The sequence below is a fragment of the Talpa europaea genome (genome assembly GCF_964194135.1).
Source record: "Talpa europaea genome assembly, chromosome: 4".
NCBI lineage: Eukaryota > Metazoa > Chordata > Mammalia > Eulipotyphla > Talpidae > Talpa > Talpa europaea.
This window is the reverse complement of record NC_140070.1, coordinates 27596843-27741021: the sequence shown is the minus strand read 5'-3', so window position 1 is coordinate 27741021 and position 144179 is coordinate 27596843. Positions and strand designations below refer to the sequence as shown.

General features: G+C 41.3%; 4 protein-coding genes across 5 annotated transcripts; 2 read left to right on the top strand and 2 right to left on the bottom strand.

Annotated features, from left to right (window-relative positions):
- Positions 1 to 42428: 42428 nt before the first annotated feature.
- RARRES1 (retinoic acid receptor responder 1) lies at positions 42429 to 69155 on the top strand (the record flags this gene model as incomplete). Its single annotated transcript, XM_084232579.1, has 6 exons — positions 42429 to 42698; positions 57750 to 57812; positions 60035 to 60218; positions 63051 to 63187; positions 68864 to 68926; positions 69006 to 69155. The coding sequence occupies 6 exons, from the start codon at positions 42429 to 42431 to the stop codon at positions 69153 to 69155; spliced, it is 867 nt and encodes a 288-aa protein (XP_084088705.1).
- Positions 69156 to 71608: 2453 nt separating this feature from the next.
- GFM1 (G elongation factor mitochondrial 1) lies at positions 71609 to 108894 on the bottom strand (the record flags this gene model as incomplete). The annotated part of the gene is made up of 18 exons (XM_084231689.1): positions 71609 to 71740; positions 71893 to 71946; positions 72648 to 72808; positions 75563 to 75707; positions 77293 to 77455; positions 86493 to 86575; positions 87684 to 87821; positions 91104 to 91160; positions 93066 to 93167; positions 94428 to 94565; positions 96680 to 96764; positions 97319 to 97476; positions 100954 to 101104; positions 103258 to 103374; positions 105404 to 105608; positions 106330 to 106462; positions 107450 to 107602; positions 108802 to 108894. 18 exons carry the CDS (start codon positions 108892 to 108894, stop codon positions 71609 to 71611), a joined length of 2268 nt encoding a protein of 755 aa, XP_084087815.1.
- On the top strand, positions 81265 to 86225 carry LXN (latexin; the record flags this gene model as incomplete). Its single annotated transcript, XM_084232066.1, has 6 exons — positions 81265 to 81393; positions 82329 to 82391; positions 83387 to 83564; positions 83837 to 83973; positions 85836 to 85898; positions 86127 to 86225. The coding sequence occupies 6 exons, from the start codon at positions 81265 to 81267 to the stop codon at positions 86223 to 86225; spliced, it is 669 nt and encodes a 222-aa protein (XP_084088192.1).
- Positions 108895 to 112777: 3883 nt separating the features above from the next.
- MLF1 (myeloid leukemia factor 1) lies at positions 112778 to 135918 on the bottom strand (the record flags this gene model as incomplete). Of its 2 annotated transcripts, XM_084231250.1 has the most annotated exons (8): positions 112778 to 112923; positions 114440 to 114575; positions 117165 to 117324; positions 120001 to 120129; positions 121160 to 121243; positions 124501 to 124542; positions 127336 to 127483; positions 135872 to 135918. In XM_084231250.1, the coding sequence occupies 8 exons, from the start codon at positions 135916 to 135918 to the stop codon at positions 112821 to 112823; spliced, it is 849 nt and encodes a 282-aa protein (XP_084087376.1). In that variant the 3' UTR covers positions 112778 to 112820. The 2 variants fall into 2 exon arrangements, with proteins under 2 accessions (XP_084087376.1, XP_084087377.1); XM_084231251.1 differs by lacking the exon at positions 124501 to 124542.
- Between the last annotated feature and the right edge of the window lie 8261 nt (positions 135919 to 144179).

Here is a 144179-nt window from a genome sequence, read left to right as displayed (position 1 = left end):
TGGTTACTCAAAACAAAACAAAACAAAACAAAAATTTCGTGGATTCAGGACAGAATGCATAAAAAAAAAATTTCCAGTATTATGTCAAAGAAACCTTAGTAAATGTCAGGTGTATTTCCAGGTCTATTCAGTCCTTTGTAGGAAAGTTTTTTACTCTCAACAGTTCCATCAATAGGAATCTGTTGAGACCTATTCTCCCTATATTTCCGGAAACAATTTCTGTAGGTGTGAAACAATTGAATTATACAATATTACAAGGTGACAATCACCCCTGACAATTTACATACATACCAGATACTACTGTTAACATCTTGTACATACCAAAGTTTTACCATTTTCCCAAGTGACAATGCTTCCCTTTCAGTTTTACTTCATTAGGTAAAAGCCAAATAGAACAAATTCATGTAATGCTTGGGCGCCAAGCTGTTATAGAGCAACCCCGATATTAAACGGGTTTCTGGCTGTGGGTCCTCACCCGCGCACTTTAAAGGGACTTATGAATACTCTACTACAGACACACACAAAAGGGTTAATAAAAGGTTTATTTACAAGAGGAAAGGAAATAAGGAAAATGTACAACTCAGGGAGAAAATAGGGAAATAAAGTCTTTAATGCGTCCTACCCGATCCGACGACCTGGAAACCCAAAGTCACTCCCAGAGCTGGCCGGACGCTCCGAGCTGGCCGAGAGCCCAAAAATGGAGAGCCCCCCCAAAGCCCACGTGTCTGCCTTTTGTATCCACCTGGCTGCTTAACCCCACCCTCAGGTCCCAGCCACCTTCCCTTTGGTGGTGATGGGATTTGGAGTTCCCAGTGTCTTTGGCTTTGACCTGGGGTGGGGGTGGAGTCCACAAAGCCTGTATGGAATTTGCTTTGGGACCGCCTTTTCCCCCTAACAGTGTCAGTGGAACTCCTCCATTTGGTGTTTGCGCCCGGTGGAACAGTGATCAAGACATTACCCAGGAACAGCTAAGAGAACCTGGCTGAGCTCCTTCTTTTTCAGTTTTCTAATTCTGGAATTCTGCATCTGTACACCTGTGTCCTTGGGAATCCACCAGGTTCAATCCCAGCCCCACCTGTTCCCATCACAACGTTAGCAGGTAGACTAAAAGGCACCCCAGAACCCCCCAAGCTGGCATGCTCAAAAGGGATTCTGCCATCTGCAACATAAAGACAAAGCATATTCTTTATGTGAAAGATCTTTAATAGAATGATTGTGCAGAGAGGGAAGAAGGGAAGGGATATATTTTCCCAAATGAAGCACCCAAAGTTACCCATCTCCTTGTGAGTAAATGCCCAGCCAAACAGGGTTGGTCCAAAGTGGTGCCGCTGAGGCCTGAAAACTTGCCACAAATCTAAGGCACCTTCTGGCGGGGACCTATAGGAAAGGGGCAGAAGGAGTCAGGCAAGTCTGGAAGGAAAGAAGCAAAATCAAAGCACAAGTCAAGGTAAAGGCTGCCACTGTCACCTCCCCATGGGCCTCTCACCCACATCTCTTCCAAGTGTCTCTACATGTCTTGACTCCACATGTCTCTTCCACGTCCCCCGAGTCCCTGCTGCAAGTCCACAGCTGAGAATAGGTGCACCCTCTTTCATGACTCTCTCTGCTCCACGTGTCTCTCCTGCATCTCCTCTCCTGAGCTCTCTGTCATCCCCAGGCCACTTAGCTCCACCCCTCATTAGGTGGGGCAAGGAACCTGGAACCTCTCCTTTTTCTGGAGACTCCTCTGGTAGAATACCAGCCTTTCCTGCCTTTCCAGCCTCTGTATAATACCAGCCGAGGAGGAACTAGAATGGAGAGAAGACATCATGCCCCACACTTGTTCAGTCTTCATGTATGGGGCCACCATTTCTCTCACTCTTGCCTTATTTGTTTCTATTTACTCCTCTACAAATCAGGAGGCGCAGTACTCTCTCAGTTTTGTAAATATTCCTTTTCAGCCAAACACATGCCCTTGGCATTTAAATGTCCCTGACTTTGGGACATACGGTAACTATATAAGGAGCACATCTTTGGGGGACTGCTGCCCTCTGTGGCTATGTGTGTGCTGGAGACCTCAGTTCTAACAATGTGGCTCCTGAACAGGGTTGCAGAGAACAGTCTCTCCACAGATGCTTGCAGAGGAATGAAAAATCCACATTTTGCCTCTGATAGCTGCTAACGTCTCCCTCCACGTGAGAGTGTGTGGAAAGTTTTACTTTGCATCATGTGAGGCAGCACTGAGGCGTTGGGCTGACCACTCTAATGCTCCACATCTCAAGAGGGACTCTCTTGTTGTTCTTTCCAAATGATTCCTCTGTGAGGCCAGCCCCACAGGCCCAGGTTCCAGCAGCCACTTTCAGGAACCACCAGTCCCTCTACCAGGGTTTACTGTGTGGGCAGAAAGCAGGAGGAGGCCACACCCTAGAATTCGTGGGCATAGCCCTGCCCAAGCCACACCCCATTTCAGGGCTCAGTCACGAGACCGTGCACCTGCTGAGTGTCAGTGGTTAGCAAGAAAGACCCAGTCTCTGCTTCTGAGAAACTTGCAGTCTTAAGGAGGAGATGAATTTACAGAGACTGAGGGCATAGGGTAGATCTATTTTTAATTTTTTGAGCAAATCCATTCCTGGCTTCCACAGCAGCTGTACCGTTTTACATTCCCAACAACAGTGCACAAGGTTCCAATTTCTCCACATCCTCATCAACACTTGATTTCGATTTTTTTTTTATTGTAACCATTCTAAGGAATAATTTGATAGTAACCATCCTATCAGCTACTTTTGTGAACACTGTAGTCTGGATATGCCCACCCAAAACTATCCAGAACTTACCACACCACGGTCTGTAATCTCAGCACAAGCTGTCAACTGGCCTGCTGCAGCCCATCACTCTCGTGCAGTCTATAACAACACACACACACACACACACACACTTCTGTTTTTTACAGAAGTCATCATTTTTTTAAATGTGATCATGATTAAGAATCTCAAACAGGGCCTCCCCAGTGGCGCAGCTGTTGAGCGCTGGGTTGTGAAGCTGCCCACAGCCTCAACAGCGCCGGTTCGATCCCCAGCCACCAGGCAAGGGTCCCACATGGCCCGCAGACCTCTCCTGCCACCTGCTGCTCCCCTCAGCAGTGTACTTCATCAGTCTGCCTGCTCTGCTCCCTGCTCTGACTCTGGTGAATTCTCTCACCCTCCCTTGCTTCTGACTGTACCCAGTGCTTGTATAAATAAATAAATAAATCTTTAAAAAAAAATCTCAAACAGTATAGCCCTATATATACAGTGAAAAGTAAAATCTATGTCTGCTTTTCAGACTTTCTGTGTTCTGCCACCCAGAGAGAATTAGTGTGTCCTCATGGGAACTTCCTATCCACACACAAACCCTGTTTATACCACCCAGGGTCAGTGATTAGAACACTGTGTGTGTGTGTGTGTGTGTGTGTATGCGCACTCCCATATCTGGATACCCCTCCTGTATACTCTGGCTAACAAGAGCCTGTGCAGTCCCCAGCGGGGTGTCTGTGTGCATATTTTACACAAATGAAGGTTTACCTTGTTTATACATTCTGTAACTTTTTTTAACCCTAAAACTATATCATACTCTGATAGGTTCATTTTAGAAGTCAATTTTACTGAGCCACAGGTGCTCAGGTATTTGACTAAAGATTACCCTGGGTGTGTCTGCTAGGGTGGTTCTAGGTGAGATTAGCATTTAAATTGGTAGACTGAGTCAAGCTAATTACTCAATCCATTGGAGGCCTGCTGAGAACAAAAGGTGAAGGGAGGAAGAACTTGCTCTCAGCCTGACTGCTTTCCAGCCTGGACAAGGCTTCTCCTGTGCTGCATTAGATCTAGAAGCCAGCTCTCCTAGTCTCTGGAACCAAAGAGTTTGCAGCTGATAGGCATCAGTCAATTGACTCAACCAAGTTGAAGATTCTGGGCAGAGAGTTTAATTACTTGAATTTAGTAGGAGACAAGGGGATCACCTCCAAAGTACCGTCTCCCTTTTCTAAAGAGAGTTAAGGTTTTTACAGGATTATTGGTATTTGGACAGGTTGGGGGGCAGGGTGGAATGTCTGGGATCATGGGCGAGGGGCAGTTTCATGATCACATCATGCCTCTGCAGACAATGCTTGTTCAGAAATGGTGGCCAAACACCCACACACACACACATTGGGCAGGGATTTTGTTATATAAATGGATGTTAATGAACCTAAAGTAATAAATGTTAGGTCACGGAGCATCCTTTCTGTGCTTGCTCATTTAGGGTTTAAGCAACTTGGGCCAGAATGAGTGTCTGATCCTCAACTAGGCAGTTCTATAGAGTTCTATAATGTAAGTTTGCTTTGCAGACTTTCTTGGTAACATTTCTAGCTCACAGATGGCAGAACATGGGGATTTTCAATCACCACATCAGCCAGTTTCTTACAAAAAGACTTTTTAAAGATTTATAGAGAGGGCCTCCCTGGTGGCGCAGCGGTTGAGCGCTGGGTTGCGAACCTGCCCGCAGCCTCTGCAGCGCCAGTTCGATCCCCGGCTGCTCCCCGGCCACTGGAGGAGGGTCCCACATGGCGCGCAGACCTCTCCTGCCGCCCGCTGCTCCCCTCAGCAGTGTACTTCGGTCCTTCTGCCTGCTCTGCTCCCCGCTCTGGCTCTGGTGAATTCTCTCACCCTCCCGCGCTTCTGACTGTACCCAGTGCATGTATAAACAAAACAAACAAACAAATAAATAAATAAATCTTTAAAAAAAAAAGATTTATAGAGAGAAATCTACACATGGGAATATAGGTACATGTCTCCTATTGGTTCAGTCCCTCTGGAGCACCCTGGCGAGCACACAGTTACCATCCATCTCCACCACATTCCATCCAACTACCTGCTAATCCAGTCCCATCATGGTCGATGTCTTTCAGTTTTTATACTGTTTTTTAACATCACAACAGTGAACATTCCTAGCCATTTCTCTCTGTGTTTAAATACACCTCTGGAATTTATTCATAGTGGAAGCAGAATTGCTGAGTCAGAAGGTATGGATGTTAAATGTTGTCAGGGGCTGCCCAATTGCTCTCCAAAATGTTGTACAATAGGGATTAGAATGTCTACTTTTCCATAAAAGAGTTAGTTGTTTGGTTGGTTGATTGGTTAGAGATGGGCATGACTTAGCCATGTTTAGGATGATGAAAGCAGAAGAAAGGGATGGGGCAGGATACGTGAAGAAGAGAAGATTATAGAAAGGAGGAAGATTATGAAGAGACTACTCCTGAGTGCAGGAGCGGGGTTCTACCTGGAGAGGAAGTGGGGTGCCTCTTCCATCACAGTAAAGGAAGGGGATGGTGGGGCTAAGCTGGTTTGTCAGATGGCAGCAGGAAGAAGTTTATACTTTCTCTGAAATGTAGAAGGATGGAGCAGTTGCTCAAAGTGAAGACTGAGGAATCAGAGGAAGTTGCCAAAGAATGAATAATAAGGTAGAAGGTTGTTTGCTCAAAGATCCAGCACCTTGTCTGGGACTGTTATAGTGCAGGGAGAGGGGTACCTTAGACCCCCCAAACCTGCCTGCTCTAAATAGGTTCTGCCATCCGCCGCATCAACACAAAACATATGAGACTTTAATGGGAAAGAACTTTAATACAATTAGGAAACAAGACAGGAAAGGCAAAGAATATTATTTCTAAATCAAGCACGCAAAGTTACCCGTCCCCTCGTGGGTAAAAGTCCACCCAAGCAGGATTGAACCAGAGCAAGGCCCCAAAGCCTGCCACAAGTCTAAAGCACCTTTCAGTGGGGACCCACAGAAAAGGATCAGAAACAACCAGACACGTCTGGAAGGAAAAGAGCAAAATCAAAATCAAGATAAAAGCTGCCACTGTCACCTCCCCATGAGTCTCACCCACATCTACGTCACCCAGTCCAGGCCAAAAGGTAAGCACAGTTTCTTCACGTGTCTCTCAGCTCCATGTGCCTCCTCCAGGTCTCCTTGTGGCTCTCCATCCTGCTTCCTTCCTTCCTCAGTCTCTTCTCCAGCTTTTTTTCCCTCCCTGCTCAGCTCTACCCTCCTTTGGGTGGGGCAGGGAACCTGGAACCTCCCCTTTTCCTGGGCACTACCCTGTACAGGACCAGGAATGATTTGGGAGAAGCTAAAAGCCACGTGTCTGCTCAACTCCATACTGAAGTTGAGGTTCAAAGAAACAAATCACAGTGGTGAATATCAGCTCAAACTGTGGAGTGCTTGGAGGCAGACCTTAGAGTTAGCTGACAGAAAGCTGTGGCCCCTTGTGAGCTCTGTGTGGAGTACCTGCAGTTTCCCACCCCATGAGAATCCAATTCTTGGAGGACACAAAGAATTCTGTGCAGCTTAGCTGTTAAAATCAGCCTACAATCTTTTTAGCCTTTGTTGCTGAATAAAGTGATGATTTTTTTAGGAAAAAAAAAAGAATGAATAATAAGGTAGAAGGGAAAGTTGACTATGCAACAAAGGATTTCCAGGCAGCATATAAGCTCAATACTTTATTTTTAACCAAATACACAGACTTCAACACTTCTACTCAATCTCTACCAAAGCATCCCTCCCTTTGAAGACCACAGTGGAGCAGACAGCCCCTGAGAGCCCTTCAAGATTGGGGAGGGGGGCCTCCCTGGTGGCACAGGTGGTTGAGCGCCGCACTGTGAAGCTGTCCGCAGCCTCTGCAGCATGGGTTCGATCCCCGCTGGCCACCAAGAGTCCCATATGGTGAAGCAGACCTCTCTGAGTTGCCTGCTGCTCCCCTCAGCAGTATATTTCGTCAGTCTGCCTGTTCTGTTCCCTGCTCTGTCTCCGGTGACTCCTCTCACCCTCCCCTGCATCTGGCCTGTACCCCGGTTCTTGTATAAAAATAAATAAATCTTAAAAAAAAAAAAGATTGGGGCAGGGTATGGGGCTCTTCCCAATGATGGATGTTATACCCCACTCCTGGTCCCTTGTGTGCGCGAGTCCTCCAGGCTCACCACATCACTCGGGGCCATATCCCATTCATTAGAGAGCCATCAATGGTGTGGTTTCAGGGTGTTCCCCAAAAACCTTCCCTATCACTCCTGAAAATTCACCTCTGAGAGCTGAGAATCTGTTCTCCCAGTGAGGGCACTGAGATCCCTGGTCTAATCCTATGGCCCAGCCCTTGCCCTGATACCTCCCCCTATACTAACCCTTTCTACATCTGGAACAGATCAACTCTGTCTTTAGTCTTCTGTGAATTAAAAAATCCAGTTATTTTAACAATTCTTTTTATTTTTTTTAATTATCAATTTAATTTTTTTTTATAAATTTTATTGTTATATTCCCCATACAATTGCAGCCCCCCCATTCTGACCCCAATCCCTCCCCTCCCGCCCCCGCCCCCCTAAAAGTGTCTCTGGTTCATAGTTTTTTGTTGATTTTGATTTTCACTTTCTTATAGTTATTCATTTTCCTGGTCCCTTATTTAAGTTTTCTAGATTCCTGCTATGAGTGAGACCATCCGGTATTTTTCTTTTTCTTTTTGGCTTATTTCGCTGAGCATGATCCCTTCCAGCGCCATCCATGTTGCTGCAAATTGCATGTGTTTATCTTTTTTGAATGCTGAGTAATATTCCATGTTATATATGTACCACATCTTCTTGATCCAGTCATCTATTTTTGGGCATTTGGGGTGTTTCCAAAGCTTAGCTATTGTAAACAGTGCTGCTATAAACATAGGGGTGCAGGTGTTCTTTGGAATTGATGTTTCTGTGTCCTTTGGGTAAATACCTAGGAGTGGAATTGCTGGATCATATGGAAGCTCTATGTTTAGCAGGTCCAGAAATCTCCACACAGCTCTCCACAGTGGTTGGACCAGTTTGCACTCCCACCAACAGTGCAGAAGAGTTCCTTTTTCTCCACACCCTCGCCAGCATTTGTTGTTGCTAGTTTTTTTAATATGTGCCATTCTCACTGGTGTAAGATGGAATCTCATGGTAGTTTTGATTTGCATTTCCCTGATGGCAAGTGATGTTGAACATTTTTTCATATGCCTGTTGGCCATTCGCATTTCCTCTTCAGAGAAGTTTCTTTTTAGCTCTTCTGCCCATTTTTTGACTGGATTATTTTCTTTGTTGTTGTTGAGTCTCATCAGCTCTTTGCAGATTTTGTGATCAGTCCTTTATCATTAGTGTTGGGTGCAAAAATGTTCTCCCAGTTGGTGGGGTTTCTCTTTGTTTTGGTTATTGTCTCTTTTGCTGTGCAGAAGCTCTTTAATTTGATGTAGTCCCAGCTGTTTATCTTTGCCTTCACTATCACTGCTTTGGGTGATGTGTCTGTAAAGATGTCTTTGATGTGCAGATCACGTAGTGTTTCGCCTATATTTCCTTCTATATATTTTATGGTTTCAGGTCTTATGTCTAGTTCTTTAATCCATTTTGAGTTGACTTTTGTGTATGGTGTGAGGTAGTGGTCAAGCTTCATTCTTTTGCATGTAGCGACCCAGTTTTCCCAGCACCATTTATTGAACAAACTTTCTTTGCTCCAATGCATAGTCTTTGCTCCTTTGTCAAATATTAGTTGACCATAAATCTGTGGGTTTATTTCTGGATTTTCTATTCGATTCCATTGGTCTGTATGTCTGTTCTTGTTCCAATACCATGCAGTTTTGATGATTATGGCTTTGTAGTATAGTTTGAAGTCTGGGAGTGTAATGCCTCCATTCCCTTCTTTTTTTTTCAGGAGAGCTTTGGCTATTCGGGTTTTTTTGTGATTCCATATGAATTTCATCAATAATTGTTCTATTTCTTTGAAGAATGACATTGAAATTTTCATTGGAATAGCATTGAATCTGTATATTGCTTTTGGAAGGATGGCCATTTTAATAATGTTTATTCTTCCAATCCACGAGCAGGGGATGTCTCTCCATTTCTTTGTGTCTTCTTCTATTTCTTTTAACAGTGTTTTATAGTTTTCTTTGTATAGGTCCTTTACCTCTTTTGTTAGATTTATTCCCAAATATTTGATTTTTTTTTAACAATTCTTTTTAAAGGTCATGAGATTCTCTTACTGTCCTGACTTCAACGTGTTTAACATTTCGTCTGATTACCTTCTTTCCCAGAAGGACTCTGACCTCTGCCAGGAGCATCACCTTAGAAAGGACTCCCATGGGTGCCCAAGGAAGGCTGCTTGGGGAGGGCAGAGCCACTCATCAGTCACTCACTGGCGAAGTGGAGCAGGTGGGGAGTAGCAGGTCCCTCCAGACAGGCACCTAACGTGAAGTGAAGGGCAATTCAGGAGGCGGAACCCTGGTGTGTTGCCCTCACCTTACAGCTCCTCTCCATTGTCTGGCCCTAAGGAACCCTCTGTGAGCCAAGCAGTCACCATCTTATCTCCAATTGCCCTTCTAAGAGTAGGTAAATATTAAACAGGCTGAGTCATCATTTCAGAGGCTGCAAGAAACAGGACACATCTCCTATGAGGACAGCAGACTGCTGTCTGGAGACTTGCCCACCAGTCACAAATGAATTTAAGAACCAAGCCAAAAGGTACACAGCAAATGACTTCAACTGTGACCACTTCCCCGCTGACCCTCTAAATCACCCTGACCCTGGCAGCATACCCCATGGGGCTGTCCCCTGGTGGGGCCCCCAATCACGATTCCTACTCTTGAGTAAATACCTTCCTGACTATTTCTCTCGGGTCAACAGCCCCTCCAATACATCTTTTTTTTTTTTTAAGAGAAAAAATCCTCAATTTTATTTATTTACTTTCAATAAGTCTAAATCCTTGGGGAGTAGAGTACAACATGATTTTTTTTTAATTTATTTATTTATACAAGCACTGGGTACAGTCAGAAGCTCGGGAAGGTGAGAGAATTCACCAGAGCAAGAGCGGGGACCAGAACAGGCAGACTGATGAAATACACTGCTGAGGGGAGCAGCAGGCATGGCAGGAGAGGTCTGTCATGCCATGTGGGACCCTTGCCAGCAGCCAGGGATCGAACCGGTGCTGCAGAGGCTGCAGGCAGCTTCGCAGCCCAGCGCTCAACCGCTGCGCCACCAGGGGAGGCCCCAAGTACAACATGATTCTGTGCCCAATCTCCTTAGCAGGACAGTTCCAGTGGAGCTAGGCACACACTGTGGATGATCTCCATGTCCCCAGAGTCCTCTGGTTCCACTTGGTTTGCCACCCAGAGTCACCGAGCTTGCTTTGCCTTGTATAGAGAGCACATCCCTTGCTCAGCTAGAACTCAGTTTCATGATGGGCATAAACGCCTTCTATTTTGAGAAGAGCTATGTGCTCCCTCTGACACTGAGACCCCACTTACAGCCCCAACAAACAGCCTTGGACCACAGCCTTCCCAACATCGGCACCAGTTTGGGCAACCTGTTCCCTGTGGGTGTCCACAGGCTCTACATGGTGGGCAGAGTGAATGTGATCTCTTTGGATAGGATAAGAATATCTCTCTCTCTCTTCTCTTTCTCTTCTCTCTCTCTCTCTCTCTCTCTCTCTCTCTCTCTCTCTCTCTCTCTCTCTCTCTCAGAATAACAAAGTAGTTTTAATATAATTTGTCCCCAAATAAACTGTTTTGATTGCTGAATCTGAGATGAAGCAGTACAAGTAGTTCTAAATCTTATTCAGAGTCCTTAAAACTAGCTTTAAATTCCAGAAGATTGATACCCTATTATTTTGTTGGTACTGTTTTATGACTTGAGATGAAAAAAATAACACTACAAAAAAGCAATCATTCCATTAATAATTCTGCCCAAAAAATAACTTTACTTCTCATATTAAGGTTTGGAATATCAGTTCATCAGTTTACATAGACATCTCCTCAAAATTAAGAACTAATCCTCAATGATGTAAATAAACACTCCGCAGGTCAGTAAGAGGAAAGTAGAAAAGTATTTCATAAAGTCGTAAGATGCCCAAAGCCACATCCCTCGAGCTTTGTGGGTGTGTGTTCTCAGGCAAAGCGGAGTCGGGTTTGGGGAGAACTCAAGTGGAATGTGAGATGGAGCAAGATGTGATTTTATGATTCAAAAGGCCTCAGGTTCCTTGAGTCAGTAATAATGAGACAGGGCAAACTAGGGTTATTAGGCAGTTTTAGGGATAGTGCAGGAGGGGACCTCTGAAGAATTTAGGGAGGCTTCAGAAATAAGGACAAGCAAGGGAAAGTAACCCATTCCATTAGGAAAAACAAACATGCCAGGACCAAGGACAACATTGTTAATGCTGGTCCTGGTTTCCTTCAGGTGGTAAAGGGAGGCGGAGATTGGAGAAATGGAGAGTGGTTTAATTTATGGACACATTAGAAGGGCAGCTGTTTAACTTCAATGCAGGGATGCCCATCCAGAAGACTGGGCCATAAATTTAAAGATGCAACAAATGGGGAAAGAGAAAGCTGTTAGATAAGGAATGTGAAGATCCCCACTCAGTAGCAAATTGAGTGAGACAGCCAAGAACTGACCAATCACAAAGAGACTGGGGCAGCTTTAGAATAATGAGGGAAAAAAAGTATATATTCCCTAAGACACGACTCTGCTTTGGCTTCCTTGCCCCTCCAAGGCCTGGTTCCCTGGCCTGGGAGTCCCACTTTATTTCTGCTCTTTTTCTCCTCAATAAACTTTTTTTTCTTCTAAACAAACCTAACCTGCCTCTTCTCGCTTGCTTGCCTGAGCGTCTGCGAAGTCCCTGCTGCGGCTTCGTGAGACACCAACCCGTGGGGGTCTAGTGGCCGGGGCTCAGTGCTGCCCTGCAGCCTGGGATCGTTCCTGGCTGGGAGACTAGGCCTGACAATTCCGGTATCAATGACAACAATATTTAGCACCCTGCGGTGTTTTGAAACCTGAGAAATGCCTCAAATCCCTGCCAGGGGCCCAGGGCCCCTAGCGGCTGTGGTCATTACTGTAGATAATCACATAGTCCCAAGTGCGCTACGCTGGTGGGCAGCCAGTGAGGCGGGAGGGACTAGAGCTGAGTGCCACAGACTGCAGTGACGCCCTCCCACCAGGCTGCCAGTGCCCACAGTGCCTGTGGCCCAGGGTCACAGCCCGATGGGCAGCACACCGCCCTGGCCAGGCCAGATCCTGTCACACCTCTGCTTACACAGCTGAGTGGTCTCTTGTCAGTCTTAGAACAAAGACCAAATAAATCCTAGTAGGGGCTCCAGGGCCTGGCATCTTCTGTCAGCTCCTCCACCATCATCTTCTGCTTCCTGCTTCCACTACACCACATTCTAGAAGCTCCAGGAAACTCCAGGAAGGTTCTTTCCTCCCACCACAGTGCACTATGTAGCTGCGCCTCGCCTCTGCTTATCTCTGTGCTTCAGATCTCAGCCTACAGATCTGCTCCCCAGTACAGTTCCCACCCCAGACTGGTTTATCTTTCCCTCAAGAATTCATGACAATATGCAATTATGCAGCTATTTGCATGACTATCTGATTCATGTCTTCCCCTGCACTTAAGCTGCCTCCAGGAGGGCAAGGCTCACTTCTGTTTTGCTCACTGTAGTATTTCCTAATGCCTGATACCTCACAATTGCTCAATAAAAGTTTGATGAATGAATAAATGACTGAGTGCTAGTAATCCTCTATAAATCTAACACTTTGGCCCACTTACCACCACTCCAGCACAGGGTATAATAGGCAAATTTCAAATACAGTTAAGAATTTACACTTCCAGGGCCTCCCTGGTGGCGCAAGGGGTTAAGACGCAGCACTATGAAGCTGTCCACAGCCACTGCAGCACAAGTTTCATCCCCATCCAGGGAACAACCCACATGGTGCAGCAGACCTCTCCTGACTCCCCCGCTGCTCCCCTCAACAATATATTTCAGACAATCACCAGTTCTGCTCCCCACTCGGTCTCTGGTGAATCCTTTCACCCCCCACACCTCTGGCCTGTATCCCAGTTCTTGTATGCATAAATAAATAAATCTTTAAAAAAAAAAGAGTTTACTCTTTCATGTTATTCTCTAGAATTAAGTGGTATTTTGATTACTTTCATTCATGTATCTCTACCCTTCAGAAAGAAAATCATCACAGACTCATAGAGCTAAAGGACTTTAAGTGGATAGTTTGAACTTTAGGCAGATATCAAGTCATCTAGTCAAGATAACCCAGTTTCCTAAAATTTTGTGCTGTTAGAGATCTTCTCCCCACCCCAGAAGTCTAGTCAAATACCACTGAATCTTTATTCACCCTAACAAAGGTTTCTCTTGCTTTTTGTGTCGTAACATTTCAAGCGGTTGTCTGGGAAATAACAGTCAACCAAGGGCAGCTGCGTAATTGTTCGGTCTTCATACAGCTCCCGGGGCCGCAGAGGCACAGTGTACACAAGTCTCTCCAAAATAAACCACCCATTTTTGGCTTAATGCATTTATCTTACTTCTCAGCTTCTGTGGAGCTGTCACAAAAAAAGACAACTGTTTGAGAAGAATAAGAGGATACATTTGCTCTGCAAAATATTAAATACATTGTAAGGTTATAATAACTGATAAAACAGCTGATGTGAGAAGTGATTAGACAAATAATGTGATGACTGATGTGATGTGATAACTGCCGAGATGTGATAACTGACTGATGGGATGACTGATGTGATAACTGATGTGATGTGATGTGATAACTGACATGATGTGATAGATGTGATAACTGACATGATCTGATAACTGATATGATGTGACAACTGATGTGACAGCTGATCTGATAACTCATGTGAGTGAGGCCAGGACCACTTTTCAGTAGCCATGGTTGTTTAGGCTCTAGAATAACTAAACAGAATGTGAGACTCTCTAAATCCTGGAAAGTGCCTGGCCAGGGCTGTCGCTCTCGTGACTCCTGAGAAGGAGGTCTCTCTAGACCAAGGCCCCTATGCAAGGTGACTCTCTCAGCTTGATGGTGCCTGGCTTCTACCCAGCATTTCTGACCTCTCTCCCCCTCTGGCCTACCCCTTCTATCTTCTGAGCCAAAACCTTAGTCTCTTCTCTCGCAAAGTATGTGGTTGGTCTATTTTTATCAAGATTCTTGATCATCCTGTCAATGGTGAGCTTCAGTTGTTAGCAAATGACAGTCACCACATCAGTTGTTAAAGGCAAATGGTGCTTACTCTTCATCGAGCCTAAAAGCCTCATCTTCACCCAAGGACAGAAGAGACATGTTGCCTCTCAGTCCTGGAGAAAGTTGCTTCACATTCTGGATGGACCCAAGCTCTTTTCATCCAGAAGAAAAAGATAATAATAAAAGTGGTTAAGTGTTGAGTATTCATTTAAAGGAATGTTTATATTCTTTTTGGACCATAATTTATTTATCTCCCCCCCCCCATTGTTTGTTAAATTCCCCATAGAAAGAACACACATAGTTATTTGTATTTTGTTTAATGCTTAATTTATTAAACTTATAAGTTAAATAAACAAGACTTTGAAAATTAAATTTTCTTACTCAAGCCCTGATTATAAGCTTACATTACTTTAAATGATTTAAACTGCAATTAAAAATTTAGCATAACTATGGGCCTCCCAGGTGGCGCAGCGGTTGAGCACTGGGTTGCGAAGCTGCCCACAGCCTCTGCAGTGCTAGTTCGATCCCTGGCCACCGGATGAGGGTCCCACATGGCGTGCAGACCTCTCCTGCCGCCCGCTGCTCCCCTCAGGAGTGTATTTCATCAGTCTGCCTGTTCTGTTCCCCGCTCTGGTTCTGGTGAATTCTTTCACCCTCCATGATTAAGACTGTACCCAGTGCTTGTATAAATAAATAAATAAATCTTTTAAAAAATTAGCATAACTAATTTTTGAACACCACAAACATCATTACAAAATCCTTAAAACTATTCAAAAATACCAACCCATGTGATAATATTCAAAAATACCAACCCATGTCCTAGTGATTTCTATACTTTGTGATATGAGTGGAGTGTGTCATCAGGCCTTAACAGGCAGTGTCCAGGAATGCAAACCCATTTGGGGTATTCCAGACACAGGAAATTGAAGCCAGAGACTCAGTTACTAAGATGCTGGGGGAACAAAAAGTGGGTTGGGGGTGAGACTACCCAGAAACTGGCAGCAACAGGAAGACCCACCACCCTCTGGCAGGAAGAGCAAGAGGGAAGCTGGTGTCCCCAGCGGTGTAAGCCCTGAGTGTTCAACCAGGGCGTCGCTGCCACGTGCTCTGCAGGAAGCACAAAGGCCATGCCCAAACCCTGCACAGAACGCCCATCACAGCCAGAGCTGTCAGTGCTTACCACCTCCTCACACAGTCAGAAACACTGGGCACCCATGCCAGGTGCTGCTGAGCTCATGGAGTCCAAGAGAAGAAATGCCCACATTTGTGGCCATTGTACTTGTCACTCTCAACACAAAACTGCGTTCACAGAACGCATTCTCTCCCTGATTGTAACTCCTTTTGTTCACTGCATATTAACTTTTCAAGTAGCTTTGACATATACAGTATTGTAATCAAAGGTTACTTTGATTTTTAAAAAAACATAAAAATGTCATTAATTTTACAAATTCAACTACTCCAATGACCACGTTCTGTGTGATATTGCTGCTCCAGGTGAGGGCCTGTGTCCCTGCAGGTGCTTGGTGGTAGCGGTGATGTGACATACAGCTAAGGAGGTGTGAGCCTGCTCCCCTAAAGCACACACAGTGTTGTAAACCAATGTCACTTCAATTTAACAACAGACAGCTTCTTTAGTCTTTGGAATCATTCTTTGCTCCAGATCAGTCCTGAGATTTTCTATGCCCAAGACATGGAACCAGCTATCCTCCAAAGGGTCCTGGTCCCCTTTAGAGACCAATTCTGGGGGAGAGGGTTTCCCAGGGGAGAGGGTGATAGGAAACTGCCCCCATACCCACCTTCCATCATTTAGTCCTGGAATGAGTGTCTTTAGAACTTGCATCCAACGCCTTAGCCTGTACTTATGTAACCAAGTTTTCTTACAGTTTGAGACTTCATTCACTGCCAAAACTTTGTTTCTTCTTGATCCTTTCTTTCCTCAAAGAAAATGAGGCTGAGGCAACTTCTGTGCAATGTCCAGGATGATGTCATTCAGCAGAAAGCAGAGACTGCAGTCTCACCCTACAGTTCTCAATTTGTTCATTTATTCCATCTCACCCCTTACAGCTTAGGACTTGTCTTCTTCCCTTCTCCATTCTGTCATGTGTCACTAGTTGAGCTCCGTATGCCCTGCCCATTCTGGACACAATACCAGTGATGAAGAGAGAAAAGTGTTCCTGAGATTGCATCAACATGAGAAACAGTTCTTCTAAAAATCATATTTACACCTTAAAGAACCATTCTCTCAAGGCAACTGAATTACCTTATATTTCAAGGTCAAGGTCAAGTTAAAGAAAAGAAATTACTGAACCAATGCTGGTGAGCAGAGCAGCAGTTGAGAAGCATGTAAGTCCTGCCAATCTCTATATTTTAGAATGAAAGATCCGCTCCTTCCTCAAAAAATTGGCCTGAGGTTTAAATAAGTGCCTGCATAAAGTTCTTAGCCCAGACTTGTTAAGAGTTAATGCTCAAAAAATGTTCCTGGTCACTGGTAGGATTTCTTTCTGAACCAATCAGTTTGTGGAGCACCTACAATGGGTATTATACTAAGATTCAAGCTGGGGTCAGTATAAACAAGCAACCCTACCTGCCACATCATAAAATGAATTATCTCAAAGATCAATTTTATTGTTCAAAATGTTGATACATATCACAATGGACTATTCTGAGTTGGGGGGAGAAGATGGGCAGGCAGAGGGTGGGTATGTGCCAGCCCAGAGAAATGGGGCACCTCAACATACTTCAATGGAATACATCAAGGTGCTTCAACCTGACAACAAGTATGTACTTTAACCTGTCTCCTTCCACACCTGAGAAAAATAGATGAGTCAAAAATTAATTGAGCTCTGAACTATGGTGGGTTTAGGTAAATTAAACATGTTATGCATTCTTGTATTAAGTCAAAGAGTTTAAGAGCTTAAGGTGACTTGCCTTCATCAAGAAATCAAAGGAGGGCCTCCCTGGTGGCGCAGGCAGTTGAGCACCTCACTGTGAAGCTGTCTGCAGCCTCTGAAACCCGAACTCATCAAGCTTCCACAGCAAAGGATGAAAGGCAGCACCCAAATGGATAGAAGAGACAGAGAGACAGTCTCACCAAGAAGAAACCCCATTGGAGGGGCCAGGAGGTGCAATCGGGAAGACATCTCTCAGGTGTCAAAATTCTGTTGGGGAGCTGGGAGAGGACTGTGCCTACTACCCAGCTGTTCAACCCCATAGTCCAACACTGGGGACCCAAGCTCTAGCACTGAGGGCCGGAGGAAAGTGAGCACAGAAAAACAAAGAAGAGAATAAGAACAAGCCATAAATAGGTCCTCACGCAGACTCAGTCACTTAGGACTCAACGTGTTAACACCGATCTGAACAACCCACAGGGGACGGAATCCCAGGTACCATACTTACCACGCTGGCCTGAGAGACAAGGAACCTGATGGACTAATCCAGGGCCAGAGTCAAGGGCAGTCACCATCTTGGCAACCTTTGCAACCTTGTAGATAACAGTGTGGGCGAGTGCCACCTTGGAACTACTGGACCCTGAGGGTGAATTGCTAATGAGAGCTCCACCCACCCCCAGGAAGGAGCCCAGCTAGCTGGGGGCGGAGAGATAACTATAGAGAAGGTCCACCTCAGGCAAACAAATAGAACCAGGCCCTGCTAGCCACCACCTGCCTGCTGTCAAGCAGGCTGTACCCCTATATGTTGGGGACAGCTAAGGCATGAAGTGCTGAGACAAGGAAAACATCATGGCCATGGCTGAGACTGGTCATGGCTACAAGACTGATCAGCACGGGCTGGAAGACTGGCCCAGGTACAGAACAGGATGGGCTTTCTTGTGTCAGTGAAACAGCGTGAGAAAAGAACAATTTGATAAGGCAGAACGTTGGCGGTGAGTGTGTGCTGGAAATATGCTGAAATCTGAGAAAGAAGAAAATGAACAACTGTTCCGCAGTTCTGCCCATCCTGTATCCTGCTCTGTAACTTTGTTGTTTTTGCTAATAAAAGCTGTGATGAGCTGAGGAGAGCGGAGCAAGACTAAGAATCTTTCTCCCCAGGCGCCTTTCAAACTTCTCCAGGCTCACACCCTTGTCCTTTTGACTCAGTGATCCGTGACATCTGTAGCCAGCAAGCATCCCCCAAGGACCTCCCAAAGTGTAGACAGCTAATAAGCAGACCCCATAGCCCAAGGCCTGCCAGAACCTGGCCCTGCCAGTCAGCATGTGTGTTCCATTCCCTGCAAGGCCCCTGCCTCATGCACCAGCAATCAGATTGCCCCAGCCCTGCACACCCACAACAAAGCCCCAGCTATGCACATAATATCTGCTGCATCCACAAGGCGTGCTGTCCAACCTCAGCCATCCTGGCAAGATCTCAGCCACCTGGCCCTAAGGGTGGGTACTTCCACTGTCACTGCCAGCAGCCCAAATATTCCAGGGCACCTCCTGCAACCCAGTTAGCTAGCTGAGGGCCATCTCTTTAGCAACTAGTCACTCTCCTGGCCCAGCAAGCTCAAATGCCTGGACAAACTGGGCACATCCCACAGTAACTGCAGGCAAGCGCAAGCTAAGACCCACAGGACCACCCACCGAGCACACTTCAGTCCGGGGCCAAATCCAAATTCAACCAAAGGGTCACTGCCTGGCAGGATTGACAGCCCTACCTACAGTGCTGCCCCAGCACAGCAGGCAGGTGAGGCAGCCCACACAGAGGACATACCTTGATCTAACTTGGGAAACCAGTGGGATCTGGTGCTCTCAGCAGCCATGGGATATTGCCTGTATGAAACCAAGTCATCAGTACTAGAACAAGTAGCGGTGTTTTCTAAAACACCGATGTAAACACAGACAACCAGGGAAAATGTGGGACACAGAAGAACATGCCCCAATCGAAAGGAAAAAGCAAACCCTGGAAAAGGACCTAAGGAAATGGTGATAAATACACTACCTGAGGAATAATGCAAAGTAAGTAGCAAAGATTCTCACTGATCTCAGAGAAAAATGGATGAAATAGAAACATCCAAACAAATGTCATAGAGCAGAAGAATGCAATAATAGAAATAAAAAAATATAATACTGCGGTCCAACAACATACTAGACAAAGCAGATAAATGAATAATGAGTTGAAAGATAAGTGTTGCTCACAATTGTTTCACCAAACACTCGAAGAAAGATTACAAAAATCTAATTTAAGTAAAACATTAACAAACTAAACCTGGCAATGTATTGAAACTGTAGAACAAACAAACAAAAAGCAAACACATCATTTATTCCCATAATGAAATGATGGTTTAACTTCAGAAAATCTGTCAATGTTGGAAACTTCTTAACACACTTAAAGAGAAAAAAATATAATTATTTCAATAGGTCTAGAAAATGCATTTAACAAGTTGAAAGCCCATGGGTGATTAGAAAATAAACTTAGCCAAATAGGAGTCACAGGGAAATCTCATGACCTCATAAAAGATGTCCTCAAAAAATTACAGAAAACATTATACTTAATGATGAAACAGACATGTTTTCCTAGAATCAAGAAAAATTTTCAATGTCCTCTCGTCCACTTAATCCAGGTTTAGGCCAGCACAATAAGACCAGAGCTGAAGACAGAATGTGCAATGGATGGAAAGAAACTATCTTGCTATTAAATGCAGATAATGATTGCTTACATGTGTATTTTTTGTCTGTCGCAGGGTAACAAATTACCAAAAATTGAACAATTTCAAACAGCACTCATTTATTATCTCAGTTTTGTGGCTCAGAATCCTGGTCTCTACTCAGATGGGGTCCAGCCTCTGTTCTCATCTTTTCCTAGCCCACATAATTGTTGGCAGAACTGAGCTCCTATGGGTGTAGGACTGAGTTGTCCATCTCCTTGATGGCTGTCTGGAGAGATGGCTGTCTCTTTCACATTCTGATAGCTTACTTACTCAAAGCAGGACAATCTCTTCCTGTGGGCTAAGACTGAGTCATATTAAGACTTTGTCTTATATGAATCAGTTATCATATATCATATACATGACTCATATAAGACTTAGTCTTATATGATCATCATGGGAGTGACTATCCCATTACCTTTGCTGCATGTAATAACCTCACCAAAGGAGTGACTCTTCCACTATCTCACAGGCCCTGCCCACACTCGGCAGGGGACACTCCTGAGGTATGTACAACAGAAGGTAAAAATTCTGGGGACCTGCTTAGGAGTTTGCCTGCCACAGTACAGAAAACCCAAGACACTTTGTCTTTTTCAAGAGATTTAAAAAGAAACTATTATCACTAACATGACAGCTTAACATGACAGGTTGTAAATACAAGATCAACAGACAAAAGCACAAATGTTTAGATCTGAATCAGCTAATGAAAATGTAGTAGAAAAAAAGACTCCAATGTTAGGAAACACAGAACAAAACCACCACCAAAATAACCCAAGCTCATAGCAGCAGAGAACAAATTGGTAGTTGCCAGAGACATGGGGAAGAGGGCAGGGTGGGTAAAATGGGGGACAGGGGCTCAAAAAATACAAACTCTCAGTTATAAAATAGGTAAGTCATGGAATGGCATGCACAGCATAGTGATAATAGTTACCAGTACTGTACTGCATGTTTGCAAGTTGCTAAGAGGATAAATCTTAAAAGTTCTTAATCACCAGAAAGAAAATGTTTTTTTCTGGTAACTTACGATGGTAATGGATGCTGATTAGACTTACGTGGTGATCATTTCGTAATATACAAACACTGAGTCACGTGGTACAGCTGAAACTAATGTTATACGTCAATTATACCTCAGTTTTCGAGAAAAGAAACAATACTCAAAGAGGGGATGTTTATTTGATTTTCAAGCTGTGACTTTCAGAGCTGTCCTAGGGGCTTTCCAGCAACCTCCAAATCCCATGCTTCTCCTGCCCTTGTGGAAGCCTGGCCCTGAGAGGGAGGCCCAGCTGAATGCCTGGTCTGGTTCTAAATCTTTACAAATATGAACTCATGGCATCTTCACAGAGTCCAGTGAAGTGTGCACTGTCTTCCTTTTATAAAATGAGGAAACTGAAGCAGAAAGATGCTGTCACTTCCCCGAGGAGGTCCAGCTGCAGAGCCAGGCCTTAAATGACAATGTGCTACAGGGCATGGAGTGCCAGCTGCTGCCTTCAATTCTATCTGATTTTCATTTTCCAAAGGGTGTGGTTTGTGTGCAAATACATAGAAGACACTTCATCCTAACCTTGTTCATTTGAGGAATCCAGCAGTAAGGAAAACTTTTGAGAGGGTTAAAGAGCTACAGCAAAAACGTTAAGTAAGCTTCAGTAGAAAGAGGAAAAGGAGTTCTTAATTTTACCAACTGTAACATGACTTGACTGTGAGGCCCACGTTACATAAACTGTATCACTCAGAAAAACAGCTGCCTGTTAAATAATGACCCAGCTAAGGTGACATCCACTCAGGTCTGTTAAATGTGCACTTTTGAGTCGACAAAATACAGTAATATCCAGGCAACACCAGGCTGTATGGTCTGAGGAGCCTGGGACCTTGAGGGAGCAAAAGTGTGGTTCACGATTTCTCTCACTGAAGTCCCCCAACTCTGAACGCCCTGGGTTAGGTACCAGGTTCTAGTGTGGGGGTCCTTTACTAAGAGTGCTCACTTCATCAAGGCCAAGAGCACTGGTCACTGAGGCCAAGGGAATGGTGTGTAGCTTGGGGACCTGAGTCATTTGGAGGCAGGTTAATGGACTCACCCCCCCCCCCCCGAAGTGGGATAACCTGAAATGTGAGAGGAAGGGGTCCCCAAAGAGGTTCCAGCCAGGCAAACATTCCCAGGAAGCCCTTATTAGAAGCAGACATGTTGGATTCCCACAGATCTCTGTGTAGTGTGGGGCTTAGGTACAGCTACTAAGCAACACTGACGGGGCGTTTTGGGTAAGAAAATGAAACCCAAGACTTGTCCATTTTCTCCAAAGCATTCTCTTGCTATTGCACAGGTTTTCAAGAATCATGTTAAAAAACAGAATGGGTGCCTAACTAGGAAAAAAAATCTAGCAAAGGCAGTACAAGAACGAGAGAACATTATCAAACTGCAATATAACGAAGGACAAGAAAGGAAGCCTAAAGGCGTGCACACATTGCCACCATCACGAACAGAAGGAGGGTATTTTAACTCAACTGTCTCCAAATGAAGGCATGTGATGCAATTTCAGTGAAAACCCCAACAGAATTTTTTATGGAACTTATCAAGTTCATCCTGAATATAGTAGCAAGAAAAGAAGAAAAAGTATATGGCTAAGAAAAGAGAACAGAGACTTGCACTGTTATATAATGTGAGTAATTATGAAGGTTACAGACACCAAAATAATAATGCCAGGTGTTGGCCCAGATAGTCGAACAGACCAAGGAACACACCCAGATATAGGTGCTGCCACAATTTAGATCAATAAATGATGCTGGGACAAGTGGCTACTGGTTTGGGGGGATCACTTTTTTCACACACATGTAAAAAATTTTGGATGATAAATACTAAATGTAGAAAACAACATTTTAACATCTTTAGAAGAAATAGGCTATTTTTATAATGGAGTAAGAAAGAAATTTCCTAGTAAGATACAAAAGCATAAACCATGAAAGAAAATATAAACTGATTAATATTAAATATTAAACTTTTAAACATGTAGAACAAAAGTCAGTTTACGTAAGTGAAAAAACAAGCCACAGACTGAGAAGAGAAAATGCTCCAGCATGTAACCAGCAGGACTCTCGTGCCCTGTCCTTTCCACCCCACTGGGTGGGGAAGTGGAGGGCCCAGGGATGGGGCAGGTGTTACAAGGTGGCCATGGGTGTCCTGTGACTGGCTGTGACTCTCATGCAGTTCTGATAATCCTTTCATAGTCTGGTTTCCAGATTCATCCTCTGCTCCTCTGGGACACAACAACCCCCACCTTCAGCAGTCCTTACTGTTTCCCTACGCTCCGCCCACACCTTTGTTACAGCTGCCCATTTCAGCTTGCCTCCTGGGACAGGCACTGGCACCCCTGGAACAAATTCAGCTTTTTTTTTTTTGAAAGATTTATTTATGCATACGAGAGCTGGGGTGTAGGCCAGAGGTGTAGGGTTGGGGTAAGAGGATTCGCCCGAGACAGAGTGGGGAGCAGAACAGGCAGACTGACTGAAATACACTGCTGAGGAGAGCAGCAGGTGAGACAGAAGAGGTCTGCTGGGCCGTGTAGATCATCTGCCTGGCCAGGTATCGAACTCATGCTGCAGTGGTTGGCGATAGTGTCATAGTGCTGAGACCCCTTGCGCCACCAGGGAGGCCCACAAATTCAGCTTTTACCTGTGCTAACCCTATTGGAAAGTTACTTAACCTGTCTGGCTCCAATTACTTCTATAAATGGCACAGCCGTGGGAATTAATTAAGGATGGTGATCTATATAAGCTCCCAGCACAGCCCTGGTGTGGTGAGCCATGGGTCAATGGTTATTTACCATCACAGTGGTGCTGCCTAGTAAGATGAGAACACCAAGCCGGAGAGGCCTAGGACAGGAGGGCAGGAACATCACTGTTATCAGATTTTGAGAATTTTCAGCATTGTCTTAAGGTCACCATCATGTTAATAAGTGTCATTATAGCTGCCTTCCCTCCACGTCTGGTGCAGGCACCAGCCCAGCTACCCTAGCAGAAACCTTCTTATCTGTGACGCTGGGCTACACACTCACTCACGTTCCACAGATAGACGCAGTGCGGGGTCCCACACAGTGAGTGAGTCTCTCGAAAATGCAGGTCTCTAGACAGAACCCACACAGCGCAGCGGGTAGGCGACCCCACCCCACACCTGCTGCACCTCTGCTGGTTCAGTTCTGCCAACCCAGGAGCACAACATGGTGTTGGCCTAAGGACACTCATGAGCAGGCAGATTGCTCCCACTCAAGTTCAATTTTGTACACATATTTCTAAAATACTACAAGTTACAACACAGAATAAATGCCTTAATTGGCATGACATGGTAGACTATATTTAAAGAAAATTGCACAATGGGACATATAGGAAAACAACACAGTAAACACTTGGCTACCTGTCCGGGGGTAGAATGGGACATTCAACTCATGTGTATTGTCTTATTTTATTTTGATAGGGCATTTATTCCCCCGTTATATTTACATAGTGTCTAAAACCTGTCAGAGGGTTAGGTAGACCACGTGAAGGGCCGGGGAGTGGAGAATGGGTGTGATCTGTGTCTCAAGTGGGGAGCTGCTTACATGGATCCACACAGTTGTTAAAACTCGGAGCTTTACGCTTCCAATCTGGACTCATCTCTGAAGGTATTGACTCAGTTTTAGTGACGGTTATAGATACATGTAGAAGAATAAAACAGATACAATTCTAAAGGGTTTGAAGGTAGATTCCACTGTATCAATTTCTTTATTTGACAAAATTAAGTCTTGAAATGCTAAACACTCAATCTGAACTCCCCAGGAATGTACTAGATAATTGCTGGTGACTGGTGACTCAGAGACCTGTGAGCGGCAAGAGGGTGTCAATTGAAGATCAGGCCTTTACCAGGAGCACCACCCACATAATTACAGGTCAAGGTCTCAACTCTGTGTTCATTCAGAGTGGGGTATATCTGTTGACAACCTAACCTTTCTGGATAATGCTTCAGCCCCTAAGTAATCTCTACTTTTCATAAGCATGTGTTCAAAGGCCCTGGGATAACCCTGATGGGCAAAACACAATTACCTCTCCCAGGTGACTGAACGAGAAAACTTCAGATTCTGGACCAATAGCTTGTATTTCAACTAAATGGGTGCCTCAGGTAGTGTAGACCAGTCTCTTTCTCAAATATTTTAATAAAAAGTTTAGATGAGTGTGTAGAGGATGTGTTTACCAAGTGTTCAGAAGCCATCATCTGGGCAAGATGGGCCATAGACTCTCTGTTTCCATCACCTGAACAGGAACAATGGCCGGGCCCAAGTCTAAAGGTTAAACCAGAATAAACTTTTAAATGAACTCCATTAAGTCAAAAAGGCCAATTACCAAATCTAGGATGGCAGTGGGGAAAACCCAACAGAAAAAACCCTGTGGTTTCAACTGGAAAAATAACAGGCCTACCCACCCAACCTTCCTCTGCTGGATCTAGGAACCTCATTTTGAGTGTTTGTGACAAACTGGGGTGTGTGTAGAAAGAGGAACGGGAAGTCAGATGTGGACTGACTTCTGAGGTGGACATCTCACCTCATTCTCCCACAAACATTTTATGAAATGCACAGCTTCATCTGAAGAAGGACAAGGAGGTAAGGTTTAGTGAGCAGCCTGTCCTAGTTACCTGGAACTGAAGGGGTTTCCAGACACAGAAATTTCAGTTTTAAAACATGGACAATCCCAGGCAAATCAGGATGAGCTGACACCATGGGTGGAGGTGATAATAAGGTAAGACATAACTCTGATTTCTGGACATGGAGGGAGCGGGTTGTTCTTAACTACCCTAAAATGGACCTGGGTGATGGTAGAAGTTATCCAGAGGCTAGTGGACTCCAGAAAGGGAAGCTCTGAGGTTCCCTAAGAACTTTTCTCTGAAGAAAAAACACATGGCAGTTCTGGGGTAAGGAGAAGAGGATGGGGCAAACAATTGTGGGGGACAGAAGAGAAGGGGAGGAGAGAAAGTGCTCTTGTTTCTTCTTATAGACTATGTGGGGATCCCTCCCTCATCAACTCACCTCATCCGAATTATCTTCCAAAGGCTCTAACTATGAATTTCACATTGGGGATTAGAGCTTCAACATGCAATTTTGGGGAAGACACTAACATTCAGACACAAGCTATGCGCAGGGAGGAGGTCAGAACTAGGAGCCTAGTTCTACCACTTCCTGGCTATGTGACTTGGGCAAATTGCTAAAAGCCTCTGAACTTTGGCCTCCTCATTGGCAAAATGGTGTGTCCAGGTTCAGTGTCACGTTCCACCTGGAGTGAGTGCCCAATCAGTCCACCCTCATCATACTCTCCCCCAACTTCTTCTCCTACCCAGACCCCAAGCTGCCTGAGGCAGAGTGCCGATGGCTGTCAGGGTTGGTTGTCTCACAGAGGAGTTGAGGGCAGCTGGGGAAGCCATTAAGGAGGCAGCCCCCATCCCCTTCCTGCTCCAACTTTCTCCATGTGGGGCTTTCTTTGTAGTCAAGTAGCTACAGCTACTCCAATGTCAGCATCCACCTTCAGGGAAGGAGAAAAGGGCAGATTGAAGGCAACAGGCAACAAGAGTCAGCCCCGCTTAAAACTGTTCCAGAAACTCCTCGGATGTCACTGACCAGCATCAGGTCACACACACACAAAGCTAAGGTCCCAGTGCAGTACTTAGTGGCCATATCCCACCCTGAACAAACCCGGGTCCAGGCAGTAGAAAGCAAAGGTGTTGGGTAGGCCAAGAGAAGCCTCTGTGCCAGCTGGGCAGGGGCACAGCTCCCCAGTCTGCACATGCAGTTCAAATCAAAGGCAAAGACAAAGCTGGCAAGAAGAGCATGCAGGCAGGCAGCAGTTCAGCCAGGAGTGACTCCAAGAGCAGAGGTGCTCACAGTGAATACTGGGCTTAGGAAATGTTTACTTGAGTCAACAGCTCTGCTGGAAATGGAAAAAGGATTGAGTAAGACTTTTTGCTCAAGACTTGGTAGAACTGATATAACTGTTAAAAAGAATGTTCTATCCTGTCCTTAAAAACAAAAACAAAATGACTGAAGAGTGAGCCAAGAGGAAGCAGGCCTTGCATAGAGTGGGTAATATGACACAGTTTCTGAGAGATTAATACAAAACAATTCACAATTCTGACTTTCTGGCTCCTTTTCTTCCTGTACGTGGAAGCTGTCGTGGGTTTCCCTGTATTCACCTGGTTCTGCTGGTGCTCACATACCTCCCCGCCACCCCCAAGATAAATGTGAAGATGGTTTTCCATCATCTCAACTGCACCTTATGTAATCACTGGTGATTGAATTCTGATCTCTTCACCCAAAGAGGCAGCATCAGCCCCATCTGGGAACTCAGGTCCAGGCAGACATGCTGGGATTCTAAACCAACTACAAATTTAAGAACACCTAGCTTTGATCAATATTCTGTGAATAGCAGTCTATGGTTTTCTAACATATATCATAGAATTATTAAAACTAGTAAGAAGTTAAATCAAACTTTTGGACTCGTGTAGTATCTGTTAGGAGAGAGGTTAGCGTATAAGATGAATTGGGAACACCTGATACAGACCTGCAGTCAAGTTTCTTTCTTTTTTTTTTTTTTAAAGATTTATTTATTTGTTTGTTTGTTTATTTATACACGCACTGGGTACAGTCAGAAGCGCGGGAGGGTGAGAGAATTCACCAGAGCCAGAGCGGGGAGCAGAGCAGGCAGAAGGACCGAAGTACACTGCTGAGGGGAGCAGCGGGCGGCAGAAGAGGTCTGCGCGTCATGTGGGACCCTCCTCCTGCGGCCGGGGAGCAGCCGGGGATTGAACCGGCGCCGCAGAGGCTGCGGGCAGCTTCACAACCCAGCGCTCAACCGCTGCACCACCAGGGAGGCCCAAGTTTCTTAATGCTTTATTCTAATCAGTGCATCTCTAGATGACTGTTTTGAACGTTATAGCAAAAAACGATTTATTTGCAAAAATTAGTCTTTTCGGCACCATAAAGTGGTAAGATGTATCAAAATGTTAGATAGGCCCCAATTTTAATACATCTGTTACGGGTTAAATTGTGTCCCCCAAGATTCATATATTGGAAAGCTAACCCCAAATACTTCTGATTGTACTTGGAGAGAGCCTTCTCACAGACTTTTTGTCTCATAGACTTTTTCCATCACATTGGAAAAAGTCCTCATTGACCTTTTTCTAACTTTCTCCTCGGTCTTTTCTTTTAGACTGCTCATAGGCTTTTTCCATCACAGAATTCTTGCCTCAGAAGTTTTTCCTCACAGAATTCTCTCCTCATTGACTTTTCTCCTCAATTTCTCTCAAACTTTTTCCTCATTGAATTCTTCATAAATATTTCATAACATTCATAACATTTCAACTTGTAGGCTTTTACTTCTCAGATTTTCTCCCAGAATTTTCTCTTTAGACTTTACTTACTTTCCTCCTCAGATTTTCTGCTCATAGGCTTTTTTCTCACAAATTTTTCTCATGTAATTTATCTTCAAAGACTAATATTCTCAATTACTGAGTTATCTCATCATTGATTTTCTCCTCATTGACTCCTCTTCATAGCATTTTCTCCTCACCCAATTTTCTCCTTGTAGATTTTCCTCCTACAGATTTTCTCATCAGACATTCCCTGCACACTTTCCTTCTTGACATTCTCCTCATAGTCCTGTTCCTCACAGAATTTTTTCACCATATATTTTACCTTCAGAGACTTTTCTCCTCAGAGACCTATGTCCTCAGAATTTTCTCCTCATAGGATTTTTTTTACTAAATTATTTTATCATTGACTTTTCTTCTCACTGACTTTCTCATCATAGCATTTTCTTTCCACAGGTAGGTTTTTCTCCTCAGATTTTCCTTTTCACAAATTCTTTCCTTGCAGAATTCTCTTCTCATAAATGTTTCTCTCTCCTAACACATTCGTTTTCCTCAGATATTCATTTTCCCTCAGAAATTCACTTCTACACATTTATTTCTCCTGAGACATTTCTCAGGTATTTATATTTACTCATACACTTTTCTGTAAATATTTAAATTTATTTTCTTGTTAAGTTTTGGCATATACTCCATGGACATATCAGAGGAAAAGACATTACTTATTTTCAAGGAAATGTATTTTTATTTATCTATTAAACTCTCAATTATAATTATATTTTAACGGATTCTTAAAATTATTTACATATTTTTCTATTGTACCTAACTTTGTGAAGGATGTGTTCCAATTAATCATTCTTTAGCTAGTGCCATTTTTATGGAAATATTTATTATATATTAACTTTTCAAAAATATCCAATTTATATTTGCTAATGCTCTGATTCCTTTGTAAAATGTCATCATATTCTTTAAACATTAAAATCTGTTAGCAAAAAACAAAACAGAGGTGATAAGGTAAAATGAAGTCACTAGGTGAGTCCTGATATTGGAGACCACCACATTTGAGACAACAATTTTTTGAGAAATGAATTTCAGAAAGAAGAAGAACAAAGCCAGCCACAAAGTTTATTAGGAAACAAAAAGACAGAAGACCACAAAAGGCAGAGGTTAGTTTCAGAAATCTGCTGGAGCAGTAAAGCAGTAGGGTTTTTAAGTTTGCTCTTTCTGAGTGGGGATGGGTCACTCTTAATTATGCATACCTGCTCCCAGCCCTTCTCCCAATTGCTCGACTAATTTGGAACTTCCCTCCCCTTCTGTCTTCGAGTGATGGAAACTACACTTAAAGGGCTTCCCCTCACCCCTACCCCGGGCCTCCCCGGTAGCGGTGGCACAGCGGGTTGAGCGAGCGCAGCACTGTGAAGCTGTCCTAAACCTCTGCAGCCCGGGTTCAATTTCTGGCGGGCCAGGGAGATGTCCACATGGGGTGGCAGACCTCTCCTGTCTGGCCCACTGCTCCCTGCTCTGTGTCTGGTGAATTCTCCCACCCTCCCACACCTCTGGCCTGTACCCCCATTTTGTATAAATAAATAAATCTTAAAAAAAAAGAAAAAGGACTTTTCCCACAACTCCCAGATGTGCCAGGTCTTATCTAGTCCTTGGAACATGGCTGTAGCCTCAGCTGCCATATCAGAGTGCAGAGGTGCAGCTGTGCTCCGCTGGGAGAATATGTGAGAGCTCTTTCCTACCCATTATACTAATCCAATGTCCTTATAAGAAGAGGAGGTCAGACACAGAGGGAAAATCATGGGAAGAGACAGGGAGAAGAACGCCATCTGCAAGCCAGAGAGAAGGCCTCCCGTGAAACCCACCCTGCGGACACCTTGAATGAGATTTCTAGGTTCCACAATTGCAAGGAAATCCATGACTGTTGTTCAGTCTACCCAGTGTGTGTACTCTGTCATGGCCACCCTAATAAACTAGCACGACCCACAAAGACTCTACTCATGATAAGGTTGGGCCTCGCCTGACAATTACTGTTGTGTAGGCATGTGTGCCATTCCAAATGTCCAGCTCACCACCTCCCAGGGAAGATAATGATATTGTGCCTTCCCACTCCCTGAAGAAACTGAGCATGGCCACATGATGTGCTTTGGCCCATAAAAGGTGAGCAGAAGTGATATGTCAGCTCTGGGCAGGTCTTTGAGGAACTGAGCACAGTTCTCCCTGTTCCCTGGAGCAAGTGACATGGTGGAGCCCTCTCCCATCCAGTCATAATGAACTTGTATTGAGAACAGCAAATAATCCCATATTAGTCCCGAGATTCAGCGTTGCTCATTTTGACAGCACATCCTAACCTGTCTTGACTGCTACCTCACCTTATTCACAATTTAAAATTTGTCAAATTCAAATATTCAGTTTTCATTTAATTCCAATAAACATCAACACAACTATTGATCTTTCTTTAGTTCGGATTTTTTAAAAAACCTAAAGCATATGGTAATAAGGCCATGTATGCTACCTACAAGCTGGTAAGAGGACACAAGCTTTCTTGTAGAAAGTGTGGACAGGATACTGAGATCTGTCCAGAGAAAGGACAATATAGCGAGCCTCTCTGCACTGCTTAAGGAGAGAACATAACCACTGTGTTCCAAACTGGTTATTCACTCTATCTTTGAATCCATCCCACACAGGAGAGACTGGAGCCAGTGGTTGGGTGAGCTATGACAAGACCTCATTCCTCCTGGCTCTCAGCCCAGCACCCTTTGCACACTACCCATCTGTCAGTCCTTCAAGAATCAAAAACATAAATTTCATGTTGGCCAACAACAGCACAGCTCCTATCAAGGACAGATTATGTCCGAAGCTTGGACATAATTCTGTTGTTTGCCAGTGACAAGAAAACCATTTCTGCTCTAGCATTTGTTTCCAAAAGATAATGTTCACCCAATCCAGTCACTGCACACTGTGGCCCTATTCAGCCCAGACGTGTGGGGGCCTCAAGGGGCATAAGAACAAATGTCCACTTCTGGGCTCTGTGGTCTTTACCTCCACTGGCCCTTCCCGTCAGTGACCCCTGTTGTCCTGCTTTGTCCTCCCACAATTTGTTCGCTCAGGCTAGCCTCGATATCCTCACAACAGGCCAGGTCTTCCAAACCCACCACAAAGCCAGCTTTTCCTGAATAGCTTCCTACCTAGAGATCCGCCCATGGCATCACTACACTCCAGCTCCCAGGAGCCAAACAACCTGTGTGTGTGAGTTGTCCAGAGGGCTGTGACATCGATTTATCAGGTGATTCACTTATCAACTTTGTTCTCACAGGCCCCGTAAGGTGCTGGTGGAAAGAATGCTGAGGAGGGAAAAACAAATCGAATGGAGGTTTTCTAGCACATTGTCCTATTAGCAGGGTGGCCAGACGTAGGTAGATGCCATCCTGTCTGGTATTCAGACTTGGTTTTCATTTCTCTGATAACATCCTCTACGCATGTTTAGTTGTGAGCAGCAGAGTCATAAACAGCTTCATAAATCAACCATCCCAGGAAGTTCGTGGTCTATTAACACTAATTAGGAATTTTTTCTTTAAAGATCATAAAATTATAGGTTTTTATTGCCTCACTACATCACTCTGGAACGAATGTAGAATCTTCTCAAAATGGAAAGAATGCACTTTACAATTTCAAGCTTTACTTAAATCTCTTTGCTCGGGAACTTAAAATAGACCCACTTAATAATTTATTTTATAGCTCAGTTTATGGACTATGAAGTAGAATGTTAAAATTCAATCTCAGCATGGCAAATACCCTCTCTGAAGTGATTGATGGAAGAACAAAACACCATGATGAATTCACCAGAAAATATGTAAATGGTCTGTAAATACGCTGTGTTCTTAACTAGCATGAAATGTCAAAAATGAGGGTTTACTTTGGAAAATTGCAAAACCCAACACATGCAGTTAAGTGTGTTTATTTCATTACATGTAAAAACCAACTGCTGGCAATTATGAATCAAATGAGCTTGTCAAATCTTTGCAAGAGAAGGACTTTTTCTCACAGCCACACAATCTAGATTATTTTAGGTCTTAACATGAGTATGGGGCGGTTTTTTAATCAGTTTTTTTTTTTTTTTATAGAGGCATGCTTTATTTATTTATTTATTTGTTTGTTTGTTTTGTTTATACAAGCACTGGGTACAGTCAGAAGCGCGGGAGGGTGAGAGAATTCACCAGAGCCAGAGCGGGGAGCAGAGCAGGCAGAAGGACCGAAGTACACTGCTGAGGGGAGCAGCGGGCGGCAGGAGAGGTCTGCGCGCCATGTGGGACCCTCCTCCGGTGGCCGGGGAGCAGCCGGGGATTGAACCAGCGCCGCCGAGGCTGCGGGCAGCTTCACAACCCAGCGCTCAACCGCTGCGCCACCGGGGAGGCCCCTGGGGCGGTTTTTTAAAGAACCGTTCATGCCCACAGGTAGGTAGAGCAGAGAATTCCAGTTCTCATCTGCTCCAACTTAGAAGCAACTTTGGATCAAGAGTGGCTGAGCAAACAGACTGTCCCTACTACGTCCTTTTCTACCAACCAGTGCTGAGATCACCAAAGAATTCAAACATAGAAACTTTGTTTCTCTCTGTAGGGGCCAAGGCTTCTGGTTACCTACACAGTCTCCTGAGGCCATGTGGTCCAGTTCTTCCTGGACAAAAATCAGCCCCTGAGGGTGAGTAAAGCATGTGCACATCTGGAGGTGTGAAATGTACCCCCAAAATGATCTCCTTATATAAAGGACTGATAAGTTATTAGCAGGGTGGATGCTGGACAAGACAGCAACAAAGGCAGCCACTCCGGGAGGTAGTGCCAGATGATTAACAGTTCTCAGAGGTGACCCAGACAGGGTGCCTGTCACCCATCAATACCATTTGAGGGCAGCAAAAGTTAGCCTCACAGTTCAACCAGCTCATAGGATATGGGGAGAAATGCCCCCACAGCGGAACCAAGCTTTACCACATTCTTTCATGTCCCCCATGTTAACCACAAGAAAATGAATTTTCAATAGTGCTGATGAAGACAGTTTGCCACTCTCCTCTAAAAAAAGCATCTTTTAATGTAGTACTAATAAAGATTGATGAGACATCTGTGTTCTTCTCTTGAACTGAATTCATTCCAGCTCCCTGGGCCACCTTGAGTCTGGCATGGAAAGCACAGGGTGGTGCTGGGCAAAAGGTGACCCTCCTTCCCTGTCCCTCAAGTGGTGCTCCCTGGGCATCTTAACCTCTTCTCTGCCCCCAAGGAACTCCCCTAAATTGTGGAGATTAATTATATCATTCTGTTACAAGCATTTAGTATCATGTATGAAACAAAGCTCCCCAAAATATTACTTTCTCTTTCTCCCAAACCATTGCTATAGTGAGAAGTCACGTGTCTAAACTATGCTGTCTAATGCAGTAATCACCAGCCCAGGTGTATGTGTATTTAAACCCATTAAAACTAGATAAAAGTTCAGTTCTTTAGCTGCACTTACCGAATTTCAAGTACTTTATAGCCACATGTAGCTCCTGGCTACCATCCAGGACTGTGCAGATACTGAACATTTTCTTCAGAAAGTTCTATCCGCCAGAGCTGGCTCCCTTGTCCACGCCAATGTTGAGGCTTCTGAACATGCCCATGTCCGTCTCTGCCTAAATAATGTCACAGTGAAATATGCTGTCGGGGTGCTGTAGCTTCAAAGGACAGTGTCCAATATGGGACAGGTCACTGCCTGTGGGTTCTTCACCTGCGCACACAATTGCAAGACCACTCAGACTCAGGGAACAACAGTGGAGTTTATTTAACAAACAGGAAACAAGAAGTTCTCAAGGCCGCAAGTGGGTAGTTATCTCACCCCAGAAAGTGTCCTCAGTGTCCAAAAGTCCTAAACCAAAGCCACTTATCCAAGATGGCGCTGTCCTGCCAACGAGGGCCTGGAGCTCACTGGGGCCACAAGCCGCGGGCCAGAATACAACTTGCATCAGCTGAAAGTGCTCACAGGTGGGGCCGCTGAGATGACGCCACAGCAGCCCCCAGCAACAGTTTGAAGTTCAGGATGGAAAGCACTGGATGCTGGACTAGACAGCAACAGAGGCAGCCACTTTGGGAGGTAGTGCCAGATGATTAACAGTTCTCAGAGGTGACCCAGATTGGATGCCTGTCACCCATCAACAGTGCTGGGCAGCAATGGCCAGCAGTGCCAGTCACTAGCGTTACTGCTGTTGGCCCACACCATAAACAATCAGCTCTTTGAGACACCAGGCCTGGGACCTCTGGTGCTCCTTTCAGGCGGTGTTAGATGTAGGCTGGAAATGGATGCTGTTGGCCTGGCCTCTGACAAGCTCTTTGGCTTCTCTTATTTCTTCAGAGGTTGGCTGCTGGATGCTGCTGCTTTCTCCTTTGGGAGGTCAGGAACTGAGTCATCGAGAGGGCCTGAAAGCCGGAATCTCTCCTCGGAGGCCAGGAACGGCAGTCTTCCCAGAATGAGCACAAGAGTCCGTCTGAGAGTCTAAGAATCCAAGCCAGTCCCAAGCTGGCTCCTGCCCTACCTTATTTCCTCTTCAGGGCTCACCCCCCTCACCTCCCTGACTGCAACAAGTCTGGCTGGACCTTTTTCAGTCCTGTGGCTGATTGGGCCATTCATCAAGCAGCTCATAGCTTGCACCTGATCCGTCCTCTCTAAGATCCAGGCACTAAATACAGGGGTTTAAATCTCTACCGACTGCAGCTGGAAGGAGCCACCGTGCAGGAGGTGGCCTGCGGGGACCCCAAGCTCCTCCCTGCCCTGAACCAGGGGCTGAAAGCCCTGGGGCAGTGTGGTGGAGGAACAACTGTTGGCCCCCATCACTGCTAACCTCTGCCTGCAGCCTGAGCCCCGGGGAGCCCAGGGAGTGGGAGGTAAAATGCCTATCATCCAGCATGTGCTCTGCTCACAAGCAGATTCTGGGGCTGAGTGCCTGAAGCCGGAGGTGGAGGTCTCCAGTTTCCATGGGAACCTTTTTTTGGTGATGGGAATAAACATGATCCTCCATTTCCTACAGTATCTCTTTTAGAAAGAAACTTGTCTCTAGGTCTTCCCATCTAAGAATTCAGTCTCCTTAACTTCACAGGTTCAGGAAACTTCCATGAGCATCCCACTAGGCCCAGACCTGCACTCTGGAACCCTGGCACCTTGCTTCAGTGTGCAGTGTCTGGTGGGTGTGAGTGTGGACAGATCCCCCCCACCCCCCCACCCCGGCTGCTCACTCCCTGCAGCCTGGTTCAGTAGTGTCAGGTCCTGTGTTTAGGAGACTGTGGATTCTCCCAAGAGCCCAAAGCCTTCAAGGGAGAGATAAGGAAGCTGAATTTCTACATATCAGGTCACTCCGTGGAACGGGGCCTCACTTGTCTGGTGTGAGCAAAATGTTGTGTTCCAGGGGCTTCAGGACAGACATCCCGGGCCTGGCCTGAAGGCACAAACAGAAGACATACAGGTTTATAGGGCTCACCTACGCCAAACCCAAGGTTACCTAGGAGCACACAGAGGTAGCCCAAGAAAGCAGATGAACCACAAGTTTTATAAATGTTCCTGGCTCCAAGGCCCAGAGATAAGATTGTCTCAGTCACACCAGAACTTTGTTTCATCAGCTTCCAATAGTCGAGGACTGATTACCTAACTTCTTTCCCGTCCCACCCACCTTCACCTGTACCTGCCATGGAGAAGGGTAAAGGGGGGAACATGGAGTCATAGTTTCTGACTTACCAATGGCTCCAATAAAAGATCATGTAAAGAGTTTATTTAATGGCCCCATAGACTTCAGTCCCTGTCGCACCTTCTCATTGCTTGTGCAAAGAAATCCACAGCTGAGTGCTTTCTTTTCAAGATTACGTCCAATTGTTAAAGCTGGTAGTAAGAACACGAACAGCGACCATGCCCACAGGTGTCACCGCCGACACAGTCCTCAGTGCTGAGCAGAGGCACAGATATCAACGCAAGAGAAGGGCAGGCCCTCTGAGGCTGGAAGGACGCGAAGGTGCCGGGAGTAGAGCCACGCCCCTGGGTCACTCGTGACACCTGTTCCAACCAGGCCACCTGACTGCAAGTCCCCACTCTGAGGTGCTGTGCTGATGAGAGAACCAAAGACTGCAATGATGAGAGAACCAAAGACTTTTAGACTTAGAGTGAGCCCTGCCCGCAGGCAGCTCTCCCTCAGAGGCAACCATTGTTAGTGCCTCTCATTTGTCCTTCTAGAGGGAGAACATCAGAAATCTCACTTGTCACACAGAGGGGAAGTCTCCTTCTCCTATGATATCAACTTTGCTGTCCGAGCCACACAGGGGTACTGGGGCAGCCAGGGGAAATAGAACTGCGAGGAGACGTGCTCCGGCATTTGCACGATAGCCCTGCGCAAGGAGTGCTGTGGCCTCCGGATGTGGCTGAGCCACAGCAAAGGTGCAAGTCTCTATGTCAGGGATTCCTTCTCCTCCCACAAGGTATTTTTCTCCTGTCCCATTTACCCTGAGCCTGCTGATCTCCAAAACTGAGATCTAGTGGGAATGAGGAGCAGTCACTTCTCATCCAAGGTCACAGCCTGGTCCCCCAGGGTCCTCAGTCTTGTAGGAGCTGCTGTAAGTAGGCAGGGTTGGGGGTGTCCCTGCTTGAGCTGGTTCATCCCCAAAGCTGTAACACTCTGTCAAGATCATCTCCTCAGGGCAGGAGTGGCTGAGGCCTTCCCAGACATCTCCCCAAGAACTGGCACAGGCAGACCCCCATGAGGCAGGTGTCTCTTTGGTTCCAGCCAATAGCACCTGCCTCAGTAAACCATGAGGAATTTTTCAACTGGTGTAACAAAATCACGCTCAAGTTGGTTTAAACAGCAAAGTTGCCTTACTGTTCTTATGCACTGACATAGGCAGGCTTTGGGTAGCCTTGAGCCAGAAGGTGAGTGACACCTTGGGATCCAGTTCTTTGAGCCTCACCTCTGCTTCTTACTACGACAGCTTTATCCAGGCCCACTCTCCAGAGGGAGCCATGGGCTTCCTTTCAGACGAGTGACCCAGAGAACAGAGAGCAAGACCCCCAACCACCCACTGTTTCTGAGGTGTTATCAAGCCTTGGTTACAGAACATGGGGCCTGAAACTCATAGAACTTGCCCCAAATTCTTTTCCACACACACAGCCCCCCATGAACCCAGAGAGTTGGGGAGCTGGGATGGTAATGTTCTCCTGCCCTTCTTCTTTTTCTGCACTATGGCTGGTCCCCTCAGGTACAATCCCCTTGGGCCCCCTGGCAAGGGTCCTTCTGCCAGCCTCTGTGCTTAGCCATCTCCAGGGAAAATGCATCTTCTCCTCTGGGAAGGAGAGTAATGAACAGCTAACACCTCTCAAAGTCCCCCTTTCTGCTTTCTGAAGAAGGCAAAGTGGTAGGAAGATGTGGCCCTTCAAGGGCTGCCGAATGCCTCTACTTAACACACTGAACAGCTGTTAATGCCTGCAATCTGTTAAATCAGAACTCTGGTCTCATCACTCAAGACTTTGCCCCTATTTAAATGACAATATTTCTCAAAGAACAATAGTATGAGCCATGGTAGTCCTTTACACCATAGTATAAATTAACCCATCAGTTCTCTTCCTAGATATTCTAATATGGGAAAACAGGGCTGGGCCAAAGTCAAAAGAATGCAGAAAGGGAAGGTTCAGATGAAGAAAATAAACTTGAAGTGTACCACAAATAAGCAGTCTTGCTCTGGTCATGCTGAATGACAGAATTGTAAGGTCTCTATAGAAATGGTGGGCTTTCCTACCACAGAAGAAACTGACATGAAGGAATGGCATTCATACACTGTCTTTTCTTTATCTGCTTATTTAGAATAGGTTATACATATTACAAAAATAAAAATGGACTACTACAAAAGAATATAAAGTGAAGTTTCCCTCACCCTGCCCCCATCCTATAGTTGCCAATTTCCCTGAATTTTTTCCTTAGATAGTCTTGCATGTTTCCACATGTGTAAATGTATGCATGTGTGTATGGTGTTTGTGTCTTCTTTAACAAACAGTAGCTTCTGGTTTTCCCTATTCTACACTTTGTTGTTCACGAATATGATACCTTAGAGAAGGCTCAATATCCTAATGTCTGGCTTGCCCTACTTCTTCATGGCTGCACAATATTCCACTAGATGATGGAAAACCACTAATTGGTACCATAATAGGTACCATTATCATTACACCATAGGGCATAAATATTTGTCTACCCTTTCTATTCTTCATTGTTTCTCCAAAAAAAATGTGCTGGTGCTTCTGGTGTGCCAGGCACTAGTCTAGGAATAGAGAATAGAAAATGAAATATTCCAGGAGTTACAATCCACATGCACAGGTGAACATGCTCAAACACACTTTTTGTGAGCAAATGTTAATTTATCATTACTATAAACTCTAGACATGGAATTGCTGGACTGTTGTCACAGATATTGTAAATAGCCCAACAAAAGGGTTATACCCCTTTACTCTCCCCCTCTTTGTACTGAATATTTCTTATATCAGCAGTCACTATATTTTTTCTATACCATTAGGTTTCTTAAATACAAACCAAATTTTCTATCTGTATATGAACAGAGAAAAAATATTAGTGTTACCCATGACAGACCAAGGCCTGCTTTCCTTATTATTTAAAGAGCTTCTACAAATAAAATAGAAATCCAACAACCACAATGACAAATGGACAAAGGATGAATAGGCTGTTCTCAGCAAAGGAAATATTCTCCTGTGTTCCAGAAAATGTTTATAAATGAATGCTGTGATTAAAACCACTTTAAATACATGTTCCAGAACAACATCAATCTGTCTCACTTGTAGTTATTATCACTTGTAGTTACTATCAATCTGTCTCACTTGTAGTTATTATCAGTTATTAATAATAACTGACCTTGGAAGATCAAGTAGCAGCAACTGGCCACGTATCTCCTGTGTGCCTGTCTGCCCGTTGACTTTCCCTGACTCTCCCCATCTGCTACAGAAGCACTGATGCCACGTCAGTGACCCACAGCCTTCACTTCCTGGTCCCCCAGAACTAGAGTGCTGTCCACTCTCCCTGGCTCTGCCAGGTCCCTGAGTCCCTTCCAGGATTCTTCCCCCGCCCCTTTCATGCTCTCACTTCCCACCTGAGACACCTGTGCCTCTTCTCTGGAGGGATGTCCTTGTCCTAGGTGCCTTCATCCCACACAAGGGGAGCCTGAAGCGCCTGCCTGGCTTTGGCACCCAGTGCCTTCAGGTAATGACTGGCAGGCACTGAGGCCCAGGTCTCCTGGCCGGGGTGGGAACAACCATGAGAGTAACTCACAGTCAGGGCCATCCTGCAAATCAGATCAATCTCCACTTCCTGTGCTTTTGTCTGAGACCCTTGCTTGTTCTCCCTCTTCCAGTCGTTACTTGTTGCTCCTGGGAGTGTGTCTCCATAAATCATCACACATTCCTCACTCAGGGCCTGCTGCTGAGACTCCCAACACAAGACCTGGTCTTTTTCACTTTCATCCAAATTGCTGTCATGGCATCGCTGATACAAAGGACGAGGGTATGGGCCTCGGGAAGTTTGAAAGGGCAGCTGGGGAGAGAGATTCTTAGTCTTGCTCCGCTCTCCTCAGCTCACCACAGCTTTTATTAGCAAAAACAACAAAGTTACAGAGCAAGATACAGGATGGGCAGAACTACAGGACGGTGATTCATTTTCTTCTTTCTCAGAATTCAGCATATTTCCAGCACACACTCACCGCCAAGGTTCTGCCTTATCAAATTGTTCTTTTCTCCCGCTGTTTCACTGACACAAGAAAGCCCATCCTGATCTGTACCCGCGCCAGTCTTCCAGCCCGTGCTGATCAGTCTTGTAGCCATGACAGGTCTTCAGCCATGGCCATGTTTTCCTTGTCTCCGCACTTCATGCCTTAGCGGTGCCCAACAAACTGCCTGGTTGTAAAGTAATGCTTTACACCTCCTCCATCCTTGCCCCACTTTCCACCTCCTATAACCTCATTTTGGTTTTCCATGTCATTTTGCTTTCTAAGCCCCACTGGGGTGCTGGCATGGGGCAGCCCAGGGGTGAGTGGAGGGGAAAAACTAAAGTGGTGGAGAAAGGGCATTCAGACCTTTGCCACATTCCCTGTACTACCTCTTCCTTGGTAACAAAACCCTTTCATTGTGCACGCGGCCCACTGCATGAAGACTGTATCTTCCACCCCCGGCCCCTCTGCACTAAGAATATGACCATGTTCTTGCCAGTGGGAGGCACAGAAGTAACCTGTGGGATTTCCAGGAAGCCCATGAAAGGGAGCACTGGATGGCAGCACAAGCTCATCCTCATGAGGATAGGCAGGAACCTTTGGAATGTGGAGCAAAGATCTGGGAAAAAAAGTCTGGACCACTAACAACTTCATGGACCTGCCCATAGCAGGAAGAGATTGTCAGGTGCCACCACCACCTTCTTTTTTTTTTTTTTTATGAGAATCAAGTTTCTCTCTTGTTTAAGTCAATGTCACTCGGTTTTTCCTCTATGTAGTCAAACTTCATCCTAACTTACACACCAGACCAAAACTGCAGAGGCTGGAGAAAGGCAGATTCTTCTCCAGCCCTCCTTGCTGCTAGGGTTTGCCAATGTGACCCAGTTCAGGTCAGTGATACGTTAGGAAAAGAATGGGAGAGGTTCTGGAGAAGACTTGTCTTCCCTGGTAAAAAACAAAACAGGTACTTGACGTAGAGTTCTCATGCCAATCTGGCAACCTATCCCTACTACCTGCCTTTGGTTTCAGCAAGTAAAGATGTGGCGTCTGGAACTGTGGCAGCCGTTCTATAATCATGAAGTCTTTAGACTAAAAGCAGCCAACTAAGGACAGCTTTGCAGGACATGAAATTGAACCCTTCCAAAAATCAGAGTCACCAGACCATTCCCAAGACCTCCCTTTCCAGGCCACTTAAAGGCTCACAGTGTTAATTCGTTTTTCTGTTATTTGCATCTGAAAACAGCCTAACATTCATGGGAGGCAAAGCATGGAAATAAAATAGAAAATGGAATTAAAAGAAAATTTAATTTTTGCAAGACCTGGAGGTGGTAAATTTTTCAAGACAGCTACTACAATGTCCCCTTGGAGGGGGAGATAACTGGTTTCTTGGGAGATCACCACCTATGTTGGGCTACTTCTGAAAGCAAGAAACAGAAAAGCCAATTTTAATGGACTTAATAAGAAATGCACTCAGGATAAGTTGATGCAGGTGCACACAAGGTCAACAGGACCCAGACACCTCCCTCTCTGCTCAGCTCTGTTCTTGGGTTGTCAGTAAGATGGATACTCCAGGTGGCACATTCAGGTGTGAGGTTCCAGCTACAAGATGTGCACCTTCCGGAGCCTCTCTGATGGCCAGGATCTCCGCCTACCTGAGGGTGCACCCAGGGAGGCACACCTGCTTTTCCCCAGGACCTACAGAGTAGTTATCCCCAAAAGTGTCTCCGGAAGGAAGGAGAAAGACAACCGAGGGACAACATCCAGAGGACGAAGGGGTGAGAAATGTTTTCAGAGATGACACCCCTATCAACCAGCCCCACCCGCACATCCCCCAGCATCACACCGGCACGGTTGTGCCAGCACCACAGTGGGGTTGAGCCAGGGGTCTCTGGAAGGGCTAGATCCCTGGACAAAGTGAATGCACAAGGAGAGAGGTATCCCAGGGGTGCCTGGCAGCGCCCCTTCTACCCTCCCACCCTGGCTCTCCCGCCTTCCTCTCCAGTCTGATAACAATGGCAGCTCCTCATGCCTCCGCTTCGAGGTGTCCGCACTCGCTGCCCTCAGCCGCATCTGTGCCTCGGCGTGCAGAACAGGTGCCCCGCCCCTTCCAGCCGCCCAGCGCCAGGAGATCAACGCTTTGCTGAGAAAGGCCCAGTGGGGGCTGGGTGCTGACCTGCCTCTGCCCCGCGGTCCAGCAGCCTCTCCCACTTCAGGGGTCACTGGGAGCCTAGGACGCCATCGACCCCACGGCGTCTACGCTGCGCCACAGGGACCCCTATCAAGGGCCCCCGCGGCCTGGTCCTCCATCTTCTGGGAAATCACACGCCGAGCTTGGAAGAACCCGAGTTTCACAATCGCAGCCGCCGCGGGGAAGAGACGGGGTTCTCCCGGGTGGGCGAAGGGCTTTGGGGGCGGTCTCCGCTGCCCCCTCGGGCTCTGGCCGCGCGCTCCGGGCCCGACACCCCGGAACCCGGCTCGGTAGGGGCGGGCGGGCGGCGCCCGGTCCCCTGAAGCGCCGAGGGGGTGCGGCCGGGCGGGAAGGGCACTGGGCGAGCGCCGCGGGCGCCCGGGGGCGGGGGGCGGGGCCGCCGCGGCCTTATTTCCCCGGGTTCGGGCCGCGGAGCCCGCGCCAGCCCGCCGCGTCCATGCAGCCCCGCCGCCCGCCGCCGCCCGCCCCGCGCGGGGCCCCGCGCCCCGCCGCCGCGCTGCTCCTGCCGCTGCTGCTACAGCTCGCCCTCCGGGGGTCGGCGGCGCCCGCCGGGCCCGGGGACCCCAGAGACTCCGAGTGGTCCCCGGACGGGCGCCCGAGAGTCCTGCAGCGGGCGGCGCAGGCGGCGCTGCACTTCTTCAACTTCCGAGCCAGCTCGCCCAGCGCCCTGCGGATGCTGACGGCGGTGCAGGAGGGCAGCGCCTGGGTGAGTGCGGCGCCCCCGGGCGCGCGGGACACCCTGTGCACCTGTCCGCCCCGCGGGATCTCCCGGGAGACGGCCGTGCGCACCCTGCTCGCGGCGTCCAGGCGCTCGGGCTCCACGTCCCGGCGCCCGAGCGGGTGCGCAGAGCCTGGGTGCGCAAAGTCCGCGGAAAGCTGACTCGCTCTTTCTCCAGCATTTAGGAGGCCACCGATTCTGGCGACTCCCCCATTGGGAAGTTGATGCCTGGGGAAACTGAGGTACAGGCCCCAAAGGCAAGGCTTGCTTGTGTCTAGGGGTACCCAGAGTTGGTTGCTATGGGAGCGGTCACGCTGGCGCGACCCACCCATGGCCCCGGCAGGCGGCCTGGGGCGTGAAATTCCCTCATCTAAACCAGTGCCCAGGTCTTGCGAAGGCCCAAGAGTGAGCGCCAAAGACCTGCTGCAGGATGATGTGATTGTAGATGATGCATCGACGCCAGTGAGAACCCTCTTAATCCTGGCTTCTCTTTAATCTGATTGAGTGAGTGGACCCTGGACAGTTTTCCTCTTGAACCGAATGAATAAAATCGCAATGAATGAATAAACAAAATCGCAATGAATGAATGAATGAAGTCGCAATCAATGATTATTTGATTATTTGCGATTTCAAGACATTGACCGTAGGAATCGCTTCGGGTCTGTGGAGCTCCACTGCTTTCCTCATCTAATAGAAAATTGCATGTGACAGAACTACACTAAGTCCTCCCCAAAGTAATGCTGCTCTTCCAGTAATCCCCTCAAAACCTGCAGACTCAGGGCCTCCCCAGTGGCACAGCGGTTGAGCGCTGGGTTGCGAAGTTGCTTGCAGCCTCTGCAGCGCCGGTTGGATCCCCGGCTGCTCCCCGGCCACCGGAGGAGGGTCCCACATGGCGCGCAGACCTCTCCTGCCGCCCGCTGCTCCCCTCAGCAGTGTACTTCGGTCCTTCTGCCTGCTCTGCTCCCCGCTCTGGCTCTGGTGAATTCTCTCACCCTCCCGCGCTTCTGACTGTACCCAGTGCATGTATAAATAAATAAAGATAAATCTTTAAAAAAAAAAAAAACCTGCAGACTCAGCCTCAAGGAATCTAGAATGGAGTATAAAATGTAAATAGGTAGAATTCAAAGACTGACATTGGAGTTTTTACCTAAGATTGGTGAAGACCTATGTCAGACACAGGGGTGGGGAAGGTCTTCGGAGCTCACCTTGGTTCTTCACTGGCTGAATCCTGCACCTAGGGTGGCTAAGGGTATTGCTTGATTAAATGATATTGTTCTTTTAAAAACATAACCTATTTTTGTCACCTGTTTCAATAACAATCTGTTGTCTCAGGGAGAAAGAGTTCCATTTTTCTAGTTCTAAAGAACAGCTAGGGGGAACCAACCTTGAGAACTTTCTATTAAAGTATAGTAGCCACCCCTGAGAATCCAAGGAGACCAAGATCCCTGGAGATCTGCAGCCTGGTTGTCAGTGCCCAGGACCCAGAATTCCCTACAGGGAAGAGGAAAAAACCAAACCAAACCAAACCAAACCAAAAAAACCAAACCAAACCCTTGGATTTCTAAAGTACACCAATTTTCAATTTATTAGAATTTTTTCTTCCAAGTATATAAACAATCCATTTCCATGCATTTGGTCACCTCCTTGGATAAAAAATTCTTGGCATCTTTCACAAGATAAACTACCTCTCAAACCCAAATCAATTAAGAAAAAAAATTCTAATTTTCTTTCTCCAACTCGGTTGTTGCTTTTCCTCTGTAGTCGTATAATGATCCTGGTTTAAAGAGCTCCTCCTTTCTAGTGAGTATAAGGAAATTCAAGGCAGGTATAGAGAGGGGGTGGGGGAGGAGTTACATACCCAGGGCACTGAGCTAAGAAAACTTCCTATGATTTACATTCCCTCCAAGAATGGCTATAAATGTTTTCAAATCAAGGAGCCAAGGAAGCAAGCACAGTGGCTTTCAGGGCCAAAAATCTCAGTTTCTCTCAGGAATTCAGTGAAATTCTTTCCCTCCATTCCTTGGTCTCCTGCAAATCACCACTAAAAAAGGGCCCAGTTCCAGAGCTGATGGAGGCCATCTGGCATAGTGGGGCGCTGAGAGGAAGTGTTGGCTCCTGCCTGGGTACTGCCTAGGCTGTCTTTCTGGAATATGGGGGCCCACGGGTGGGGTGTGGTAGGAGTCCTAACACCAACCTCTGATTTAGCTCTACTGAGCCACACCACCTAGAGAAGTCACATAAGTCCTCTCTGGCACTTTCTTCATAGAATAGTGATAATCCATGTGCTACCACCATGTTAGGTGTTTTTAAAAGACACATCAGGTGATGCAGCCCCAGTTGTTGAGTGTAAGAATGTGGCTTGCCAGTGCACCATCTGAGGGGCTGTCCATTCATCCATCAGTTATTTCTTTAAAAAAAATGTATTTGTGCATACAAAAGCTGGGGTGCAGGCCAGAGGTGCAGGGGGGAGAGGATTCACCAGAGACAGTGGGAAGCAGAACAGGTGGATCTACTGAAATACACTGCTGAGGGCAAGTGATACTCTGACATCAGGCGAGAGAGGAGAGGTCTGCTACACCATGTGGATAGCTCCCTGGCCAGGGATCAGACTCGTGGATAGCTTCATACTGCTGAGACTTAACCCTTTGCACCACCAGGGAGGTCCCATCAGTTATTTCTTAAGCCCCTTCTATGTGCCAGGTATTGAGCTACACTCTGTGGGATGGGATCACAGACGGCCTCGCTGAGATTCCCTTCTGAAGCAGGCACTTTGCTTCTGGATGAGGCGCACAGGAACCACTTGGGTGCAGCTTCCAATGTGGTGACTTAAGGGATTTCTGCTTCATTTATAAGAGCAGTTGTAGCATTGACAAGGATGACAGAACCTCCAAACTCAGGGGTGCACTTTCTCCAGTCAGGGCAGCGTTAGGGTGAGCACAGAGGTGCTGCAGGGTGTCTGTCACACACCGGGACTGACCAGGGTGGGCGGTGGCCAGAGAAGCTTGTCACTGGGACCCCTCTCTGCAGGACCAAGGTCAGCACCCCCCTTTGTAAGATAAGATGTGGGGGCCGAGTCAGGGTTTTTCCAAATAATGTTCCACCAGCTGGTTATGAAATAAATTAGTACTTAGTAATTTTCTGTCTTTTTTTTTAAATGAAATAGTTTGGAATACAATTGAGAGCACTGAATTAGGTCTTTATGAACAAAGCAACTCTTGCTGTTTCAGCTAGAAAAAAAAATGAAAACCAATGAACCCAATGACTTTTTCAACCTCGTCCAACTCAGAAATTCCTTCTTTCTAAGCGATTTCTTGGTGCGACAAGAATCCCTCATTTTCAAAACACAGCTGCCCTCTAGTGGTGATATGCGGTACTCGCTTGCGGGCAAATGCCAGGAGAGGAGAAACCCCGCTGGTGGACAGCATGAGCTTTGTTTTTTGCTAACTGTAGGGACAATCACAGAGCAGCTCCTCTTCCCTCCCTACCCCTCCTGATGCTGTGTCTTTCCTGGCCTTAGAATGACCTTCCACGGCCACTTCTGTCTCTTGTCGCACAGTCTAAGGACCCACGTGAGGGGTGGTGGAGACCAGGGGCGTGAAGAGTTCCTAGGCTGCCAGGTGACCCAGAAACAGTCCCACCGCTGACCCAACAGCTGCCCCTCACACCAAGACCAGTCTCCTCTGGCCTCAGTCCTGGAGCACTGGCCCTGCCCTGAGCCTCCGTGAGCGGCCGGTGCTTTCCTGATATTGGGAGATACTGGCTGAGATCTGTGTGCACAGACACTCCATGAGAGTCAGGTCATCTGGGAATCAGTCCTTGGCTGGGAATTGGTCACTTAAGGTGACCACCCTCCCATCAGGCCAGGACGGGTAGTTGGAATCATAATAGAAAGACTGACCAAAGTGGGGAGGGGAGATGGGGAGGAGTTACATTTTTATTGACACATGTTTGGTGTGAGATTCCCTTCTGAAGCAGGGATACTATATGATACTGTAGTGTAGTATCACATTATGATACTATATATTTTGGGCTTATAGCTTCACACCCCCATATGTGTATACGCCACACTGCGCTTGCTTAGTTTTAGTGCCATTTACGGCTAGCAAATGGACCCCACGACCCACCCCTCCCACCGCCCCTCCCTCCCCCTCTGGTGATCACCATTTTTATCTGTCTCGAGTTGTTTCTGTGGTATTAGCTCATTTGTTTTGTTCTTTATATCCCACAGATGAGTACATCTATCTGGTCGTTTTCATTCTGACGTGTTTTTCATTCTGACGTGTTTTTCATTCTGACTTATCTGGCTTATTAGTTACCTCAAGTTCCGTACATGTTGTGAGAAATGCAAGAACTGGGTCATAAAATCTTAGAGGATGGCTCCTGGGGGCTCATGGGTCTGGTCAAGCATCCCATTGTTGTCTGTCCTTCCTGCAGCAGAAACATAGTGGTGGTGGGGGGGGCGGTTCGGAATAATGATGAGCTGGGCCTTTGGGGCAAATGCCCTACAGCGTCCTCACAGCCAAACGCCTCTGCCTCTGCTCGAGCTGCCTGGGCCTCTGTAGCTTTCCTCTGTGCCCCAGAATGCTGCTGATTTTCTCCCACTCTTACCTCTGGTGTCGATCTGTTAGGGGGAAAAGGATGTCCCAAAGCTATTTCCATACAGGCTTTGTGGACTCCACCCCCACCCCAGGCCAAAGCCAAAGACACTGGGAACTCCAAATCCCATCACCACCCAAGGGAAGGTGGCTGGGACCTGAGGGTGGGCTTAAGCAGCCAGGTGGATACAAAAGGCAGACACGTGGGCTTTGGGGGCCCCCCATTTTGGCTCTCCGGCCAGCTCTGAGAGTGACTTTGGGTTTCCAGGTCGGCGGATCAGGTAGGACGCATTAAAGACTTTATTTCCCTATTTTCTCCCTGAGTTGTACATTTTCCTTATTTCCTTTCCTCTTGTAAATAAACCTTTTATTAACCTTTTTGCGTGTGTCTGTAGTAGAGTATTCATAAGTCCCTTTAAAGCGCGCGGGTGAGGACCCACAGCCAGGAACCCGTTTAATATCGGGGTTGCTCTATAACAGATCCAAAACAGTTACTGACATTCCGGCAGGCTTCATGGCGCGGAGACATATCGTGAGAGATCGTCTGTGATTTTCACTTTGGCTTCCTTGGGGTGGAGGGGGCACTTGCAAAGAATGTAGTACACAACCCTCTACTTTTCCTTTTCCTTCTTTTTCTTGCCTAACCTCGACTCAAGCACACTCATACAACAGGAAGAGTTTTCAAGACTCTTCCCTTCCTATGGTGTTTCCCTTGAATTTCTTGGCTAGATTTTCTTTTTTTGTACCCACTCTTCACCAGTTTACATAACATTTGATTATACACTAATTAATGTAATGTAACACCTGGCATTGGCAAGTTTGGGAACAAAACAACTGACTTTGGGGGAGCATCACCTGCCCAGTGCCGTGGGCTGGGCGAGGCGGGTCCCGGCTGTGTCTGAGGCAGAGCCAGCCCATCTGCCGAGCCACAGCCCACCTCCTCAAGCAAAACCACCTCCTTTATAGCTGCTCCATCTATAAAGCACTCTAATGCCACATAATTTATCTCATTACGGCTCCTCTTGCAGTCTTCTCTCCATTAATGTCAATAATTCAAAAGTGCTCATTCACAAGAACAGGAGAGCAATTCAGCAGGCCATGGAAGCAGAAACTGGAGAATGAAAATGACTGTGATGATATGGAGGGGAAGGGTGAATAATAATATACTAAAGTGAAATCTATTCTTTCGCACGCAAGGAAGCGGAATGCTTTTGCAGCCACGTGAAGTTGAAGGAAGGGGCGGGGAACTCTCAGGTTCCTCACCCTCCAAGTGGGTGAAGCATCATCATCCTGAAATCTGGGAGCAGAGAGAGGCTCTCCTTCCTGCCCAGGCTCTGTTCTCCTTAAGGGATACAGGGGCACCCAAGGCCACCACACTTCCTTCCTCCATGCACCCACCTGGTCTGCAGGCTCTGCTCACAGAGGCTAGGTCTAAGAGGCCAGAGGAAGGTTCTTAGCCCAAAGCATGAACTCTGGCCTTGACCTCTTTGCACTTTTCTGCAGTGCCCTAGCCAGATACACCCGGATGAGGAAGCAATTACAAATGCATTTAAGCAGCTTGCAATTAATTATTTTTGAACATTTTTTAGCATCTCACAATATTTTCCACTTGTCTTGCCATGTGTGTGATCACAGAACCTGATAGTGGCCCCCAAATAAAGACCTCTGTGGTGGGTCGTGACCATCAGTGCCAGGAATCTGGCTGAGTTGCTCTTATCTGAAGGATTTGAGTGGCTCTGCTGGAAAGCTAACTGTAAATACTAGCTACAGAGTGACCGGATGACAAAGCAGAGAAGATTGAGAACACACACACACACACACACACACACACTCACAGAGCTTCCAAATCCAACCCACCCTTTATCTCTAGTGCATTTGGCATGAACCAACCTAGAGATTTCATCTCACTTGTACCGCCTGGGCACTTACTTGCCTCTGCGATGGTGCCTCAGTTGAAGAGGCCGTTACAGAGCTGGTCCCGCAGTGGCTGGAGGTAGTGGCCACAGCAAGTCTCTACCCCGGTCACTTATGGTCGTTGAGGGTGTCGCTGGCCAGTGAAGTCCGGTTAGGACAGGGGCTTTTGGGGAGGAAGCTAGTCTCCCTCTACCTTCTAGGTGGGTAGACTGGAAAACTTGACACCAGAGAAGGCCTTCCTGGTGGTGCAAGGGGTTAAGCACAGCACTGTGAAGCTGTCTGAGTCCGATCCTCAGCTGGCCAGGGAGCTGCCCACATGGCGCAGCAGACCTCTCCTGTCTCGCCCACTGCTCCACTTCTTAGCTGATCCTGCAGCCCTGGCCATCGCCCCCCCTTCACCCTCTCCACACCATCTTGGTGCTGGGCTGTAGGCTGCTTCGTGCTCACTCTGTTGACCGGGATATAAGTTTCAATGATAGTTAGACAAAGAGCTTATTAGATAAAGTGAGGAATCAAACCTAGGAAGCAGTCCACCAGATTTTACTCTTTGAGAGCTGTCCCAACAAACCCAGGTTTGAATTTAGTTTGTATAGGTGTAACAGGGTGGTCCCCAGGGCAAGAAGAGGTTCCGGGTTCCCTGCCCCACCCAAGGGAGGGTGGAGCTGAGCAGGGAAGGGAAGCAGCTGGAGAGGAAGAAAGGAAGAAGCTTGGAGGCCCAGAAGAGCGGCATAGCAGAACCTATTCAGAGCGAGCAAGTTTGGGGGTTCTGGGAACTCCGTTTCCCTGCCCTGTAACATAGGTAGGATCGGTAAATCATTTAAAGTAATCATTAGTTACATTAAAAGTGTAATTAGTATCAGCAAGGGGGTCTCTGCGGGGGTGGAGTTCTGGTGCTAAGTTGTTTGAATCTAAAGAGCTGCTGATGCCCCCATGTGCAGAGGAAGGCACTGCTGGGGTTTAATCTCTTCCTTCCTAAAGGATGCCTGGTGGAGATGCACAGGCTGGGCACCCATTGCTTAACTTCTTTATTCAGCAAATTGGTCATTAGTGAAGATTAAAAATACTGGCTTTACCTGCAGGCAGCAGGTTTTGCCAAGCTGTTTCACAGACTTCAAGGCTATGCCGATAACTCTGCTTTCCTGTGTGCTACAGCAGGGAGGGGTGATTTCTAGAACATTTTACAGGATGTTCATACTCTGATGGCCACCTCGCTTCCACTTCTGTGTGGGCTTCTACCAGACATCACACCTCCTGCTCCCCTGCAAGAGACAATAACAAGTGTCATTTAACAAATGAGACATAAAGGCAGTTGGAAGGGTGTTGGGGCCTGGGGCAGCCAGAGCAGGTCCATACCTGTAGGGGAGAGAGGGAGGCCCCACACCCCACACCTCTCTCCCAGCAGCCTTTTCTGAGTAGCTGAGTAGGGAAGTTGCCTCTGGTCACTTCAGTCTGGCTCCTTTTCAGGGTCACGAACTCCTACCTCACTGACCAGAGGTTAACTCACTCTATTCCACCTCTTTCTCTCCACTACGACTCAACCTGACAAAGCAACATGTGCGCTTGCCAAGACCTCCTGGGATCCCACTGGACACGTCTGGTCTGAAGGTCACCGACTTTGTTCCATGAACCGTATTCACTTTATCTGCGTTACCCACGAGGAGGGGAAGGCAATCAGATCATCCCCGGACCTAATGCAATTCATGGATGCTCTCTGTCTAGAACATAAGGAAGGCAATTTTTATCCACAAATGAGTTGTTTACTTGTCTTCAACTAAGCCTGACTCATAAAACTAACCTTATAAAATGAAAGTTTGCTTTTACTGGAATGGCTTGACATTTATGTTTTCTTACCAAATATGAAGGTTGGAAGGGACCATTTAGATGCTCAATCTGTGAGACCAGGAGGCCTGGGGTGCTGGGAAGGAGGAGCAGACCCACCAGGAGGACTGTGTGGCCCCAATCTCTTGTCTCCCCTCTACCTGACAAGTTTAAGGTGATTGCCACAACTCCAAGGCACCCTGGGGTGACTGTGCTTAACAACCAATCTCAGAGGAGAAAAACACAAGGGACAGGTTCCTCCAAATTGTAGGGTTTTCTTTTTAGATTAGCTTTTGGCAGAATCCTGTCTCTGGAGACCCCCCCAAGTCAAAGGGCTTTCGTCGTCTCCCTGTGGCAGCCAGGCTTCTCTGGGACACCATTCCAACTCGTTCATTTGCTCTAATAACTTTCCTAGTGAGTTGAAAGGGGGTGTTGGAATAGAAAGTTATCTCTACCCTCCATTCCTCATCAAGCTCCCTGGGCTTATTTCCAATACTAGTATTTCAATGACTCTACAGAAACATTGCATAGTATGTATTACAGAGACTGTCCAGACACAGTCTGGAAGGAGAAGCTTTAATCCAGTGACAAGAAAATAAAGCTTTGTATCTAACAGTAAACAGTCTTTCACTGAAAACAGACCGTGACTTTGTGGAGTTGCTATTAGAATGTGCAGTTTTGACTTCTTGATATATCACTACTTGGTAAAGTAGTGACCAGTATGAGAAAAACAGGATGAACCTTCTTCAAAAAAAGACTTTAGTTCAAACTGCCTTCTTCAAATGTTCCTGCCTCAAAACAGCCCATCCTATGGCACCACAGGGTCTATCAGCTGTACCCCAGGAGCAGAAGTTGCTATCTTAACATTCTAAGGCACCAGGGCCTGACTTGCTAGGACTGACTCTAGGTTACACCACACTAGAGTCCATTTCAGTTAGTCCGCCAGGCCTTTGGAGAGAATTAGCTGCCATGTCTTCCATCTCTTATTCAGCTGTGTTGTAGCAGCTGTTCCTGGAGCTACTTCTGGCTTCCACATTCCCATCCTTTCAACTTCAGTGGTGCTACTCAGTATCTAGAGAGTTCTCAAAGTGTGTGGTCCCCGGGTCAGCAGCAGCACATGGGACTTGTTAAATCCAAGTTCTCAGGCCCCACCCCAGCTTTACTGAGTCACAGCCCAGGGAGGGGCCCAGAACTCCATGTTTTAGGAAGCTCTCTAGAAAATTCTTGTTATGGGTTCACATTTGCGACACCTTCCTCTAGAATAAAGTCCTTGGGAGAGAGCCCATCCACCACCATCATCCCAACTCCAAGTACCCCCTCCATTCACCTGCTCACCCCCATGCCCTGGCTAGCCCTCTCCTCCCTGTGCTGGACACCTCTCCCTGCCCCCCGCTAGTCTCAGTCATAGTCCTCTCCGAACCCCAACCTGCACTGTCTGGGGTTCCCATTCACACTGGCCTGAAAGCATCCGTAGCCAGGGACTCCTTCTGAAGTCACTTTTGTGCCGTTGTGGACTGACTTGTGTCCTCCAAAAAAATAAGTTGAAGCCTTAACCCCAATACCTGTGAAAATGGCCTTATTTGGAAATAGTCTCTGTAAATGTTAGGATGAAGCCACACTAGATTAACAGGACTAATGTCTAATAAGGAGGCTATGTGAAGCCAGGGCAGAGAAGCCATTTAAGATCGAGGCAGCTCTTGGAGGGGTACAGCTGCAAGCCCAGGACACCAGGGGCTGCCACCACCATGGGAAGCTAAAAGAGGCAGGAAGGAATCTACCCAGAGTCTGAGGGACAGCAGCCCAGCTGACACCGGGATTTGGACCTGTAGCCTCCAGAACAACGAGAGACTCCATTTCTGCAGGACTAGGGTACCTAGGTCACCATGTGTTATAGCAGACAGAGGGAATGTCCATGTGCTGTTGGCTGTCTCCCTTCCAGAAGGTTTGGGTGGTCTTGTCTACAGGAGCCAGACCACCACGATAAGCACTCCAACTCTAACTCTTATTCCCTCTCCTACACACCCTCCCCCGCTCCCTGTTAGATGAGACTGTTAGGGTATGTGGCCCTGGTATAAGGGCAGAGGGGGGTGCTCCTGGGCCAGGCTTCCTTCCTTGCTAACCCTGTGACTTTGGGAAATTCCTTCACTTTGGACAAGTGCCTCCATTTCTTCATCCCTAAAATGGGAATAGCATCTTCCTCAAAGGGCTCCTGCCACGTGATCAGCCATACTTGGCACCTGAAGAGCAAAGCAGGAGCTCAGTTTATTGACACTTTCATCACAAGTCCCTCCTAGGCTCAGCAGGAGGCTTTCTTCCAGTACTGAGCACATGCTTCCTATGGAATTGACAACGATTTGAGGGGCACTTTAAACCAAACCAAACAAAAAACCCACCCAAGTGTGAGAAGCCCCATTCCTTGCAGACTTGCCTGCCTACATTCTCAGGCCGTCTGCCTGGATCAAAGTGCTGCTCATTCCCCAGAAGAGCCTTAAGGAAGTTCCTGGGTATGGGGTGCAGGGGAAGGCAGAAGGCTGGGTGCAAAGATCAAGAAACCTAGAAAACAAGACATAAGACCATTAGAACCGAACTTTGCCATTAGTGGTTCACATTTGTAAAGCCTTTAGTTCTATGCTACAGCACAGAAGTCTTCCTTATACATAATTAAAAAGAAATCTGGAGTGAAGCGCTCCTAATTCATTCCTTCAGATTCTGTGGTCACATGGTCAATAGCTTTGTTGCTGACTTTTTCTTTTATATAAAGAGTTTATTCTGGAAAATATTAGAACAATATGCCATGCCTCTGGCTGCATGACAGGGATGTAAAATTCCTAACCTGTTTTGCAGCTGGCAGTTTCAGCAGTGTGGGGAGCAGTGTCTATTGTGAGGGAACACGTGCCACCTCAGGGAGCCAGACTGTGCCACCTCTCCCTAGTGTCAGCTTCAGCTATTTCAAAAATGTCTTTTTTTTAATGGCTTTGAATGAATGGACTAGCTATGTACCATGTGGTGGCAGCAGCCCACATGCAAGGGGCAGTTTTCCCACACTCCTCAAAAGTACTTAGCACAGTCCCTGGCCCAGGCCCCATGGATAGGATTCTAAATACAAGCATCCTGTGCACGATGCAACACTGGTTTAATGTCTTCACAATAAACTCATATTCCAGGGACCATCTCTGACCTTGAATTAACAATGGTCCATTCTTTACCTTCTGCTAGCGCTCCATTTGCCCACCAAATACTTCTCTCCATTCTGTGGCCCCCACCTTGGTTTGACACCCTGCCCCCCTCCATCTACTCCTCAACTATCCCCTTCATCATTCCACTCACTCTTGGCAACATCCCTCAAACACACACACACCCCTCCACTCTGGAGGGATCTATTCAAAATCCCTCCTTCCTGCCTGAAGCTTCCATTTTTCTCACCTTCGCCTGCAGAGGTGACCCCTGCCTACCCAGCTGGCTCTTGCTGAACCTTGTACCTGTCTTTCTGCCTCTGGCCCACTGGCTGCCCTTGGGGTCTTCAGCTCCAATGTTTACTCTTAGAATGGTTTGTCCTTACCTCAAGTCAGCTCCTTCTTGTATGCATAAATAAATAAATAAACCTTAAAAAAAAAAAAAAAAGAATCCCTTAGAGTCCAGCTCAAGTGGCAGCTCCCTGGCCCTGAGACTGAATCAGTTCTCCAGTTATCATTTCATAGCTCTTAAGTCAGTCAGAATCAAATAATCAATTTGCCAATGACCTACTTAAAGGCTTTCTGCCCAGCTGATGCCCTGAGGCGGGGGGTGAAGAGGCTGTTTTGTCCCCTGTATTCCTGCTTCTGACACCCAGCACAGCGCACAACAAATCCTGGAGTGGACGTTGGCCAGCAAAGGCCTCTTATCACAGATTGATTTAATCAGAGACAGCGAAAGCAAAGCACAGTCCTGAGAGACCGGACAGGAGACACTCTGTCCCAGACAGAGGCCCTGCTGGCGAGGCTCTCTGCCTGGCGAGGCTCTGCCTACAGGCCCTGCCCTATCTCACAGAATGAGCAGAGCCCAAGGCAAAAATGTGACTCACAGAAAGGGAGAAGCAAGAGGCCTCTGAGGCAGATAAAGGGGCTGAATCTTAATAAATGATATGCACAACTGAAAACATAAAAATCTTATTGTGGACAAAATGTAGACATTTGTAAGAGTGGTTAATTAAAACAAAATAAGAAAATCAAATCAGCAAGGCAAATAGCTCTTCAGAAGGATAGGCTCCGTCTACTCGGCTTCCAATCTTTGAACGGAGTTGTTTCTTTTTCTACAAGGAATATAGAGGCACCTCACTGCCTCTGTGTGTCTTCAAGAAGCTGTGGAGTCAAATCGTTATCCTAAGTTTTCCATTTAAAATATGTACATGGGGGCCTCCCTGGTGGCACAAGGGGTTAAGACGCAGCCTGTGACGCTATCTGCAGCCACTGAAGCACGAGTTCAATCCCCGGCCAGTTCAATCCACTTGGCGCAGCAGACCTCTCCTGTCTCCCCTGCTGCTCCCCTCAGCAGTGTATTTCAGTCTATCTGCCTGTTCTGCTTCCCACTCTGTCTCTGGTGAATCCTCTCACTCCCCACACCTCTGGCCTGTACCCCTGTTCTTGTATGCATAAATAAATAAATCTTAAAAAAAAAATGTACATGGGCCTCCCTGGTGGCGCGAGGGATTAAAGACAGCACTATCAAGCCATCACCAGCCACTGCAACACAAATTCGATCCCCAGCCGGCCAGGGAGCTGACCCACTTGGCACAGCAGACCTCTCCTGCCTCACCTGCTGCTTCCCTCAGCAGTGTATTTCAGTAGATCTGCCTGTTCTTGTCCCCACTCTCTCTGGTGAATCCTCTTACTCCCCCCCACCCCCACCCCCCACCCCTATGTATGCATAAATAAATCTTTAAAAAAATATACACACTGATGTCAAGAGGAAGACTTTTGTGAATACTTGTGTGTAGCAATCAGGCACGTGGCAATGTCATCCTTTAATCACTGTTGTTGGTACTCGGAGTCTTCCCACGGAGAGACTTCCCTGGGGGACTGCATTCAATGCCACGGCTTCAACTACCGCTACCTCTACTGAATTCACTTCACTGTCAGCTGGTTCTGGTTCATCGCCAGGTCCCTGAGCACCAAGGATTATTCCCTCACTCCTACCTAGCTTCCTCCTCCTACCTCCCCATCTCCAACCCCCACTGGCAAGCTCTTGTTCAGGAGCCCTCGCTCAGGCCCTGAGTGGCCATGGAGGGCAGAGTCAAGGTCGTGCATGGAACAGGGGAGAGCAGACACTTCAAGGCTTAGACCTCTTGGCTGTGGGAGTGCAGCTTCTGAATTAGTTGTTTGGGAATGCCAGCAGTGTGGCTGGGGGTGTCAGAGCCAGCAAGTGCACAGTTGTGTGTTCCTGTGATGGACAGGGCAGTGAGGATAACGGCTTCAGACATCTTATCTTGCCACTTCCATGCAGGTTCCACTGTACCCTCGAATACAGTTCATGGGGACTTCAGGGATAACCAAAGGGAAGCTGGGGGGTCCATCCTGTCAGGTTCCCCTGGCTATGAACAGAGGCCAGATCCATTTCTAGCACAGCTTTCCCTCCCTCATGACTGTAGATCTTAACATGATACCAAGAGTAAACACATACTGACCACTATTGCGAGCCCTTTCAGTGCCAAATCTTACTCCTCCCAGCACCCTCAGTATAGTTATGTTTACTATGTGGGGCTCCCCGTGGTCTTTGGCATCAAGTTCCAAGGCCTCATTAAAATAGGAGGCTATTTAAAAAGAGAAAATCCTGTTTAGTTGTTGTGTTGTTGGGCCAAGAGTCAAAGGGAATTGATATTCCCGAATCTAACTCAATCACGACTATGTAAAATAATTTCAGCAGGAGGCAGAAAACTCCCTTTAGAAAATACTTATATTGATCAGTTTGCTCTTTTAAAAAGCTAATGGCAAATAACGAAGTTCTTCTAATGCAGCTTAAATTGCTTCCACGACATGGGTATGCATACACCCTAAAAATATGCATTGGAGTCAATTAAGAGGTTTAAAAAGGCTAAACATGCATTTCTAATACCTAAACGTAGGCCTGCTTATGAAAGCTGAGGAAGGGCAGGCAACACCCAGGATATACTCAGTGTTGGTTACTCATCCTGCCCAGACCACACACCCTCTGCAAATGCCACCTCAGGCCTCACTTGCAGGTCCCTGCCTGCCAGGTCTGGCTGTGGCTGCTCCCCTGCTGTCCTGTAATCTCAGCCAGAGCTCCTCCTGCGCACCTTCTTGACACCTTAGGAAAAGCAGCCACGTCTACTCCACCTGCCCACATCCCCACCTGAAAACCCATTATTTATCACTGGGCGCAGTGATAACTGGTGAGCGGCACAGGGGAGTCTGTGCTCATGGATGTGGCCCGGCATGACAGCAGAGAGGCCCTAGGAGCTGGGGGTGGGATGAGGGGCTCACTCTCCTCTAACTGCTCTCAATTAACTTCCAGCCTCAACATCCTTTTCCTTTCTCTGCCTCCCTTTTTGCGAGGTGTCAAGTTAATAAGCAGTGTCATGATCTGACCGAAATCTGAAATCTTCTCCTGAAAATAATAACCAATTTGAGCATAAATGTTAGAGCTACCATTTGCATGCTTTGACGTGAAGATGTTAATGGAGTTGCCATGATGCTAAGATACAGTTTCTGTATTTCAGGTGAATCCCAAAAATGACTGTAAAGTGGACCTGGTATTTACCACAGAACGCTACAACCTAGAGGTAAGCTGCCAGGATCGGGGGTGTCCTGTTAGCAACTCATGATTTTCTTTACAAAGGAATATTAATATATATTGACCTAGAGGTTTTGTTTTTCCTTTGTTTCCTGTTCTCAAGAATTGAAGAGCAGAACTAAATATACAGGAACTCAAGATTTAACTGCTTCAACTTCATGCCTTAAGCAGGGCTGCACTTAAAACTTTCCACACAACCCCCTCCCCCACCCTGTGCCCCTGGGAAGGAGTTTCACAGCTTCTAGACATCAGAATCCTTAAATGACTCACTCAAATGCCAACCTCGGCTCTCCTGCCAGCTGATGACATTTCCCGCTAGCAGGCTGGCCTAGCATGAGACCAGCTCCAGAGCTGGCACAGTGAGAGATTCTGTGAGAGAGGCCACAGCAGCGCACGCCCTGGGCGGTGTTCACCTCACTGTTCAGTTCTCAACAAGAGGATAAATGAAAAACTTCTGTAGACATTAGAGCCAGATGAACTTCCATGTGCTGGGCCAGGCAGGGAGGCAACCAGAACTTGGGTGGAACAAAGACCAGGGCAATTCTTCTCGTGTGAGGCTGAGTTAGAGCAGCCGGACCAGCAGGTGGTGGTGGCATTTGCATGTTAGGTGGCAGTGGTGGCCTTGGCCTCAGGTGACAGCACTGTGATGAAGGCAGGACTACATGACCCCTTCCCCAGCCCGAAGCTTCTGGAAGGTTTCCCAGTGTTCGGAAACAAATCTTGCAGACAATATGTAACTTTGCTAATAAACCTAAAAATTAGGCATTTTCTTGCAGCTAAGGAAACCACTTTTGATTTCTAATCCTTCAAATTGATGTGTGAGATTCAAGTCAAGGGAGCTCACTGTTTCTCAGAACACAGCCAGCTCATTGGCGGTTCCATCTCGGGAAGCGAAGCTGTGTTCTTCCTCTCCAGACGGCTGCTCTGAGTCTATGGAGTGTTGGGGGCCTAGGAAAGGAAAGGAAAACACCTGGTTCCCTTTTCCTTCCTTAGAAATAGCTCTGACACTAGAGCCCAAGGGCCATGATTTGTCTTCTGCCTTTGTCTTCTGTCTCTTCCCAGTGCTTCCTTCATGGCTTCCCTACCTTGAGGCCGTAATTAGGATTTTCACACACCACTCACATGTCCTCTCCTTCAAAACCAGCACTCTGGGAGGTGGGGTCTGGATAGTCTATTTTGGTGTTTTAAGTTAGTTATGAACTAACAGGCTAACAGAACTAAACATTTTTAATAGGTTTATTTAACATCCAATTTTGATTACAATGTTTCCTTGTGGCCTTTTTGTTTTTTGATTGTTTTAACTGGAACCCCACCCAATTTAAACAACTGCAAATGTGAAGATTGTTGCCTCAGCTGTTCTCCCCACCTCCTTTGTGATGGGAGTTCTTGAGCGGCAGGATGATGTAAGGGGGCCTGATGGCAACCCAGGAAAGTCCTTAAATTCTAACCTTGTTGAAGGTGTGCGCCTCTGGGCACTTTCCTGGAATTGGCTCCCTGGCTCTGGCAAGTTATGGCATCTGAGCTGAAATGGTGGAGCACTGACCTAAGATGAGTCTCCAGGGAGCAGGCAGTCCTCCAGATGCAGGTGCTCTGGGTGAGAATTCGTGAGGGTGGCCCCGATACCCAGGCCACTACATACACGAGCACATGAAAATCATGAGCCGGGCACGGAGGGGTTGGAGGACCCCCAGGGGTGACTGTGCCTCCATCTGCCATGAGCTCCAGTCCTGCTTAACCAGCCACTGGCTGGGGGACATGGAGCAGTTTCCTCCGTAAGCCTCTGATTTTCACCCACAAACTGGACAAAGAGCACCCACTCAGGTGTAGGGAAGATGCCGTCATTGTTGTTCACAGGAACCTGCTTCATCCTTGGGTTCAAGTCGGTGAGCTGGAGGTCCAACAAGCACGATGAGGTCCATGGGGGAGACTGAGTACCCAGTGTCCTAGAGTTCTAAGCTGGCAAGCTCAACAGACGGCAATGGCCTCTGGAAAGGCCCAGGTTTATTCTATAAGCCGCTATCAGAAGTCAGTTTAAATGACTCAGTGAGACTGCGGGTTCAGCTGGGAGCATGAACCACTTTCTACCAAGACACTGCATCTGGTGCCAGTGCACCTGCCTGGACAAGGCTCGCCCCCAGTCACATGTCTGTGTGTTCTGGGGCGGAGGGGAGACAAGGAACCATTTTGTTTAATTCTAACTCTTTATTCCAGGATGGTGAGGAACGTGTGGGGAAGTGCTCGGCCAAAGTGTTTTTCAGGAATGAGAAGCCTAGACCAGCCGTTAATGTGACATGCACACGATTCATAGACAAGAAACAAAAACAACTCCAGGACTATGAGCTTTACAAGCAAATGAAGCAACTGAAGAACCCCTTGGGTACAGTCACCATTCCTGGTGAGAACCAGTATCTGGAATTTCTATGTTCAGGAATGGAATGTGTGTAATTACTAAATCTTAAAAGGAATGATCCTTTCGATTTTTAGACTTTTTTCAAACAAAACTCATTGTATCACTTCCTGTACTTCATCTGCAGCAGAATATAAAAAGGCTACCAAGGCCCCGTGCCCCGTTCACTGTTCCCCTTCCTCCAAGACAAGACAGAACAAGAGCAGAAACTCTCAGGACGGGGGTGTATGGTAGGGGGTTGTTGTTGTTATGGGATTTGCACAAAGGGGCAGTTTTCACCGAGAATACACAGCCCAAGGTAACATTTCTAGAGGTTTATGCTGGTTTTGAAAACTAAGGTACTGACAAGACACATTGTGCCCATTGCACCTTCCACACTGGAACCTGCTGGGAGGCAGCTGTAGAGCCAAACAGACCTCATTTTTAGGACAGGAGCTAATGGCAGTGGTTCATCTGTACTAAGAAGTGAACCCTGACCTCTGAGGTGACTCAGCTGGAGCAAAGCTGAGCTCATTTGCTTTGCATGTGGGCAGCACTTACAGGCAAATCCTATTTCCAGAACCACAAAGTCACCTCTGGACTGCACTTCGATATTAAGCCTGACGGCTGACTGCTAGAGACTCCCACCCCATCTCTTGGCTCACTTTCTGACCAGACGGTGACAGTGCAGTGTCCACTTGGAGACCTGCACACTCCCCCCCCTGAATGCGTCTGTGCCCATTCACCTGGGGACTAAGTGTTCTTAAAAACCTGTAGGTAGAATACTGCTTCTTGAGTTCCTAAAATTCAGATTCTTGAATGATTCTCACAATAAGTCTCCATACTTATCTAAATTCTATTCCAAAGAATGAGGGGCAATTCAAAATCTCATGTAGTAGAATGTGCTTGTATTTAGTACTGCCTGAAATAAATGACTAATAACTAATACATAAACTCTTTAGTTATTTAGGGAATTTTTCCCCCTCTTGGTATTAGTTGGGGGAATAGGGTTTTATATATTCCCTATAAAACACAAATTTTAGAAATTTTAGCAACTGTATGGGGCCTTTCCTTTGAATATTTGCTATAGGGTTACTAGATTTTGGACAATTTATTAGCAGTGCTAGTTAACTGAATCATGTCCAGTTCCTAATATGCCCACAGGAATATCCTGGAACAATCTAACTTAATGTGGGTACTACGAAGCTTCAGAAACCTATTTTAAATAGAAAGTACCTTTTTCATCCACAAAGTTTACAAGTTTATTGTCACTAGAAATTCAGCCATTTGCCACTTCATGGTGGTAACTTCATGTCTCTGTGTGTATATATAAAAGTTTTGGTTTTAGACAAAGTCAATTAGAACTATGGCAATGTCCTTGGATTTTCTGGTTCAAATGTCAGGTGATTCTAGTCATTATTTTAACTGATCCAAAGTCCTACACTGTTGTTGTAGGCAGTTTTCTCTACAATTGATAAGTGAGAATACCTAATCTGTGTCAGGATATCTTTGCTCCCTTCTTCACCTAAAAAAGAAGCTGTCTGGTTTTTATTATAAGGAAAAATTTACGTTTTCTAATGAACGCATAAATCTTCCATAGATTAAGTGCAAGTACACCACATGCAAAGGAAAAGCTGAGGACCTGGGAATAACTAGCTAATGTCCTGTGTGTCTACATGATTCCAAAAAAGTTGCTGGAACTTATACTCTCGAATATTCCCACTGGTCACAGTATCTAGTAAGTCTTTCATGGTTTGTGGTGATGGGTTTCGGTCTCACAAACCTAAACTCAGCTGTTTGATGAGATTCCTGATGAGTAGCTGAATGGAGTTTTCAGTCTCATGCTCACCCCACACCCATGACAGGAATTCACAGGCCTGCTCATAACCCATCTCTGTGAGCCTTTTCCAGCCCCAGAGAAGCCTCTCCTTTCCTGTCCTCCTTGGCTCCAGCCAGGTCCTCCCACTCCTAAGGAAGGTACCAGCTTTGTTTTGACACTGTCAGGTGGAAGAAGTGCAGAGCAGGCCTGATCTGTGTGTCCCTCAGTGGCCCACACTATCAAAGAATGCTTTCTAAATTGACTATCATTATACACCAGCCAAGTCAAGTTCTACCAATACAGAAAGAAATATATGCTAACAATTATTTTACGATTTATCTTTTAATAAGCTTAGCAGTATTCCTTGGGTATTATACTATTATTGGGCCTTACTATAGACTAAGAAAAACATTACCAACTTGCCTAAAGGGTCCAGTTATCTCATAAATTGTTAATACTCAAGTTCCTAGAAGTCACAAGAGGTAATAATTTATTGTATCCCTCCCTCTAGCAGTGTTTGATACTAAGAATATCTTTATTTTATTAAACACTTGCCAAATTAAAAAGTGTACAGTTCCAAAAACAAGGCCATAGGAAAAACCCACCTGATTTCATGTGTCAAAAAACAGATGCTGCCAATACACTACCTTTAAAGCCAATGATCAGGAGGACAAAGCTATTTTGCAGACTGGCAAACACCATCACATGGAATGTAGTCCCAAACAGAAGCTAGTGTGGAGCAGGTAAATGACAGACTTCCAGTCTAATTAAAAATGCTACTCAACTTTAGGTGGACTTTGAGTGCCATTGTAGCTCTCACTTTGCATTTATATAGCACAACAAACCTTAAATTGACATCCTCTTCCCTGAGCCGGGCCAGAGGAAGCATGTAAATCTCCACATAATGTAGAAACAGCTATGAACAAATCACCAGTCAGTGGAAGGTCTTGCTGTGAGCTTACACCTCCTGAAATTGTGTCCCCAAGATGCTTAATACAAATGTGCTTTTCTCTCCCTCTCAGATAGTCATGGATACATTGACCCTAATCTGAGACCCATCTGGGATCTGGCTTTTCTTGGCAGTTCTTATGTGATGTGGGACAAGACAACGCAGCTTTCATACTACTCCATGGCGCAGATCAGCAGGGTGAAGCAGTGGGTAAGCGAGCTGGAAATAACTTGTGCTGCCAGGGACACAACTGATAACAGTTTTTTAAGCTAACTTAACTTGAATTTTTAATTTTATGGCATTTCAATTTACTTGATCAAAATGTTGAGTTCCTGAAATGGACCAGGTATAGAGACTGAGGATAGAGCAGAGAGCAAAAACACAGCATTGCTGCCCTCAGTGAGATTCATCTTAGTGAGAGACGAGAAAGTCAGTGAGCAAATGAACAAGTAGATGTGTATCGAATGTTAGCCAGTGCTAGACAGGAAGAGTAGGGAATGCAGGGTATTAAATTACTTACACAGCCAAAGTCAGGCCTTCTAATTTAATAGAGGGGTCAGGGGAGTGACAGTAGGCAGACTTCCAAGAGGGAAGAGAATTCCCGGAGCACTGAGGCAACAATGTGGTAGATGGAGAACTAGCAGTAAGATGGTATGACTGGAAAAGTATGGGGCAGTTGGTGGGAAGAGGAAGGCTCCCTCCACAGAAGGCCTTAGAGGCCCATAGAACTTTTCTTTTACACATAAGAGTTTTTGCAGAGGAGTGATAAGATCGGTCTTATAGTAGATCCTTCTGGCCCTATGTGGAGAACAGACCATAGAGGCAGGGAGACCAATGAAGTATGGTCTTCCTGTGAAGTATGGTCGAGGCAGGGGCTCGTGGGAGCTTGCGCCGGGTGCAGAGTGTAGTAGTGCCAGAGCTTGAAGCTGGGATGTCATCTGGAAGGCAGACTGACAAATACTTGCTGAGGAGATGGACATGCATTCAGAGAAAGGAAAAGTCAAGACTGGCTGTTTGGACTTTGGCTGAGTAGTGGAAAGAACAGTTTTCATGTACTGACTGGGAAAAAATAAAGGAACAGATTTGGGTAGGGGGTGGGGGCAGAGTTAGCCTGATTTGGGATATACTAAATTCTGTAACCAGCAGAGAATTGTATAGTCATTTGGACATACGTGACTAAAGTTCAGGGAGAGGGCTGAGACAGTTAGGTAAAGCCACAGACTGAATGAAACCAGAGAGAACGAGTATAGACAGCGACACGCAGTAATGCAAGGCTCGAGTGCTGGCACACTTCTAACTCTGAAAGCTGGAGAACCTAGACAAGAAAGAATTGGAAGGATGAGGATTGACTGTACTACATGCTGCTGGAAGTCTGGTAGGATGAGAACTGAGAATCGACCCTTGGATTTGACAGTGGGAGTGGTGCTTTCTCAGTAGAGAGCTTGTCAGAAGCGACCTCACAGCACAGTGTGGATAAGCCTGTCTGGAACTGGGTTCAGGAGAGTGCAGACAGGAAGTGACACTAAATTGCTTTCAATAACTTAGCTAAAAGGGGAGGAAGAATAAGGGAGAGGGCTGTGGCTGGAGCACGGGTAGCAGAGGACTGAAAGAAGTTGTTTTCTGTTACATTTTTAGGTTGGGAGATTTAGCAACATACTTATGTATACTTATGTATTTAGCAACATACTTATGTCGGTAAGAAAAATCCAGTAGAGAGGGCACAGTAAGACTTTGGGGGAGAGAAGGAAGAATTGTTGGAGTATCTTTGAGCAGGTGAGAGGATGAAGTCACCCAAGAGATAACCTGGGACAGGAAAGTCACCCAGAGATAACCTGGGAGAGTCACTCAGGGAAGGCAAGAGAGGGGCACAGGTGCAGCAGGGCGGATGCCAGGGTGCCAGCCTCTGGATGAGCTACTCGCCTGTCTCAGTGAAACCAAGGCAAAGTCATCGGTCAAGAAAAGAGAATGAGGGAGGAGGAATGTAGAGAGGACATGGTAACAGCACGCAGTCCTGCTGGCCCTTGGGGGGACCAGTCACCCCAGTTGCTGGCTGGTGTGGGCACAGGGAAGGTGGAGAGGAGAGTTTAGCCAGGACTGGGGTATGGTCAAAAATGTGATGTAGAAAGAAAACCAGCTTTGCTGATGAGGCAGCAGAACCAGCTAGAGTGCTAAGACCTTTCAAAGACTGCTGTCTGCATGGGGGTGAGTTGGAATGAACCCATGGCCGACCAGGTCCCCGGGTGAACATCTACTGGCGGGGGAGCTGCCCGAATGCCATTAGCAGTGTGAATGCCAGGAAGAGCTCAGTGTACCTTCAAACCCTCGTGCAGAATAGGCAGCTAGAAACAGCTTTTTTTCTATAACAAAATGAACGTAGTCTCTCCTCCTGACATTGTGCTTTTCTGAAGAGACTACTATTCAAATAACTATTGCTTTATGAGCTGGGACACAGTTCTAGTTCCTACTGAGCTATAATTTCTCACCCCCACTACTTCCTCCCTCTCCCACTTTTCCTTATTCTTTCTCCTTCTCCTTTTTTCTCTCCCAACTCCCCTCCCCACCCCGATCTACAAGGTGATCATATCACCAACAACTTGCTTTTACTTTTAACTAAAAAGTCAGGGGAGAAAAATTTTTATAGTGTAGAAAATGGTGCCAAGATACACTAATTGTGATGAATGTGAGAGGAAAACGCAACAGAAATACAATGCAGGGAAAACATCAGGATTGCTTTAAAGTGTGTGTTCTCCTTTTGCAGTTACACATAACACATTATTCCCACACTGACCACCCAGACACACCATGGTTCTAGCCAGCCTCTCATGTTGTCATTTATCCATTAACACCCCTCAACCAGCCTGCAAGAGGGGCAGTAGGGACAAATGTCATTGTAGAGTTAGAAAAGCAAATGTGCAGAGGGCAAAACTGCAGTTATGTTTTAAAACATTTTTACCTTGGGGGAGCTTGGGTTTTAGAAAAATATTAATAGAATGTGTTTCTACACTGCTAGCTCAGTCACAGAAGATCACTCCCTTTCTCGGGGTTTATTTATTGAGGATCAACAGATTTATAGAAGCCCTTGAAATGAACATAAATCTTAATGACTGGGAACTTTGGTTTCAAGGTTGATACATATTTCCACAGAGATTCACAAATTCTGCTATTTGTGGCCATGAAGGATTCCTGGGATTTTTTAGCAAAAGAACCACACAAGCAACTAGCAAAACAAGCAACAATGTTTGAAAAGTCACTAGGCTCCACAGGTCCAAGGACTGTCCTAGGATACTGGATGCAGAATGGAGGTTTAATGAAGCCAGGATGGCACAAAGCAGGCAGTGACAAAGGAAACTCAGCAGCAAGAGGGGTCATAGTGTTTCCAGAGTATTCTGGTGAGAACTTCTCACCCAGAAGTTATTGGTGAAGGAGGTGCAGGTTTACATATAAACTTACAGCCCCAGATGAACAAGGCTGAGAGACAAATGGGCTAAGAAAGGACTGAAATACAAATAGAAGTAAGACCACGTTACCAGCACAATTGCTGCTTTAGAACTGAAGAAGGGATGTCAATCCCAGTACCACTGGGACTATGCCAAGGGTAGAGGAGATATTTGCAGCTAGAAAATCAAAGGACAAATACTTTCCCTATAGCCCCAGCCTTTATTATGTGCTGAGAAAAGGGAGCATTGTTCCAACTCGTCAATCAGCAGCCCACACTATCTAACCTACAGTACAAGTCCTTACCCTAACCAGAGGTGTGTGCTGGACAAGGGTGCATTATTTACCTTAGTTATTTAGCTGAGAAGTCTACTTTTGATAGAGTGTATTACTAATCTGAGCCTGTCTCTCTCTAGTAAGATGACACTAGTTCTGCAAGGATCATCCTTTTTTTCCCGGGGGGTGGGGGGGCCCACGGGGCGGGGTGCAGCGTGGAGGGAAGGGGCTGGTGGAGGGTAGAGTGAATCACGAGTAAGTAAAAGGGAACAAGCAAAACTCTTCCAGTCTGTCTCACAGAAGACTAAAGTGCTGAGTTACCAGGAATTGGAATAGTATATCATCAATTTGGACTATAAGCATTTGGCATTGTGATGTTTTGAATAGAAGCCAAGGAGATTATTTCTGAATAATATTAAAATTAATGGCTTCTTGGCAGATCTTGACTGGGTGAGGGCCACCAACCCTGGTTCCTTTGCCAAGCTGGTCTGTACAGTCCCTCTTCTGTGTTTCTATAAGGAGTCCTAATTTTGGCTCAAGGGTACTTCTAGAATGAAGAAGTTATAAAAACAGAAATGTAAGGGTTTATTTCAGTAACTTCTTTGAGGAAGGTCTTGTTAAATGGTACAAGGATCCCATGCCGTGTAAGGATCCAAATTTTTGTACTGAAAAAAAAAAAAAAGGGTGACACTGTATTTAGCAGAATAGTTTGTCAAATGGAGTTGGAGTTTCAAGTTCCTCTTTTTTTTTGGCCTAAAATCTAGAATGTGCCATGATTTCCTTCAGAAATGCTATTTTCAAAAGCAGAGAAGGGCACTGTCCTGAAAAAACACTGAGTTTATAAGTAAAATCAATTTTTTAATTATAGAAAAATGGTAAACAGGCCTTGAGAAACACTGCAAGCTGCACAATAGTCTGAGACAAAAACCATACAGCCCCATAGCCAGCAGGATAGAATATTCTGGGATGACCATTTCCTTCAAGGTCAAGACAGGCACAAAATGAGGGTTGAACAAGGCTAAATACACCTACCTCCCACCCAAATCCAAAAACAAACAACAGACTGATTTTTAGAGTGTCCAGAGACTGTTCTAACTGAATTTAATCTCATGAATTCTGACATTGCAGCTTGTGCCTTGGATATATGTTAGAACATTCACTGGCACAATTTAGGCAGAAGAGAGCTACACAGTGATGGAGGGGGAAAAACATAGGAAAACAGTCAATTTCTCACTCACTCAGGCCCTGTTTTATATCTTCTTTCAGCACCTTCCCTACCTGTTGGAATTGCAAGGCTTGCAAATATCTCCATCAATATAAGCAATGGGAAGTCATAAACCTAATGTCAAGTCCTTTCTGTTTGCTTTTTCATGATCTTTAACAGTCTCAATAAAAAACCTGGTAGAGTTTGGTTTTTTATTTCATCTCTTCCATTTTTATTAGTAAAGGGATAAACACCTTTGCTCAAAACCAAACCAAACAAAAACCCAGGAAGTGTCAAAAAGAAAGAGGAAATTAGTTTAGTTGCCAGTAAAACTTACAGTATTGAAGAGAATAAAGAAATGCAGAAGACTGCCTTTCTGCACTACCAACATGCTGGTTTCTAGAAGCAGTGGGGTTAGCATGAAGAATGTTGAGTGTTACAGTCAGTAGATCTAGGTTTGAATCTTCCAGTTGTGACTTACTGTGTAACGTCATTACTTCCCTGTAAAATCCTAATACAAACCCTTGTGCGATAGTCAGAATTACATGAGAACAAAGTGCCAAGGCACAGGTCTGGGCCCTTGGTAGGTATTCTAGAAATAGTAGCTTATATGTCCTTGTCTTGGCCGCACATCGTTATCAGCTGGAGGTGCAGACATAGTATCTAGAGTCCTGTGGTTGTTAAAACATTCTCCCTTCACCACAGACCTTAGCCCCAATCACAACCTGTACATATGAGAGAGAAAAAGTGATCGGCATTCACCTAAATTTTCATATAACTCAATGACAGAACAATAATTCATGACAGGCGGATTCATCTTGATGCAGGATATTTCCAAAAGAAATGAGGCAGGGAGTGGCAGGAAAATCAAGGCACTGATCCCAAACATGAATGCATATAAAGGTTCCAAATTCTGAGCTTAAAAAACCTCCTCGATTATCACACTAACTCTTCTTTTTTTCTTCCTCTAGAGCACCAACAATAATGCGATTGATTTTGATTATACTGTTTTACTCCATGAATTCTCAACACAGGTAAAATATAAAGTGATATATAGAACTGTTCTTACCAGGAATTTTTGCAGGTTATAATATTTTGAACTCTTATTTCTAGGAAATAATTCCCTGTCGGATTCACTTGGTCTGGTACCCGGGCAAACCACTGAAAGTGAAGTACCACTGTCAAGCGCTACAGGCACCAGAAGAATCTTCTGGAACTGAAGAAGGATCAGCTATGGTTCTGACTGATCTTAATATTCTCTGAAAAGAGATCTCTTTATACCAAATTCTAAACAAAATGACTATACTAGTAAATAACCTAAATCATCTAGTGAAACAGTAATAATATAGGACATTCTAATAATTTGGGAAAATGTAAGATTATAAGTACATACTATGAAGGCTGGGGTTTTGTTTTTTGATTGGATTGGTTCAGTCTCTGGGAGCACCTGCATACTGAACTCTGCTTGGTGCTCTTTAGTCATCCCCAAGTTCCTAGTGTTATCAGTCCTAACATGGAAAGCCCAGTCACTTAGTATCTGCTGCAGCAGGATCAGTATTTAAAACAAAGCAAAAATTGACAGTCCACCTCTAAGTCTTCATTTCTCATTATTTTAAACATACTGCAGCCAATTATTTTGTTACTAAATTGCTTCTGCCTAGTATGTAAAAAAGATAATATATGTCAAAACAGCAAATTGTAGGAAAATCGTTAGAAAAATACATTTTAAAAAGAATTTCACTCTTATGATTTCCAGCAAACATTCCTTTTCAACTTGATAGCTACTTTTAAGTAAATGTTTGCTTTTCCAAATAAATATGTTACATGAGTTTGTAGAGATTTCATAGGCAAAATTTGTTTTAAGCTGGAATGAGATGAACTCTTAATGTTGCTTAATTCAAATTTTACAAATAAAAATATACAATGCATTACTTATCTAAAGTCTTGTCCACAAATATGTATTAAATGAAACAATCATGTAATTGAGAGTATCAAATATTTACAAATTTCATTTGGGTCCAAGACAAATACTCGGACCCAGTATTGATTGAAGGCATTTATAAAAGCAAATACACTATGTACTATGAGACTCAGAGAAGTACCTCCCTAAGAATTGCCCTAGTAAATATGGTCATCAACTGCCTCTCAAAATTAGTATCATTTAATGGGATCACTTATATTTGTGCTTAAAAACCTTTAGCCAGGTTCGTTATTAAAGTACTTGGTCTGGAAGAATCAGTCAATGTATACTCAAATATTACTTTTTAAGTTTACAAATACCAGATTGTAAATGTTTTAACAGATATAAACTCTTACAAAATAAAAAGATGGATGAAACTATTAACTTTTTTTAGTAGATCAAGTTTATGTTTCTATTTAGAACCCTAGCCCTTTGCATGCGTCATCCCCACATTACTTGATTTAGAGAGCTTAAGTATTCTTAAGTACCTAAAAACAACCATTTAGAGGAAACTCATCAGATACTCCACCTATGTGGTAATACTTTTGCTAAAATACAGATCCACTACATTAAGTTACTCCAAAACCAAATGAGCTCTTCTAATTGAAATTTCCTAATCATCAAAAACAGTGTCAAAAGCATTATAATAACAACCTAAATTTCTGTGATCCCTAATCTGTTCGTATCACATTAAGTAATGATTTTTGGATCAAGCAATTCTGAACAATATGGTAGAATTGCCTGGGAAAGTCCAACTTATTATAGAAATCAAAGCTTAACATTTCTTTCACAATCTCAATGAACATGTGATAAATTCCAACAGACTTGAATTGAACCAGAATTTACTAGGAAAATGAAATCAACTTGGCAGCCATTCTGCAAATAATATTTTATTACTCAAAGCTGCAGAAACATTAGATGAACAGACAAGAATAGCATACCCAATTGGTTCATTTTTCACTCCATAGGTCTATAAGAAAGTAACATTTTATACTCTCAGGAGTATTCCTAAGAGCAAGAAACAAGAAGTTTGCAGAAGCCACAATTTGATGCAATCAGTTATATATAAAAAGCCAGAAATTTAGTTAGCCTTTTAATATTACAGTGAAGAATCTGAAAAACACCCACTCTTAAAATCACATGTAACCCAATCACAAAAAAATGCCTTTCCATTAAGAGATAACACTCCAAGAAGTTTTGGGATAGAAGCAATTCACTCAAATGTTCAGCAAAACAATAATTTTTTAAAAAATTAAAAATATACAAATACAAGACAGAGATGGACAATAAGACAAAATTAATATCTAACAAATTGTCAACAAAATTGTTCACTACGGAGTCTAGGTGGAAGTTATATGGTGGTTCTTTGTATTTTTTTCAGCTCTTCTGTTGAAAATTCTTATGGTAAATCTGGAAGTTTTTACACAAGTTTTAAACTTAGAGGTTTAATTGAAATTAGTCTCTTTCCCCCTTAAATAAATATTAAATATATTTTAGTAGTATTTTGAGATTCTTCATTGAATTATAAAAACAAATCAATGGAGATATCTCTCTCTCTCTCTCTCTCTATATATATATATATAGAGAGAGAGAGAGAGAGAGAGAGACATACACCAGATACAGTAAAAGCTCCTCAAAATAACAGGAAGAGCTTCTAAATTTTCCCATTTCAGTCTGAATTCATCCCACTGGAATCTATTAAAGGATCTAAACCTTGCAGATTCAGTTTAAGTCGGTTAACTTAAAGTGAGGAAAATTAGTTCTTGGCTTTTCCTTTTTTTACCGGAAGTTGACCCGTAGATTCCAAGTATTTATTAATGAGGTCTTCTTGTGTGGATGGTGAACATGGCTGATATCTGCAATACTCCATTGTGTATTCTCCCTTTCCCTAGGAGTTTAAAACAAAAAAGGGCAGAGTCTTTGAGTTGGTTTTTTAACAATTATCAAGTAAAGTCATGCAAAACAAGATTTCACAAATTTAATCATTTAGTAGGGTGGGCTCTTGAAAAGCACTGAATTAAGGCTTAAATACTTTCTTACCTCTGTGCATGATCTTAGTTCAGTGGAATAGCCAAACATATCATTTAGCGGGACCTAAAAATAAAAACAATAAAATTACAGATTCTCAAAATAAAAAACAAAATACTTTATCAGTGCTTATTGAAAAATACAAAAGCCCTAGTTATTTAATTCCTTTAAATTTAGGTTTCTACTAACTATTCTTGGTTTAAAATAATTAAAAGCCAAAGAGAAACATATTTTTGCTTTTACTCAAAGTAGAAACCCTGAGTTATCTGAGTCATAACTAGAAACCAAATCTTCCAGTTTCATCGAGAAGATACCATTGGCAGCCTCCCTCCTCACCCCTATTCCACTCTTGGGTCAAAGCACAAGTATTTAGAAGTACTTCTGTGAAAATGTTAATACAACTTTCCTATAGACACCTCAATGATATACTAAGAGTAGCAGTGTCTTCTACGATCCTTATGTAATGTGATAAACACTTTCTCCACTGAGATTTAAATCAAATAAAGTACTAGCAGAGAATAAAATATCCCAAAATAAATTAGAGATAACACAAGAAAGTAGTTATGCAAGCAAAGTTATACTGAGAAAGAAAACTATAACATGTAAAAAAATGACATTCACAAAAGGTCTACATGAATCTTATTTTTAGCTTTTACACTCAAGAGTTGCTCTACAACAAATTATATAGAAATTACCGTGCATATGTAAGTCAAATCTGATTCCTCCTATGGGTGATTAAAAACAAGAGAGTGACCACTTGTACTTACATCTGCATACAATGTGAAATAGTCCTCAATTCCATCTTGTCCCGTGATTACCCCATGGCGCCGATTAATTCCCGCAATCACTGCTCCCTGAAATTCATTTGGGGCTATAACTTCCACAGACATAATAGGTTCAAGAACACATAATGTTGCATCTGCCAAGGCTGAATTAAAAAAAAAAAATTATGTTTTAAATAAACTGGAATTCTCTTCTATAAAGATATACAAAAGAGAGCGACATGGTGCTCTCCCACAGGTACAAAGAGAAATAAAGAGGTTAAAATATATGATCTGGGAGCCTCCCTGGTGGCACAAGGGGTTGAGACGCAACCTATGAAGCTATTTACAGCCACTGCAGCACGAGTTTGATCCCCGGCTGGCCTGAGAGCATCCCACATGGCACAGCAGACCTCTCCTGACTCACCCGCTGCTCCCCTCAGCAATGTACCTGTTCAGTCAATCCGCCTGTTCTGTTCCCCACTCTGTCGCTGGTGAATACTCTCACCCCCCACACCTCTGGCCTGTACCCCAGTTCTTGTATGTATAAATAAATAAATCTTTAAATAAATCTTTGATCTGGGCTCATTTTCCTAGTAGAAGAACAATTCCTCTCCTAAATAGAAAATCTCTAAAAGACACTTACTTCTAGTATTTCCATTATGTTTTTAATCTGAAAAATCATTAAACTGCAGAGAATAAAACATCACTCCACAAGTCTTTTTCTATCTAAACAATCAGTTGAAGGTTACTTATTCTTTCTGAAAAACTTCAGGAGTAAAGACACTACCTGTAAAGTTTCTGACCAAAGGCAAACCTATTTCTTGTTGGTCCCCAGCAGACAATTAATTTTAACTATGACATTTAACTGTTCATGGGCAGGAGTGGAGCTGAGGGCACTCTTCATGTATTAAGAGGCAATAACCAAGTCACACATGAGAACTGTCTTTCCTTTTCTAGGCTGAACAATGACAATACCTTAGCTTCAATGGCTAAGACAGACATTGAAACTACAGTCTAACAATTCTGGACTGTAGAAATAGTTGTTTCATACAACTTCTTGGGTTACCTAAAGTCTTCCTTGCATTTAAACAAATGTCAGTGAATATGGAAGACACTCAAGAAAAGAGATGTGAGCAGGTATATTAAGATTTACTTAAAAACTAATGTTTTTAGTAGGTCAATGACAAGCAGCTAGATAGTGAAAGGAGCCTATATGAAAAGGAAGGAATAGTTCATCACTTCAGTGTTGAGGACAAGCCTGTCCAGGTCTCAGTTTCATACCGACTCACCCTGCTCCTGCCTTTCAACTCCCTCTTTCTTCCTACATCTACTTCCTGACTCACTTCCATGGAATCTGGCCTTATTCATGCCTTTGTCTACTTCTACTCCATGTGAGAGACTGCATTCGGGGCTCTTTCAGCAGTCACAGGACAGTCAAATCCCAAAAGCAATTTTTCCCCAAGCAGATTCATGTGGTTTGTAGCTTCTGAAAGTAGAAGGTAAAAATAGGCCCTTTTAAGCCTAATGTAGAAATAGGTACTAATGTTTCCATTCAGCCCACTAGGAATGATGTTGATAACATCAGGCCAGATGGCAGAGAGATTGTGAGGAAATGGCTGAAATCTAGTTCTCTGGCAAATTTGTGCTCATCTAATTTATTTAAATTTCACACAGGAATGATTACAAAGATATGGATCTCATACTCTGGTTTCTCTTCAGACTATATAAATCTTTTGCCTGTAAAAAGGAAGAAGATCTTTGTTACATTATAATCTATTCAGTATCTGCCTGTATGTAACCTCTATCTTCAGGAAAATTACCAATTTCTAGTCAAGAACCAGCATAGGATAAGTGATTTTTTTAATTTGTATTAATATATATATATATATATCTCAAACCATCACTAGTTACAAGTCTCACAATTTTGCAAATTATACATCATTAAAGCTGGGAAAAGTCCATAAAGTGGTTACAACTAAATTGTCAATTTAAAATTTATTGTAATAAATAAATACTTAAGAGGCAAGCAGTAGGTGTTTTAATCTAAATCATTCCTAGTAAAAACTTATTTACATGACTTTATCTCTCCTTTTCCTATTAAAACAATCTTCAGATTATGACAGAATTTCTGTATCACAGATTTCAACTGCATTTTTAATAGAGAGCAGGCATACAGAAAATAAGGGAGTCTCCCTTTCACAGTTGACAGAATGAAACACAAATTATTAATGGCTTCCATTAGTTTAAGTAAGACAGGAAATCAGCAACCTGAGCAAAAAAGAAGCAACCTTCTCCAACCATCGTCCTACATCTGGTCATAGATATAGACCAAAACAGCATAAAGTCTAAAATTCATACAGAATCAATACAATCCTGATTTATAGGATGCTTACGAAATGATATGTTATGACTATTCTGGTTCATCAGTCTTTAAATACACATGCTTTGTGTATTTAAAAAAAAGTACTAAAATGGACAGTTTTAGCCATTTAACAAGAAATCTAAACTGAATAAGGTTTGTGAATTCTTTCAAAACATTTTGTCATCATCAAGATGCCTAAACAAGCCTATAACACAAATGAAAAAATTATTGATGATTTTAAGGATCTCCTGACATCTGAGTAAGTCACTAAAAATAGTCTGAATTTTTTTTTTAAATATTTTTAGAATTCTGAGCATTTCTGTCTTCTCTATGTATGGATTATTTATGAATTTAAAGATGAAAAATAAGCAGACAATTTGGAAGAAGGTAGGTTTCTAATTCTTCAAAAGAGAACGCAATAATCTATGTCTGTTTCTGCTCTCTAGTGTTTGAACGAGAAGCTGTGCCTGGTGTGCTGCCCAGTGCTCTCTAGGCAGAGCACATACAATGCTGTCCCAAGGTCCTGTGGTCTGCCAGGGGGACAGACCCAGCTCACCTTGTTTAAGAGCACCTTCTCCTGCTCGGATGAAAGAGATTTCATTGGAATCAACCATGTGATGCGCTCCATCTTGTAGGATAAACCGAACTCCAGAGAGTTTGTGACCAGAGAGAGGGCCCTTCTCACAGGCATCCAAAAACCCCTGTTAATGAATAAACACAACTTCTGGAGTGGGCAGATTTCACACACTGATGAATTCCCTAGAACCCCCAAACATATCAGTATTCCTAAATTCAGTATTTTTATGGATGCTATACTTCACTCCTCAAAAACAAAGTTTTAATTAAACAGCTTTGCTATTTAAGTTTTCTTATGTGGCATCTGGGTGAACATCCCTTGACAAAAGCACATCATTTAAAGGTCTGAGCAGGATGAAAAGTGACGCTGTGAGTGCTAACACTCACAATCTCATCTTCAGGAATTACCAGCTCTCATAACCCATTACAGAGACAGCATGATACTCATTTACAAAGAGGAATACAGGAAGGCATGTCTAAGGAATTCCCTAAAAAAAAAAAAACCTCCATTAAAACAGACACTTATTCAGCAGTTGTATCTTGAGTGTCTACAACATACCTATCACAGCCGTGTCTACTTCAGCAGCAGATCACAACATTACAGCTTTAGTATTACATGATATAAGCAAGAATTAGAATTAAAAGGTAAATTTCATCTTTTCCAAATGCAATTTTTTAAAAAAGCAAAAATCACCTTCACTGAGGTTTAACTGATATAAAAAATCTAAACTGATATACAAAAACCATACTCACTTAAAGAACACAATCTGATAAGCCTGCAGTTCTTTTTCATTCAGTCACTTATACAGTATTTGTAGAGCTCCTACAATTCAATTTAGTTTTTCTGGGCAAGACAATCACATGGCTGCACATATAGTACAATCTAATTCTGACATTTCAAAACTGCAAACTCTGTATATTGAAAAATATCTAAGCTCTCCACCTACACTAGTTTTACAGAACAAAAAATTATTCAAAAATGTGTGAATAACAAAATACTGTCTTAAAATAAAAGTACAATGAAAGACAGATTAACTAACCACCAAAAAATGTTCCCAATAGTGAAACCAAAATTATGTGTTAATAAGATTTCTAAGCTAAAAGGTTAAAAAATGACTGAAAATCTCAATCTCTAAAGGTAGACAGTTGCTAAAGATTCACAAGCCTTAAAGCAAGTAATCTAAAAAACAAACAAAACATTAACCCCTTATATTTGCAAAGAACTTCCGAATTCCCAAAGAAATGTCACAAAATTCTACTGTGACCCTCAATTTTATGAAGCGTTCAGATTTAAGTAGTTCACTCTAGTTTACAAGTAAAGAAACTGGCTCTGAACACAGTGATTCACAAAGAACATGGACACCAATAAGAGACTGGGGCAGCTCCCGGGTATTGGAAATCATTCTCAACAGGACACCAAGATATCCAGAAATCCTTACTAGTGAATACTATCTATGAAAATTTCAGTTTATCAAGAGAAATATAATAAACATGAATAAGTAACAGAATGACTCCTCATCATTGTCAGAGCATATATTTACAGCTCTTGGATTTAATGAAATGAAGATTCCAAATTAGATGGGAAACTTAACAATCAGAAAAAGCAAGACTGTGATTAAAATGAATCATGGACAACGTGACAGGAAAGTAATGACACATAACAACTGTTTTAAATTTTAAAAATGCAACAAAGTTGTGGGTTTTTTTTACCTTTTCTACAGCAGGCACAAACTGCTTTGGAACATTTGATCCAAATGTTTCATCTGAAAACTCCAACTTAGTGTAATTCTCTGGGTCCAATGGCTCCAGTACACCTATCACTTTTCCAAACTGGCCTGCACCACCTGATTGTTTTTTATGTGTAAAATCGAACCTGAAAATGATTTAGGAGGGAGGAAAAATCAACACAGCATTATGTAATTACCAAAATGAAGTAATTTCTAATTCAAATGAAAAACCAAATTCCATCATTTTTATTTTTTTCTTTGAAATGATAGCCTTGCTATGAAATTCTGTTGTAGAATTTATTTAAAAAGGAATCCTCTTTTTTTTCTGCTCTTATTTGGAGAGGAGAGAGGTGACGCCACCACAGAAATCCAGTTTCCTTTAATTCTGCCAACTTTTCTAGAAAAGTTTAAGTCAAGTGCTTAAAATAGTCTAAGGTTCTTATTCTTGTAACCTACATTCCACAGAGCTTATCCACTATTGGAATGCGTGCCTCCCTTCTCTGGGATACAGTATTCTCTTCTTACATCCCTACAACTGAGGACAGTTACCTGAAAATAGTTCTTATTTGATTTTACCACTTGGACATTACAGACTGACACAGTAATAAGAAAAGGGAGTATCAGGTAGAATAATTACACCTGAAAGTGACTAATAACAAAATTATGAGACACAATTCATTCAAGTATATATAGACACAAGTCAGTGTTTATTTCAAACCACCAATGGAAACATAAATAGGTTAGAATGAGCTCTCCACATACATATTAAGCTTATGTAAACGTAGGCTGCTATCTCATTTAAAAAAGTATTTCCTAAGCATCTAACCCTTATACAAGGTTAATTCTTCCTTTAAGCTGTAAGAGGTTTTCAAAACTGTCTTCAGATAACTGCACTAACATGGCCAATAATGAGTGTGTGTTCCATATATGGGCCCGTGATGAGTTAGAAGAAGTCACTATCAACTTTGATAGGAGATGCCGGCTTGGAATAAGCAGATTTCATAAAGCGCCTACATGTGAATGTGCCTGATGAACTGTGGCCTTTAAATAATCTTTCAATGCCAAGAGCTTCAGGGTGGGCTGGGAAAGCCAAAATGCTGAAAGGTTAATTATCCTAGGAGGGAGAAAAAAAAAAACCTAGCTATCAGAACTGAGAGAGGGAAAGCAGACTTCCTGAAGGTATTTCAAAACTGTTGCCCACTGACATTCTCAGGTATGCGCAAATTCTCTGAGATCTTAAATTTTATGTTCCACTTGACAAAAATATAACATTTATACAAACATACTGTAGGTCAGTGTCTTCTATGTCATCACCAACCATGGCTATTCACATTTACATTAATTAAAATGAAACGAAGTTAAAATTCAATTCCTAAGTTACACTGGTGACATTCAAGTGGTCAACATCACAGGTGGAGAGTGACACTATACAGAGCAACTGCAGAACGTTTGTCACTTCACAGAATTCTGTTTGGACAGCTCTGCCCTGAGTGACCAACTCATCATGAGCGATCCACACAGCTTCAAAGACCACATCTGGATTTAAAATCAAGCCGGTGCCAAGTAAGGAACCTTTATGTGCCAGGCCTGTGTTAAGTACATTTTATGAATTGTCTTACGAGTCCTTCAGCACAAACTCAAAAGACAAGTACTACTTTTATCACCATTTTATAGCAGAGAAATCTGAAGGTCAGAGTAGCTAAAGAGGATACAGAGTATGCCAAAGCCAAAATATGCACCAAGACCAAAGCTCTTAATCATTTTTTCTAGAAAACAAGTACGACTGACTACAAGATGATCAAAGCAGCAAATGATGCATTCACTTCAAAAATCGTTAGAGGGCGCTGCACAAAGGCAGATTTTACAATAGTTCAAACAGAAATGATGCCACTGGACAGACCACTAAAAGACATGCTGAAGATCAAAGAACCCATGTCTTTGTGGCCAGACCATTGCATGTTGTAAAAGGCAATTTAGTTTTGGCAAAGCATCAAGTCTCTCGTTAAAATTAATGTTAATTAGAACTGTAGTGGTTTTGTTTCTCTTTTGTGGATTTACTTTGACTACCAAAGTTGCAAGCTACAGGTGTCTACACTTAATTTTATGTTCACATTCATACAAAATTATAATACAATTTATATGATTTCAAAGACTCAGAATAACTGTTACCTATGGTTACCCATGCATTATTCAAGTATGAGGATAGTAGACTTTTGACTACCCATACATGATACTTTAGTAAAATTAGTAAGAGCACAAGGATTCAAATATAGGAATGACTCTCTCTCTCTCTTTTTTTTTTTTAGGAATAAGTCTCTTAATGTAGTTTATTTACTTGATATTTAAATAGGAAGTCAAATTATTTTAATCTAATAATTTTATTTTTAAAAGAACCTAGGTTAGCTGTGTACCTTCAGTAAATGCCTTCAGATACCACAGCCTATGTTACTGGCCTTGATCCACAGAGTTGGTAATTGCATTCACAGAGCTTCAAAATGGTGACTATCAGGGAAGTTCACATTATAATTCTTACAATTCTGACTTGTAGTGCACAGGAGATGTTAACTATTGTCAGCAAAAGGATCTTTCTGTATCATTAAAATATACTCAATCACTCCTTGCTGTACATGATCAAATGAGCACATAATTCAAACAATTAACACACACAGTGACAACCTGAGAGCTGGGCTCACAGATGAATGACTCACCTTCCCCAAAAGAAAACAACCTTTAATTTTTTAGAAAAAGCCTTGAGGGAAAAAAGTAACCCTTTCAAAACCTAGTGACTGTTTTGGCTAACAAAGATAGTAGAGAAGGGAAATGCCCTACTGCTGACTATTTTCTTAGATCTACTTACTCCAAGGAAGACTATTTATAAACACCATCAATAGGGCATCAGAGGAAGGTAACACAAGTAATGTTTTACCTTTTTTAAGCAACACAGCATATCTACCCAAAGAACTTTCAAAAACCCATTTTTGAGAAAACAGTAAAAAACTTTTCTGTTTCAAAGCCATCAAGCTAAAGTGAAGATTTGGCCTTTTATCTGATGAAAAGGAACCTTAGCATTCTGATATAGAGCAAATTCAAAGAATATCATAAAATTCCTCTAATAGTGACACAGGTAATTAAATCTGGAGAGTGAAAAAAAAGTACTGCCTGCTAAAAGTCTAGGCTTGCTTAAGCAGCTTTAAAAACTCCTGCTTTGCTAGAAGCTACATCAATGTACTACCCGATTTAAACTATGTTTTATTTCTTAAAAGGTATAACTTTCAAAGTAACTCACAAAGTTGGAAGCAAGGTATTATATCAAAACTTCATCCTTCTAAGAGAGCCGAGAGGGAGCCCAGGTGCATTTTAAATTCCCCCTGATCCCTATTACATATTCCTCCCAACAATGCTCTAGTCTGCAACCTTAGGTCCTGATTTGGGCAAAACCAGTCCATCCCAACAGAAAGCTGGGGATAAGCAAGCCGGTTCCCGGACTCTAAGTGGTGGGAAGGGTTAAGGCCCCGCTTACCCAGGGAGCAGCTTTGCACTTTGCCCGCTTTTGACACTGGGGTGGTGCAAAAAGTGGTGCTCCCGGCTGCAAAAAAGGCAACCAGGCCCTCTTGGTGTAGAGAAACCGGTGGCCCCAGGAACCTCCACAAAGGCTAGACCTGAAAGTGCCCCTTCCGCGCTTGGGGAAAGGTAGAAAGGGTGAGGTCCCGCCCCTCTTCCCCCAGCCCGGCATGGGCGGTCCGGGGCGGGGCGGAGGAAGCCAGCTTCCTGGAGGGAAGGGGCGGGGGGAGACAGGGAAGGAAAGGGAGAAGGTCTGGCGGCACCGCGCCGGCACTTGGGCGCTGCCGGGTTCCCATTCGGACCACACCGGCACAGAAGCACCGTCCCGGGTGCGCACGCCCTGGCACCGTCTCTAAAGCTGTCCTGCCCAGCCGGCACGCAACCCTAGCCCAGCATGGAGATCCCGCCGACTCACTACCCTGCCTCCCGGGCAGCCTCCGTGGCAGAGAGCTGCATTAACTACCAGCAAGGCTCCCCCCATCAGGTGTTCTTGGTGCACACCGTGCAGCAGGCCAGCCTGGAGGTGAGTCGGTGGAAGGGCGCGGTACTGGGGGGAGGCAGCACTAATGGGGACCAACGACATTCTAGCCTCTGGGCACAGTCCACGGCTGTTGTTTTCAGCGAAGACTGAGCCAGCCATACAGCTTTTATAGGCGTAAGTACCAGGAAATGGGAGAATGTTCTAAAGGAGGACCAGCATTTCCCTTTCCCCAATTGAGACTTGCGGAACCATTCAAAGGGTTAAATGAAATGTTTTTAAGGTCTCAGCAATCACAAATTAATTTCCACTTACTAAAATCTAATGGATTTGAGACTGATCCTTATTTATGTGACACATACGTTTAGTTGCTCTCGGTCTTTAAGAACTGAGAGGGAGTAGATATTATTTCAAAACTGCACCCAATACCATAATTACATATAACCTCTCAATTGTATTTTGATTCAAAATTGAAATAGATATGTTTTGTTAAAAGTATCACTTTGCTAGTCCATTATGTTACAACTAAAAACAGTACCAACGTCTCTAACCACTCTGTAGTAATCTGCTTAAAGCGGAATTCACCTTCATTAAACATTATTTGCTGGGTACACAGGGCTTTATGAAAAATCTTTTCAGTGGTGAATCCTAATTGTCATCTTCCATTTAAAAGTTATTTCCAAATTTCTTATGTAGAGAATTTAGGATCACATATCCAGATGTTGAAGTCCTCTGCTGACTGAAAGTGAGCTGTAACCCATTTTGTTTATATATGGTTTTATTCACCCTTTTGTTCTCATCCAAAATGACCTTAGAGGGCATTTAATGGTATGTACATGCTGATCTGTCTTTTTCAATATCTAAGGCTTTAAATTTAAGCCCATCAGCCAGCCTCCCCCCAAAAACTAAGTGAAAATAGATTCTTCTAGTAATGCAAAGACTTGAGTTACTGTTATTAACAGCTCATTTTTTAAATTTAGGATATTCCAGGAAGAGGACACAAGTATCGCCTTAAATTTTCCGTGGAAGAAATTATCCAAAAAGTAAGTGAAATGTCCTGTATTATTAAAGTTTGATTCTAAATATTCCAGATCACCTTTGCTGATCAAATCATAGATTAATTTACTTTTGTTGTTCTTTTAAGTTGTTTTGAAAATCCTGCCTCAAAAAAATACTGATCACACAAGGACCAGTTTTTATTCTGTGTGTGCTGTGAGATACATGAAGTACTTCTATTGAACTATCAAGAAAACAGACTATTTCAGTTCAAATAAATTCCCTTTAAAAATGTTATATACTCACAGGGCAGACTGTACTTATGATGAACAACTTACTCTTCAGTCATCATCATTTTTCTGCCTTTTCCCATTGCTCTTGATTTATTTAAAGAAAGCAAGTGCATTTAGATTAGAATGACCAACCAATAGCTATGTTAAGGATCTCTCGGTAATGAGGCAGAGAAAAATTTTTTAAGTGTGCACCTGCTAAATTATTAATGAGATTAGCTTAAAAGGAAGAAATTACAATTTGCATCATAACCATCTTGAAATTTAAAAAGCCTGCCCTTTATTGAGCATAATTCAGAAGCGCTACAGGCCTATGTAAGGAGATTCATCAAAAGGCATTTGAGCTGCCAGACAGTCATCTTTACAAAGCCACAATTTTCTAATTTTATATCTAAATAGATTGTTGTATATGGGTCTGAGAAAATTTTTGTTACTTCAGGAGCAGAGAATAAGAGTAACCAAGGTCTGGGTGGTATAAAGTGTCAGAATGAAATCCAGCTTGCAAAAGGACACTCCATTAATATTGAAATACAGAGTTAAAGATAATTTACAAGACCTAATAAGTTATTTCAGAAATCTCTAAGAAAATTACTAGGCCACGCCCAATTAGATATCTCTGGAAACAGGTACTCCTAAGTTTGAACAACCACCATTAGTGGGCCAATGCTTTTAAGTGTTATATATCGAAGAATATTAACTTAGTAATGGATAGCCATTTACAGATAAAGATCTTTACAAAATGTTTCAAACAGCAAGTTACAGTGAACTGCACAGCGGAAGTACTTTACCCTCCAGTAGGACAAGATACAGCACCGGAAGTTAACTTCACATTTGAAGGTGAAATTGGAAAAAATCCAGATAAAGAAGATAACACATTTTATCAAAGACTCAAGTCCATGAAGGAACCACTAGAGGCAGAAAATATCCCAGGTATATGATTATGGCATGGTTTTTTCCCCTCAATGTTTAGATCAAAATCAATTATCTATGCTCAAAATGGTTAATATGCTGGAAATATATTAGCTATTGCTAAATATTACCAATCCGCCAACAAAAAAAAGGCCTCGGAAATTTATAGATCTATGGCTTAATTATTTTCTGTACACATTTGAGGAAAATTAAGTCATGACTTAGAATTCAGATTTTCTTAAAGATTAATACTCTCTGTATAAATAATCATACAAATGTTTTTACCCCACCAGACAGTTTTGGAAACATAGCTCCAGAAATGAAGCCAGTTCGACACTTAGCCTGGGTTGCCTGTGGTTATATCATATGGCAGAATTCTACTGAAAACACATGGTATAAAATGGCAAAAATTCAAACTGTCAAGCAAGTGGTAAGTACTTTTTATAAAATACTCTTCTAAAGGGGCTAATATTTATTAACAGTCTTACAATTCATAACCGGATGACTAATGCCTCCTTAGTCATTTTATGTTTAAAACACTTAAGTTACAATCAGTGCTAAAGGAGGTGAAGGTACAGTTTTAAGAGAGTGAATAAATAATATGGATTATTTTCTTTGGGAACCTAAATATTGTTACTGTCATGCACTACTAAAACTACCTCTGCTTTTTTCCCTCTACTGCAATGGTGGTGCTGTCACTAATTAGAGACATCCCCCAGCACAGATCATCCCATACAAGATATTAGCATCTCAGTCTTGGTACAGCTTGTTGTATACAATTTTCTTTTATAAGCCATTTAGTCATAATTTGCAATCTCCTATCTTGTTGCTAACTTGTGTTTTCTTGCCTGAATTGACTATATCTAACCACCTCTTTTGAAACTTGAGATAAAAAGAAATCTTTGAATTTAGTTTTAGTATTATAAAAGGTTAAAAAGAAAAAAATGTCAGCTAGTAGTATCAAGTGGAAATTTAAAAAACCAAGAGTGCAAAGACACCACAAGATACATTTTAGTCAGCTCCAAAAGAGAGAAGGACTTTCCAGTTGACGTGTTTCAGCTTGTTGGTAACAAACTGTAAAGCAGCTGGAGCACCTTTACTCCACAGGTTTTTGTAACCACTAGGCTAAATTACCTATGAGCACTGGAAGGCAGGATACCCAGTTATAGTACTTAATATGATGCCAAATACCTAACACAATATTATTGCACAAATAGTACTACAACATTTTAAGAAAGTTTTTTTTCTAATGCATTTTTATAAACATCAGCCTTGGTCACAACATTCCTATAGGAGTACTGGGGATTCAAATAATTAACCAGCCCAGATGACAAAGGTTCTCCAGTCATAATCATGACTTTCAAGCCCTGTTTTTAACAGCAAAATATGCCTAAGATGTGCCAACAGTTTTATGAAAGAAAACTCCGTAACCAACCCTCCATCAAATTGTGGTTTTTTAAAGTGTTAATGAAATTCTCAGCAGAATTTAACTAGTTTCAGTCTATACCTATTCTATACCTTTATAGATATATTTATACACATAGACACACATTAATTACATTCATATTAAGATCCAACATTTAAGAAACCGTTCCAATTTTTCTTGGAAAAATTATCTTAAAGATTATATCAAGATGCCCTAAGAAGAGAATGCAGACTGTTACCTGACCCTGCAGCCATATTTATAAAACACTATAACCAAAGAAGCCACAGGAGCCTGTGCTGCCCCTTGGAACCTTAGGCTGGCTTGAATACATCGATTAAAAGATCCACAGAACCTTATGTAGAGCACAGCAAATTGCCCATGACTAAGGATTTAAACTATGTGGATGCAATATTTCTTTATAGTTGATGCTATAAGTACTGTTTATACCCAAAGCATTAACTGATGCAGGTCAATTCTTTAATTACAAAATCAGATAACAATGATTACATTTTCTAGGTTCAATTTTTTTGAAGAAAAATTTCTATTATAAAACTTTTTTAAAGTGTAAACATTCACTTTAGTAGTTTATCTCTAAATTCATGCTTTTCTGAACAATGGAATACTGAAGAATCATGAACAACAACTATAGACTATAATGTTCTTAAGTAGCTACCACAACTTGGAAAATAAAAACACAAAGGGCAAATGCTTTTTCAGAGTAATAAGTGAAAAATTATAATTTTTAGAAATAAATTAAGTCATTTAATTTTTATTTTTACTTAAATGGAATATAATAGTCTACAAATGAAAATATCATTTTTGCCAACACTACTAAGTTTTGAACACTACTTTAATTTTTGTTACAGCAAAGAAATGATGACTTCATTGAGTTAGACTATACTGTTCTACTTCATGACATTGCATCTCAGGTAAAATATTTACCTTTATTTGCTGCAGTTTTGAAAATTGAGGTATTGTATAGCCAGAGTATGCCTAAAAATTTGAATTCATGTAAGTTCAAATAGGCACCAGGTTCAAGTATATTATACTTGCAGCAATTTATGAAGATCGCCTTGTCACTAACAAGCTATAAGATAACGCTAGTCTCTTAAATGTTTTCTGAATTTTATCATAGCATTAGTTTTCTTCACTTGCAGGAGATTATTCCCTGGCAAATGCAAGTTCTCTGGCACCCACAATATGGTACTAAAGTAAAACATAACAGCCGTCTGCCAAAGAAAGCACAACTGGAATAAACGAAGAAGACCCTAACACTGGATGGAGTGTAAACATGTTTATTAATAATATGTATGCCAGCCTTTACTGATATCTAGCTTAAGGGGCCAAATAAATCCCAAAGTGTCACTGTGTATAAATGTCTTAATTACACTGTAGAACGTATACATATCCCATAATAAAGTGTCACAATGTAAAACAGTCTTAATAATGGTAATAATGCTATGTATATCCCATAATAAAAAACTTCAATTCCAGCTTTATGTTTAATTGTATTGCATACTTACGGGACAGGGGCAGTAATGGTCTCTCTGAAAGCAACTTTTGGCTTTCCTGTGATACAAGGGCAGCCATATTCTCTTTCCAGCCTCTAAAAAGAGTGGGTGAGATAATTTTTTCATATATTTAAATTAACAAGAAAAATCTTAAGCATCTTATATACCTTAGAATCATTCATTTACACATAACAGATAAGCAAATACTTCTTAAATCATTTAATATCTTATAAGGATACATGATACTTAATACAAAATGCTTTCACAGGCTTTATATAAATGAATTCTAATGCAGATGATTAATTTATACCTAGCTCCCAATAATCTATCCACTGAAACTTCACCTTTGTTCTATATTATTTCACATTCACTGGAATAATATGAATCTGTTGTCAGAATTTTCTACTATCTCAACCTCAAAGATAAGCTCACCCAGAATTTGTAATCTTAAATCTTCGGTTTCATTCAGACCTTTCCTGGGTCAGTACAGGTTCCTTCTTCCCTCTCTTTCATCTACATTATGATGATCTTCAAGAAACTGACTAGAGGGCCTCCCCTGGTAGCCCAGGGGTTGAGTGCAGCACTGTGAAGCTGTCCACAGCCTCTGCAGTGCAGTTTTGATCCTGGCCGGCCAGCCGGCAAGAATCCCACATGGCACGGCAGACCTCTCCTGTCACGCCCGCTGCTCCCCTCAGCAGTGTATTTCAGTCAGTCTACCTGTTCTGTTCCCCGCTATGTCTCTGGTGAATCCTCTCACCCTCCCGAGCATCTGGCCTGTACCCCGGTTCTTGTATGCATGAATAAAATAAATCTCTTAAAAAAAAAAAAAAAAACCTGACTAGAGAAGAAAACAGGAAGAAATGCCTACCAATTGTGCAGTGGTGGCTGCCATTCTAAGGTCTCTCCCTGCTTGCCGTCTCCCTAACAAGGTTGGGACCAGGATTTACTTGATCACACTAACCATGACATGGGTATGCTGTCTAATAATGATGCAAATCCTGAGTCACCAACATTTCTAGATCACTGTATCACTTTACAAATAAAAAGATGTAGAGATTAAGAACAGCTCATTTGTAACACAGGAGAGGAAGCAGTCTATTAGTCTACATGTGGATACAAACCTCAGTGAAGTTTGAAGCAGTATTAGTTTATGGTCATTAGATTGAGAATTACTGACTTACTCTTCACAAAATAGATCATTACCTGAGCATAGATTTCCAAGTGTAACTCTCCCATTCCAGATACAATTGTCTCTTTGCTCTCAGTGTCAAAGTGGACTTTAAATGTAGGGTCTTCTCTTGTAAACCTGCCAATACCTTTTGAAAATTTTTCCAGGTCATTCTTTAAAAGAAGAAATTTATTACACATTTTACTAAGCATAATAACAAATGGGATTGTTTCAAGAACTTTACTGAATAAAATAAGTAAAATTAGCAGTTTAGAAATAATCATCATTCACATCTGGTTCATTAATGATACCCTTTTAGAAGAGCCTGGAGATAACACAGCCAAGAAAGCAGGGAACAGCTAGTTAGTTGATAGAATTTTCTTTCTATACCAAAATACAAGAGTCTAATACTAAACTCCGTGTAAACTGCTCATAAAGCAGAAAGTAGAATTTGCACTGTTATATTTTAGAAATCCTACACATAGGCACAGATAAAAGACTCAACATGTCTACCAAGACTCTACTAGATTCAAGTAGCACAGATAAGACCAACAGCAAGATAAATGTCAGAGACTTCCTCTTTAAAACAATTTGCTGGGATGTGGTGTGATGCATCATTATTCTCCTTAGAAGTAATTCCACCTAAAGCAAGCAGAATAATTGTTCTCCGAGGATATGCCCTAACCCTCCCAAATCTGAGGCTATTACTTCACATGACAAAGGGGCTTTGCAGAGTTGATTAAGGATAGACTTTGAGATGGGGAAAATTGCCATGAATAATCTCGATGGAGCTAATGTAATTACACAAGACTTTAAAAATAGAAGTGGAACACTGAGGGTAGAGGAACACTGGCTGAGGGCAGGAACACAAGGGTAGGGAACCGAAGGGTAGGAACCTAAGGGATCCAAGGAGGCAGGGGAGCGCTAAAGCAGGAGAGGGACTCATTTCACTGCTGCTAGTGCAGAAGACAGGAGCAAACTGCCTAGGAAGAAGGCAGTTTCTAGAAGTGAGGACAACCTTCAGGTGAGTCAGCAAGGAAATGAGGATCCCAATTCTATAACCACAAAGAGCTGATTTCTGTCAACAATTTGGGCAAGGAAATCCAACTATCCCTATAACTTCCAGAAAGGAATCTAGTCCTTTCAGTATCTTGACCATTTAGATCTCTGACTTGATCAAGTAAAATTATACATTTGTGTTATTTTAGGGCACCAAGTTTGTGGTCTTACTGTACTGAGGTGACACTGGCTTATAACAATGCATATGGGGCTTTCCTGGTGGCGCAAGGGGTTAAGAGGCAACCTATGAAGCTCTCCGCAGCCACTGCAGCACGGCCAGGGAGCTACCCACATGGCACAGCAGACCTCTCCTGCCTCACCTGCTGCTCCCCTCAGCAGTGTACTTCGGTCAATCTGCCTGTTCTGTTCCCTACTCTGTCTCTGGTGAATCCTCTCACCTCCCCACCCCCCACACCTCTGGCCTGTACCCCAGCTCTTGAATGCATAAATAAATCTTTTTTAAAAAAAAAAGTATAAAAAAACTGCATATGATTTAAAGGTATAGAATTACCCCCTTCAGGTGCTTTACCTATTGAAATTTCTTATGGCAGCAATAGTAAACTAACAGGCCCTGAATCACTAGTATTAACAGTTACCACATGTGCCTGGACCTGTTCTATGTGTTCTGAAAGATATTTCAAATTCTAAGAACAATGATGCCAAAAAACCCCTAAAAACCTAGCAACATTTTACATGTAAGAAAACCAGGCACGTAGAGGTTAAGGCCCCACAGCAAAGTTGGCACTGAGTCTGGGTAGTCAGTTCCTGAAGTTTTACTTTCTCCCTACACTAGCCAGGTAGCTCACTTACAGAAAGGTCACTGCTGCCCCTCTTCTGAGACTAACAGCTTCATGATCTGACTTACTCCAAACAACCCAGACAAAAAAACCTTTCCATATTGATACATTTGATTTTCCTTCATTATTGTATTATGCAGACTGTGGGAGCTTGTATTATTATGTGCCTCCACTATTCTGTGTCTTTGCCTTGATTATCCTTTGCTTTGACTGTTCTGTGCCTCTCAGTGTGCAGAAACAGGAAAAGTTGAGAGGGAAACTTTCAGGGCAAAAGTCCTGGTATGAGGATCCATATATGCTGAAAACAGCATGTGCAGAAACAGGGAAAGTTTAAGATAGGGAACCTCTCAGGGCAAAAGTCCTGGCGTGAGGGTCTATATATGCTGAAAACAGCATTTGCAGAAACAGCAATAGGTGTTATGGCTAGAGTAGCATAAACACTGAGACTTCCTTACTTCTCAACCTTGGCTGGTGCATCTGGCTCGCATCCCTGATACACTTGTGCATTCCCCGTTTGCTTGCTTCTTTGATCTTTTCATTTTCTGATTCTACATAAAAATGAGACTGCCCTTGGAGCTGGGCTGCACTTTCTTGGTGCAGTCCCTCTAGGCTTCTCATTGTTCTGGACATGAACTCTGAGTAATCCATTTTCATCCCACCGCCACATGTCTTAATGAAACAGCAGACTATACATGTCTTACATAAACTCTGGATTTAGGGATGAAGCAGCATCTTTAATGTTTAGCCCTGAAAATTCTGAAGGGAAAAGCAAACAATTTAGCAAAGCACTTTGAATGATCTGTGGCATCGGACAGTGGCAAGATAAAAGATTTCCCTTTCCTCAAATTTCTGAGATGGAATGATTTAGTGTCTTGCCACTTCAACATTCTATTTTCTATATTGAGAATGGTCTGGAAAATCTCAACTTCCCCCAAACAGATGAAGTAAATCAGATTGTTTTGCAAATGATTGTTCCCAGTTGAGAAGGGGTCATCAAAAGTTCTCTCCATGCATGAATGAGTTAGTTTCAATTATCATATTAATGTGACTGTTACAAGCATCACCTTAAGAACTAAACAATTATGGTTTAAGGTCAGGACTAACTTCAATGGCAAGCAAGGCGCAACAAAGCCTATTGAATTCTGGCTTTTTAAAAAGTTAAATGACATTGACTCCAATCATAAAACTTGTATTTGAAAGTGAGAAAAAGTGTTTTCTGCAGGTTTTCCATATTATAATCAGACATTTACTTTACAATTACCACACATTAAGAAATGTATTATTATACAATACATAGACAATCTATGCAGTATTCTAATGGACTTTATAGTGATGTTTCACTGTAATTTAGAACAAGTGCCCAATTTCTCCTTTTCTCTCTCTTCAAGATCTGATATAGGAGGTTATGATCACTATTCTGAGTCAATAATGAAGTGAAGAAGCAGTCTTGTGAATACTATTAAAATATTCTAGTACCAAAAAAGGAAACAGAAGCCCTAGGACTGCTGATTATCACAAGGGTTAACATGCAACCTATGGACACAGATGAAAAAGTGCTGCAGTCTATTGAAATACTGAGTGTATAAATCAAACTCCTACCTTGTTAGAAGGCTTCATTGCTATTGAAATGACAGGATCAGGAACATGAATTGACTCCTAAAATATTTTTTAAAAGAACAGAGAATTCAAATACAATACTGTAGAGGTAGGGGTAGATTAATTTTGATATGTTACTTTCTACAGAAGGACAAACACTGTCAACATTTTTAGGTTAGACAATACATATCTTGGTGGTCTGCTTTAATTAAATATATTAGTAAATAAAGGTGTTCACTTATATCATCCCCTCCCAAAGGAAAAAAAATAAATGTATTTATTAATTGCTTAACACCCTTAAGTTCTTCACTTTCCAGTTTAACATAATCATTACAATCCACATGCTGAGATGGGAAATTCGTATTTACTAATGGCTACAACTGCTATCGCTAGCTTCTGACTAACTTATTCTATTGAATCAAAATGTACAACAATATCTGAAAACAGGGCACCAGATTATTTATATGTTTGATACCTCATTTAATCAATAACCCTGAGAGGTAGATATCATTATCCACAATTTATAAATAAAAGTCACTAAGGCCTTAGGAAGATAAGAAAATAACCTAACCTAGGCCCAGTAGTTAGTACAGGGCAGAGGTGAGCCTAGCCAAGGTTTCAAAGCCTGGGCACTTTCCCACAACTCCAGTTCTTTCATATTACAGATGATAAGTGCTCTTAGAAGGCCTGATCAGCAACACTTAGAAAATATCTCCCTTATGAAAATTCCCTAAAAAGTGTGCAAACTTTGATTTTTTCATAGTGTCTTAAATCAACATAGAAAGCCAGACAGTAAGATATTTTATACCAAAAAACCTAATTTATAAAATCATGACTTCATCATGCATACAGTAACTACCATAGTGATCACAGATTAGAGGAAACAGTTCTTATGTAAATGACTCATTGCAAATTCCTTCATTGCATGACCTGTCCCCCTTTGTACTCGCTTTACTCAATTCAGGAGAGGGATCATTCTCACAAACTAAATGTTATACTGCAGGAGAGCTGTTCTCCTCTAAGGACAAAAAAGGGAAGTGAGTAAAGGGGATTTAGAGTCAGGAACCAAGCACTTCCCTTCAGGGTCCCCTCAATGATGAAATGGGACATGCATACTACAGGGCAGGCTGATGCAGAAAGACAGACTGCTGGGCCTCCCTGGTGGTGCAAAGGTTAAGATGCAATCTGTAAAGCTGTCCGCAGCCTCTGCAGCACGAGTTCGGTCCCTGGCTAGCCAGGGAGCAACCCACATGGCGCAGCAGACCTCTCCTGACTCCCCCATTGCTCCCTTCAGCAGTGTACTTTGGTCAATCTGCCTGGTCTGTTCCCCACTCATCTCTGGTGAATTCTCTAACCACCCCCCGCACCTCTGGCCTGTACCCCAGCTCTTGTGTGCATAAATGAATAAATCTTAAAAAAATAAATAAATAAATAAATAAATAAATAAATGTTAACTTAAAAAAAAAAAAAAAAAAACAGACAGACAGACTGCTTAGGTTCCTGCCTTTGGAGCCTTGTCTGTTATCCCTAAGTCTAGTCTTATTGCTACCATCTGGTCTTGCAATTCTCTACAGGAATGGAGGAAAGGATCTACTCTCTGGCTGCTATGAAGGGGCTAATCCCAATGGGATTAGCCTGATTATGGTAACAGGAACTAGAGGAGGACCCTTAATGGGAAGGTAGGTCTCAGGGAGAGGATTCAGAGCCACACAGTTTAGCTGTAGTGGACCTCTTTCCACCATGCTTAACTTCGAAGGGTCACAGAATTATTTTACCATAAAAACCCAGCTACAACAGCTTAACTAGAACACTTGTTGAACTGATATTCAAAGACCCATGGCCAATCTATACTTAATGCCTGTGGCATCCAATGAAAACTGCTGTGGTTGTTTTACTAAAGTACTAAAAGTACTACAAAAACTTTTGAAACTCTATTGATGAACAGCTTTGAAATGTAAGACTTACCATAGATAGGCCACTACTGTCTTTGTTTGTGAATGTGTCTCCACTAGCACAGTCAATGCCAAACAATGCACAGATGTCTCCCGCAAACACTTGTTCAACATCCTAATAAAGAAATAACACAAAATGATTCTTGCAAATGATACAAATCAGGACATGGTAACTAAAAAGTAATTGCACAATACACACATGTAAAAAATAAACATGGCAGAATCTAACCATGAATTCTACAAAGAATGAGTTAGGTAGAGCCAATACAACACCACCATCAAACATGCTAAGGCGTTTCTTAATCAGTGTCCTACTTAAACCATATATAATCAACAAGATTTTACTATAAATGAAAACTCAGAGCTAATGGAATCATTACTCGGAGGATCTGTAGTACTGACAGAGCAAGGCTGGGTTCAACAATGAGATGTATGTAACAAAGATGTACAAGAAAAACCTGCAGAGGAAGTTGTGAAAAAAAAAGGAGAATGGAGCCCATTGTACTTAAAATCTTAATTTCTAAATTTCGAACAGATGCAAACAGCCAAGAAAACACAGGAAATCTAAGAACAAAGCATTGGTGCCTCTAAGCTTCCTAGTTTTGTCCTTTAATAATGACAGTTCATTCATAACAGCTGTTGCTATACACGTTTCTCTTTAATGGTTACACAGCTGTACAGTTCTCACAGCCTGCTAAGCCTGCTAGCCTGCCCCCTGCTGTCTGCATCACAAATAGCAATGCTCTCTGATTTTGAAAGATTTGCCTATTCATCTTCAGGACAGACAAGTAATGGACACCAAAAAATTGCTGAGGGTCATAATATTTTGCTTAGACTGATAAATTCACCGAGGAATATATCGCTGAACTGAGAAAGAGTGGGAGTAGACGATAACCTCACACTAAATACTCCTGCCAAGGCCTAAGGGCCACAAAAGACAAGGACAGATTCAGAACTAACCTAAGTATATAAGTCATAAACCAAAGCTTATCTCCCAGATCAGATCTTGATTAAGTTTTATATTTTCAGATGGATTCCAGTACCCCCAGTACTCTTCTGGGGGTCTAACAATGGGAATAAAAAGTGCCTGCTTTATAACAGGGCTTTCATAACACCCTGAAAAGTAAATTTACTGAACAATGTAGGAAATAAATTATGAATCTATTACCCTCACTGTTGACAACCATAACATGAAAGTGCTATACTGGAATTATAGCAAACCTAAGTTTAAAAGAAAGAGCTAGAAGTGATTTTCAACTAGAAGTGATTTTCAACTAGAAGTGATTTTCTTGTGGGGCACAAAATGTAAGAAGGTAGTTCAATTTCACCTGCTTTGGAGAAATTTCTGATCTCACCAAATTGACCCTGTACTTGCCTCCATCATGTCAGCATGCATGCGAACCAGCCGCTGTACCCGCACCTTCTTTCCTGTCCTTGTATTATAGATAGTGTCACCCTTCTTCAACTCTCCTTGATAGTTGCGGACATAAGTTAACTGTCCAAATCGACCTGCCTAATGCCAAAAGAATGAAAAATAAGAAAAAAATAATTAGAGAAAAATTTCACGCCTTACCTCAGACTAGTCCCCATCAATTTTAGTAACAGATCTTATCTACATGTTCTGGTTTACTCTCATAAACTACTTTACCATTAGCTTTGAACACACATGGTAGTAAATCTATTTGGCATTATAATCCAAGATGTGCTTCTGTTTCATCCAAAATAAGCCATTAGAAATTGTTTTAAAATAGTTATACGCTAAGGAAATATCCTTTTATCTTCCAATATTATAAGTTCAGTTTAAAACAAAAGATACAGAACAAAAATAAAGTATGATTACTGGAAAGACACCATCATTAGAAATGGTAAGACTGCTATACATCTAAACAAATCCAATAATCATCTGGAAAACTATATAAATAAGAGTTGACTGAATACTAAATGAATAATCAAGGATGAATTCCTCCTGAATACTGACACTAATAGTTGTAAATCATATTCACAATAATTTATAGGTTTAAACACAACAGCTATCAAAATCCCCAGAGGAATTTTGAAACATTTGAGTGATTTAAAAATTATCATTTAGATGAATAAATTTGGTAAAAATAAAAATCTTAGAGTTTCCAGGTAGATGGCAACAGACTCAAGACACCAGACTCACCTCCTCCAAATATTTACAACTAGACTTCAGTAAAACAAAGTCAAAACCCAAGGGAAAAACAGACAACCACAGCATAATAAACAAGGAGCAATGATCTGGTGAAAGGGGATAGGAAAAACTTTAAGTGAACTCTGTTTATAATAATATGGGGGCAGTACAACCCACAAGAAGGAGGGCTGGGGCTTCCCCTGGTGGTGCAATGGTTGAGCGCCCGCAGCCTCTGCAAGCCTCTGCAGCAGCGGTTCATTTCCCGGCTGCCGGCGAGGGTCCCACCAAAAAAAAAAAAAAAAAAAAAGAAAGAAAAAAGTGGTTGTGTTGGCACATGCCTACATCAGGGATTAATGAAAAGTAAAAACTATGAATTTATCAACACCTAGCTGAACATGTAAGAGTTCTGAAGGATTATAAAGCAATGTAACAATGAAAATAGAAGCATCAGATACCTAAATCAATTAACATGGAGGAGGAAGAAGAGAGTAACAATATTGTCCAAGAAAATGAATTGGAAATTAGACTGTTCAAAGGATCACATAAACAGCCATCATATACTAACCTAAGTAGAATTCTCAAACAAAAATTAATGAAACACATAAAACAAGGCCTCCCTAGTGGTGCTGGGTTTAAAGTCTCAGCGCTATCAAGCTATCGCCAGTCACTGCAGCATGAGTTTGATTGCCGGCCAGGGAGCTAACCCACATGGCGCAGCAGACCTCTCTTGTCTTGCCCATTGTTCCCCTCAGCAGTGTATTTCAGTAGAGCCCCTGTTCTGCTTGACACTCTGTCTCTGGTGAATCCTCTCACCCCTCCATGTACACCCCAGCTCTTGTATGCATAAATAAAAAAAATAAATCTTAAAAAAATAAAAAAGACAAACCCCCAAAACCAAAACACACACAAAAGATAACAAAATAGCAATTGAACAGAGGTCTCAATAATCACCTTAAACATAAGTGGCCTGTATCCACCAGTCAAAAGATGTAGAGTGGCTGAATGGGTTTTCAAAACAAAGTCCAACCTTCTGCAGCTTATAAGAAACCCACCTTACCAACGAAGACAAGCATAGGCTTAGAATTAAAGGCTGGAATACAATTATACAAGCAGATAGCAACCAAACAAACTCAGGAACAGATATACTTATATCTGATAATATAGACTTCCAACTAAGAAAGCTAGCAAGAGGTAGAGCTGGACACTGTATTATGATTAATGACTTACTACAATAAGAAATAACACTCATAAATACATCTGCACCAAAATACATAAGACAATTATTAATAGAACTAAAGGGAGATATTGGTAACACAATAATACTAGGGGACTTTAATATCCATTTACGACAATGGATCAAAGACAATAAATAAGAATAAATAGCCTTAAATGGGGAGTTAGAACAAATAGGCCTAAAGTCTAAAAAAAAGACAATTTCCACATACAGTAGGTAAATACATTAGAAAGCAACTTACCTCCAGTTTAAAAGCCAGGCCTACAAATGGGTGGGAACTGTCTCTTTTCGAGTTCATTAAGATTTTGGTTTTCTCTTTTGAGTTACTTAAAAGAAAAGAAATGTAAATGCATGATACAGCATTTGAAATTTGCTATCAGTTTGTTTCATCAAAGAGTATGAGTTGAGAAAAAACACAACTGTTAAATATTTCTGACCTCACTCATAAGTGAAATTTCACTAAAAAAGGCCAATAAGAATAACTCCTCTGGGTAATTCTCAGAGTCAGTTACTACATTGTGAGAAGACCAGAATAGACTGAAAAGAAAAAAAAAAGAATAATGAGCCTGAAAAGGCTTCTTGAAGCTTTTTTTATTTTTAACATAACCAACATATCTGGCCCCAAATAAGGAAATTTTCTCATGTTAAACCTTTATCCATAATAAAACAAAATTCTAACTCACAAATAGGAACTTATAGAATAAGCATTTTTTCTATATGCCAAAACTGTTAACCAAACAAAAAGGTGATATTTTTAAATTATGAAAAAAGGAAAAGGCATAAACACAACCAAATGACAAGAACTATTCTTAAATTCTTTCATAGTACATAAACGTTTAAGTATTTCTGCATAAACTAAGATTCCACTACCAAGACTTACTCCTCTTGATTGAGAATAGCGTAATTGTGGACCTCTGATGGATTTGGGAGGTACTCTAAAACAGCATCTAAAAGAGGCTGAACTCCTTTGTTCTTCAAGGCACTTCCCAAAAGGACAGGAGTAAATGATCTATTTAAAGTAGCTCTTCGAATTGCAAGCTACAAAAGAAAAATATTTAATGGTTAATCTTAAAAACAGCATTTTATGTTTCAGGTCAATTACAAACAAATGAGTGTAATGAGTGAACATCCTGTGGAGTACTGGCTCTAGTAGAGACTAGAAGCAGATCCTCTATAACTTAAGTTCAAAACACACAAAAAAAGTAAAAGAAATACCTGTTTCTTTTTTTAAGCTAGGAAGCAATTTACTATACAACAGCTTTCAATTCTTTCAGAATGTCACTAATTTTCTATTTGGTGCTACACACACGCGCGCGTACACACACACTCAGAGAGAGAGAGAAAGAGAAAACAGACAAATAGAATATATGCTAACAATTGTCTAGAATAAAGGGAAAAGTAATATATACACACCAAAAAAGAAAATCTCTGGAAAGATATGCCAGAAACTATTAACTGGTAACCTGTTTTAGGAAGGGAGCAGAGAACTGAGCAGATGGGATGTGAGATGGGAGATTTTCTTACTGTGCACCTTTGTATACTTTTTATTTGTTTAAACCATATGAAAATAGCCTCTACTGAAAAACATTTAATTAACTAGCTTTCCCCCCTTATATATGGAAGCCAAACAGTATAAAACACTCATAAATTAAGGGTCATGATAGTAACTTGCTCAACAAAAATCCTCAGCACAAGCACCTTCAGTGTCCCACTGGCTCTCCACTGGTGGCCCCACTGGCTAAGCAGGTTTCAGCGTAAGCAGCGCAAATAGACTAACTCTAGCAGCACAAATTGCCACTGCAGAAATACAGAACCACCACACAATTATTTCCAAGTTCCCATGAAAAGGCAGAAAACTAGTTATCCTAAAAATGCTTAAAGCAAAACATTATAACCACAATTTCTAAACATCACAAAGAAAAGCAGAACAGCTGAGCATGATGAAAGGAAGTATAAAGAGACAATAAGCACAGGAGGAAGCAATTACTCTTTGAAATTTGCTTTTGCTATTTATTGCTTGGAGCAGAAGAGGGCACATCTTTAACCATTTAGGCTCCCCTAGGTCAGCAAATATGCAAGGGACATATAAGAATCTTACGCTTACTTTACATCCATAAATAGAAAAAGTGAGTGGTAGGTAGCAAAAAGGAGACATTAAAACTATCCCTCACACATCCTAACAAAAGCTTTCTTTTTCCAAAAATTTCCCTTTTTCTAAGAATTACTTTCACACTTGAAAATCATTGCTTTTCCACTGTCCCTAAATATAATATATCCACCAACAATACAGAAATTATACTCAAATATCCTGTGAAGAAAGATGGAACAGTGCAGGATTAAAACTATGCTTAGAAAGACCTGTTTGCAAGGCTGGCCCCTGGCAGTGATGTGGAAACCAGGGTTTCAGGAGGGCAGCCATCATTTCCAGACAGATACGAATGGTTCCCTACGCCCAGCCATCTACACATATAATGTGGTGTGTGCCAAACACCTGCTTTCCTTCTGGTGTTCTGGAATTTGTGTACATGCTAGGCAGAGGGTTTCAGTGTCTTGGACACTGAGTTTCTAAGGATCTTCCCTGGCAGACATTTCCCAGGTGCTATCTGGAATCAACCAGAGGATTAGGCAGGTTCCATATGATATTCCTGGAAGAGGACTTACACATGGTTTCTTCTGAATGTCACCTCTTATGCCTTTTCCCTTTTTTACTTTGTGTCTTTTCACTCTAATATATCATAGCTGTGAGTGTCACTGAGTCCTAATGAGTCGTGAAACCTGGGAGTGGTCTTGGGGATGCTGACACATTCCCTTCAATAGACAAAAACCTAATTTTCTGTTGTGGATGCTTGACTCTACTCCACGCCTGTACCTTCCTACATGGTAGTTCTTACTCCTTAGAGAGCTAAGGTGCTATAAGTCCTTGGTAAATATGAAGGACTCAAGTTGTAAGATATAAGTAGCTTTGGTTTCAACAGGGCTCTTTCCCTGTACATCTGATCTACTATAAATTTCAAGAGTGCAATGTCTTATATACAACAATTACTTCTCTAGTCCTGCCAAGTGCACTAAGGAACTGAGCAAAATGAGCAACAGGTTTGTTTTCTTAATTATTATGGTAAAACGTAAAATGTACCATTTTAGCTATTTTTAATTGTACAATTCTATGGTGCTAAATACATTTACATTGTTGTGCTACCATTACCACTAGCCATTTCCAGAATTTTCATCATCCCAAACTGAGACTCTGTACCCATTAAAGTCCCCATTTTGCTCTGCCCTCCAGTCTCTAGCAACCACTGTTTTACCTTCTCTCTCTAGGAATTTGACTATTTTGAGTAGCTCATGTATGTGCAATCACATAGCACTGTCCTCTTATGTCTGGCTTCTGTCACTAACCATAACTTCTTCAAAGTTCATCCACATTGTAGCATAAACCAGACTACCATTCCCTTTTAACACCAAATACTTCATTGTATGTAGACTCACACAATATACAAACACACACAAACATCTACATTTTGTTTATCCATTCACCTCCTGAAGGACATTTGGCTTGCTTCTACCTATTGGCTATGGTTAATAGTACTGTTATTACAATGGTCTAAAAATAACTGAGGGCCTCCCCGGTGGCACAGCGGTTGAGCGCTGGGCTGCGAAGCTGCCTGTAGCCTCTGCAGCGCCGGTTCGATCCCTGGCCACCAGCGAAGGTCCCACATGGTGCGCAGACCTCTCCTGCCATGCCCGCTGCTCTCTTCAGCAGTATACTTTGTCAGTCTGCCTGTTCTGCTACCCGCTCTGGCTCTGGTGAATTCTCTCACCCTCCTGCACTTCTGACTGTGCCCAGTGCTTGTATAAATCAATCAATCAATCAATAAATCTTTTTTTAAAAAATTAATAAATAACCGAGTCCCCTGCTTGTAATTCTTCTGGATACATATCCAGAAGTGGAACTGCCATATCATATGGCAGTTCTATGTTTAATTTTCTAAGGAATTTTTTGGGAATGTTGAGAATCTTTTTGTGTGCTTAAAGGCCATTTTTTATCTTCTATGGAGAAATCTATAATAAAAAAAGATCAGTATTAGGCAGGGATCTTTTTTTTATTTTTTATTTCTAAAGAGAAAAACAAGTTTTAAAAAACCATGATGGCTTTCCAAATAGTTCAATAGTATAAGTACCAACATGTAGTCTGTAAACACATAGCAGCCTCGTCTCTTACCCTCTTACTGCTGTAATGTTTACATAATTTTCTTTTTCTTAGTAAGGATATAGCCAAGATGTTGGTGGCTTACATATCTGTTTCTAGAAAAAGCTGTGACTCCTTTACCACTTTAAGATATTACATAACTCACCAATTAAATTTTTAAAATGCATATCAATTATTTCTTGAATTAATTAATTATGCTAAATAAATTAAATCAAGTGTTCATTAATAAAACCCATGCATTAAGCATCATGTCCTCATCCTGTCCCTCTTTTTCTTGTTAATATCAGACTTCATTTGAGAGCACTTGCCTTTAATTCAGAAACTGAAGGGATTTTTTCTTCAAGGAACATTTCACCAAGTTGTTCATCGGAATTGGCAACACATTCTATCAGCTCCTTCCGGTGGTCAGCTGCTGCTGCCCTGAATTCTGCAGGAATTTCCCCATATCGAACAGTTTGACTAAGAAAAGAAACAGTTCATTTGGATTTTTAAGAACATTCAATTAAAACATATACTGTTAACATAAAAGATAATGACTAAGATATTTTAGATGATATATTTGCATTAAAATGATAAATGCGACTTATATATCTTTAACATTCAGACATAACAGTGGTAAAAATACTTTAAACAGGCATAAAAAGCAAATTACTCAAGTGTGTATGATGAATAAATGGAAGAGCCAAGATTCAAAGCCAACCTAACTCCAAAACCCTATTAGCTCGTCAAAATTCTGTTAACCAAGTTAATCAGATTATCAATCTCCAACAAGCAGGATTAAAGACCTGATTACTCTCTTCTACTAATAACAAACTCAGTCATACTATTTTTAACATAGAATAGCTCATTTTGGAAGTAAAAAGATTACTAAATGTAACAGACTCTTCAACTTTGACTCCAGTTCTCCATTCCTCTAGGGGCTGAACAGGTAACAATCACAGATAAAATATACACAACTGAGAAATGGAAAAAACTGGTATCTAAAAAGTTTTCAAAGTATTTCTTTAAAAATGGAAACTAATTTCAAAAATTATTTTTTCTGAAAACACACTCCAAAATTTAAAAAGTCAAAGAAATCAACTGCAAACAAATAGAAATAATTCATATTATCCTAGAGAATGCCCTCCACTGTCTTCAGAGTTTAATCTCATCCTTCCTGGTAAACTACTAGTTCTTAGCCTTTCATGTCAGAATCAACTATGGAGTCCTTTCAAAATATGCATATCCAGTAGTCTAGAGCTGAGGACAAAGCAGTATGTAAACCTACTAAAAAAGACTCTGTCCTCTTGGGCCTTACACTCTAAGGAATGACTGATTAACTGTCATTATTGAGTGGTCACGACAAGTGAGAGAGGTGTTTCCCTCACTGGATAGGCTCATCCTCTATCCCTGACTGTGAGGTAGCTGATGAGGATGAATGACAGTCAACTGAACACAATAGTGCCCTTCACCATGTGTAAATCAGCAACCCTGCTCTACAGCAAAGACCTTTAGGGAAAATGCCAGATCTCTGGGAACATGCTTCAGAAAGAAAGTGCATATGTAACTCCTCACATTATCTAGATCAATACACGTAAATTGTGATGTGCAGATCTACAACACAGCAGTATCTGGGAGCTTTCCCAAAATTTGCAAATTCCAGGCCCCATCCTAGATCCACTGACATAATCTCTGAAGGTGGATCCAGGAATGTATGTTTGAACAAGCTCTCCAGATGATTCTTCTGAATGTCAAGGTTTGGGAGCCACTGGGCAATTAAAGTATTTTGTATGCAAAGGTCACTCAAAAGCTTATTGATAGACCAAATGTCATACAAGTTACCAATTTACTTGCTTCTTGCAATGCCCAAATCACATTTGTACAATTTTAACTGCTTCTGCATATTAATCTTATCTTTGTAAGCCCCATGAAGTAGGCAGAACAAGTATTTTTGATTTCTGTTTTCTGCCCTGCTTTTATCACAATACCCACATATATAGCAGTTGTGCCATAAAAATTTGTAGAATGAGGGCCTCCCTGGTGGCGCAGCGGTTGAGTGCTGGGTTGCGAAGCTGCCTGCAGCCTCTGCAGCGCCGGTTCGATGCCCGGCTGCTCCCCGGCCACCGGAGGAGGGTCCCATGTGGCGTGCAGACCTCTCCTGCCGCCCGCTGCTCCCCTCAGCAATGTACTTCGGTCCTTCTGCCTGCTCTGCTCCCTGCTCTGGCTCGGTGAATTCTCTCACCCCCCCGCACTTCTAACTGTGCCCAGTGCTTATATAAATAAATAAATAAATCTTTAAAAAAATAATTTGTAGAATGAATGAATGAATAGCGAAAAAAGAGATAAGACATTATTAGCCCAAGTTGAAGACTTCCTTCTACCACATCCACATGTCATAAGGAGATATAAATAAATATATTATCTCAAAAGTAACATATTTACCCTTAGAATGAATACTGAGCAAAACAGGAACAGTTACAATTATGAACATTGAAAATCATCATCTTAGAGGATATTCTTCCAGTCACAATTTATTTTAAAGAACTCATCCTATATTTTAAAGAACTCATCCTTTACTTCTCTTTGATCCTTTCAAAAATATACTATTTTAAGAGTATATTTTTATCACTTACCCAAAGTCTCCATCAAAATAAATGGCTCGTTCCTCAATAAGATCTATAACACCCTTAAATGCACCCTCCAAACCAATGGGTAGCTGCACAAATGCTGCATTATGACTAAGTTTAGACCTGGAAAATAAAAATACAAATGTTTACCTCTTTTTCCTCTCCCAATCCCTTTGAAATCCCTTTAAATACAAAAGGAAATCAATAGCATATGTTGTACCACTACTAGGAGTCATCAGCAACAGTCGGGAACAGACTGACAAGCAAACTCACATACTCAGGAAGCCATAATCCCTATTTAGCCAACAAAAAGAATTGTAAAATTAGTGTTTTCCCTCCGAGTCCCAAATACTGTGGATCAGAAACTGAAGGGGGTAATAAGTGCTTGGTCAGGAATTAAAGAATGGCAGGCTAATCATGCCCATATCTTGTTCTTGATGAGCTGACTCTGAAGAAGCTGAGTGCAGCTAAGTGAAGAGGAAGTTCTTAGAGGAAAACCTCCAGAGTAGGCATTAAAGTTGGGCACTCATCAGCAGCCTGTGCCCCAATCAGGCACAACCACTGAACAGCAACCACGCTCATGGCAGGGTTCTCACTCAGGAAATATGTTCCAGCCACCACCTTGCATTCTAGAATGAAAGTGTCATCTATAACTATGGTTCAATAACTAAGAATCACAAGTATTTGAAGAAACCAAGCATTTGAAAGAGATGAAAGCTCAAGAAACAATACTAGGAAGAAAAGAGTTACTAGAAGAAAATAAAGGTCTGAAAATTAGCTCTATTAATAAAGATTATGCAATACAAGAGTACGTATGGAAATTAACTATATAATTGTTGCAATTAAGAAAAAAAAGAACAGGCTAACTTAATAGGAATGCAGGGTATTCCTTCTGCTGAAGGGATAATAATCTTGTCTATCAAGATTAAATTCAAGAATTCTCTCATAACTCAGTGTAAAATGAGGAAACAGAAAATATAGAAAGTATAGAAGAAAAGTTAAGACATGAGATCAGATATAAGAATTCCAAGGTCTATTTAATGGGAGTTACAAAATGAGAAAATAGAGAAAAGGGAGTAGAGCAAAGAACCAAGAAGCCCAACAAATGCTAAAGGGGAATTTTCCTGGAATTCAAAAGACTTTTTTTTTTTTAAAGATTTATTTATTTATTTATGTAAGCACTGGGTACAGTCAGAAGCACGGGAGGTTGAGAGAATTCACCAGAGTCAGAGCGGGGAGCAGAGCAGGCAGAGGGGCCAAGGTACACTGCTGAGGGGAGCAGCGGGCGGCAGGAGAGGTCTGGTACCATGTGGGATCCTTACCCGGTGGCCGGGGAGCAGCCGGGGATCGAACCGGCGCTGCAGAGGCTACGGGCAGCTTCGCAACCCAGCGCTCAACCGCTGCGCCACCGGGAAGGCCCCAAAAGACTTTTTTAATAAGAAAATATTACCAACACCCATGAAAAGAAAATTTTACTCTCGCATTCTCAAATCCATACTCCACCAGAGTGTCCATGCAACACTGCCCTCAAAGTGCTCCCAATGCTACTGACTTGTCCTCAGACACATCACCCTTAGTCTCTCCAGTACCACAAGCTTCACTGTCACATCCATCAGCTCTGCTGTGTGGGGCTTGAGTAGTAACTCTACAACTTCATATATGTCTACAAAAGGTAGAGAGCTAAACACTGACTCTTTTCAAAGGCTGTGTGAAATCTATAGAAAGCAAGTGTTGCCTCTGTCCCAGCAAATATGTCACCATGTGAAAGCAAGGAGACATGGGATACTACCTGTGGAGGATCCTCTAGATTTGTCTAAATAAATACAAAGTATTTTTAAAATCTATTCTAGATTATAACTTTTTCAATTATTGTAAAACAGTATGAACTGACAGATTATTTTCTAAATTCACCTTCAATATCCCTACGAATTTAAACCGTATTTGCTCCATCTACAGAGAAGGTAGTTGATGGGATCATACCACAGAACAAACTACTGGCCTCTGTGTTCCACTTATTCAGTCACATAATTAAATGTTTAAAAGAAAAATAATGTTAAGGATAAAGCTTCATGACACTGATTTAGCTCCTCTTTGGATATAAGGTCTATTATCCAAAAGATCAAACCACTCCTTCCTTTCTAAGGTTCAATACCTCATTTGCTGTAGGGCCCTGGCTGGGTTAGAGCCCATTCGGTCCAGTTTATTAATGAAAGTTAGAAATGGAACGTCGTAGCGCTTCATCTGCCGATTAACAGTCATGGTCTGGCACTGCACCCCTCCAACGGCGCAGAGAACAAGGACTGCTCCATCCAACACTCGGAGGGCCCTTTCAACTTCTATCGTGAAGTCCACATGTCCTACAGGAGACAAAGAGGTGTGTGTGGTCTTAAAGCAGTCTAAATTAAAACGTTTTATCTTTGCTCATTACATAAGTCTTTTAATTAGAAGGCAGATTTCTTAAACCACCATCCTTTCACTCACCATAGGGTCCAGGCCCAACAAGATCACTTCAAAAAAGATTGGGAGCACCAGCATCTTTGTAACATGTGCACAAGAACCTTCCAACTCACTATTTGTACTGTTCTTCAAGGAAAAGACATAGGATAAAATGCTTCTGGCACCAAGACAGTCTTAGGATATCACAGCACAATTTTGAGTATATTTTGATACTCAAAAATGAGTTGGGTCACAATAAATATTTATTTATTTATTTATTTTTAATATGTTTTTCTTCCTTAAGATTTCCTTTTTTTCCCCAAAGATTTATTTATTTAAATAAGAACTGGTGTACAGGCCAGAGGCACGGGAGGGTGAGAGGATTCACCAGAGACAGAGTGGGGAACAGAACAGGCAGATGACCAAACACTGCTGAGGGGAGCAGCGGGCGTGACAGGAGAGTTCTGCTGCGCCATGTGGGTATCTCCCTGGCCAGCCAGGAATCGAACCCGCGCTGCAGAGGCTGCGGACAGCTTCACAGCACTGCACTCAACCCGCTGTGCCACCAGGGAGGCCCCCACAATAAAGATTTAAATGTGGTTTTGTCAAAACAAGCTTGAAAAAATCATGAACTCCACTCACCAGGAGTATCTATAATGTTGATATTGACATCTTTCCACATGGTATAAGTAGCAGCTGACTGAATAGTGATTCCTCTTTGTCTCTCTAGTTCCATGGAATCCATAACAGCACCAACTCCATCTTTACCTTTCACCTAAACACAAACAAAGGGATTTAGAGCTCTCATATTCCACGAAGGAAAGAAATCTTTATTGATGTAGAACCAGAACAGTTAATAGATGCAATTTCAAAAAAGTTGAACCATCAAAGTGCATGTCATGAAATAGAACAGTGACTGGAGGTTTCACAAAACACTTGTTTTACTGCCTTCCCTGGAGCTGCTAACAGCAATGGAGTCTGTTGCAGAGGCAGTCTTGCTTCTCCACACTGTTCCTGCCCCAAAGCCTGACATTCTATAAGCTGACTTTCAGAGAAAGGATCTTTCTCAGCTGTGCTATACAAGGATGCTGAAAGAATTCAACTTTTGAAGCATGCGATTTAACAAAATGACTTTATTTTTTAATTGAGGTAACATTGGTTTACAACACTGTATGTCATTCAAAGGCACAGGATCACACCTTGTTAGATGCATGTCACCAGACCATACCCACCACCAACACACCTCCAGCCCTCCACCACAATCCATGGTCCTCTCTTCCCACTTTCACAAAATAACCTTTATTGGAAGAAATATTTTAAATTGGAGAGCTAAGCTATTTATTGATCAGGTAATTCCTTCAGAGGAGTTAAGATTTTTCTTATTTTTTGTTTGATGAATGCATTTAACTTTTATGTTCAAAATACGTATCATTTTAAGGCCCTGTCCCACCTAATATTACAAATATTTCTCTATATAATAGATTAAAAATTATGTAAATACTATTTAATGTTATGTGTAGGTACATCATATTGACTTAACATTCTTAAGAGACAGCCTACCCAAGTCTCCGCAGTTGATGGTCTCTAGACAGAGTACTGAGAGCAGCATTTCAAGTCAACTTCAACTAACCGCCTGTGGTACAACTTTGATTAAAGAACAAGTTATCATTTCTTTAATCTTTCAGATTGTGTGAAGTTTATTAAATCACAACTGTCAACTAAAATCAAACACTAAATCTGGAATTAACCATGAAGCACAAACCTCATGCATTTTTGCAATTCTGCCAGTGTAGTAAAGCACGCGTTCCGTTAATGTAGTTTTCCCCGAATCAATATGTGCTGAAATTCCAATATTTCGTATTTTTTCATTAGGAATCACCCCTGATGAACACCATCTGCAGGCCTTCCATTTAATCTGAAAAGATGAGAGTTCTGTTCAATGTTCTTTTTCTTTTAAGAAGTAACAATGGCTAATTAGAATGGACATGGGAGATATCTTTCCTCAAAGAATCTAATGGACACAAAACATCTTAGGAAATGGATTAGAAAGGCATAGATAAAAGGACTATCTCAACCTGTAAACAAAGAAGAAACTATCTGCAAGAGAGGGTGGAAAAGGCATTCTTAAAAGTCAATAAATAAATCAGAAAAAAAATCAGTTGAAATACAAGGGGGCATATACTTTACCAATTGTTACAGTTTTGAAAAGACACACTGGGCCGAAAAAATCAGAATGACACAGCTCCCAAACAACTAAGTAGGAAATACAGATTTTAGGTTAAATTTTACTTTGATTTTTTTTTTCCTTAATGTAGTTCACAGGTAGCAAGGGGATGTTTGAGGACTTACACTCTATGTAGTGGGGCTTAGAGCTCCCATACAGTTAAGAGTTAACCTGCACTTTACGAAATCAAGACACAATATAAACCTCTCACTAAAGGACTGCACTTCCAAAATGCACGCAGCCACTTCTGGGGAGAAGGGAAGCAGAAGAACTTGGAAAAGGTGGCTTATTTATTACATGGATTCTGGGAGACAGATGCTCAGGTGGTGATTAACTGCACTGACACCGGACAGCAAACAAGCTTTGCATGAAAGGATAATGCTCAACTCCCACTTGATCCTACCCCACCCGGCGCCCCAAGGCAAAAATAACACCATAATCATCTATGTTATCTGATAAAGAACAAGACCCAAGAAAAGTACTGGGAAGGTTAAGGTTAATCAAATGACCCAGGATGGGCTGAGAGAGGTGACGGTCAGTCAGCCCAAAGACACTGTAGTGAAAATCGCATTAAAAGTACCTAGTCCTGGGCTCGAGTCCTAGAAACACTATCTTTTCAGCAGTCAAGACCTGTACTGCAATCACTTAGCTCGAAGTTCCACAAATAAGAAGCATTACGGGGCCTGTGCAACCTCCCGGCACCGAAACCATGATCCCCAATAACAAGAAACGTGCATGCACCGGGCCGACCGCCCGCACTCGCAGCTCCGGTCAGGAGGGGCCGGGGTAAGGGGGTGAACTCCTGCCGCCCCGAGGCCCACCGCCGACACGCGGGGCTGTGGTGAGGGGTCCTTGCTACCTTCACCGGGAGGGCAATCCCGGTACAGTACCTGCCTCCCCGGCCAGCCCCAGAAGGAAGGGACCCCAGCCAGCGGCCCGCGACCCCGAGCCGCTGCAGCGGCAGCGACCCCCAGCAGCCTCATGATAACTCGGCACAGGCTCGGAGGTCCCGCGGCCCCAGGTCCGCTCTGCAGCCGGCTCTTTGGCGTCAAGCGCTCAAAGTCACGCCGCAAGCTGCACCGGGAACACTTCCGGGGCGAAGGTCGCAAGGGAGGCGAGAGGGAGGAAGTGGAGGAGCGCAGGCCCTCCGAGGGGAACCACGCCCCCGCCGCTCTGGCGCCCCCTGCCGAATGGGAGGAGGAAGTGCAGGCGCTTTGCGGAGCGCAGGATACTGTCATGGCTCCCAGGAAGATGCGACTTTTTTTTTTTTTTTAATATATATATTTTTTTTATTTATACAATAGCTGGGGTACAGGCCAGAGGTGCTGGAGGGTGAGAGGATTCACCAGAGACAGAGTGGGGAGCAGAACAGGCAGACAGACTGAAAGCCCTGCTGAGGGGAGCAGTGGGTGCACCAGGAGAGGTCTGCCGCGCCATGTGAGTATCTCCCTGGCCAGCCGGGAATCGAACCCGCACTGCAGAGGCTGCGGACAGCTTCACAGCACTGTGCTCAACCTGCTGTGCCACCGGGAGGCCCGGAAGATGTGGATTTTCTAGTAGTCGCTTTGCCTACACAGCAGTTGGAGAAATGCTTGTTAAGTGAGAGACAAACTTTTAATCTGTGCTATTAAAAGTATGAAAAAATGATCTATAGGACATAATCTTAAAAGAACATGGAAAAGTAGTGAGCTATTTCGTGCTTTTTAAAAATTTCATGTTGACATCGTTCGATGTTAAACGTCATGACAGTTCCACTCGGATCTCCTAGCGATAACTCGACTTTTGTGTGTCCAAAATGGAATTTCTGATCTTCCTCCCCAATCACTTCATTGATGTCTTCTCCACTTCATTAGTGGAAACTTGCCGAGTTGCCCAGGCCAAAAAATGTGTCACCTTGACACCCGGGCCATATATATATATATAAATTTAAATTTACCTGGTATGAAGATACCCCCCCACACACGTATGTATGTATGTATACCTACATATACACTTCGCAGCACTGCCTTCAGCAAGCGGCCCGATCCCGCCGCTTTCCACCACCACCGCCCCCTCGAAACTACCGTAATCACCTCCAGTGACCCCTGCTCCTGCCCCGCTGCAGAGCGGATTACCGTAATGACTCCCTAAAGATCACCGGCTCTCGTTCCGCTGACACGCACAGGGTTCTCAGCACAACCGCACTACGTCCTTTCCGCTGAAAACAGCCATCCAGTGAATTCGCTGTTAACTCTGTTAGTGTATATTTGAACTTTTCATAACTAAAATTTAAAAACTAAACTCTGAAATATTTACTTTCCCCCACTTTCCTCCAGTCCCTCAGTCTGGAGACTGTAAGGCCCCTGGAGGAGTGGTTCGGTGCAACACCACTACCCAGAAGGTTTTGTTTGGACTCTGTTGTCCACAGTCAGGCTTTGCCCATCCCCAGACGCCAGGACATGCCTCGATTCTTCCCTTTCTTCTCAAATACTATCCATCAGTGAGGTCCCTGACTATCCCTTCTAAAACAGTCAAAATAAGGGGGGGGGGGGTGCAATTGTATGGAGAATATAACCAAAATGAAAATGCATACATTGTGCAAAGATGAAAAAAAGATGTAAGAATTATATAAAATAAAATTTTAAATAAAAAAATAAAACAGCAAGTTCCTCCCTTTCTATCTTCTCACTAGCTTCATTTCCCTTAGAGCATTTTCTTAGATGTATTTAGACATCGTACCTATTTATTGTCTGACATTCCCAATGGATTATAAATTTCATGAGGACAGTGATTTTGTTTTGTTAATTGCTGTAATGTCTTGCATGTGCTAGGTGTTCATAAACATTTGTTTAAAAAAATGAATGAGAGCAAATGAATAGAAATCAGAAGGTCACAGAGGCTCAATGATGAATTTCGAATTTACTTTTTGTATATCATACATGTATTAATTTGCAATAAAGAATTTGTAAGCTGCTTTGATGAATACATCCATTAATGCTGAGTATAACTTCAAGTTTCAGGAAAATTTCAAAAGTGGCGAGGAGCCTATGTATGCAACTTGGCCTAACTGTCACAGTCACAGTCATCAAATTGTTTATAACCTTGCATTCTCAAAAGACTCAAGGTTCTAGAGAGATCAAATGGCTTTCCTTACAGAGAAAAACAGTAAGTGAACCACAAGCTACAGAGAACCTTCTTTGGCACATGATAAAGCTAACTTTAGCATGATGGTAAAAATAAATTCTAAAAAAAATCAAAACTCATCATCATCATATGAACGTAAAGAATTGGCATCTCACATTTTGTAAATCTCTTCCATGTAGGAATCATAGAGGCATTAGAAAAAATATATTCAATTTTTATTTGCTTTCCATGATAAAGAAATTTGGAAGAAAAAGTCTGAAGTTAGACACATTAGTGATCAATGTGTTTTCATACTGGAATATAATGATTTAAGTTATCAGTGTAATTGAACTAGGCAAAAGGAGAATAGCTAGTATCTACTCTTTAAAGACTTTGCTCTGTGAATTGAATTTATGCAAAGATGTTATTTAAAATTTATGCCTTTTGACAATTTCCTGCTGTTATCAATATACTAAGAAGTATGCATAAGAGCAAAATTTAACTTCTTTCATGCATGCTCAATTACTTTCACTTATAAAAATGAATTCACATTGCATCTAATTTTACTGTAAAATAAAATACAGTATAGTAAAATAACAGGCTTTGTATAGTAAAATAATAGGCTATGATATAGAATATTAGAAGATAAGCACAATCATGTAACTGCTTCCTAAGTTAAAAGAGAAAAATACTTACAGAGTGATAGTGAATTTCCTGTTCAGCCTCTCCCCTTAATAGAAACAGTTCTTAAAGAACAAAGACTTAACTCAAGGGTTAAAATTTTCTATTTCCATAAACTTCAACCCTTTTCAAAATAGAACAATGCTTGAACTCTAAAATTAAAATGCTATTGCTGATTTTTAAATGATATAATTACAAAAGGGAACAAGTGAATTTTTAAGGACTTTGTTCAAACACACACACATCACCTGTCTGCGAAATTTTGAGACAATCAATCATTCAGGTTACAGAATACCAAAGGTACTTTCTAAATGTCACAGAAAGGCTGAACAGAGTTTCTCCAAGGGCACTCCAACTTTAGAATGTTAACCTTGGAGATAGATTAAGCTGTTTGTGGGAAAGGAGAGCAGGAAAATACTAACTTAAAAAGTTAAAGAAAGGTCAATATAAAGTCTGATAAATGTTAAGAATGTAATATGGGATAAAAAGAATATACTGTATAGAGAAATTATAAGAAGAAAACTCATGCATGCTAGCAAGTTAAAATCTCTCTGTGAAAATAAGTAATAATCTCTTTGATTATTCATGTTTTTTAATCAAAATAACTAAAATCTCATAAAATAGTACCAATTTAATTTTGCTTTATTTTCCTTTAAAGTTTCAAACTAGCAGGCTACACAGTGTACTATTAAATTGAGATAAATTATTTAGACCTCTATTAACATTCACTCTAGTACAATTTTAGAGAAAAATCAGACTTTTTAAACATTTTCCCTTCTTATAACTAATTATAAATGACAGAACTAGTTCTACATTCATTCTTGAATATGAGAATATATATTTAACAGAAAAATGGGGAAATTAAATCAGTGAAAATGAGCATGTTTTACAGTAAAGAGTTTTATAGAATGTCTAAAAATTTATTTGCATTGTTTTAAAACAAGGTTTTATTACTAAAGCAAGGATAATATAAAACTAGCACTTCCAAGAACATTCAGATATCAGAAGGAAGTTGCTAATAAGTACAGTAGTGATTTAACAAGAGATTGGTCTTATGTGTATTACCCAGCACCATTACTTTCTCTTTTAAAACAAACAAAACTAAATAAATCAAATGCAAGCCTATTTATTTTTTGTTGATTTTCACAGGTGATCCTTTGATGTTGAGTTTGTCCACAAAGGCATTTGATTTTCCCTTCTCGATGGCTGGATTTTGATTAGGTTTCTCCCTAGAAAATATATGTTTGAACATTAATATCATTTAGAAGATGGTCAGCAATTTACAAATCAAAATACAAAACATGTAAAAATCACTGTAATGTAAGGAAAGTTTTATCTCAAAAGTCCCTTAATAGCTTAGAAAAATAGTAGGCAGACTATTTCACTTAAAATTGCAGAGCAACAGTCTTCCCGAGATAGATTTTACTGTTTACAGTTTAACTATGCTGTCCAACAGGGTAGCCACTAGTCATACTGTTTATATTTAAATTAACTAAAATTTAAGTATTTAGTTCCTCAGTTGTCATGACCACATTTCAAGTATGAGTCCAATAGTTACTGTGGCTAGAGGTTACCATATGGAACAGTGCAGATACATATTTTCATCACTGCAGAAAATCATTTGATAATGTTCTAATTCTCAGTGCTAGTTCAGAGAAAATGTTCCTTTTAGGGTATTAGATTTATGAAGCTCTAGTATGCTTTCTCCATGCTGTGGAACCTGGACTTCACATTCAAACTTAGCAATGTTAGCTTTGTCATCAGAATTTTCAAACTGAGACAAATATTGTCAAAAAGTAATATGGGACCAAGTTTTCAAGTAAATCTATAGAAAATATAGGGTTCTAAATTCCTAAACAGGCATTTTAAAAGACAAGGTGCTATCACATGAAAGTCTGTATAAGGCTTCTGATTTATTGATACCCACTTGTCCACCGCTGGTTCTGTGAAGCCTTCCACCTTCTGCAGCAATGCTCCACTCTTACACCCTAGAACAGATTTCTGTTTTAAAGCCCGGTGAGGCCTTTCTCTCTGGGTGTAATTTCAATAGGAATTAGGTATTGATTTCAATTTTTTTCCCCCAGAGAACTAAATTAAATTGTAACTCTATTAAATGTACTAAGTATGTAAAAATCTCTATAATCTTTAAGTTGTGATTTTGGCATATTTATTTTTCACAGCTATTTCAAAAGATAATTCCAAAGAAGTCTGAAGTTTTTGTAAAATTCTTTCAAAATATCTAATATATCTTATATATTAATATAATATATATATATTAAAAGTGCCTAAAAATTCATTTACCATTAAATGCTGGATTTTAACTTATTTGGGAAGTTTTGGTAAACCAATCAAATACAATCTCTTTCCCCTTATTTTATTTCTTGACATCAATAAATTTACCTGGTATGATGTGATTACCTTCTGCTTTAACCAGATCAGAATCTGCTCCAAAAGAATATCTACACTATGGAATATGACATTTACTTTGGAAGATTTGGCCCCAATCTTCTAAGTGTAATTTGCCTACTGAGTTACTAATCACACAATCCTAAAGTATTACTGGTTTTCAGATACAAATTTAAACTTGTGTGGAATATTCAGATATAATGTAAAATTACATTTTTCATAAAAGGTGATTATTGCTATAAACAACTTGAATGTTAATCACAACTTTCTGGAACAGAGGTAAAATTACATAACTTTCCTTCTAATACTTTTAACAATTATTTTATAAGTAACTTTTACCTTCTTTTAATCTCTCGGGAACCAGAATTCCCATGGCCAACACTTCGCATCCTATTACTTTCTAGGTTGCGCCGATGTCCCCCTTGATACTTCAAAATCTCACTTTGCCACTCATCATCGAAAGCATGAGCATCACCTACATTAGATAGCAGAATGAAGGGATCAATCATTATTAAGGTATCAAATATTAGTAACTGCCTTGCTCCTTACACAAGTCATTCTCCCTGGTGTTTCCATCAACCTAACCTCAGACTGCAAACTGTTTCCAATACAAAGGTCTTTGACATGGTAATAATTTCTTGTTTATCTGTTCCTCTCCTCATTTCTGATAATGTGATTATTTATGGTCTGGGTTTTTACATACCTGCCTAGATAGCATATTAATCTACTTGATGGGCACTTCGACCCAATTATAATGATTTGTGTTTTTTCATCTCAGGTCATCATATAGTAATCATGCTATTTCTCTTTATTGGACACTCCTTCAGTGGCCAGCACTTCTATTTATCTCATTATCTTCCTATGAACTTGGCCGCACAAACTTCTGTGGTAAGTTTCATAAAGTAGGTAATTTAACTTCCATAAGAGCAAAAATAAATAAATGACAATACTTATTCTTTCAGATTGCCTTATAATAATAATTTGTTCCTTCACTTTCCTGAACAGAGGTACTCCAAATGTATTTAATGTGACAAAATTACAAAGGTAAAAATTAAAGGTTAAAATATTTTGTGGCATACATCTTCATGCATAAGAATAATTTTATCAAACTCTAATTTTATAGAATTTCTTTTTCTAAAATAATATAATAATTTAGGGCCTCCCCTGGTGGCAGAGGCACTTGAGCACAGCGCTGTGAAGCTGTCCACAGTCTCTGCAGCATGGGTTCGATCCCAGGCAGCCAGGTAGACACCTACTTGGTGCGGCAGACCACTCCTGTCTGGCCTGCTGCTCCCCTCAGTAGTGTATTTCAGTCAGTCTGCCTGTTCTGTTCCCCACTCTGTCTCTGGTGAATCCTCTCACTCCCCACACCTCTGGCCTGTACCCCAGCTCTAATATGCATAAATAAATTTTTAAAAAATAAAATAAAATAATAATTTAAATACTTTTCTAACAAAAGAATAAATGAATAGGGCCTCCATGGTGGCGCAAGGGATTAAGACCCAACCTATGAAGCTATCCACAGCCACTGTAGCACAAGTTTGATCCCTGGCCAGGGAGCTACCCACATAGCACAGCAGATCTCTCCTGACTTGCCCTCTGCTCTCCTCAGCAGTGTATTTCAGTCATTCTGCCTGTTCTGTTCCCCACTCTGTCTCTGGTGAGTCCTCTCACTCACTCACACCTCTGACCTGTACCCCAGTTCTTGTATGCATAAATAAATAAATCTCCAAAAAAAAAAAGAGTAAATGAATATTACTTAAAATCTCTAAAAAGAATTAGGACACTGGAAAGGTTTAAATGCATGGAAGATGAATATAAAATCTAGAAAATGGAAATATTTACTAGATACATACATATTATTTACAATACCAGAAATTAAAATTTTATCTATATAAAGCCTAATTGAATACCAATACCAATACCAATGATTTAAATAAGTGATGGTATACCCATGACAAAACTTTTAAATAACCATTTAGAATGGTTTAGAAAATAACATCATAGCTGACTGTTCACTATTAAAATGGTGACTCAAAATAAGCATGATATAAACTATATAAAAAATATAAATTGAAAAAAGTTATATACATATAAAGCTATAAGAAATACAATAAAACACTAAAAGCAGTTACTATTTGTGTTGGAATTATGGATAATTTAAAATTTCTCCTTTATATTTTTCAAATATACTTCTTTGATAATGAAAAATATTTTTAAATTTCTCTTTACCTACCGACAGTCTTATGAAATAACTATTCAAAAGGTTACATTTTTCAAGTATAAAACAAAAAATGATAACCAACATTAACAAAAATCACTATTAAAAAATCTATGAAATGGGGCCTCCCCAGTGGCGCAGCGGTTGAGCGCTGGGTTGCGAAGCTGCCCGCGGCCTCTGCGGCGCCGGTTCGATCCCCGGCAGATCCCCGGCTGCTCCCTGGCCACCGGAGGAGGGCCCCACAAGGCGCGCAGACCTCTCCTGCTGCCCGCTGCTCCCCTCAGCAGTGTACTTCGGTCCTTCTGCCTGCTCTGCTCCCTGCTCTGGCTCTGGTGAATTCTCTCACCCTCCCGCACTTCTGACAGTACCCAGTGCATGTATAAACAAAACAAACAAACAAACAAACAAATAAATAAATAAATAAAAATCTATGAAATGACAAAACCAGAATTTTATTACTTCAATAAGGTATTTTCTACACATATTATTCATAAACTATATCAAAATACCTTATGAATTACCTTCTTTACATCATTTTTAACTTTTTTTTATTTATTTATGCACACAAGAACTGGGGTGTAGGCCAGTGTTTTGGGGGGTGAGAGGATTCATCAGAGACAGAGAGGGGAGCAGAACAGGCAGATCGACTGAAATACACTGCTGAGGGGAGCAGCAGGCCATACAGGAGATGCCTGCTGCGCCATGTGGGCTGCTCCCTGGCTGGGGATCAAACTCATGCCAATAGCTTCATAGTGCTAAGACTTAACCCCCTGTGTCACCAGGGAGTCCCCCAGTTGCTATTTTAACTTTAAAAGGAAGAAACTATTTTCTGTGATAACTTACTTTCATTCATGTTAATGAATTCTTGATTGACCTCTTCATCTCCAGTTTTGTTGTTCTTTGACTTTTTAATGACATGAGCACGGTCATGAAGATGATGACCAACAGCCATTTTTTCTAGTCCACTGTCAGAATCTCTCAATGTTCTCCTCGTTTCCTTTATCTGTTAATTTAAAGAAGATTTAAAAATTACTTAGTTATTATTTAAATATAATGGATATAATCTAAACTTCTCAGGATCACAGATTTATTGCTTCAAAAACAACTACCAGGGCCTCCCTGGTGAAGCAAGGGGTAAGACGCAATCTATGAAGCTATCCACAGCCACTGCAGCACAAGTTCGACCCCCGGACAGGGAGCTACCCACATGACTTGCTGACTTACCCACTGCTCCCCTCAGCAGTGTATTTCAGTCAATCTGCCTGTTCTGTTCCCCACTCTGTCTCTGGTGGATCCTCTAACTCCCCCCCCCCACACCTCTGGCCTATAGCCCAGTTCTTGTATGTATAAATAAATAAATCTTTAAAAAATAAAAACAACTATCAACCCTTACTGAAACTATACAGTAAACAGTTCTCTGACATTTAATGGGCTGGTTAAAAATTTAAAAGTATAGGGCAAATAGAACCAACATAATTTAATATTTTTACAAAACATAATTTAATATTAAGATAAAGTATAAAAAAGTGCTTGCTATAGTGTGACAATATATATTGGGGGCTCATGTTAGCATTCCTACAAGTAAGGTTAACTATTCAGTAGTTGTGTTGATGGGCTTGAATCTCATATTCCCACCTATAAACTCTATGTGTTATTACAATGTTTACGACAGTGGGCCTCCCCTGGTGGTGCAGCGGTTGAGCACTGGGCTGCGAGGCTGCCCGCAGCCACTGCAGTGCTGGTTCGTTCCCTGGCCGCTGGCGAGGGTCCCACAAAAAAAAAAAATGTTTATGATAGTCACAGGCTATTTAACATGGTTTGCTGTGGATATCTACACTTAATAGTCTGTTTACATTTAAGATGTACCTTACAGAAAATTAAAATGTCTGAGATGAATTAGTTATACTATGACATCACTAAAAGGTACCTCTTTATATGTGTGAACTAAAAAAAATGAAATATTAACAACCATTATGCAAGTAACCTCAATATTTTTTTACTCGGAGTTCTGAAAGGAAGTAGGGGAATGAGAACTCTCATATCATAGTGGGAGTCAACTTGGCAATAGTAACTTGGCAATTTGTAGATGAAAACTACAAATAGTAACTTGGCAATTACTATTTGTGATAGTAACTTGTGATAGTAACTTGGCAATTTCTAGATGAAAATGAACATACATACTTCCTACAACCCAACAATACCAATCGTAGGCCTTTTGCACAAGGAGATATATCAAGATGAATAAGTAAACAATTAAAACACCTAAATATATATCAATAGAGGTTAATATATTCAGACATTGAAAAATGGTGGTATATTCATATTCTGGGTAATACACAGGATTTAGGGAAACCAGAACTACACATACGGACTTGTATAAATCTCAGGAGCATATTACTGAGCAACGTCAAGTTAGAGGACACCTGCATAAAGTTGCAGAGGATCATTTATAAAAAGTTTAGAACTACAAATTCCAGGATCCCCAAAGGGAAGTGGCGAGGACCTAAGGGCGGAGTTAAACAGCCATTTTCTCTGTTTGTAAATAAAACCCAGCCATGTTAGTGGGGTCCAGCACACTTGGCTCGTGCTCTTGGCCAGGCAGGTTTGGTCTCAGTGGGTCATTTGAGATTCCAGGTGGGTGGAACGGGTAGGACACATTTAAGAATTTATCTCCCTCTTTTCTCCCTGAGTTGTATATTTCCTCATTCCCCTTCCCTTGTAAATAAACCTTTTGTTAACCTTTAAAAAATACATAAATAAAAGTCCGCATTGAAAAGGAATATATAAAAAGTTTAGAAGCTGTAAAATAATTACATTGTTTATTATGATTAAATAAAATTGTAAAAACATGATAAATTCCACATAGAGGAAAAGGGTTCTTTACGGGATGGAAGAAAGGGAAAAGGGACCAAGGAGGAGTGCACTGGAAGCTTCAACTGCACCTATATTTTTTGCTTACAAAGAAAACAAAACTAGAGATAATTTAAAGCAAATATAGAAAAAATTATGATTTGACTAAACTGAGTGGAAAGAATGAGTATATTATTCTGCATATCCTTTCCATATACTTGAAAAGTTTCATGAGTTAAAAATTTCATTAGTTCAAATATAAACTAAAAATAGACATTTGTTTCATAAAACAAAGACTTCTTACAGTGTCTACGTACCATGTCAACAGATAAGGGTAATAAATAATAGTAGATATTTACATGAAAAAATGCCTTTAATAGTTAGCTTTCAAGCTTTTCATAATGACATGTCTTCCCTAAACCTATAGTACAAGATTACATTTTAATAATTAAAATAAATAAAATGATATAGGTGATTTATCATTCTTTATCTTCATAAGGTTTTAAGAATGCTCCCTGGGTGGTGCAGCAGTTGAGCGCTGGACTGCAAAGCTGCCCGCAGCCTCTGCAGCGCCAGTTCAGTCCCGGACACCGGTGAGGGTCCCACATGGCTTGCAGACCTCTCCTGCCGCACCTGTTGCTCCCCTCAGCAGTGTATTTCGGTCCATCTGCCTGTTCTGTTCCCCGCTCTGGCTCTGGTGAATTCTCTCACCCTCCTGCGCTTCTGACTGTACCCAGTGCTTGTGTAAATAAATAAATAAATAAATAAATAAATAAATAAATAAATAAACGAATAAACGAATAAATAAATAAGCTCAGACAATACTTACTCCTCCTGGAGCCCTGCGGGTTTGAGTTGAGGCCTGGAAAACCTTTGGTGGTTCATCTCCTACTTTGGAATAAGTCATAACTGAAGAAGAACTAAATGAATGTCCATTAGGATCCATTGAAAGGTGACCCTAGAGGTAAATATAAATAGTAAATCCAGTCATTATGAAGTCATTATGAAGAAGTACTGTCAGAGGTTTATTTACATTAGTTAGAAGGCCTATTAAGGGTAAGTACTCTAACATCAGTAAGGTATATCCAAATGGCACCCTCAGGGATGTCTTACCCTCCCCTTCCATTCTAGGTACCAGTCCTCTTCTTGTGAGTGGTTCACTCAGAGATCCTTAAACCTTTGGAATCAAAAACTTATTACTTAGATTTAAAAATAGATGCTGTGCCCTGAAGCCAACTCAGCGGTTGACCTTTGTTTGCAATTCTGCCAACTCTGAGGCAATTAACCATAATACCAGGACGTTTTATACCTCCTGTGAGTACCAGATTGTCACATTACTAAAATAAGACCCAAGATGCGTACATTCTGGATGATCCTTAGATTCCAAACTGGATGACTAAAATGAGAGGGGTCTTTTTTTTTTTTATCAAATTAAGTTATTGTTTTGTTATTAATGAATAGAGAAGCAAGAGTATTAGAATTAGTTTATAAGTACTTAGACTTTATGGACATAATTTAATGCCGAAACATTTCCGAAATTACTTTTAGATTTTTTTAAACAAAACTATTCTATAACCTACAAATCCATTTAAATAATAAAAAAAATCTAAACTCATATAAAATGTTTATATAATAGTGGCCTTCAGCAAAACAAATGTTTTTGAGGTTGAATTTTTTTTCAATTTTTAAAGTTAATTAATGCTGTTTTTCAAACTTGTAGGTTGTGAAATCAATTTGGTGAGCTGTGATCAGGATTTTTAAAATATGAATTTAATAGAAAATATCAGCACATACTATAAATCGTACGCCCTTTTTTTATGAAACTTTTCCTTTTAAGTATATTTATAAAATACACAAGTTCTTATGTACTGGATGTAAGTATATTTTTCAACCACTGTGGACCATGGTTTAAAAAAGATTGAAAGCCACTATAATATAGGGTTACCAATAATTGAAAATAATTCTTTCATCAATTTATTGGTACTTACAAAGTTTCTTTGTAATTCCTGCATACTGTTTCGCATATTTAACATCATTCGGTCCATTGCCTGAAAAGGGTTGACATCTGTACGCTACAGGATATTAGGAAGTATGTTATTAACTACAAATACAACACAAGAGCAGCAAATCAATCTTCCCAAAATAGATGAAATTTTTTTTTCTGATTTATGCAGTGGGATCTCATGCAGCAATTGAGGAAGCAAAAATAATTTAAGTATACAGTGAAAGTGATTTGTTAATGAAAAAATTGAAGCATACAATAAACCTCAAAAAGCCAACATATAAATGATCAGAGAATTGTAATGTACTATAAATACATGCATACATGCATGTGCATATACACAAACATATATACATGCACAAACATTTAAATATATTCACAAATAACATCATCAACTTTCTCAAAACATAACTTGGTTAATATTTATATACTAAGTGATGTATCCGGAGCTGGGATAGTTGTGGCATACAATGATCTTCAAATTTTTCTGTCTTCCCTCTCAATACCCTATACCACACAAATAAATAAAATTTTGAGTATCAGCACCTCTCCCAGTTCCATTTGGCTGATAGCAGCTGCTGCTAGAGTAGTTAGTCCTCTTTCTCATCACAGTAGGGTCCAAGTAAGGGTATATTCACTCTACTAGTAAGACCAATTTGCTTCCCAGTACAGAAAGCTCAACAGAGCATAACCCTTGAAGCATGGGGTATACTCTTGAAAGAACAGTTATGAATTATGCTAGAATGATGGTTTCTCAGCCAAGAGTGATGTTGACTCATGAGGAACATAAAGGAATAATTGCATAGGGCATATTTTGGAGATACTGCAGGTTCAGTTCTAGACCATTGTAATAAAGCAAATCTCACAAAATTTTTTATTTCTCAATGCATATAAAATGATGTATACACTACACTATGCTAAGTGCATAACAGCATTGTGTCTGAAAAATGTACATACCTTAATTTAAAAATATTTTATTGATTAAAAAAAATGTTAGCCATCATTAGAGCCTTCAGCAAGTAGTAATTTTTATACTGGTGGAAGCTCTTGCCTCGATACTGATGGCTGCTCACTGATCAGAGTGGCAGTTGCTGAACACTAAGATGACTGTGGCAATTTCTTAAAACAAGACAACTATTAAGTTTGCCACATCAATTGCCCTTCCTTTAATGAAAGATTTCTCTGTAGCATGTGATGCTGTTTGATAGTATTTTACCCACAATAGAACTTCATTTGAAGCTGGAGTCAATTCTTTCAAAACTTGATGCTGCTTTATCAGTTAAATTTATGTAATATTCTAAATTCCTTGTTATTTCAATGATGTTCCCAGCATCTTTAACAGGAGCAGATTCCACTTCAAAAAATTGCTTTCTTTGCTCAACCATAAGAAGCAACTCCTCATTTGTTCAGGTTTTATCATGAGATTGCAGTAATTCAGTATATCATGAGGTTCTAATTCTAGTTTTCTTGGTATTTCCATCACATCTACAATTACTTCCTCCACAGAAGTCTTCGAAGTCATTCATGAGAGTTGGAATCAACTTCTTCCAAACTCCTGCTTATGTTGATATTGGACTTTTTTCCCATGAGTTACGAATGCTTCTAATGGTTTCTAGAATGGTGAATCCTTTCCAAAAGGTTTTCAATTGAATTTGGCCAGCTCCAACAGAGTAATCACTACTGACTGCTTCTCCTGCTGTGAAAATAATGTCCATAGTCCTTCCCAAAGCCTAAAGAAGTCCCTGATTCCCTCTCCATTCTTCTATAATTCATGCTCTAGGGCAAAGCTATCCTAAATATCTTTGATCTGCTGATCTTCAGGTCTCTGCACATGCTGTTTCTTCTGTGTTCAACACCCCTGCCCACCCTCCCCGCTTGACTGTCCTGGTAAACTCCTATTAATCCTTAATGATTCTGGAAGTCTTCACTGATGGGCCTCCACTGTACCACCTCAAAAGGTGCTTTTCTGTCTGTGCCCCCACAGCAGGCTAAACTTCCCAATCATTTTACTGATAACACAGTGCTATGATTTTTATCCCACCAAAAGCTCTGGTCAGCACAGAAAATACATGTCAAACTTTTAGGGAGACAGTGGTTAAAGTATAGAAAAGAGAGTTAAAAAAAGTTTTCTTGAGAGCGTAGATGTATCCATAGGAACAATCCCAAAGTCATTTTATTCCTTAGTTTGCCTCACAGAAAAAAAAGGATCAAATCCCAAAGGAACAGGGAAGGGGAAAAAGCTGGGTATGGCGTAGCCACACTTGGACATGGGAAACAAAAAGCAGCATAAACAAACTGCAATAAGGTCTTAGAGTAAGCAACCAAGTTGAGCCTTAGCAAATGTGCTTGTGTAACAGTGCAATCCCCACAGAAAGGTAGCTTCCAGGTTCCCTGAGCCATCTAAGGAAGGGTGCAGTTGAACAGCAAGAGGAAGCTAAAAAAGACTTGGGAGAGAAAGCTGGGAGAAGAAGACTTGGAGGAAGCATATGGAACAGAGTCATGTGAAGAAGCAGCCACACTTACTTTTGGCCTCGGACGTGCACAAGGGACTTAGGGGTAACAGGATGAGACACTTGGAAGAGACTTAGGTGAGAGACCCATGGGAAGGCTGACAATGGCAGCCTTTATCTTGACTTGTGTTTTGATTTTATTCTTTTCCTTCTAGACTTGCCTGGCCCCTTCTGACCATTTCCTATGGTTCCCTGCCAGAAGCTACCTTAAGCCTTGTGCAAGCTATTAGTGGCCTGTTTTAGGCCCACACTGTTTGGCCATTTACCCAGAAGGAGATGGGTAATCATTTTCACTGGGAAACTATATTCTTTCTCTCCTCTCTCTTGCACACTAATTCTACTCAAGTTCTTTTCAACTGGTAGTCTTACACACTGAGAGTATGTTTTGTCATTATGCAGCAGATGGCAGAACCTACTTAGATCATGCATGTTTGGGGCTCGTGGGGTGCCTGTCATCTGCTGCCTAACACTTGTCCATCTACAGGTTGGTGTTTTTAGACCTTTTGGAAAGTCATCGTAAACACGTGGAAGTCTCCAATTTTCAAACCCAAAGATGGAGTCCCTTTTGTAAATTAAGTAAATTTTCACCTTCTAAAATGCACTTTTTCTTTTTGAAGACTGATTTTATATATATTAATATGACTTACTTCAGAAAACACATGCCTAAACATCTAAAATATACTTAACACACAAAACAGATTTTTCAATATAAACATTAAAAAGCCATTATAAAAGTGATACTGCATGCCAATTCAGTTTGCTGGAGTTAATGAAAAATAAATGTCATAAAATATTGCTCAAATAGCTTGATACGAACCGTACCACCAAAACTGCCAAAAGGCACAAGTGAATTCATTACCTAGGGAAAAAATCCAAGTAATTTTGGTTATGATATTTATTATATAATCCCCCAAAAAGAAATGCACTACATAATCACATAATTCAGAGCTAACAAAATTATAGAACCTATAAATAAAAAAGAACTCAACATATATTTTTAAAATTATCTGCTTAATATTCATTGTTGAGCATGGCAGGAACCTGGCAGGCAAACAGAGAAATCATATATCACTTTTAAATATGACAACTTTAGTATTTATTAAAGGCAGTTAAAAGAGAAAGTATTTGCTATAGATTAAGAGACACACTTCTCAAAGAAAATGCAAATTCACACCAAAATTAATTACAACATAAGGTACAATGTTTAAGATTAAATCATTTTTCATTTCCTCAATATGCCATATATTTAGAAGGCCAGTAACCAATTAAAAATAAAAATTATCTAATGATATTTCAAAAGAGGAGTAGAGATATTAGGCAAAAAAAAACTTAATGACTACCTCCCTAATAACTAATTTGTAGAACAAGAAATAGAGACTTCAAAAAAGGATCACACACAGATTTCAAAATATCTAGTGTTTGATTGGCAAAAGAAGATTAAGTATAATAAATGGAATAATCAAAATTAATAGTTTGCAAGTTATATTTCCTAACAGATGAATAAAAATAAATTTTTAGACACGTATGTACAAATTTAAAACTTTCACTACTTGGAAGTTTCCAATGTCGAAAATAAATTTTGAACTTCTGGGAAAATGTATATAAAAAAAGTCACAATCATTCAACAATAGTTAATTTTCTCCCTGTATAGTTTGAAAAATAGAGGAAACTGTGTTTATATTAAATTTTATAAGGGCTCCTTGGTGGCCTAGGGGTTAAGGCTCAGTGCTAGCGATTCCCGCTAACCTATATATTGCACAACAGACCTCTCCTATCTCGCTGCTGCTCCTCTCAGCAGTGTATTTCGGTAAATCTGGCTGTTCTGCTCCCCACTCTTTCTGTGGGGAATCTGCTCACTCCCCACGCCTCTGGTCTATACCCCAGTTCTTCTACACACAAAAAAGTTACAATAAATTATATCAGATGATATACACTTAATGTGTATTTAGAACAGCAATCACCAAAATACATTGGATGTAAAAATAAAATTCCTTTATATATTTGTTTTTTTACTGAAAGGAAATCTCAGACTTTAAATGGACTCCAGCACTAACATCACTCAATCTAAAGGTCAAATGGTTACATGTCATTATCTTGAATTATAAATGGCCTAGTTAAATATATTTACAGATTAAATTATCTAGTTTTAAAGAAAACTAATCCCTTCTCAAATGGATAACTGGTTTGCTGTTGAACTGAAGAAAATGCTAATAATACATAAGAAAATGGCATAATTAATGCTTCTCCTTGTTGTTTTCCCTCATAACATAGGTGACAAAGATCATAAATGTCAAGAAATGGTCCGAAAAATGAAAAAAAATCTAGCTTTCTATTTAAAATATAGATTTTTATGCATATGGGCTTAAAAGCATCAACATAATTAACTATAATTTTCAAACTCATCATGAATAGAAAAACTTTGTAAAATCTTTCACTTAAAGTTTAAAAGACTAGGACAACTATCATGCTCAAAAAGCCAAAGATGCCTTTTGTTGCTATTGTTTGTATTTGTTTCCTTTCAATTAACTAAGGAGCTACATATATAAAATGTCTCAATGTTCATATAAAGGATAAAAATTTCAGAATATCATTGATTTTTTTGCTCTGATAATTTTTCCTTTGATCTTAATTTCAGAATTTTATGGAAATTGACAGTTCTATAGTAAAAGCAATATACAATAATACCACTATTCACTCACTAAAAGAAAATTGGAATGTGACTAAATATATACATTTAAACAATACATTTATATTTAAAAAAGAATGTGAAGATTATTTTCATTTAAATGGGAAATGTAATTTTATCCATCGAATTTTTTAGGAGCATTTGAAATATTTTGTTCTTATTTAGGATTATTGCACATGGAAAATATAAAATGCTTTTCTGGAAAATTATTCAAGTTTCTTAATTGACCAATTCAATGTTTGCCGACTTCCAAATATCTACATTTTAAGTCTGAGACTGAGCTTTACAGTACTTCTTGAGGATTTGTTATTCTAGAACTGCCATTTCTAAGGCTGAGAAAATACTGGAAATAAAATAAGCAGAAAGTAAAATAATTAAGATATACACATAGCCTGGGTTTTGTTGGGTTTTTTTTTTTTTTCAGTTGACATATATGTAACAATTGTCTAGCTTTGCTCTCAAGCAAAACTTATAAGTAAATCATTGCAGTTGTGTTAATCTAAGTTAAAGGTTAATCTACAGTTAATCTAGCCATGAAGATCAGTTTTTCTGGGTCCCATAGAAATAATGCAAGATACTAGAGCATTTGCTGCCATTTTAAAGTGAAAAAATAAATATTTTATGGGACAGAAAGAGTATTACCTTGTCTGCTCTAATTTAAATCACAGGGAAAGGAAATTCTAAGGTGAGAAAAAAATCATACAAGCAAAAAGTAATGCATTAATTTTAGCTAATAATACATAACCCTATGGTCCTAAAAGTTCTGGCAGTGCGGTGGAATTCTATAAAACTAAGAATTCATTGTTACAGGACCAATTTTCTAACAGTACCTTCTTTTATATGTTATTTCTGTAATATAAGTATTAGTCATGTCCTATTATTACAGATGTATTCTTCTGTAACACTTCAGTTTCCTTCTAGGCCTTCCCATTAACTTTATTAAATATATTAAAATAAAGAACTTACAGCCAAGGAATTTTCACCATCACGATGTCCTCTATGATTATGAGCTCTTCCTCTACCATCAGAGATGCTGAGAAAATCTCTTCCAAAAGGTTCAGAAAAATTTTTCATCATGTGTCTCATACTTTCTCGGTGTGCCATAAAAGAATCACTGTTGAAAATATATACAGTCATGTAAGAGTAGTGTTGGAATTTAAATAATAAGTAGGCCTCTAATAATGCTACAAAGAATTATTTTGAGCTAATATGCTTGTTAAAGAGAGCAAAAGAGCTTAGCAGAGTAAAATTCATGAGAACCCACTATTCATAAATACAATTTATAGATAATGGAATTATCTTAAAGATCCATTATTCATGAATATAAAAACTGTTCTGTTTGTTACACTATAATTCACTTGTATACAATAATAAAAATACTTTTATTTGTCCCTAACTATATTAAAAATGATAAATATAAAGTAACATATCTTAGTAGGTTAAGCTAGTATTAAGGGAAATAAAAAAAAAAGGAATCTGAAAAATATTGCTACTAGGTAGAGACAACCTTGGGCTTTCAGCAATACAATATAAATTATAGTGAGGATCAATAAAGAATGAGACTTATTTACGTTTTTTACTTCTATTTGCATTTATTTTATGATAAATTTATTCCCAGGCCATATGTTTTTGCTTCTTCAAGAATATTTATTTCTTCTGTGTGCCTCCTCTTGAGGTGCAGGAAAATCTGCTCTTTTTCGACAAGAAACATCTTAGAAACATTTCAGTGTGGTAGAGAGTTCAGGTGACCATGAACTTTGTTATTTCTGCATCACATTTCAGGGACTGAAAGCACAAACCTCAGAGGTTGTCCCATTATAATATGTTGAGTGTTATTTTCCCTTATCTTCTCTTCCTAACAGAGTTATACTGCCACTCCCAATTATTCTGGTATTAAATACCCCTCATGGAAAAAAAAGAGATGTATTTTATTTAATAACATAAAGTAATAATCATATTTTAAGCCCTTTTCTCTACGCTGCGTGAATATCAATATTCCTAATCTGAGGCTATCCCGTTCATCCCAAGTCCCACTCAAGAACCTAAAATTTTAATTGACTTGTCACATATCAAGAAACAAACAATTTAATAAACATAGAAAGCATAAATGTATAAATAAGGTTTTTTTTTTTTCACATGAATTCTTGTGGTGGGATTTTTAGTTTTGGATTTTTGTTTTATTTGATAGGAGTGATGGGTACAGAAAATTCACCAGACTACCACTTACAGATTTTTCCACCTCTTAAAAATTCGATAATCACTATTCTAGCAGAAGTATAAGCAACTAGCACTATGAGAAAATTGAGAGAAATTAAAAATTAATCAATGACACACAATGAGCAGCTTACATTTTAGCATATTAGAGAGCAGAAAGAAAGCTATTTTATGCTTAGGCAAATCAAATTTTGAAGATCAAAAGTTACTTTACAATCAAAGAATCAGAGTTTGGTGTATGTAACTCTCTTTTTATTTAAAGGAACAGCATTTCAAGTAGTTCTAAGTCTATAAATGAGTTGTCTAAGAAGCAATTTTTATTCTTACCTAAAAAACCTGGATTCCAAGGTATTTCATATTTAGATGATGTTCAATGCCAGATGATATTGAGCAACTAGAATTGTTAAATGTGAATATGGCATTGTGGTTATTTAAGATATTCCTATTTTCAGAGATGTATTTGGAAATACATAGGATTGAGAGGATTAAAAAGTCTAGAATTTGTAGCACCACTAGAGATGGATAAAGCAGATGTAAATTTTGAAATTCTGGGTGATGGTAAACAGTATTGTTTATACTTTTTATAGTATATGTTTGGAATGTTTCATGAAAAAATCTTTAAAGATAAAAAATGAAATAAAATGATATGAAATTAAAGGATTCCACACCACCTGATATTTTTAAATGGATGATTCTAAAAGTCATTTTGCCTAGAGTTGTATATTCACTAGGCATTGAGAGTTTAGAATATGGATACAAGTATGGAGATTAAAATGTTGGTTCTTATTAATCAGCAGTTACTTAAGAAAATCACATTACATATGTGGATAATTCAACTGCAATGAAGGAAGATACGTTAGGGAGTACTAGATTTTGTTCTGGTTTAAGTATTAAACAACTATTATTTTCCTATAGAAACAGAAAATTTAATGAGAATTATTTTTCTGATTGCTGTATAATTGGGTTAAAAATTCAGAAGCTAAATGTGCCTCATTTGAAATATTGCCCATGTTTCTCCTTACTTAAATAGAAGTAGGTATATTTATAAGTAGAGTAAATGTTTGAAAACATCTTTATTTTTTGACTGACATGAACAAAAGGATGACTGTTGGAAAATAAAGACAAAAGTGGGCCCACAGTCTGGCTTCTGCACCTGTCTGAATGAAGAAATCTGGCTGGGTCCTGAAATGAGTTCAACGCATGTCAACAGAGAACAGCAGCTGCTTGGATATAAGACTTTTTCTCTTGTACAAAGTTTGAATTCCTTTTCATGAAAGCCAAAAATCTCTTGTCGTAGATCAAGGAGTTGTCTTAATATTTTTTAAGATTTTTCTCAGGTGAGAAGTTAATAGCTTTTATATTTTTCTATTCATATTTTTCTCTTTTTGAAATTTAAGCTCATTCTTTTAGGAAAAATAAATTGGAAATATGATGATGCTTTATAAAGTTCATATCCTATAAAGTGGTGATTTCATGTACAGAAAGTAATCTAAAATATTAGCCTGAAATGTGGGTAAAGATTTATGTAAAAATATTCCTCATAGATCCAAAATATGCAATATTTTTCAGACAGTAAATCATGTTTTAAAGAGTATCTAAAGACTAAGAAAATATTTACAGTATATGTTGAGGGAAAAACAGCATATTTATAACCATAAAGTTTTGGGAAAAAACTCATATATGGAAGATGGAAGGAAACAAAATACACCAAAATGACATTAAATAGCCAAAATCATGGATTCTGTAATTTCCTTTACCAAACCTACAGTTTTCAGATTTTCCATGAGAATGCATTTTCAATTAAATCAGTAAAAATTTACTTATACTCTCATGACAGCCCTACTGCCTCTTTCAGATTGCTGATACAAACCACAACCGAAAAGAATATTTGGGACTAAATACACATTTTCTATTCCATATTATTTACCTGCAAGTATATCAAAAGCTAGTGAAAATAAATTGTTGCTCCCTTTTACCACACACACTCACAAAACAACTCAATTCTTAGTTTGATATTGAGTCACCAGGGAATTATTTCAAGAAGAAAAAAATTTGCTAAGGGCTGGTAATATTTCATTTCAGAATAAACTTCTGTTTTTAAATCTCTATCTTTTCCAGAGTTACAATTTTATTCGGCTTGCATAAGAATATATATATATATATATTTGTGTTTCTAAGTAAAAAGCATTATATTATTCTTTATTATATAAGGGTCTCAGATAATTTATGTAGTAGTCCCATTCATGGAGGAAAATTCCTTCTTTCCACTATACATAGTAGTAGCAAAAGCTTAGTCAACAGATTGTTACAACTCTTTCGATCATAAAAAAAAAAAAAAAGTTCCCTACTTTCAATGAGGTAGACATGTCCATAACGAAAATAACAGGTGATCCAAGTTTTGATGCTAGAAGTAACACATATCACATTCATAAGAGAATCTTGAGGGCCGGGGCCAAGACTCCTACAAATCTGTAAGAATCCAAAGAGTTGGGCAAATAGTAGAAACCCAAGAAATATTTTAAAAATAAGTTACATTTCTATAGATAATTCTACATTCCCACTGCTTAGAAGCAGTTTCGAATGGTGGTATAAGAAGAGCTTGAATTGAAAGAACTATAGGAATGACTATGAATCCTCCCATCCTATGAGTATTCTCCTACAATGCATGGATACTTACAAAGTTCATGGATAGAATTAAGAATTATCTATGGGTGGAGTCTATGGAATAGCATTCCTTGATCTAGAAACTGTGCTTCTTGGATCCTAACTCAATGGTTTGCACCTAATGAACCAAACAATGACCCAAATTAGAAAGTTTTAGAAATTTTTGCAGTTCAAAACTCAGGTGTTTCATTCTATCAAATATGATAAAAATACCTTTGCAGGAAATGTGCAAAGTTAATTTAAAAGCTTTATATGTAAATAATTCTGAAAACATAAATTTTTAGATGCTAAAAATAACAGCAGCTATCTGGGGTCTTAATATAAAATGGCATTCTGAAAATCAAACCCTTAAATTTTAACTGAGCATGCTCAGTTAAATAACTGAGCATGTTCAGCTAATAATTTTTAAATTACTAAAATGAGAGATAATTTAAAGCTATTATCTTCTTGAGTAAAGCCCTATCTCAGACTACATGTCTGAAAACAAATATGTAAGTAACTTTGAATATTGTACACAAAAGCTTATCTAGTAAGGGGATGATATTTTATTTCCTACGACAAAAATCTCACTTTAGAAAATATGAGTCAATGTATAACGTGTACATGGTATACATTTAATTTCAACCCAGTGAACAGGTCAAAGCAGTGTCTTCCAACTACCTCTAATATGAAAATAAATAAAATTTTAAAAACACTAAAAAAGGTAAGTCTTAGCTCCTATTGAAAGCAAGGAGATGGAAAAATAACATCTTATGAATATATACAGAGGATCATCAATTAAAAGAGCTGGGTGCTTAAGAAAAAGGTAATAATTTGTGGTTTAAAAAGATTTGCCAACCTGCCTTGAGTCTTTGATGTCTAATAATTGTAAATGGTAACAAAGCCATTCTTTTAGACTTGCATGAACAGAATTTTATTTCTGTAGCTCAGAAGAGTTACAATTCATGTTTCCATACAAAGTAGAATTTTCTAGATTGTACTAGACATATGTAAACTTTTATACTGAATTAGAGTTTTTAGGGGTATAAGATAGCAACCCAAACCATTCAACTTCAAATTAATTTTCCTGGCCATAAGAACACATTTCTGTTCCTTCTTAAGTAAATATATATGAGAGGCGAAAGTAGTACTGAGAAAAAATTGCATAGATTTTAGCTTTTGTACTTTTAACCAAATTAGAAGTAATATTACTTAAGAAAGGATGCATGAAGGTATACTGTGAAACAATTTTTACTGAAATAATTTCAGCTCTGAAACAACAAGATTGTGAAACAAGATTTTTAAAGTTCCATTATATAATAAAACATCAAACTTTAAAATATCACTTTTAAAGTTTCCCTTTGATTTCTGATGGAACATTTAATGAGTTATTATAAGAAGATAAACATTGAAGATATATTTGAATTCAAAACTACAGATTTCAGATTTTTTATTCATATCTTTTGACAATTTCACCATGGTATTTTATCAGTCTCAAATTATTTTACAATTTTAACTTTATTTTCAAGAAGTTTATTTTTTTGCCTGCCTACTTTCGAATGATTAGGAGAGTCTAGATATACATATGCCCTTTATTTAAATAATGAATCATTTAGAAAATCATAGTGTTCATACTAGAAATTGTCAACATCAACAATGGTATCTGTTGAAGGAAAACAGTATCTTTCAGCAAGCAACTAAATACCATATTAACTACAAGACAGTGTATCAAGGACATCAAATTATCAGTAAACAATATTTATTGAATACTTTCTATATGTCAGAAATTAAACTAATTACTAGAGAACCTATGGACCTGGCCATAATGTTAAGAGGGATAATAATTTTGAAATGGTGGGCACAGAACCCTACTTTGTTCCTTAAGATAGCAGATGATTTTGATAAGTAGCCTGTCATCTTTATGAATCCCTTATGTTTGACTTACATTAAGTAAAGAATGTTCATTTTGTTTGGGGTTGGAGTTAAATAGGTGAGTCAAGTTACAGATAATCTGAAATAAATATAAATTCACACCTTTCTCCCTTACTTCCCCAAAGTATGTTTAATTTTTATGTAGTTGAACGCGGAACTGAGAAATTATAAGCATGAATCAGTTTTATAAAGTTAATTATAATAGTGTTATCCTAAATTTTTATGATATGGCTGCTGGTGTTTGAAGAAGGTTACAGAGAGTGATTGCTGAAAAGACTGACATGTAATGATTCTTTTCCAGAAGCACCAGGGGGAAAGTGTTCTTTGATGTTTGCCTACTACTTGTGGTATGTTGCTATTTCTGACTTGGCTCTTGGGTTCATTACCTTTGCTCAGAAAGAGTAATCCAAGAGTTTAAATTACACGTTTGCTACACATTTTAAAGAAGCACTAATTACAAAACTTACTTAAGGCCATTGTTCACTTTGGTATAATTCAAAAGTTGTTCATCATAGACTTCTTAATTGTTACCAACTGTACTGATGTCACAATTTTATAAGAACAACTTCAACAATTCAACTATCTGTGAATATATTTAGTCCCTCTTAGAGGTCTCTAAAACAGCAAATCATAATCATGAAATTTTTAAAAATGACACTGATCATAAATGAATCAATAGCTCCTAAACAAGTTAGCTAAAACTGTCTTTGCCCAAGTCAAGATGCCCCTTAGTTATGAGTTACCTTTAGAATAAAATGTTATTTTTCTATATTAATCATTTCATCTTTTCTATTGCCCACTTTTCAATCCTCTTACGTTATTTCGTTTTAAAAATAGTACTAACATTTTTTAAGTCAATAGTTTCTTTTAAAGCAACAAAAAAATCTATCAACTGTTAATAGTGTTCATACTAGAAATTGTCAACATCAACAATGGTATCTGTTGAAGGAAAACAGTATCTTCAGCAAGCAACTAAATACCATATTAACTACAAGACAGTGAATCAAGGACATCAAATTATCAACGAACAATATTTAATTATAATAGTCTTATCCTAAATTTTTATGATATGGCTGCCGGTGTTTGAAGAAGGTTACGAAGAGTGACTGCTGAAAAGACTGACATGTAACTGATTGTCTTTTCCAGAAACAATCTTTAACCTTTAAAAAATGTTTCCCCCATGTTGCACAGAGAATGTAAGTGATCAGAATCAATTTGCAAGTCAAAATTAAAAATGGCAAAACATGTGGGTAAAAAAAAACCACAATTCTTCCTGTTTAGGGATCCAGATTGTTAACTGCTTCTGTAATTGCCAATGGATGAATAATAATAAGAAAACTAGGTAGGTCACAGTAAAAGAACTAATTTCTGAAACCTTCTTCTTAAGGTATCACATTACTTTGCTTGGAATCATTCACTTGGCGCTCGTTTACCTGGGGTGTCAAGTACACCTCTCAGTTTCCTAGCCCCATTTGTGCGTTTGACAGAAAGAGGAGTCTCTTTCCAAACAAGCCTGGCTCAGTCACAAGCAAGCAAAGAAAACAAACTGAGCACCTGGCAACTTCCAGTCCCGGGAGGCAAGAGCCAGCACAACTCTCAGACTCTTTTGTGTGCGCATAAACACTTACTTATGATTTAAGTTGCTTGTTGATTTTGATTTTTACTTTATTATAATTAGTCTTTTTCCTGGTCCCTTATTTAGGTTTTCTAGATTGCTGCTAGGAGTGAGACCATCCGGTATTTTTCTTTTTCTTTTTGGCTTTCTTTGCTGAGCATGATCCCTTCCAGCTCCATCCATGTTGCTGCAAATTGCATGAGTTTATCATTTTTGATTGCTGAGTAATATTCCATTATGTACATGTAAAAATCAAAATCAACAAGCAACTATAAACCAGACACACTCTGGGTGTGGGGGAGGGAGGAAGGATTAGGGTCAAAATAAGGGGGGTGGGAATTGTATGGGGACTATAACCAAGATGAAAATGCATACATAGTGCAAAAAATGAAAAATAATGTAAAAAAATATAAAATTAAATTAAAAAAATAAAAAATAAACACTTACTTATGAAAAGGTTTTTTAAACATTGCCCTTTCGAAAGCATTGTCATCCTATAAAACATTCCCGCCCTCAACGAGGGGTAACCCGAATGCAGAAAGGATTCTGCGACCCCGATTCTCATTAGAAGTCGCCCCGAGACAGCCCCCGCAAAATCCCGCAAAGCGCAGGGGACCCCACATCGGGGAAGTGATGGGGGACCCGGAGTCGGGCTCCCAACTTGGGCTGAGTGGAGAGCAGCCCGCACACGGGTTGCAGCGGGGGCGCCTTCTCGCACCCCCCTCCCGCACCCGCCAAGTCCGCCCCTCCCGCCCCCCTCGCCCCAAATCCTCTTCTCGCATCTCACCCCCAGTTCTCCCATCGTCACCCCACGGCCCCAAATCCTCCTCACCCACACCCCCAACTACTTCACATTCTCCAACCCTTCCGTGCCCCCATGGCCCCCAATTCCCTTCCAACCCAGAGCCCCCAAATCCACTTCTTTGCCAACACACCCCTAATTCCTCTCGCACCCACAGTCCCGAGCCGTCCCCTCCCTCAGGCCGCGCTCCCCGACGCCGGCACCGAACCCCCCGCCCGCTCCTCCGGGCCCACAGCCCCTCGCCCGCCTCATCGTCACTCGCTCTTCCCCTCAGGGCGCCCCCCGCGGGCACTCACGAGAAGAAGGGGTCATCCTCGAAGCTGCTGTTCAGCATCCCGAACATCGCGGCGGCAAGGGCGGCGGTGGCGCGGCGGCGGCGACGACTGACCGGAGACTGTGGAGCGCGGCGGCCGCTAACCCTCGCTCAGCGCTGTCAGTCACGCCAGCGGGGGCGGGGAGCGACCCTGGCTGCGCTCCCATTGGACACGGTCCGTGACGTCACCAAGGAGGGCGTGAACAGTGCGTCGCTGCCATGGAGACCGTGACAAACATTGGCAACCCTCCCCGGGAGCGAGCGAGGTGCAGGGCGCTGAATTTGGCTGTCGAGGGTGGGACGGCCTGAACCCCGAAGTCCCCAGGATCGCCTCACCAGCCAATGTATGAGCCCCCAAATAGTCCTATATCCGAGTATTGGTAGTTGCAGAGTGTGGACAAAGAATGGGGGAAATGTGCGAAGAGCTGAGTGTAGTTAGAGTGCACTTGCTTGAAGCAGACGGGTGAGTTCTTTCAGATTTCAACAAACTCATTTGCCTTTTTTGAATTTCAAACTCAAAGCTGTGTTTCCCGAAGTGGGAAAGGCTTAATTTATATTTCGACACCGTGTTTTAAAATAAGGTGAGAAAATGTCTCTCTTCTCTATCCACCTCCATGTTCATATTACAAGGAACACGTCTTCCTTGGATGCTGGGGTGTCTAACACTTCCCCAGCATTCCTTAACCCAACATTAGGACTCGTTAGCTCAACTCAGCAGCCCTCACCAAATAAAATTCCATTACTAAATATTTTTTAATTATATTTGTAGTGCGCCTTCTGTTTATGGCAAGTGAAGCTGGTTTTAAAGGTATGCTTGCTTTAATCGTCTTTAAATTTTTATGTGAAGAAATGAATTAATTCAAGGACTAGTGCAGGTGGGATTTTGACAGCAGGGAGAGATGTCCTGACAGTGGTGCTCACTGGGTTTTGGAAAACACTCCCCTTCAGGAACCAAGAGACAGGTGGAGGAACCAACAGAAGACAGGACATTGAAGAACGATAAGAGTGTGAATCGAAAGAAAATGAACCTGACACGTCCACCTTTAATTCAGTGCCCTGCCTGGCCTCTCTAAAGAGCTGTCCATCTAAGGACAGAGGGCCATCCATGGCCCCACAAGGCCTCCAGGGATCAGGTTAGAGAGCTGGCCCTTTGCCAATGTGAAGAAGCAAGCAGGCCCTGATTTGGAGGTGGCAGGAGTACTCAGGAGTTATTTTGGGAGCTGGAAATTTAATCCTGTGGAGCTTTTACCTCCCTATACCTTTAGCCAAGTTCTCTGAGACTGGTGGCTGAGGTAGGGAAGAACTTACAACCCAGGTTAAGATCACATAATTCTTCCAGGGAAGAGGATTGTTCTTCTCCGACTTCAGTATGAAACTCCGAGAGCATTTACTTGTTAGTGAGTTTCTAAATTCATTTCAAGGTAAAAAAAAAAAGTTTTAGAAGACTGGAAATTATTTTCTCTTTGAAATAGTGTAAACACAAGATGTTAAGAGGGCCACACTAAAAAAAATTTTAAATGGGGTAAATTGTTGGTGATAAGTTAGACTATTAAAATAGTTCTGGATTAAGGTCAAATAAAGCAACTTTTGAGAAAATTTCCCTTCTTGTTTATTCCTAGGGGATTTTTTCCTGGAGTCATGTTAAACATACAAACTTTCGTCCACCACTTATCAATTAATCAGGGAACTACCTGTATCTTCTAAAATTAGTTTGCATCTAGAAGGAAATGCTTAAAAGAAAAAAAAAAAGTGGAGGAATGTTGAGACCTCATAAGGTTCAGATTTGGTGGATAAGATGCCAGGAGATAAAAGAAGGGGTATGTCAGGAAAGGATGAATATCGCAGCATTGTATGGCATAGGCCTAAGGGGTCCTAGGCTATAAATTGAATCACAGTAGCTAACAGTAAATGAGTGCATACCAGACACTGTTGTAGTCCTTTCTTGTAGCTTGGCTCATTGACTCTTCACCAGATAATTTAGGGAGTAGAAATGGTTTATATCCTCATTTACCGTGATGCAACAAAGACAAAGAGAAGCTAAATAAACTGTCCAGAGTCACTCAGTAGTTGAACTGGGCCAGCAGTTTCCTCTGGCAAGGACTGGTTGCATGGAATGAGGGTGATGGGCCACAATTAAAGATGCAGGATGAAAGCATCTCATGCTGAGAAACCAAATAATGGCTCCAAGCTAAAAATTATAAAATCCAATGGGAATATATTTAAATCAAATCAATTCAATTGTGAAAATATTGAGTACCTACTTCGTGTCAGGCACTGGTCAAGATACAGAGGCATTGGTGAAGCACACAAAAATCCCAGACCTCCTGGAGTTTATATTGTTGTGAGGGACGAATGAAAATGAATGATATAGAAAGTAGTATGTTAAAAGGTGATACGTGTTAGAAGGAAAATCTGAGCTAGGTAAGGGGCAGAGGTATGCAAATATAAATAAGGAATTCTGTGTAAGCATCACTGAGAATGGGATTTGAGCATCCTAGAAGGAAGTGGACATCTGTCAGAAGCATATTGCAAAGGCCCTGAGGTAGATGTGTATAATGTAATATAAAGCACAGTCTGTTCATATCCTGAAACTTACTTTCAGAGAAATGAGATGAACCAAATAAAGTAAAAATTATTCATGAGGATAGAAATGCCTTTAAACTTCCTGTTTTCAGGGCATTTCATCTAGTACATTGTATACATTATCTCATTAGTACACAAATTTGTGTACTAAGATGTTTATCACTATATTACATATGAAAAAATACAAGGTCAGAGAGATTGGTGATTGGCCAGTCAATTCAAATTCAGATTAGTCCTACTCCAAAGTTTATATTCTTTCCATCACCCTACTTTGTCTCCCTATAAAAAATTAAATTAAGCATTTATGAAACCCCTCTTTCAAGTAGGCACTTTGGCATATATAATCTCTAGATAACTATAATTTATGTTTAATTTGGAAGATCACTGCATTGAGCAAACACAGAGAAAAGCATGAGACCCAACCCTGCAATTATTAAAAGCACCAAGAGTTAAAAATTTCACTGAATCCTTTTTTCTTCCATCCAGGAATTCATTAAAATTTACTAAGGACCAGTTCTAGCTCAGGTACTCTTTTAGGCATTGAGGATACAAAGCGTCTGAGCCTATTGGATCTTACATTCTAGTGTATAGATCTTTTACCTGTTCATTCTACAATTACCCCTTTTTTTAAAAAAAAAAAAGATTTATTTATTTATGCATACAAGAACTGAGGTACAGGCCAGAGGTGTGATGGGTGAGAGGATTCACCAGAGACAAAGTGGGGAGCAGAACATGCAGATCGACTGAAATAGACTGCTGAGGGAGCAGTGGATGAGTCAGGAGAGGTCTGCTGCACCATGTGGGTAGCTCCCTGGTTGGGGATCAAACTCATGCTGCAGTGGCCGTGGATAGCTTCATAGATTGCGTCTCAAGCCTCTGTGCCACCAGGGAGGCCCTACAATTACCCCTTTTTACAGCATTTGAGAATTTTCGAAATAATTTTGAAAAGATTATCTCAAGTGCTCAAGAAGAAATGAACACACTCTTGGGTGCTGAGCTTTCAGATTTAATTATAGTTCTCCATCACCAGGGGATTAGGCCAGATAAACACTTTTAAGGTAGTTAATTTCATTATGTCTAGACTTTCATCATCCTATTTCTTTTGTTTGTTTTTTTATAAACTGTATGCAGAGGTGCTCTGGTAGTGAGACTTCCCAGCAAACTCAAAGGGGGCACTGTGGGACATTTTAAACTTTTAAGGGAAACAGAGACTTGAAATGGGTCAGACATTGTACAAACTACTAACTTGAAATAGCTCACAAATTTTAACATTAGATTACACTACCTTCCTTTAGATGATTTCTTATCTTTGAAGAGCTAGGTTTTTTAAAGTTGCAATGATGAAAGTGTCTTGCAAAAATCAGTGTGGAACAGGAAATAGCGCTGATGAACAGAGTTCAATCTGTTTTCAGGGTTTAAGTTTTGCTATGCTGTACTGGCTGACACACACTGTTAAGTGTAATTAAGAATGATATAAATGTTTTACAATGATATAAACATATTCTTTCAATGTATCTACATTGTTTTTTAAAAGGCAGCTGAGTTTGGGGGATATAAATAAGTTGTTTGACTCTTACTACATAATAAACACAATGATTTGGCATTTCTTTAGACCTAGGAGATGCAGAGACTCTAAGAACTCATGCACTGGGATAGTTTGGGGACCTCTGTCTTAAGCTCACTAAGAGAAAGCTCCTAAGCTTTCTGTTTTTCACATATTTTTAAACTTAAAGTTGTATTGTTAATTCATTTTCTCTGAAAGATAGGAGCCGTTTTCTTTCTAGTGATCATCTTTTTGGCTGGCTGTCTTAACAGCCCACTACCAAGTTTGCACTGTATCCTTATGGAAGATGGGGAAATGCTGCAGAAGGAGTAAATGATTTATAGGAGCAATTATTGGGGGAGTATGGGGTCTTCATACACCCCATCAGGGCCGCTCTAGTCCCTAAGACATTGTTGTACACATTAGGAACAGATGTCACCTGGTATTCCTCAGGTGTTGCACATTTATCTAGACAGCCCCACACCCAAACCTGAATTCTTTGCACTAGACAAGGTTACTGAGTATCAAACTCCATCCATATACTCATGAGCAAGAAATGTCATTTTCTTTTCCTGCAAATGAAAATTTATATTCTGGGCTTCCATAACAGTGGGAGTGATTCCCCCTGCCTCCCAGGGAGAAAATTCCAAGGCATAATTGGTCACCAGGCCAGCCATGCTGCCTCCCTGGAGGCAACTTTATTCCCCTCGTTGGGTAAAGTCTAGGATGCCAGGCATCTGATGATTGGACCCAGCCCGGCATAATAATTGTCTTAACTGCCAACGGCACCCCTCTCCCTTAGAGAAACACACTTTCTAGAGCAAATTTTTCCGCCAATGAAGTAAAAACTAAAAGTAAATTTACGTTCACAAAGGGAATTTTCTAGTGTTCTTTGCTACACTACCTTTTTTACCAAAGGACAAACAAGCAGCAAATTTTTTTCAGTCATATTTACTTCTATAGCTTATGTTCTCTGTGAACATATAGATTCATGACTGGGAGTTTAGTTTGTACAAATTGTAACTGAGCTATATTTTATTTAGAAAAATATTGAGAAATGTCACCTCTTGGGCCACTGGGAACAAGAGGCCTACTTTTTTTTTTTTTTTGAGATTTATTTATGCATACATGTACTGGGGTATAGGCCAGAGGTACAGGGGGTGAGAGGATTCACCAGAGACAGAGTGGGGAGCAGAACAGGTGAACTGACCCAACTACACTGCTGAGGGGAGTAGCAGGCAAGGCAGGAGAGGTCTGCTGCATTATGTGGGTAGCTCCCTGGCCAGCCTGGGATTGAACTAACTGGTACTACAGAGGCTCCAGACAGCTTCACAGTGCTGTGCTTAACCTCTTGCACCACCAGGGAGGCCCCAAGAGGCCTGCTTTTGTGGAAAGAAGATGCTGAGGCTCCAGTCGTTGGACAGGGTTCTGACATTCAAGTGGTAGCCAGGATGCAGGAGAAAATCAGAGGAGTGTCCTGTTACAGTGATACAAGGCTAGAGAGAACAGGATGCTAGAAAAAGCTGAGAAGGACATAAGGGCCGCCTTTAGGGTCAGGCAGAGCCAGTTATACCTCTCTTAATAAACATGGGCAGCTGTTTGGGCCTTTTCCACACTTCTGGGACATAAACCTTGGTGGCTTTGGAGTACATGTCATGATCTTTTTAAAATAAGAACTTAGTCAAGTGCACTTAGTAAAGCTTCCATTTAAAAGATATCTACCAAGAATTTTACAAACTTGATCCCAACATTCTCTCAGTAATGCTATGAGGGAGGCAATGTCTCCATTTTGCATTTTGCAGAGATTCAGGAAGGTGGAATGATTTGCTAAGGTCCTCTAGTTGGTAATTGATAGATCAGGGATTGTGACCCATATCTGACCATTTCAAGGTCATTTTCTTCTCATCATACCCATTGCCACTCTTGTAATGGAAAAGGACTTAGTGTTATGAAATCATAAAAATGTGAAGTTCCAGTGCCATCCAGACTTTGACATTGATTGTTTTGTTAAAGTATATAAAAGGGTTTGAAATTTTTTGCTGAAAAACAAACAACAAAAACAATGATATAGAATGAACCAAAAAAAAAAAAAGCCCAAGACTTTGAATGACAATGTAATTTACAAATGATACACTAAATTTTTTTTTGATACGCTAAATTTTTAGTGAAAAACCTCAAACTTTCTCCATAGGCTATAATAGATCCATATATAGTTGATAAAAATTATCATCCAAAATTTGATAGGTTTTTTTAAATTTACTTTTAAACTGAGATATAATTTAAATATGATAAAGACACTAACGTGTACAGCTGAATACATTTTTACACATGAATATACCTAATGCAATCACTACCTAATACAAGATAGAAAGCATTCCAGTACTCCAGAAAATTCCCTTTTGTTTAGCATTATGTCTGCAAAATTCATATTGTTGAATGTAACGAGTTTATTATTTTACATAGCTGGGAAACATTTTATTGTATGAATTTGCCACAAGCAATTTATCCATCTATTGTTGACAGATTTTTTGATTGTTCCCTTTTATTTTCTTTTAATAATAAAGCTGCTATGGACATTTTGTGCATTTATTGATTAACTGGAAATTAACATTTAGCTCTTTTTAATTCTTAATTGTTGAGATTGGAAAAACATTTTCTACAAACAATAATTTCATCAAGAAGATTTTCCTGTGGAGTCAACACTTTGATGTTTGGGACTGTCTATAGTTCTTTTGTGTATAGAAGAAATACTTTGTTGCTGCTTTAAAAAACTGAAACATTTTAGAATCATAGAGCCTAAAACAAGTTGAATAGTAAAAAGATTTCTTTAAGAAATATTGTTGAGGTCATCTGTTCTCAGGAACTGTTTGATATGACTGTCTAAAATGTTGTTTTAAGTTATTTTTAAATCTTTGATAAGATTTGGAGAGAATTCAAGCTGTGGGTGCATGTCCCACTGTGAAAGCAGTTGAAGTCTGCTCAAGGACTGAGGGAATATTCTGGAAAACATTATGAACTTAGGATGCCTTCAGCCCTTTGTCTTATGCTTACATGATTCTACTATTTGAAATGGTAGGAAAATCTGCATCCATCTTAGAAGAGTTATTTTTAATTTCAAGGCTATGCAATTTTTAATACTATCCAAGGTATGTATTTTACAGTAACAAGATAAAGGGGTAACAGGGACTTAATAATGAGTGGCTCCAAGCTATTCCTGGTTTTCTCCTAATTCATATTCCCCTCAGCCCTGGAAACACCCTTGGGACTCAATCTCCAGCAAAGTTCACACCTCTCTTTAACTGGTGCTGGCAGCTTGTTGGGAGTAATTGAAGCGGCCTAGGCCTGGGGTGCTGGTAGACAGGAGAATGCTGTGGTCTTGAGACAGGAAGAGTAAAAGGACAGGGAGAGAGACAAGGTGATAATTGAGGACAAAAATTCTGCAAGGATTTTGCTGTTTCCATGGGCTGGTAAATAGATAAAATCTCTGGTAACTCTAGGCCCGACACCTACTGCCATAAGTTTCCTAGGCTCATTGTTTTCTTTTTTGTTGCTTCATTTTGTTTTTACCATTTCTGAGCTATCTTTCCACAGCTTACCAAGTTGGCTGCTATGGGAAAAAGGGGAGTTAAAAGACCCAGAGAAAAAGGGAGTCACAGACCTTGAGACCAGACCAGTTCAAACTGGAGCTGCGGGTACGTATCCTCCACAGGACATTCACCTTGAAGATGTTCACAAGCCCTGCCCGACCACAGGGCAGCAGTGGATGGGTTCCTGCAAACAGCAACAATAATGGACTTCAGCCAAGTCATGCACCTTGCTTTCTCAGCCACTAAAGTTTCATTCCTTTGTTCTCCAGGTCCATTCCTAAAACCTAATAGATCTCTAGCCCTGGCACCTCCGGGAGCCTCTCTCATGCTCAGATCTCCCTGGAGTGCTCATTTCTTGCTCTTCACTAACCAATAAACCCTGACTCCTTGTCTGTGGAATCCTCTTTCCTGGGTTTGGGAGTGGGACCCCTCAGTTCATCCCTCTGACGCCTGGGGGGTACAGCAGCAGACAGCAGCTGGTATGCTGCTAGATTATCCCCCTGTTTGGGGGAGGTTGGGATTGTACTGAGGGGACCGGGGTCTGCTCCCTTGTCCCGTGACACTTTGTTCTTAATAAA